The 144,179-nt window shown below is 41.5% G+C and overlaps 6 protein-coding genes across 7 annotated transcripts; 3 read left to right on the forward strand and 3 right to left on the reverse strand.

Moving 5' to 3' along the window:
• Positions 1-2,653: 2,653 nt before the first annotated feature.
• On the reverse strand, positions 2,654-22,993 carry LOC306961355 (uncharacterized protein). 2 transcript variants are annotated; one of them, XM_079554062.1, is made up of 10 exons: positions 22,396-22,993; positions 19,634-19,759; positions 19,213-19,474; positions 16,022-16,308; positions 15,340-15,836; positions 15,073-15,256; positions 10,068-10,190; positions 9,118-9,263; positions 7,557-7,857; positions 2,654-3,124 (listed from the first exon to the last, which is right to left on the reverse strand). In XM_079554062.1, exons 2-10 carry the CDS (start codon positions 19,746-19,748, stop codon positions 2,775-2,777), a joined length of 2,265 nt encoding a protein of 754 aa, XP_079410188.1. In that variant the 5' UTR covers positions 19,749-19,759; positions 22,396-22,993; the 3' UTR covers positions 2,654-2,774. The 2 variants fall into 2 exon arrangements, with proteins under 2 accessions (XP_079410188.1, XP_079410189.1); XM_079554063.1 differs by lacking the exons at positions 19,634-19,759; positions 22,396-22,993 and having other exon boundaries at positions 19,170-19,308.
• Positions 22,994-25,091: 2,098 nt separating this feature from the next.
• On the reverse strand, positions 25,092-33,491 carry LOC306960661 (uncharacterized protein). Its single transcript, XM_079553135.1, has 4 exons — positions 33,282-33,491; positions 29,014-29,104; positions 27,712-27,963; positions 25,092-26,052 (listed from the first exon to the last, which is right to left on the reverse strand). The coding sequence occupies exons 2-4, from the start codon at positions 29,030-29,032 to the stop codon at positions 25,307-25,309; spliced, it is 1,017 nt and encodes a 338-aa protein (XP_079409261.1). The 5' UTR covers positions 29,033-29,104; positions 33,282-33,491; the 3' UTR covers positions 25,092-25,306.
• A 2,863-nt stretch (positions 33,492-36,354) lies between these two features.
• On the reverse strand, positions 36,355-43,439 carry LOC306961504 (uncharacterized protein). The gene is made up of 5 exons (XM_079554271.1): positions 43,265-43,439; positions 40,707-40,760; positions 40,537-40,636; positions 39,169-39,396; positions 36,355-37,336 (listed from the first exon to the last, which is right to left on the reverse strand). The coding sequence occupies exons 1-5, from the start codon at positions 43,304-43,306 to the stop codon at positions 36,591-36,593; spliced, it is 1,170 nt and encodes a 389-aa protein (XP_079410397.1). The 5' UTR covers positions 43,307-43,439; the 3' UTR covers positions 36,355-36,590.
• A 2,508-nt stretch (positions 43,440-45,947) lies between these two features.
• txndc11 (thioredoxin domain containing 11) lies at positions 45,948-79,935 on the forward strand. Its single transcript, XM_079554056.1, has 13 exons — positions 45,948-46,273; positions 49,011-49,107; positions 50,919-51,038; positions 51,107-51,204; positions 51,472-51,601; positions 51,697-51,790; positions 53,580-53,692; positions 57,665-57,868; positions 72,267-72,882; positions 74,501-74,646; positions 76,389-76,501; positions 78,295-78,375; positions 79,016-79,935. The coding sequence occupies exons 1-13, from the start codon at positions 46,146-46,148 to the stop codon at positions 79,554-79,556; spliced, it is 2,481 nt and encodes an 826-aa protein (XP_079410182.1). The 5' UTR covers positions 45,948-46,145; the 3' UTR covers positions 79,557-79,935.
• Positions 66,003-69,193, forward strand: LOC306960460 (uncharacterized protein; the record flags this gene model as incomplete). The annotated part of the gene is made up of 9 exons (XM_079552890.1): positions 66,003-66,300; positions 66,728-66,778; positions 66,856-66,974; positions 67,069-67,461; positions 67,542-67,764; positions 67,890-68,101; positions 68,323-68,470; positions 68,550-68,659; positions 68,882-69,193. Exons 2-9 carry the CDS (start codon positions 66,739-66,741, stop codon positions 69,191-69,193), a joined length of 1,557 nt encoding a protein of 518 aa, XP_079409016.1. The 5' UTR covers positions 66,003-66,300; positions 66,728-66,738.
• A 10,229-nt stretch (positions 79,936-90,164) lies between the features above and the next one.
• On the forward strand, positions 90,165-94,963 carry LOC306960714 (lipopolysaccharide-induced tumor necrosis factor-alpha factor homolog). Its single transcript, XM_079553192.1, has 4 exons — positions 90,165-90,270; positions 92,493-92,522; positions 94,639-94,771; positions 94,842-94,963. The coding sequence occupies exons 2-4, from the start codon at positions 92,498-92,500 to the stop codon at positions 94,948-94,950; spliced, it is 267 nt and encodes an 88-aa protein (XP_079409318.1). The 5' UTR covers positions 90,165-90,270; positions 92,493-92,497; the 3' UTR covers positions 94,951-94,963.
• The last annotated feature ends 49,216 nt before the right edge of the window (positions 94,964-144,179 follow it).

Raw genomic sequence — 144,179 nt, forward strand, 5'->3', positions numbered from 1 at the left:
TGAACCTTCAGTCGTTACAAATCCAATACAAAAGTGAAGTTGCAGACAGGATTCTCTCAATGTTGTGCATTTTCTTTGACTGGGGATGGGTGAGCATGGATTCCTTGGTTTAACTTGGTGATTTTTTTGGAATATTTATGAGTTTAATTGTTAAATCAATCATGACTTTAATGCACAAGAACTCAGCTAACCGTTCAAGACTTTATGAAATCTCTGCAACAGACCTTTGAAAATGTTTAAGATTGTTATTTGTGAGCCATTTTCATTTTGGGGGAAGAATTTGACTTGAAATGCCGAACATTTAGGAAGTTTCAAAGTCAGATGCTAGATTTGCTGCATCGCTCAGACTTTCTTTTACATCTACATTTGAACATAATCCTTTTAGTGCTGTTGTGTATTATTTGTGTTCGTGTACTGGTGGTGTTGTGTATTATTTGTGTATAATTGTGTACGGTTTGGACGGAATTTCTCTGTGCAGAACATCACAGGAATAGTGGGTCAATAGTCAATCTTTAGCGGGGGAACAAGAATCAGAAGTACAAAATCACACTTCCTCTTTCCCGCTGGCAGATCCTTTCGTGCAGGAAAAAGCACAGAAAGAAGTTGAAAGTGAACATTGTAAACTGATGAAGTACTCAGCACCGTACAGTTAGAAGTAAAGTGAATTCAAGTGACTTTAACATATGCAGATTCCCTTCATATTCAGAGACAAAGGAATGGACGAGGACTGTCCAATAGGGCTGCACTATATATATACACTACACACATCTCACAATGATTACTCAATTTACAACAGTTTGAACACAAAATGTAACTTGTAAATTAAGGCAAATATGTTTGCTTTTGTCTAGCAATGGTCAAAAACATTCTTAAAGGCCCTATACCTGTTTTTTACGATATATTGTAATAATATTATAATGTAAGATTAGACATTTGTGCGCTGAAAGCCTTTTTATGAATGGTGAACGAGCAGCTGCACGTGCTGTAGATGAAATGTAGCAATATAACAGTTTGAACAAGACTTCTTCACATTATTGCAGGACACATCACCTTTACGCTGCATGGCCCTTGAACGCAGCATCTGTACCAACTGTGAATGCGGACGTAAACACCGTCTCAGTCTGAGCATGTCGAATTAACTCACGTGAACAGCTGCTGGCGGGGCAGTGAGAGCTAGAAACGAGTCGGACCAGCAACTACCTCCAACTTTCACAGTTTGAAAAACAGGATCATTCAGACAGTGAGGCTTTAAAGGCCCCACACATGGTTTTGGTTTTCTTTACAAACAATTAAAACGATTGTTAGTTTTTTTTGGGTTGTCTTGATCCCCATGAGCTCAGTCAACCTGTCGCTTTTCCTCCCGGGATCCATCAAGTTTTGTTCCTAACTTTCCTGACAGGCCAATTCTTAAGCACAACTGTAACAGAAACGCTAGAAAACAAGCCTGAACATTTATGAAATGAAAATAAATGCTTTCTAGAAAGATGCACAACAGTTTAGTCATATTCTGGACGAGGACAAACTACTAAACACTTTTACACTACTCTTGATACACTGTACCTAACAACATTTATTACAATGTAGTGTGCTCTGTTACAACTTGTAATGACTCGTACCTATGGGGTAGATACACAATGGAATAATGTGTATTCGTAATTAGGGATGTACCGATCCGATATTCAGTATCGGTATCGGTAGCCGATCAGGCTTTTTTAGAGTATCGGATTGGATCGGATTTGATGACTGGACGGGTCCGATACAAGACGGCCGTGAATCTGCGGTCCTGAATCTGCAGCGGCTCCAGTCTGCAGGTTTACCGCACCACCGCACTTCGAGGGTTTATCACACTCGCTAAGCTAGGACACTGAATTTATTTATTTGATTTGATTTATTCTTATTATTGTGTCTTTCACATAAGTGCTCAGCTCTCGTGGGCTTACAAGACACATTTCAAAACAGAATTAAAACACATGCTTCTGAAAAACTTTCTAATCATGTCATCAAATTTTTTTCCATCTTTTTTTGGGGGGGTATTCAACTCATTTTGTAACTTTTTTGTAATGTTTTTAAATCAATTTTTTGTCATTTTTTTTGTCATTTCTTGTCCTTTTTTTGGTCATTTTTTGGTCACATTTTTTGTCATTTTTTGTCAGAGTTTTCTCACTTTTTTGTCACATCTTCATTGTTTTCGTCTCAGTTTTGTTGCTATTTTCACAGCTTTTTTCCAGAAGCTTTTGGACTGGGGTAAAGCCAAACTGGAGAAAATGTGCTCGGTTCAGGTGGGAGTTAAGGGGTTAAAATTCAAAGCTAAAGCCAAAACGTCTTCCATGTTTATGAAAAAAATACAACTGGTAAAACTAGTGGTAAAACTGGTAATATCCATAGGCGCAAACCAAAACAAAACTAAACAAAACGCTAACCCTAATCCTCGGGGTCTTATGTCCTATTACATCATGTACCTCTTAAGTACTAATACACATGATTCCATTGTCGATGTAGCACATAGGTACAAGTTATTACAGATTGTTACAGAGCACATTACATTGTACTAAATTATGTTAGGTACAATGCATCATGGTAGTGTAAAATAGTGTTACCAAATCAGGTATATGGACTTTTGTATTGTATTGGTCGGTGAAGGCCACAAACAAAGTTATTGAGAGATGATCTGTTTTGCTCCTATAGTGCAGCCCTACTGCCCAACAGACGAACCAGTGTAAAGCCGCAGATACGCACGTCCTCTCCGCTCTCAGGAGATCTTTTCACCAAAGCTGTTATGTCGGGTTCATATCAGGGGACGGAGGACGCTGAGAAAGAGCCAGTCTGGTGTTCCCCACAAACGCCAAGAGTTCGTCGGCCGTCTCCATGCGCCCGTTCAAATAGTCCTGGTCCGCTAAGCACATGTTGATGGGGGAGTTGTGGTCGGTGTAGAAGTCGTCGAACACAGGCTCGTCCGGCTCCTCGGGCTCGTCCTTCGGCTGGAGGCCCAGGTGCTTGCGGCGGTGCAGTCTCAAGCTCTGGGAGCGAGTGAAGCCCATCCCACAGAGGTCGCACATGTAGGGCCGCTCTCCGGTGTGCAGCCTCACGTGGTTCTTCAGGCTGGACGCTCGGGTGAAGTTCTTACCTAGGCACGAGAGCAGAGATGGTCAAAGGGAGTGGTTTTCTGATACATTCCCACATGCCTTTGTTTGTTCTGTCTCTGGACATCTCTGAGCACCGATCTAGACATCCCCCCCGGGGCAGGGCTTTGGACCAGAAATGGGCGACGCGTTTCAATTTTCAAGTTGTTTTAGTTATGTAAATAAAGTGATGAATAATGCTGTATGTGTGGAATGGATGATCACAAAATGACAGAAAAATGATGTTATTTGTCTCCTTTAATTGTTTTATTTGACAATACGTCACCAAATCGCAAAAAGCCACAATCTATCGCCAACTTATCGTCGTCACAATGTAAAATATGTCAATGAAATCACTGTGCTCATTCATTGGACTGACATTTACTCATTTTAGCCTCATGCTGGTCCTGCTTCTGACCACATTCATCCACATAAATAAGATAAGTACAAAGCGAGATTTACATTTATTTGCTAAACTGCAACTTTCATGAAAGTCTGTCACTTTTGGACATTTAGAACGCAATAATTCCATTTAGAACTAAGTACTTTTTTTCCCCGCAACCCTTGAACACCTCAGCCTCTCCTTTGGTGCTGCTTTGCTTTGTGAGGAAAAAAAAACGAGGGAAAAGAGCTGACAGCTCCTGTAGATGTTGGATTATTAAACGGACATTTCAGGAGGATTTCAGCTGCATCAGAGCAGGTCGGTCACATGTTTGTCAGTAAACCATCTTTTGTAAACTTCTGTCGGTTAGCCACAAACTGTTGCTGCGTTTTCTGCTTTTAACATCTCTTTAGCATCTCTTGCTCACATGTTTGTGTTTACATGGTACGGTTGGGGGGCATGTGGGGGTGAGGCGTGTGCTGTGAGGTGAGGGCATAGGTCTGTTATAATAAACGGGTGAGGGAGGTTTGAGGTGCTGTGCTGGTCTCCTGCTGTGTGCGAGTGTGGCGCACATGGTGGCGCATCTAGAGGCTCTTATTGATAATGCATCGGTGCCGGACCGGCAAAACAGGATCACTTAGAGCAGCTTTAAGAAGCAAAAACATGTGGTTCAAATAGGACTGAATCCTTGAAGGTAGTGAATGTGCTTACTTATATGTATGTACCATAGAAATAATCCTAACATATGCGGACCGTTAGCAAGTCTGGGAGACTTTTCAGAGTCACCTGTTCAATGTATTTCTACATTAGCCATTGGCATTAGCCACCAAACATAGCAAATTATGAACTATCCAGATGTTTTGTTGTCAACCCATCGATTACATTTGGGTAAAAGCCTTGTTAGAAATCATTAATGAATGCACCACCCTTTGGATATCTTACTTTAGACACAAATGAGCGTATAAAAGTGTCTCTGAGCTTAATGCTCACTCAAATTCATATAAGCTGCTTTTTGTGGGTTGGATACACATCCACCCCACAGTTTCACCCACAGCCTCCCAGGTGACCCTCTCAGAATTGGATGAAAGCTTTTTTTCTTGAGTTCCTTTTTTTTTCTTTTTTTTAAGCAATTTACAAAACAGGGTGTTGTAACCACCTTTGCTGCGTTTGTGTGCATGTTTAAAGAGCTCTAACTCAGCAATGGAAACATGTGTAGGGCTACAGTGTAGTCTGTGCAATGTCTACTAACAATATGTCCAGGAACAATCATCAAAAGTGTGCTAGATTGTAAACGTTTGGATTTATAGGCTGCTAAAAATGGCAATTTTTGAATTTCATTCAGGGGCTGTACAAAAGAAGTGTATTGAGTGATCATCTTCATATTCTAGGTTTTAGTTTATTAGGATATAACTTTGCTGCAGTAGAAGCAGGATGTCGATCTGATGAAGGGTCTTTGAGTTATAGCTTCACAAAGATGGTCCTTCTCAGAAAAGCTAAAAAATGTCTAGTCTGTGCAGGATTTTACCAGGTAGTCACTACTGAGGCCCAGATAGAAGCCATATCAGTCAGTCTGTAGCCAGGAAATGTTATCTATCTGAAATGGCTGGTCTTGGAGGTTTTCTGGGGACCAGGATTTTTTTTTTATCTCTTTCTTGTTTCATGAAGTTTATAAATACCTCCTTTTCTTCATCATTTATTTGCATTATGCTGCCAATGTACCAGAGAGTGTGATAAACACAGGCAACATATCCTCCAGGCTGGTACTGATCATGGTCAGCTTCAGGTTCTGCTTGAGAAAGTACATACACATCCGGTTGTCAGATACTCTTCGCACTTTCATTTTACCATTGGAGAGTGGAATAAACGAATGAAGCGAGCGTGTGCCAACAACAGTCTTCTTTGCAGCTGTAAAACGTTGCTTGGATACTGTCCTTGGTGAGATAGAAGAGATGTACTCCTTTGATATTTGCACTTGCCCATTTGTACATGTCCTTGGCAGAGAGAATGTGATTCTCAAGAGCTGCAGTAGTAGACCAGTGTTGGTGCCATTTCACCATGTTCTTTGAGCTGTGGATATACCTATGAAGACCCACCATACTGGCAGACGGAACAGGCTCTAGAAGGAGTTTAAAAGTACTCTCAAGAAAAATGTATGCAAAACTAAAATGTTAAGTTCATATTTGTCTGTGTCCATAAATATGAATGTTTTGTTGTTATAAACCTTGTCTTTTTTATTTTGATAGTAGATTTATAGTTATAAATGCACAAGCTTTTGCAAAAAAAACTAGTAGCATTCACAACATTTTTAACCATGAAGCCATTTGAGATAGATAACATTTTCTGGCTACAGACTGACTGATATGGCTTCTATCTGGGCCTCAGTAGTGACTACCTGGTCAAATCCTGCACAGACTGGAGGGTCATTTTTGAGTTTTTTCCTGAGTAGGACCATCTTTGTGAAGCTATAACTCAAAGACCCTTTATCAGATTGACATCCTGCTTCTACTGCAGCAAGGTTATATCCTAATAAAGTTTAAAAAAAAAGAAGATGATCACTCAAAACACTTCTTTTGTAGGGGAAGAAATCCAAAAATCAAACATTGCCATTTCTAGCAGCCTATAAATCCCAAAGTTTACAATCTACCACATTTGTGATGATTGTTCCTGGACATATTGTTAGTAGACATGGCACATACCACACTGAAGCCCTACAGATGTTTCCATTGCTGAGTTAGAGCTCTTTAAAAGTGCACACAAATGCAAAATGCACCTGCGAGCAGAAAAGGTTACAACTCCCTGTTTTGTAAATTGTTTAAAAAATATATAATAAATCCCTTTGCATGTGTTCATTACACATATGGAGGAACAATAATAAAATCATCAAAGTCTGAGAGGGTCACCTGGGAAGATACTGAGAATTTGGGTGATTTGGGATGGAATGACCCAAATGCCATGTAAAGGACAAAGCATACCTCCAATTACATTAGTATGTATTTCCCTATTAATTTGTATATCTGGTCCGGGAGCCGTCGCCTAACAAATGTGCACATTTGTAGAAACGGGCTCAGATAGCTAAAGGCATTTCTGTGATTTCCATGAGTCAAACTGCTATGGAACTTTACCTCCAACTATGTCACTTTCTGTCACTTGTCCTGTTCACTTTAATGAAATGCAATAATGAAATGCTATAATGAATTAAGCTGGTAAATGTTATCCGGCACAGTGTTATAAAACTAGAAAAGAAGCCGTTATAAAGTTAAGTGAAAAAGGTGAAAATTAATTAACGTTACACTTCATACCACTCCTTTTTGACCATGTAAAAGAGAGTACACTGACATTTCTGCAAATATTTCATCATATCCATTTATGGGACACTGAAGTAATGATACTCTGCTGCAATATAAAGTAGTCTGTGTACAGCTTGTGTAACAGTGTGATTTCAATGTCCCATCAAAGTATCTCAACACACAATCAACAATGTGAAAACTAAAAGCGAGTACACCCCTCTGTGAAAATGATGTTCACTGAGGGATGAACTCACATTTAGTACCACCACTTTTGGCATTATTGAGATACTTTAATGGGGCATTATAATCACACTGTTACACAGGCCATGCTTAGACTACTTTAAAATGTGTTGTTACTTCAGTGTCGTCCCATGAAAAGATACTCTGAAATATTTGCAGTACGGTTGGGGTGTACTGACATTTGTGAGATTCCGTATTTAATCAAACATGCTCATGTGGAGGCTCTGCAGAATCTATATAACTAATAAATCACAGAGAAAAGGTTCATCTTACCGCTGTGATGCCTTGACTTAGTCTTTAGAATGGAAGCAGAACTTTGGGTGAATGGAGCAGCAAGGTGACGGGTGGACAGATGTTTTAGTTTGCATTATTTTGAGTATCGATATAGGCCCTATCATTATTTTTTTAAAGGATGTTATGCTATGTAATGAAGAGTAGTCTTTACACCTGAATGAAATCTTGTTTTTTTTAAATAAGACTGCGTTTATCTGTGCGGGCCGAGACACCACCACACTCTGGCCTCCTCACCACAGTCGGGACAGTCGAACTTCTCTCCGCTGTGGATCTTCTCGTGCTCACGGAGACGCCCAGACTGGTTGAAGGCTCGTGGGCAGACCTTGCACAGGTAGGGCCTCTCCCCCGTGTGGGTGAGCCGGTGGCGGTTCATGGCGCCGGAGTGGGCGAAGCTCTTGCCGCAGTCGGGGCAGGCGAACGGCCGCTCCCCCGTGTGGATCTTGAGGTGGCCCGTGAGCTGGCCCCTCTGGGTGAACTGTTTGCCGCAGTAGGAGCAGCAGTAGGGTTTCTCTCCGGAGTGGATACGCATGTGCACCTGGAGGGCGGACATCTTGTTTTAGTCTTTGAGCCACACAGGTTTGTACTTTTAGGCAAAGGTGGGTATTCGGAGAAGATACTACAGAGTACTCAGTAACTGCGTAAAACACTGATTTATATTTTATTCATTACATACTCCAACAAACAAAACATAATATGTAAAAAAAAAAGCTTGATATTTCAAATGAACACATTATAAAAAACAGATAAAAGAAACAATTCTTCAGATACATTACAATACAAACTTAAGCTCTTTTTACATGTCAACATGAAGCTTTTGTCACATGTTTCCTCACAGTGGAAGTAAGCAACTGTTCATACAGCACAGTTCACCTACACTGCTCACATCGCAGTACATGGCTTCACTCAGTACTTGTAATGTTTCATTACAAGTACATTACTCAGTACTTGTAATGTTTCGATTACACTGGTACTCTTTAGTGGTGGAGGGAAGACAAAGCCAGGAGGAACACTGGACTCTGGCTGATCTTTGAAGGAGTTTATGAAAGTCCCAAAGACGAGAGAAGACAAGTGGCAAACTCTAAAGGTAAGCGAAGGGGGCAGATGCTAGTGCTAGTGATGCTAGTGGTTGGTAGATTGAGATGACTTGTGTCATTTTGTTTGATATGCCTGTTTTCTCTGTCCTGTTGACGTCACGTTAGGTACTGGCTCTGCTCACTTTGGCCCAAGGGGACACAGCGCCACAATGGGACCTGGTCAGCCCTATTCAACAGGCTGGCACCAAGTCGAAATGTAACTAATCAAAGGTCCATGGGCATCATGCCATGCAGGCGGAGACCGTGGAAACTATAGGTGTATTCATATGTAATCATTACTTCAAGTAGAAGTAAAATGTTTTACAACATATGTACAACCCATATTTGTACATTTTCCAACTACACACTTGAGTGAATGTAACAGATTACTGCCCACCTAACATAATGTTGTGCAATATGAACTACATTTATCATTAACATGATGCTCATTCATGGAGCAGCCACTTTGTATTTAAAAATGATTAAATCAAAATTCTGATTGTTTCATTACTTCCTTAAATCATGTTCTGTTCAGTCAGTTTTGTTCATTGTGATTAGTTTTTATCAATAAAAACATCAGAACATAAAGTCATAGTTTTAGTCACTTGTAAACTACTTTTTATTTTTTTCATTTTAGTCAGAAACAAAAAACCTATGGTGAAATATATTATTGGAGCATATTAAAGGACAGGCTTGTCTCTGAAGTGGACGTGCATATGCACCTGTAAGGCGGACATCTTGTGGCAGTCACGTCCGCACAGACCGCAGCAGAACTGTCCTTTGGTCGGGTCATCCTCCCCCTCCACCGTCTGTGAGGGGGCAGCGGGTTTCTGCACTCGCTTCACTCTGGACGGCTTCTCCATGGATACTGAGGAGAGGAAGGGTATTTATTATTATTATTATTCAGCTGTAACAAATGTAGCTAGTTTTAACCAATTCTGATATCAAAACTGCATTTAAAGACGAACTAAACACTAAACCAACTTGCATCTGTTAAAAACAGTGTGATGTTTTTAGAATATTGTCTACTTTTCCCAGGACCATTTTGTGATCTTAATGTGAACTAATGTAATTAGCAGTTGTGTGCACTGTTCAAGCCCGTGTGTGCGCCACTGCTCAAGGCAAACCGCCAACTACAGCTTGGATATTTTCGCAGTGGAAATCCAAAATGTAAAAGTGGCATCCTACATCATGACCGCACAGCGACCTGATCAGCAGCTCCTTTATACCCACACCCTGCCACACATGGAGTTGGAGTAGGAAGTGTGAGCATTCAGCAGTATATCCAGTCAACGTGATTAGCACTTACTGCAGCGTGGAGAAGCTAACTCACATTTAGCAAACAAATTAGGAAACACTTTTATGGAAAAGGAAATTAGCTCATTATTCATTTGTAACACACTTTTACTTAATACCTTTTGTTAACTATATTAGCTTCTCGACAATTAGCTTTTTCATGGCAGGTCCTCCAGTCTACATTCTAGTAAATAATAGTAAATAAAAGGAGCAAACTAATTTGATTATTAAATGTTTTTTAAATTGTTTATTCCATGCTCTGTGGGGTTTCTCTCTATGGCTCATAAAGCAACTCACTTTACTTCAAGATAGTAAACTACTCAATCAAACCAGATTAAATTCTTTAGCACATATTTAGCCTGGTGTCCTCACTTACAGTTTATAGGCTGATCTTGCTCTTCTTTCACTCGAACCTTCAGTTTTCGTTTCTTCGGAGGTTTTCTGACCACTTCACGCAAGGTGTCCCGCAGGGTCTGCTCCTCCCTTCTGGACTCTTCTTCTGTGGGAAAACCAGCACAATAGGTTGGGTTAGAATCCTGGAACTGCTGGCATCACCACATTTATTTCCAAACAGATTAAACATGTTTGTTTGTTTGTTTGTATACGTTATTGTCCCCGTAGGGAAATTTGTCCTCTGCTCCTTACAGGTTGCCTCAGTGGCATCGAAGGATGAGTTAAATGCAATGGTCGACAGCAGTGCCGCGCCCGGGGACCCCTTTCCATGATGTGGAGCCAGGCTGATGGTCAGAATCATCTGGCTGGAGGATTCACCTATTGCACATGTTTTTAGTGGTAAGGGAAACTGGAGTACCCGGAGGAAACCTACGCAGACACGGGGAGAACATGCAAACTCCACACAGAAAGGCCCCGTGCTGGTGGGAATCGAACCCGGCACCTTCTAGCTGTGAAGCGGAGGCGCTAACCGCTGCGCTACCGTGCCGCCCGAGTAGATCTTGGAATAAATATAGTATCGGTTCTAAATATCCAATACTAAACCAATACCCGTTTTGACTCTCACCATTTAAAAAACAAAACTTTAAGTGAATCAAAGTGAATATGGACATGGTGTACTTCGAGCTTAAAGCCACACTGTGTTAACCTGGCTAACACCAGGCTGCTGTGTGCGCTCGAATTATTTCGAACTGCACAACAGCCTGGGGACCATGGCCAAATCTCCGGTGGATTTGGGAACCAATCACAGAGCGAGGAGGGACGGCAAGACGATGACGCGCTATTCGATATATGGAAGCTTGTAGTTTATTTACGGATAATTTAAAAAAAAGTTTATTTACGGATCCAACATGACAGCAGCAGACACGATGGTATTTTTTGATCAAGCTTTAGACCTTGTTCTAAATAATTTAGCTCAAAAGTTTACAGCGGGTACGTCATACGTCATCTCATACGATGATATGATTGGCTGGGGCTACGTGCAGACGCATGAGACTTTTTTTTTTTTTTTTTCGTATCGCCCAATAAACGACTATGGACGATCGTAAACCACACCTCTCCTACGAGAAAATGAATTGGTGGTCCCCAGACTAAATATCACTTGTGATTTTAGTCTGGTGTTAGCCAGGCTAACACTGTGTAGCATTTTAGCCAATAAATAAAAATGAAATACAAGCACTTATTTTATGACAGATATTTTCATCATTGAAAAAAATCCTCATAAATGTACAAACAAACATTCATGAGAATCACCTCTCCGAAGACATGACTGTAAACTTTACTGGAAGTAAAGTTTACGTCTGCAGCTCGTCTCCATGGAGATGTGACTAAAGGCAGTAGAATTTGAGATTTACACAGGTTAGATCCTCATCCAAATCCATTCTTTTATTACCCGCTGCAGTAATAGCATTTTCTGTGTTGAGCTGGTCATTAGGTGCATGTTTTGTTTTGCCTGCAACAGTATAGTCCAAAATGCTACGCAGTGTACCTTTAAAGCTCTGAACCTGGAGATTTCAGATGCCGAGTTAGTTTTCAGGAGTTTTAACCTCTACAGACATATTGTTGATTGTAGCTGGCAGTAGCAACTAGCTGATAACTAAACAGAAACTATGATTGGTTCTCCTATATATTAATATTATATAAAATAATATAAACCTAAACTAAACTAAATATAGTATTGGTCAGAATGCCTCTGTGTTTGTATTTTAGATCATGAAATGCTGTGAAAGAATAAGTGACATAACATATATATATAATACATAAGTTACATCAGATCAATGTATGTTTTGAATTGTTTATATTAAATCATATAGCCAGGATATTTAGTGAATAAAGGTCCAATGATCCTTGTTCAATGATTTTCTATTACGCTTATTAAGCATAATATCTCATTTCTACTTCTCTGACTTTATTGATACAAAATATTATTGTTACAAAAGAGGACCGCACACTTTTTCACTAATAACAAGCTACGAGAGGTCGACCGATATGGGTTGTTCTAAGGGCGATGCCGATATGCACGGCTCATATGTTTAACCACTGTTTTTGGTGGTTAGGTGATTCAGTCATAGTTTCTGTCCCAGCTTTGCTTCGTTGCCATTAGCATACTGTTACTAGCCGCGGAATTTTGCGCAGCTATCAAAAATACAATTGTGGGACGTCAAAACTAGCTCAGCGATTGGATTGTGCTTTAAAATGAGCATGTCCATATTGACTGAGGTTTAGTGAAACTTGTGTTTAACAAACTGCCCCTGAATGACTCATTTTAAAGCCACGACTTTGCTCTTTCCAATGCAAAAAACAGGAAGTCTCTATGACTTTTGGTCCCGGAGATATCGGCTATCGATGCAAGATCGGCCTGTAGCAGATATTGTAAAATCCTCAAATATTGGCCCAATATATCGGCCAGTCCAATATACACTGCTCACAAAAACTTAGGGCACGCTCAAAAAACACAATGTAACTCCAATGCAATCAAATTTCTGGGATATCAGACTGTCCAGTTAGGAAGCCACGCTTATTGTGAATCAATTTCACTTGGTGTTGTGGAAATTAAACAGATAACAGGTGGAAATGAGCGGCAATTAGCAAGATCACTCCAAAAGAGGAATGGTTTTGCAGGTGGTGACCACAGACCATTTCCCTGTCTTCATCCTTTGTACCGTATTTTTGGAACACTTTTGCATTTGTCCAGTGTTCTCACCACTAGAGGTATCATGAGGAGCATCTACAACCCACAGAAGTTGCTCAGGGAGTGATGCTCATCCAAAACGGCACGTCCATTCGTGCTGTGGCAAGAAGGTTTGCTGTGTCTCCCAGCGCAGTGTCCAGAGCATGGAGGAGATACCAGGAGACAGGCCAGTACACCAGGAGACCTGGGGGGGCCGACCGAGGTCAACAACCCAGCAGCAGGACCGCTATCTGCTCATTTGTGCATGGAGAAACAGGAGAAGCACTGCCCGAGCCCTACAAAATGACCTCCAGAGGGCCACAAATGTGCATGTTGGTCCTCAAACGGTCAGAAACCGACTCCATGAGGGTGGTATGAGGGGGGTATGAGGGCGTTGGGCCGGTGCTTACTGCCCAACACCGTGCAGCCCGATTGGCATTTGCCCGAGAACACAGCGATTGGCAGATTGGCCAATGGTGCCCTGTGCTCTTCACGGATGAGAGCAGGTTCACCCTGAGCACATGTGACAGACGTGACAGAGTCTTGAGACGCCTTGGAGAACGTTCTGCTGCTGCAACATCACCAGCATGACCGGTTTGGTGGTGGGTCAGTGATGGTCTGGGGAGGCATTTCATTGGAGGGCCGCACAGCCCTCCATGTGCTAGCTAGAGGTTCCCTGACTGGCATTGGGGACCGGGATGAGATCCTCAGACCTATTGTAAGACCATATGCTGGTGCTGTGGGCCCTGGGTTCCTTCTGATGCCTGATAATGCCAGGCCACATGTGGCAAGAGTGTGTCAGCAGGTCCTGCATGATGAAGGTATTAATGTTCTGGACTGGCCTGCCCATTCCCCAGACCTAAATCCAATAGAGCACATCTGGGACATCATGTCTCGGTCCATCCATCAACGCCACGTGGCACCACAGACTGGCCAGGAGCTGACTGATGCTCTAATCCAGGTCTGGGAGGAGATCCCTCAGGAGGACATCCGTGGTCTCATCAGGAGCATGCCCAGGCGTTGTAGGGAGTGCATTCAGGCACGTGGAGGCCACACACACTACTGAGGATGATACAGACTCGTTTGGAGGAATTTCTACAGAATTTGGATCAACCAGTGACCTGATTTGTCACTTTGATTTTGACTATAATTTTGGATCCAGACCTCCAGGGGCTGAGAATTTGATTTCCATTTATCATTCTTATGTTATTTTGTTCTCAACACATTGCCCTACACTATGAATAAAGATTTTCATCCGAAAAATCAAATTGATTGACATTTAGGATGTGTTTTTAGAGTAAGCCCTAAGTTTTTGTGAGCAGTGTATATCAGTCGACCTCTACAGGCTACATTTAAGAAAGTCCCTTGGTTTCTGTACATAATAAAAACCCTGTATCGGTATTGGAAGCAAAAAAGCAGGATCGGTGCATCTGAAGTCATGAGTCCCAGACTTGTCCCTGGAATTTCACTTCACTGGTGATTAGTATGACAGGAATGATCCCATCAGACTAAGTTCCCATGACCAATGGAGATAATATATCTTCTAGCATTATAGGGCTGTAGTCGGTCTATTCAACTGGTGGCCTGGGGGCTAGATCCAGGCCCACTGCCAATTTTCCATAAGAGACACACCCACAAATGCTACTGTGACTGCCATGGCTACCACAGCTACTGTTAACAGCATACTGTTGAGCAGGCTCCACTAAACACATAATTATTACAGAGAATTCCTGTTACCTGTACAGTGCTTCCATTTAGCCTTTAGAGTAGAGCCAGAACTCAGCTGTGGGAGCTAAAGTATGTCCTTTTGTTTATGCTTATTAAGTAGCCATGTGCTCCGGATGTGCGCTTAGAGTCAGGCCTTCAAAAGTAATACAATAGCTGGAAAGGCTTTTAGACGACAATAAGCTTAAACAACACTGTCACAGTGAGAGCTATAAACAGCTGCTGCAGTGGTTTTTAAAGCAGACTTAAATGCTGGAATATGTTTCAAACATTTATGTTTAAGACCAATTCTATTTCAGCAATGATGGTAATGAATTTCTCAGTTTGTGCTAGTTGGGGGCTTGCCAAATGACCGGCCCAGTGGACAATGCCATCCAAAAAATCTGGCCCAATAAAAAACTGAATTTAATAGCCCTGGTCTATACAGTGCCTCTGGAAGTACTCACACCCCTATAATTTTCATTCTAAATTGGATTCAATTTAATCCGGCTGTTGGACAGAACAACACATAAACTGCATTAAGTTATTGAGTTACCACCAAGAGACTGCTCCTCCTCTTCCTCCTTCACCACCACCACTTTGAGAGGACTGGGGCTGTGGTTCATCTGCTCCTCAGGGGGGGCCAGCTCATCTCCACCCTGGGGGCCTGGGTCACACTGAGGAGGGGGACCCGCTGCTGCAGTGGAGGGGCCCTCAGGAACCTTTGCACTGTCGGACGCCTGGACAGATATTGCAGACACAGATTACAGACTGACAGAGCAGATGGACACACAATGCATATACGGACACTGTTAGACCTCACCTGGCCAGCAGGGGCAGACTGGTCTTCTTCTTCTGCAGTCTGACTCCACAGAATCCGATTAGATGCAGTCTGATTGGTAGTAGCACCTCCAGGCGCTGACCCGCGACCTGAATTGCGGCCTGAATTTTGCCTTGTCCCTTGTCTCGTGCCCTGGCCTGTCCCCTGTCTCGTGCCCTGGCCAGTCCCCTGACCCTGCTCCTGCTCCGGTTTGCGGTGGCAAGTCCGGATGTGGTTGCGAAGGGTCTGGGCCAGTTTGAAATGTCTGCCGCACTCTTTGCACTCGTGGGGCCGCTCATCCGAATGGATGTGACTGTGTCTGCGCAGCTCTCCTGGGGTGACGAAGGACTTGTCACAGTGGGTACATTTGTAGGGCCGGTCCCCCGTGTGGGTGCGCATGTGGGTGGTCAGGGTCCATTGCTGAGAGAAGGTCTTCCCACAGTCGGCGCAGTGGTAAGGGGTGATGCCCGTGTGCAGCCGCTCGTGTCTCACCAGGGTGCCTGCCAGGGCGAGAGAAGGGCAGGTTATGGGGAAGTACAGGAACATGTGCTCTTACTAGTTAAAACATCCGTTTTGTCTTAGCCTTTTAAATTTACACCAACTATCAGGGGACAGAGATTTGACATTGTTTCATAGCTCATCCTGTTCAACCCTAAATAACAGTTACAGAGAGCGCGGCCTGTACCTGCCAGAGCGAAGGCCTTGTCACAGAAGGAGCACTGGTAGGGCCTCTCCCCAGTGTGGGTTCTCTGGTGGTCTCGCAGCTCGGCCGCGGAGTTGCAGCTCTTTTCACACTGGTCGCAGGGGAACTTCTTGCGGATGAAGCCCTCCACCACATGCGCGTGCATGGCCTCCAGGTGGCTCTTGAGGTGCCAGTGCCTGGAGAAGCTCTTGACGCACAAGCGACAGCTGTAGGGCCGTTCTCCCGTGTGGGTGCGCTCGTGCAGCTTCATCTCCCCCTGACTCGCAAACCTACACATGGACAATCGCAAACGTAAGAAATCCCAGTGCCTGTCCATCAAGGCCAAATTAGTGCCAGTGCAGACTTCTACTAGGTGACAGAATTCTGGAGGTTCTTAGCTTTCAAATGAGGTATGGCATTAATGAGGTATGGCATTAAGTTGTTACTGTAGTGTCTTCAGACTAATTCTTATTTTGTCTAATTTATTATAAATGAACTGCTAAAGATGCTAACTGCTAATTGCATCTCCCAAATCCTTGGTTCAAATGGTGAAATTACCGTATACATTTTTTTTTTTTTTATTATTAGAGAAGGAAACCTTTAGAGTGTTCGTGTTCAGAGCCTAATTTCTACAACAACTATAGAAGTTCACTTCACTCCAGATCAAGGATAATCAGGACTAAAGACCTAAATATTGTCTATATTGGGAGTGAACTTGTAACTAGAAAAAAACTTCGGAACTACTGAAACACCAAACACCTCTAATTAAAATGAATGCAAGTCTAAAACTGCAGATGACTCTGTGCATCACCCGGAGGAGCCCAAGTAGGGCTGGGGTACACGGACCACCATTTGAGATCCACTGCACTAAACTGTCGGGGACTTTGTACATGTTTCGTGAGATACGTGAGAACATTTACTGACCACTAGACCGTCTCTCTTTGTGTGTTCATGATGGAGAAACCACAGAAACATTAGAAATATCCAGAAATCAATATGACACATAGAGACATACGGCTGCAGTGAATGAGCCAGTCTCTAGGTAATAATAACCAAGTTCGAGACATTTTTTGTCTGAAATTGAGAACGAGTGTGTCAAAATATCTGAGATGCAAAAAGGAGCAGTCACTCCATTGGAATATAATGGCATACATATGAGCACATGTTACAGCAAAGATCTTATTGACCTTTATGATAACCCATACTACAATTGTCTGTCAAGTGCCAGCTATTTCTGCAGACCAATTTTTTGACCGTCCCATAAAAACCCTCTTTTTCTGTAGGGGGCGCTATAGCATGGACCAGCACTGTTGTCATCGATAGGGATTCATTCTCATCCAGTTTAGAGAAGATACAATTTCTCAATCTGACAAGGCATGTGCAAATGATAAAAGATAATCTTGTCATCGTGGTGACATTTAGCCTGGTCACGCCCACATTTGTGTTGGTTTTATTGTGTACAATATACCTGCAACATTTCTTACAAATCGTCCAAACTGCAATTTTCAAAGTATAGGTAGGTGGCGCTGCACTGTGTGAAATGAAGACCTGCTATTGAGTGTGTTCTGTTCAGTTTGTAGTAGTGCATTAGTGACTCAAATATGAGCTCAATAGATCATTGCATGTTTGAATTATACTTGAAAATATGCTTTTGGAGAGATATTCGCATTGGCCACGCCCACATCTTAGAAAATATGACATGACTGTAATATATTTTTGGGTTTCCTTTATTGTGTAGTTTTTTTCTGTTCAGTTAGGGGTAGTACATTTGTGACAGAAATGGGAGCTCAATATTTCAATGCATGTTGGAATTCTAAATGATAATGTGCCATGTTTGAGACATTTACCTTGGCCACGCCCACATCTTATAAAATATGATATGACTGTCACGTATTTTTTTGTTTGATAAAGTGTTTAGAATATACTGGCAACATTGAACAAAAATCCCCCAAACTGCAGCTTTCAAGGTATAGGTTTTGTTCAGTCCTGGGTAGTGCATTGATGACTTAAATGTGAGTCATCAATGCCTGTGAGCGTGCCTGTGACCACCTAAATGTCTCCACCAAAACGGGTGAGTTTTCAGCAACGTTTAGCGTTTAAAATGCCATCGTTGACGGAGAAAAATTGAAGGGAAAAAAAAAACAATAGCCGGATTTTCATGAAACAAGCAGCGTTTTGCAGCTTGTGATTCAGAGAATGTATTTATGGAGTTGAAGAGGGAGAAGGAGTGAGAGAGCGCCAAGCCTGTTTATTTGAGAATGATTAAAAACTACGGATGTTTTTCTGACAACTCCAGAAAATGCCTCTTTGCATTTTGTTGATGATGGCCATGGTGTTTCACAGCAGATTTAGAAGTATAATTTAGATGAAAAATAGTACATAGGCTATACATAAAATATCAAAACTGCAAATCGAATCAGAATATCTGTCAGAAGAAAAAAAAAAAAAAACGCAATTATTACTTTTTTGTCAAAATCGAGCCCTAACTCTTCTTGTGTCATATTCTGTGCCCGTAGTCAGTGTTAAACACAATGGCCGCTGGCTGCTCTGCTTTATGACCACGACACTGGGGGCCGCCATTGCTGTAGTACCTCCATATCGCCACTAGGCCCCCATTGAAAAGCATTGGAGTTTAGACACCTTAAAAACAACTTCAACGCCTGGTTTCAATTTTTTCAACACTAGACTAGACTAGATATTCCTCCTGAGATAACGCTGGGTTAGTCACAATTTATGAAACCAGGCTGGTTTTCGCAAGAAGAATTTTTGAAATCTCGTACTTAACGAGGGTCGGACTGTTAGCATTGGAGCAGCGCGAGCTACACGTCACGCAAGGGCCGAGTCTACGGTGAAGATCCCGCCCTGATGCCCTTTTTAGGAACATGCTTCGGCAGAGCTGGGGAGGGGGAGTCTGTAAATCCGCCATGATTTCCCCCTCGACCGTGGTCATTATGGTAAACGGGGAGGAGTGAGCAGAAGACGTCCATTATTTTTTACAGTCTATGGTTAAACATTACCAAAATATGTCAAATCAGGGAAAACTATGTCATACTTGAAGCAAATCCTGACTAAAATAATATTAACTGTGCTCCTGTGAAATGGGTAATCTGCACTTTAGCACGATATGAGGTCAATATAAAGAAGTCAGTACCAGAATGACTTGGGGTCATTGACAGTAAGACGTGAGCCCAGACCTCTTGTCACAGAAGCTGCAGGCGAAGGGCCTCTCTCCAGTGTGCAGCCTCTCGTGCACCATCATCAGGCCCTTCTCCGTGAAGTGTTTGCCACAGTAGGAGCAGGGGAAGGGCCTCTCGCCGGAGTGCGTGCGTAGGTGCCGCTGCAGTTTGGATGCGTACTGGAAATCTTTCCCACACACCGAGCAGATGTGGTCGGACCCGGCCCGCTCATCCTCCCCCTGGACTAACAACGAGTCAGGAGCGGCCGGACTGCCGTCTTCTGTGAAAGGACAACAATACAAGTCATTAGCGCAACACAATCAACCAATCAATCATTTTGCAAACTTGATTTGAGATTTTTGTGTGATTACAATTAATAATCAAATATTGATGTGTCTAGTGAGCGATTCAAAGTATAGAAAGTGTAGAAAGAGCCTACTGTGATCAGAGAAATCCATTTCTTCTCCATCCGAGTTGATCAAGCCCCCGATGTTCAGCTCGTCCTCCCCCAAGGCTAAAGCAGGGCCGCGCTCGTCAGGGTTTTCAGAACCCATCTCTCCACCGGCTGAAAGAAGCACATGTCACTATTCTGAATAAATATCATGCCAACGGTTTGTATTCTTGTTGTATGATGTTCATTTTGTCTTTTATAACGTTGCATTCCTTAAGTGTTCACAAAGTTTACAAATCAAGGACTTTTGGAAACTTGCATCTGTGTCCACACACTCTTGTTTGGTGTGTGTGGTTACAATTCAGCGTGGCCTGTTTACATGCATGAGGCTAGGGCTGAGTATTGTACCAGCACTTTAACGATACTTGGTTCACGATACCTGAACAATAGTTTTCTGATATTTATACGAAAATACTTGTTGTCTAGAACTAGAAAATAGAACAATAATGTGTGGAAGATCTGCAAATGTACAATCCTGGGTTCATCGCCAATGCTGAGAAATGAGTTAAAAATGGGGAATAATTTAGGGGAAAATTGGGAATTATATTAGGTAAAAAATAGGGGGAAATTGGAAAAAATGGAGGGAACTAGGGAAAGTATTAGTAATAAAAAAATGTGTAAAAATGGGGCAAGTATTGGGAGGACAAAAAATATTTGGACCAACAGCAAAACTTGGTACAGCTTTCGATAATTTCATTTTTTCATTACAATAACCTACATTTTTTTCTACAGGAGTTTTCATTACAGTATTTGAAGGGCAGGCTCCTGGTGGATTCAAAAGGCATTGCAACTACAATTGGACTTAACCTGATAACCTGTTTGTTTTCTTGAATGTTTAGCTAACTGAGTTGTTGTGAGGTTCAATCTGATTCCTACTGCAACGTTCCCAACACATTCATTACATCCAGTTCTCCAGAGGGATGAGTTTATCAGCATGTTTCACAGCTTTTCAGAGAGCAACACTGTCATGTCATGGTAACGTAAACAACATCGAGCTGCTAGTTCACCATCAAGGCTTTGTGCTTTGGATGTCACAGTAATTACATCAACTTCCTCTTCAGTAAAAGACAGAAAAACAGCGTATTTCTGGGAACAATAATAATTGTACTGTACAAGTTGTACAGTACAAGTTTGTGATTTTTAAGATATGATAGGAAGTACTACAGAACAAAGCCTTACTGTCATACGCTTATAAAAAGGTCTTTCATTTGATTGTTTATTGGATTATTTTCTGTCTTAGTATCTTGAACTTCAATTGTTGTCATGACAGACTTAAAGGAATAGTTCACCATTGTTAAAATACTGAGATATGTTCTTACCTGAGCTTAGACGAGTTGATGTGTACCTGTCTGGTCTTTGTGTGTGCACTCAGTCACGCAAAAAGACCAAATACGTTGTTAGCATTTGGCCTCTTCCAATGTATTCCTATAGCTCCAAACGGGGTGAAGTTAAAGGAATAGGCCACCGTTTTTACATACGGATATATGTTCTTACCTTAGCTTAGTACCTGTCTGGTCTTCACGCGTGCCTTCTATCATGTAAACACAGCACAGACGGCGTTAGCGTTTAGCCTCTCTTCTCCAATATAACTCCAAACGAGGTCAAGGTAGAAGCTACCAAGCTCTTCCACGTTTTCCCTACTTAAATATGATTACGTGAAGTGTTACACTACAAAGTATAATTACACAAAATTATAAACACTAACGCCGTCTGTGCTGTGTTTACGTGATAGAAGGCCCGCATAAAGACCAGACAGGTACAAATGAACTCATCAAAGCTAAGGTAAGAACATATCTCAGTATGTAAAAACGGTGGCCTGTTCCTTTAAAAGCGACCAAGCTCTTCCACAGGCACGCACACAGATCAGGTACACATCAACTTGTCTAAGCTCAGGTAAGAAGATATCACAGTATGGAAAAACTATTCCTTTCATTAGATGGCTGAAACAGCTTATCGATAATTAAAATAATTGACAACTATTTTAGTGTCTTCAATAAAGGTGGACAATAATCGATGAATTGTTTCCGGGTTCACACAGACTCAAAAAAAGAGCAAAAACAATATTAAAATGTAATCTTGCTTTGTTTTTAAATGGAAAAAAAAATGCTTTGCTTAAAATAAGGGTATGTAGAGTGTTTTGTAAATAGATGTTTATTAAATTTACAAATTGTGTCTCAGGACGGCTGTCTGACAAAGCCTGCAAAACAAAACATTTATTTAAAGCTTACTCCATCAACATGTCAATTCAAGCTTCATGTGGGAAAACGCTTGAAAACAAAAATGTATACGCCTTTCAAGGCCAAGCTATTAATTGTAAAAAATAATCTAAGTGCAGACCTAGGGATGTACTGCCTCAAAGGGCTTCTTCAAACTGACAGCATCTATGGCTAAAAGACAACAAAACAAAAAGAAAAACACAAGCAGGAGGGCTTTTAAGTACAATCTGACCGTGGGATATAACAGTGATGGCTGTAGAACACACACACACACACACACACACACACACACACACACTGATGTCTTCCTCTGTGCTCACTCACACATTCACTGCTGCTGCCTGAGGGCCCTGATGTCCTGCTCAAGGACACCACAGCAGCACAAAGGGACACGTCTCAGTGAGCGCATAATGGAGGCAGAAAAGCGTCAGAAATCACGGTTAGCCAGTAGCACCGTGGCTAGGTCCCATCTTTATTAGCTGGGACTGGGTTGGATTTCTGACAGTGACAGTATCAGCCAGCGCCAGTACGAACCTGTTGGGTGTAGGTTTCAGGTGGAGCAGCTCTTTCTCATGGTCTCACGGCTGCAGCGGTGCGGTCCGAGCCCTGCAGCCGAGAACTGGTGCCTGGTCCCCGGGGCGGGCAGGAGCAGCTGGACCCGTCCGCTCGGAGGTCTCGACTCTCTCAATTAGCCTGCTAGCCGCACGGGCATGGCTCTGTGCTCGTTAGTTGGAGTTAGCCGTTAGCCCGCCGCTAGCCCCAAAGCTAATTACACACCAACAGACACGGACAGAGGCCGGGGGACTGGGAGCCCGTGATCCCGGAGTGATGAGCCCAGAGTGGCCGCTGGGGTGTGTGTGTGAGTGTGTGTGTGTGTGGGAGCTAGCTGCCGCTCAGACAATGGGCTCGGCTCGGACCAACCTCAGCACTGACCTCTTCAGGCGCAGCAGCGACACGCCACGTCGAGCAGGTTAAAGAAAAAACATTGCGATCCACAAGATTGTTTAAAGCTGGTCCTGTCCCTGCAATGACCCCCCCTGCAGATGTAGATACAAGCGGACAGGGACAGGTAGACAACCGATAACCTCTGCGACTGTAGGGCCAATCTGGTGGTAAAGCTAGCGGAAATAATTCTACTTCCGGTTGACTGTAGCAATATACAAAATAATGTTCGTTGGAATAAATCTACTTCCGGTGTGATTTAGGACAAAATAAAAGAGATTTGTGCTTTTTATTTTTCACCTCAGAACACCTACCTGAACCGAGCACATATTCACCAGTTTGGCTTTACCCAAATTTAAAAAAAAAGAAAGAAACGAAAACGTGCTGGAAAAGCGACAAAACACAAAGCAATGAAAACGTGACTAAAAAGTGATGAGAAAGGAACAAAAATGCAACAAAGAAATATCAGTGTAAAGCCCCAGAACGACAAAACTGATCACAACTTTTTTGTTTCGTAGTCCCCTCGTTTTTGTTACATTTTTTGTTGTATTTTCATCTCTTTTTGTCTTATTTCCAAAGGATTTTTGTAGTTTTTTGTTGCTTTCTTCATCGCTTATGTTTTCGTTTTCGTCATGTTTTTGGCACTTTTGTTTCATTTTACGTCCATTTCCTTGCTTTTTGACACTTTCTTCAAGAAGCTTTTAGGTAAAGCCAAACTGGACAAAACGGTGAGAGTGTAGTGTAAATGTAGAGACTCATGGCCCGAACTTTATTACAGCAAAATTATTATCAATAATAGTCACAATATCAACCTATTGTGCATGTTTTTGGGTGATAGGGGAAACCGGAGCATCGGGAGGAAACCTATCCAGACACGGGGAAGAAACACGCAAATTCCACACACAAAGGCCCACACAACTAACTGCGGTCACCAGACTCACCTGTACCTGTAGTGCCTTTTTAAACCAGTAATAGTGCATCTTTAGGGTTTGGCCCGCGCTCACAAAGAGCTGTTTACAAGTGTACATGTGCAGCAGCAGCGCAACATAATGCGGAAGGGAAGAAAGAAATAATATAGGAAATAATGTCTAATATGAGTCCCGTTGTCAAATCTGTTCACTCCACCTTTCTTTGCATTTTACTGCATTTTAAAGGAATAGGCCACCGTTTTTACATGCTGAGATATGTTCTTACCCAACCTTAGCCGAGTTAATATATACCCGTCTGGTCTTTGTCCGTGCGCTCTGTCACGCAAACGGAGCACATACGCAGCCTCTCCCACATGTCATAAGGTTAGGTAAGAACATATCTCAATATGTAAAAACAGTGGCCTATTCCTTTAACAAAACGGGCTATGGTGAATAAAATAGTCGCTTTTAATAAAGCTGAGAAATAGAGACGTGCGCGTCCCCCTGTCCCCTGCTCGGCTGAGGCAGGAGGCGGAGCAGATAGGCACCTGTTGCTATGAGCCTGGATGGATAAAATACAGCCATCAAAAAAAGCTACTCGAACAGAAGATAAGACGCTCAGTTTGTCATTCATTGCTGCTTCGGCCACTGGTTCAACAGCATTATGTAGGCGAACTCCTGGAAGTAGGCTATACGTTGCAATAAAGCACCAAAATCACAAGCGATCAAGATGCACCCGCACCCTTTATCTGCCAGACAAAATTCTGTTGCAAAACCAGGTACAGTAGCAGGGAAATGAGACTCGGACACAGGGCAGAAGAAGTTCTACAAGCCACTCCCCGTAAAGTCAGACCCGAGCGTGAGGCAGCCAGGGAGCCTCCTCCAAGCGGGCCAAAGTCCGGAACCGAGTCAGACTCTTGGAAAAAAAGAAACTAAAACGTGCCGGAAAAGCAACATAACACATAGCAACAAAAACATGACTAAAAGTGATGAGAACGCAGCAAAAGTGAGGGTTAGTTGTTGTGCTGACAATACACAAACGAACCACGCTAAAAGGGCTTTCAGCGCTTGGGCATGAGCGTGCAAATCTCTTTTTCAGGGGAGTCCTGGCCCCAAGGGGGGACCTATTGTACATGTTTTAGTGGTGGGGAAACCGGAGTACCCGGAGGAAACCTACGTAGACATGGGGAGAACATGCAAACTTCACAGAAAGTTGGTGGGAATCGAACCCGGGACCTTCCAGCTGTGAGGCACGAGCGCCAACCGTTGCACCACAGTGGCGGCTCACAACACTAAGGACAGTGTTTGCAAATGCAGTGACATGACCCATGTTTTTTTTAGAACGTCATTGGAAAATGAAAGGCATTGAACAACAATATAAATATTTTTAATAGCAACAGAAGTTCAACTTCTCTAGTACCAACGCAATGCACTACTTCAATTGCAAATACACCATGATCTCTGACAGACGCCCGTGGAGTCTTGGTTCAGAGTGGACTTCCTAATCTCAGTTTGCCGTCATTATTGTCTATTGTGTATAATAAGGCCTCATAAACCCAGGGCTATGGAACGCACAGCACACAGACAGTTGTAGGTTAAAGATCCAGGTTGACCTGCTGCTTCGGTCGGCCCAGCTGTCGGGTGGGCCCCATGCGGGGGCCTGCGTGTGTGCGCTGATGTGCTTGGAGGCCTTGGCGGTAACTGAAGGTCTTGCCACAGAGTCCGCACAGGTAGGGCCTCTCCCCGGTGTGCAGCCGGGAGTGTGCCATCAGCGCCTCGGCCCGAGAGTAGCTCTTGTCACACACGCTGCAGATGTACGGCCGCTGCTTCAGGTGGGACTGGCAGTGCCTGATCAAGTTTGACTTGGTCTGGAAGCCCTTGCCACAGATGGAGCAACCGAAAGGCCTCTCCCCAGAGTGCACGGTCAGGTGAGCCTTCAGAAGGGAGGGGGTGAGGAAGGCTCGCTCGCACTGGGAGCACTGGTAGGTCCGCTCACCGTGGATTTTCCGGTGCACCACCATAGAGTCTTCCTTGATGAACTTCTTCCCACAGTCTGGACAGGAGAAGGGCTTGGGCTTGTTGTGTGTCTCCATGTGCTCCTCCAGCTGCTGCCTCTGGCTGAACTGGAAGGAGCAGTGGAGGCAGAAGAAGGCCTCGGGCTCAGAGGTTGGCTGGGAGTGCGAGGTGATGTGGTGAGCCTGGAGGGCAGACTGGCTCTCACAGTCTTTGCCACACTGCTCACAGCGCAAGGAGCTGAGCTGGGACTCCCCCGGTGAGTTCAAGAAAGCACACTTGTTCATGATGGAACTTACATTGCCATAATCCACACGACCTTTATGACCTGGAAATAAAGACAGTAATCATTCGTCTAATGGTGGTTCCTAACTATTATTCTCTTGCACTTGTTGTAATAGTTTATTTGAGCAATTTACATTTATAATTTACAAAATCACATCATCACATTAATGAAAACTCAAAAGGAGAAAGTCTAAGCAAGAAAGCTTATGTGCCTGCCCCTTATTCAATGTAATAAACTTTCATGCATTTTTAGAATAATGCAAGTGAGGACCAGTTAAAAAAAGGCATCTACAGCAGTGAAGGTTTGCATGAGTGAAATGTGTAAGCAATAAAGGTACTTTAAAAAAAAGAGAGGAATATATGGATAATAATAATCATCATAATCATGATGATTTCATAGAAGTCTAGTTTTATAATCATAAAACTAGACTAGACTAAAATGCCATTTTGGTCAGGAATCAGCAGATAAACAAAGGAAATGACAATATTTGGATTACAGCGTTATCTCAGTCTCCTTGCGCAGTACACATGGATACAAAATATCATATTATATATCTGTAGTTACTTCCTGGAAATCTCCGTCTCGCTAGTAACAAAACGTCATAAAATAAACATCGTAAAGGGTAGGTTTAGTCTTTTTTATACTCTGACATTAAAGCTGAGGTGCAGGGAGTATACTTCTTAAAAAGACCATGTGGGGAAACGACACATATTTAAGTAAGAAACAGAACTTCCGTGTTCTGGAAGCAAGCGTGTGTTAGGACTAATGGTGCGTTCCAGGCATCTGGTATCTTTCCCACTTGAAAACCACGACTTACAAACTCAGAGCGTTCCAGGTGAATAAATTACTGTTGTCTTCATCTCGTATCCGAACTCGTAGCAGTCTTGAGGTTTCCAAGTTTCCAAGTTGTAATTACGCGTTCCAAGGCATTTATCCAAGTGGGAGGTGGGAAATTGACCAGTTGCCTGGAACGCACCGTAATTAGCATAATGTCTCCGCCTCTTTCACCATAGGGACAAAAACTGCCAAAAAACTGCCATGTGCTACAGGCAGCCAGAGGAACATATTGAACGGTAAAAACTAATCATGAAGAAAACCCCCAAAGAAAAAGAACTCCCCGTGCTCAAGGACTGGAATCTTTGCTTCTTCTTATTAAAAATGATTAAATAGATATAAACTGCACATCGCAAAAGCTTTTTCCTTCTCTTCTCGCAGTTCAGTCCCTTAAATTGGTGCGATGGCACAGCGCATTTAGTGCTATATTTACGGAAGAAGCAGTGGCTTAAAAAAGTTTTAGCAGTAACAAGTTGGCGCTCGCCATTAATAAAAGTGGCATTACCAGCTTATTTCTGCATAAACAGGGTAACTGTGTAAATGGTTTCTGGAATAAATGAAGATTTAATATGTACAAAACAGGAGCATGATTGTGTACAGAACTGGAGAATGGTTTGTGCGCAAAAGTCATCCTAACTGTTCTTAGAATTAGTTCTTACAGAGGATTGTTTTCATCCAAGAACACATTTTGTGAAAGCCAAATTCCTTCCTAAAGAACTAATTTGTGCGCAAGAACGTGTCGTAAATGAGGCCCAATGTTGTCACCTGCCGTTTTAAGCTTCATTCAGAGTGACCAGCAGTCCACTGACACCGGGCTAAAGTCCGTCAAATGACTTGCTATGTTTAAATGGTGTAAAATGCTCTTACCTAGGTGGACTTTGTAGTGCGTTTTGAGGTTTCCCTTCTGGGTGAACCCTCGGCCGCAGAAGGAGCAGAGGAAGGGCCTCTCTCCGGTGTGGATGAGGGCGTGTCGCTTCAGTTCACGGGTTTTGGAAAAAGAGCGACCGCACACGTCACACTGGAGGTCCTTCTCCTTCACCTGCGGAGGCTTTAAGAACTCTGGGGAGACGGATAACTGGAGAGGGAGAAGAGTCGTCTGGCCGCCATGGCCCGCCTCCTCTGCGCGGCACCAGCGGAGTCCACACCAAGTCAACACGAAAAAACCAAACAAACAAAGAATCAGAGCACATTACAAAAGATGAAGCGTACGGTCCAACTGTTTATGGCTAATGTACGAGTAGGGGAGAGTGGGGCAAGATGAGACACTTTTTGCTTTGGTGGTTATTGTGCAAAAACAGTAGAATACATACATACATGTTACTATTTACATACATTTTGGGATGTTTTCTGTTGTTGGTCTTCAAAACAGTGTCTTGTGGCTCATTTTACCCCCAGAAGCAGGGGTTAAGTTGAACCAGGTCTTGGGGTAAATTGAACCACCCGATTGACACTGAACTTCATAGAATCTTCCCTTTAGCATTTTTATGCAAAAAAAATGTAATATTAAATTTTAATTTGCTTGTCTCTACCAAACCTAGAACCACCAGTAAAACAATGCAAAAACTATAGAATTGTACATTTAAATTTACCCCACTTTTCTTCTTTGAAAACACCAAGATAGTTTATTTAAGCTATTGATCAGCTTGTATCTAACAAAATCATCAGTATATCGCCAGAAAAAAATCATCTCCATGGTAACAGCAAACAATGCTTTCTTTTTGTTGGTGTTTAAGTTTTAAGTATTTCAGGATCAGTCTAAAGATTGTATTCAAGTGTAGTCAGCAAAATCTGTAAGACATTTAATCAATTCAAAATAATAATAATGAAGCATGGGCTTCATATAGCACTTTCTGGATGTATTATTTCAACATTCCAAACACATGATGGTAAACTACTGTTGTAGCAACAGCTGCCCTGGGGTAGACTAATAGAAGTGAGGCTGCAAATCTGCACCATTGGTCCCTCCGAGCCCCACCGAGCTCTAGCTCACATCACGTCGGCACGGGCAGTGGCTGAAGAGTTGTGCACATGATTTGAAGGAGATGTTGACTTGCTGTAGAGATGCTTATTTGGATCTTTCTCCGTTGATTTCGTTTCATTAATTTACAATCATTGGTAAAGCTTGTTATGTTAACTCTAAGAGACATGCTGAGGAGATGGAGTACTTACCCTGGTGCGTTTCATCCATTTGGCCCCTGACCCCCTGTGGTTCTGTGGTGGCCCCTGGTCCTATGGACACGCCGGGCCCCTCAGGGGACTTCTGCGACAGAGACACCAACAACTCTCAGCTTATTACGCAACTTTAGTTCATCTCAGAAAGTATGTGCCTTAGATTCTTCTCATGGACCCTTGGACCTGCACAGACGTAACGCCACCCAATGTCGGCATGGAGCTTCACAGAGGGTCCTGGGTTCGGTCCCTGGACGGGGCCTTTCTGTGGAGTTTGCATGTTCTCCCCTGTGTCTGCACATCTGAATGAAGTACATATCCCCTAAAACTGTGTGAAGCGCTTTGGCCAAATTGAGTCATGTGAAATACGGCGGTGCATTAAAAGTCATTAAATTAATTGTGCCAAAAGCATTACCGGCAACTGGCATTAAATCTAAATTTTTTAGTGTAAAACAATTTGGAAGAAGCGGTCAGGGTACAGAGACCTCCTTTGTCAAAGTTACCAACGACCTGTTATTAGCAGCTGACAGCGGGCTAGTTTCACTCCTGGTTCTGTTGGACCTCAGCGCAGCCTTTGACACAATCGACCACAATATTCTCCTGCAGAGGTCAGAATGTGACGTAGGCATCAGGGGAACCGCCCTCTCCTGGTTTAAATCTTACTTATCTGACAGGCAACAATTTGTTAATGTAAACCAACAGTCTTCACCGTGTTCCAAAGTGTGCTATGGGGTGCCACAGGGTTCAGCGCTCGGGCCAACTTTATTTATATTATACATGCTTCCATTAAGTAACATAATCGGAAATCACAATATACATTTTCACAGTTATGTGGATGACACACAGCTGTACTTACAGTATCAATGAAACCAGGTCAGACAGATAAATTTGCCTTAGTCCCTGCATAAAGCCATTAAGACCTGGATGACTGTAAATTACCACCTTCTTAACCCTGATAAAACCGAGGTTATTATACTAAGTCCTCAAAAACTGAGTCTTTATCTCAGCAGATCATCTCCCTGGATAATGTTAGCGTATCGACAAGCTCTACAGTAAAAAAAACCTTGGAGTTCTGTTTGACCAAGACCTCTCTTAAACCACATTATAAACCAGGCTGGTAAAAGAGTGTTCTTTCACCTGCACAACATTGCAAAAATACGAAACATCCTCTCTAAGAGTGATGCAGAAAAACTTTTCATTGCATTTGTTTCATCAAGGCTGGACTACGGTAACTGTCTGCTAGCAGCGTGTCCTAAAAGTTCCCTGAGAAGTTTTCAATAAGTTCAAAATGCAGCTGCAAGATTGTTAACATGGACAAAGAGAAGAGAACACATTACACCTGTGCTAAACCTGTTTAAAGCAATAAAGGGTTTGGCTCCGCTCTATCTCCAAGACGCTATTGTTCCATATTGGCCAACCAGAGCTCTCCGCTCTCAAAACTCAGGGCTACTAGTGATTCCTCGAGTCTCCAAAATAAAAAAGTAAGAGGCAGAGGCTTTAGCTACCAAGCTCCGGTTTTATGGAATAAACTCTAAGCCCACATTAGAAGCAGACACAGTCTCTACATTTAAGACTAGGCTTTTGAATGAGCTTATAATCAGGTCAGTTTGGTAAAGCTCTAACCCACAGCCTGAAGTAAAGCTGCCTGAGGAGGAACACTGCAGTGGGAAGTACGGTACACTGAGTGCTATCCTCTTCCTCTTACTGCAAACTTTGTTATGACTTTGTTTGTGATACAATATTTAATTTATCTGTAGTCTGTTCATTACTATTCACATGGTGTTGCCTGTCTCACCCTCCCTCGGGGGAGCGCCTGTCTAGATCAAATGGCAGAACCCAGCCGAACGGAGGAACCCTGGCCCATCTGCTGAGGGACTCCCATCGGCCCTGGGTCTCTATAGCCTGTCCATGGGAGTGGATCTCTCCAAGGTTTCTCTTTTTTCCCCCTGGATTTTGGAGTTCGTCCTTGCCGTGCTGGAGAGTCTAAGGACGGGGGACACCTGCTGCCGACGCTTATTTGGACATTATGTTTGCCTGGATACTTCATTCGCCTGAACTGTACATTGTTGTATTTGTTTTATTGCCTTAAAGGGACTAGATGCAAGTTGGTAATTTTATACTCACTACTGCCACCTCAGATCTTATGTGTAACTGCAGCTTCTATATTAAGCTCGTGCATGACGGCACTTCGGACCCGAAGTAACACCTTTCTGAGTGACAGTGCAGGATTTTAGAGGCAGTTGTGGTGAACAGGTCTGAGCTCATTCTACACATTAGGACATGGAGGAACATGTAGGGGGAGGATAATACATAACTATTACATTCTCTGTATAGTCCCTTTAATGTTAAGTGCAGCCCTGTGAGGCAACTCCTGTTGTGATATTGAGCAACACAAAACCATGGATTGATTGATTGATTGATTGATTGATTGATTGATTGATTGATTGATTGATTGATTGATTGATTGATTGATTGATTGATTGATTGATTGATTGATTTGGTGGTTTGTAGGGTTAAACTGTCAATAACGTGTATAAGTACCCATAGACACCAAAAAACCAAGGCACTATGTCCATAATGAAAAAAATAAAAAGCCTTTATTGTAGCATGTATTCAACTAGAAATGCAATGGCTGCGCCATTGCGATTGACTGCGGAATTGCGGGAAGCGAATGCAGAAATTGCATAAACTGTTCAAATTGCATAAATTGCTTAATTTGCATAATCTAATTTGCATAAACTGGTAAAATGCATAAAATGTTCAAATTGCATGAATTGGTTATATGCGAAAATCCCTATTAAATTGCATTATAGTGCTTTAAAATGCATAAACTGTTTAAATTCCATAAAGTGGTTAATTTGCATAATCTATTTTGCATAAACTGGTAAAATGCATAAAATGTCATGTTGCATAAACTGTATAAACTGCATAAAGTGGTAAAATGCATGAATGGGTTCATTTGCATAAATTATGTAAATTGCATAAGCTCTTTAAAATTCATAAATCCTAAATGGCATAAACTCTTAAGTTGCATAAACGGTTCAAAATGCATAAAGTGGTTAATTTGCATAAATTGTTAATATTGCATAAACTTTTTAAATTCCATAAACTGGTCAAACTGTTGAAAGTGCTTGATTGGCAGAAGCTGCACAAACAGCTGAAAGGCCTGGAGTCTCCCCATTGGCTGGATTCGCCCATACACACCAATGCAAAAATTTCAAACTCTCGTATAAAAAAACTGTAAATCTGCAGAAGGCCAATTTTTTCTCAAAACCCACAAGTTACATAAGCTGAACATGCACAAAGTGCAGAAATTGCATAAAATGCAGAAAAAAGTGCAGAAAAGCATGGATTTGCAGAAGCCCCATTATAAGTCAATGGGAAAAATCTCCGACATTTTGGCTGATTGCGGAAAAACCGTAAGTTGCAGAAGTCCCAAAAGTAATAGCACCATTCTCCTCAACATGCGGAACATTTTGATGCATAACTTGCATAAATTGCACAAAGCATGAAGGTGCTGAAAGCTCTAGAAAATCGGGAAAAAGATGGAAGAGGAATAATAATAAAGAACATGAAAACCAATAATTGACTGCGGAAGAATTCCGCAGTCAATCAATTAAAATATGCACCAACATGGCCTTTATGCAGAGATCTAGTTATTGGAAAATGATGCCATTAAAAATATCAAAAATTGTGGCCCTCACAAATGTATCAAAACATAAAACTAATTGCTAAGTATTTATTTCAAACAAATACACTGAAATTGAAGTTTTTAATGCACCTGTAGTCCTTACTCAGTCCTATTTGATGATTTTATTTTACTCAAACAGATCTGGCGCCCTCTGCAATCCCAGGTGCCAGGTAGGGAATCGCAGCTCTAAAAAATATTCAGTTGCACTTTTGGCTGAAATTGACCACATTTTTTTGCTCAAAAGTTTCTCTTTTCGTCCAAATTCTCTTTACTGTTTGATGAAAATTTTGCATCTTAAGAAAAGAAATAAGGGCTGATTTTTTTCATCTGCAATTGTGGCAGTAAAATGTAGTATTTGGGCATTGAAAAACAATACATTTGACTTGCTTCTGCCTGTATAAACCCTGTATACAAATAAGCTTCCATTCCATCAGCCAAATCAAAAACTGACTGGATTATGCTATTGTTTGGAATGGCACCTGTAAAACATTCATAATGTGAATCACTTCATCACAGTGACATCTGTCACATTGTTTTGTTTTTTTCATAAATGTGAATAAAAATTCCAATTGTTTACCTTAATCTGTCATTTATGAGGGTCACTTTATCCTCACGGTCGGACTGTTGAAGCCACTCCCTTAGAAACAGCTCTCAAAGGGGTTGACACGGCGACACATGTGTGCCTGCCGCACCGCGTGCCACATTTCAGCCAACACATTCATCAATTGGACTCCTGATGTAGTTTGTTTGCCCCGTCGTTGTTGATGGCTGTTCTGAATGGTAAATAATCTGAGGAGAAAGAAAAAAACATCTGGATCTGGTTTACTTCTGTCTGAGTGTTTGAATTTTCGAGTTGGTGTTTTTTCTAGTTAGCTCAGTCAGTGGTTCCCCAAAGTGGGGTCTGGGGCCCACCGAGGGACCTCAGAGGCAAGGCCGGGGGAACCCAGGGTGCTGAGGGCGCTGCCGCACCCCCTGTCGGATAGTTTGCGAACTGCTGGCAATATTAATAAATAGGAAATGTGCACAGAAAAAGCGTTTTGGGGGTATATTTTGGCCCTCAGCTCAGCATCTCCTAACTAAGATATATTCCCAAGGCTGTGCTCAGAGGCAATTTGGGGGCCTCGAAAAATGGTGCCGCACACCATATGCATTAAAATAATCATATTTATTTGATTCACTGCTATTTGTATTTAATGTGCAAACACATAAAAAACACATGATACACTATTGAATCAAATGTAAAGTACAACATTGAGCCGCATCATTTAGAACCACATCTTTAATGTGGAGAAAAAAACGCTGAAAATGTCATTCATTTCGAGCTTTGGAATTTTAAAAAAGCCACGATTTTGGACTGACACGCCCACTTTGTTCCTTCATATTATATTTCACACAAATGAAATGACGCCAACTTCAAACCTCACACCAACGATGTCACCAACAAGTTTGCCTATATTTACACATTTATTTAAGCACGTCTCTAGATTTACGCAGAGGAAGTGCTTCCTGTGCGTCAGGATACGGTCTGTCTCTCATTTCTAACTTTGTGTCCCCTTTGCCTTTCACACTCAGTATTAACCACATCATTTACGTGTCTGCACGGCAACTCAAAGAAACTCCAGAGCAGTTCAACAGTGTCAACAGACCCGTCAGGCTGCTACATTAGCCGCTGGTCTGCCCGGCCCTGAGCTCACGGCGCGGGGCAGAGATGGAGGCAGACCCCGCTGGAGCTCACCTCGCACCGCGCAGAGCCTCAGCCCGCCTGAAGGCTGTCGTGAGCGGCTGTGGACCAGGACCGGAGCGGGGGGTGAGGATCAGGGATCAGGGATCCTTCTGTTCAGGCTTCACGATCGATCAGGTCTCCGCTTCTTCGTCAAATGATTTCCAGGAGGTTCTATGCTGATGTTGCTTAATGCTGCCCCCTTCTGTTTCATGTGGGACTTTCAGCTCTCGCTCAAAGAGATTTTAATTATTTCAAAAAACAGCATCCACATTACTGTATTTGACCAGCAGCCTACCACCTATTGTAATATACTGTACTGTACTGTACTGTACTGTACTGTACTGTACTGTACTGTACTATACTATACTATACTATACTATACTAACTATACTATACTATACTATACTAACTGTACTATACTATACTATACAGTACTGTTCTGTACTGTACTGTACTGTACTGTACTGTACTATACTAACTATACTATACTATACTATACTATACTATACTAACTGTACTATTCTATACTATACTATACTATACTATACTGTACTGTACTGTACTGTACTATACTCACGTTTTATGCTAGGCATTGAAAATCGAGCCTGCAATAAAGATATCGAAGAATAAGTTGTATGGGATTGTAAAAACGTACCCTGTAGGCCATACGTTTATATGAAGAGACCGGGTTGACTACACTACACGACACGACACGACACGACACGACACGACACGACACGACACGACACGACACTACCTACACTACACTACACTACACTACACTACTACACTACACTACACTACCTACACTACACTACACTACACTACACTACACTACACTGCACTACTACACTACACTACCTACACTACACTACACTACCTACACTACACTACACTACTACACTACACTACCTACACTACCCTACACTACCCTACCTACACTACACTACACTACACTACACTACACTACACTACACTACACCACCTACACTACTACACTACACTACACTACACTACACTACACTACACTACTACACTACACTACCCTACACTACCCTACCTACACTACACTACACTACACTACACTACACTACTACACTACACTACCCTACACTACCCTACCTACACTACACTACACTACACTACACTACACCACACCACACTACACTACACTACACTACACTACACTACACTACACCACCTACACTACTACACTACACTACACTACACTACACTACACTACACTACCTACACTACACTACACTACACTACACTACACCACCTACACTACTACACTACACTACACTACACTACACTACACTACACTACACTACACTACACTACCTACACTACACTACACTACACTACACTACACTACACTACCTACACTACACTACCTACACTACACTACACTACACTACACTACTACACTACACTACACTACCTACACTACACTACACTACACTATATTATACTATACTACACTACACTATACTATACTACACTACACTAAACTGGTTCCTAACCTTTTTTGTCTCGCGTATCCCTTCAATCTTTAATATCCTACTCCAAGTACTCCCTACCTTGAGTATGTTGCCAATATTATAATAAAGTAACCAACTAAAAACTAACTAAAATTTTTCAGTAGGACAATTTAATAATGTGCTGTGTTCAAAATGCTAACTAAAGGTACTCTCAAAATCAAACACTAGAAATTAATATTAAAATTCTACTCGTTTCTCTTTCTTTTTAGTCTGAACTAATTCCAAGTACCCCCGAGGTCCCCCTACCCCTGGTTGGGAAACAATGTACAGGAAATATGTACATTTGTCAAAAAAAGATATAATGGGATGTTTTTTATTTTATGTACAAAATATTAGAAAAACAAAATGGGATCAGAAATGCCCCAAAGAGACAACAGGCGTATGCTCTCATTCCAATATGCACATGCACGGACATTTTTGAACTGAATTGTATCCAGAATTTTTTGTTGTTGTTATTTTGTGCTTTCTTATGTATGCATACATAAGAATGCATGCATTGTTACATAAACATGGCTTATGGCCATAAGCAGTGAAATGAAAGGTACATTTGGTAACGGTGCTTTTGTCTGAAGTTACATTAGATATACAGTATATGGACCACCAGTGGAATACACAAGGGTTAAAGATCCAGGTTGACCTGCTGCTTCGGTCGGCCCAGCTGTCGGGTGGGCCCCATGCGGGGGCCTGCGTGTGTGCGCTGGTGTGAAAGGAGCCCCTGGTGGTAGCTGAAGGTCTTGCCGCAGAGTCCGCACAGGTAGGGCCTCTCCCCCGTGTGCAGCCGAGTGTGGGCAGTCAGTGCTTTGGCCTGGGTGTAGCTCTTCCCACACACGCTGCAGGTGTACGGCCTCTGGTTCAGGTGGGACTGGTAGTGCATGTTCAGATGGGTCCTGGTCCGGAAGCCCTTGCCACAGATGGAGCACCCGAATGGCTTCTCTCCAGAGTGCACGGTCAGGTGGGCCTTCAGGCCAGTGGGGGTGTGGAAGGCTCGCTCGCACTGGGAGCACTGGTAGGGCCGCTCCCCCGTGTGGATCCTCCGGTGCACTGCGATGTAGACCTCTGTCCTGAACTTCTTCCCACAGTCTGGACAGGAGAAGGGCTTGGGCTTGTTGTGTGTCTCCATGTGCTCCTCCAGCTGCTGCCTCTGGCTGAACTGGATAGAGCAGCGAAGGCAGAAGAAGGCCTCGGGCTCAGAGACAGGTGCTTTCTGGGAGTGCGAGGTGATGTGGTGAGCCTGGAGGGCAGACTGGCTCTCACAGTCTGTGCCACACTGCTCACAGCGCAGGGACTCTCCCGATGAGGAGTTCACGTACGCACACTTGTTCATGATGGAATTCAGATTGCCATAATCCACAGGGCCTTTCAGATCTGAAAATATGCACAAGAATTATTGATCTGACAGAGACAACTATACTACACTGCGTTCCAAATTATTATGCAAATTGTATTTTTGTGTCAAAAAGTTAAAAATAATAATAATAATAATGAAAGTCATGGATGGTATCGTGTCTCAGGGCTCTATGAATCACTGACATCAATCTTCCACTTTATTAAGCAGATCATAATTTTCAAGCAATATGGGAAAGAATATGGGTCTAGGTATGAATATGAATCGATATTTCATAAAAGATTAAGCGTAATCATCATACAGATAAGAGATTTGTGGATGATTCAGACACACTCGGGTTTGTGCAGATAAAGGCACAACAAGGACGGTTTCTGCCAGACAAACACATCAGATTAAGAGAACAGATGCTACAAAGCAGCAGACAGGTATTTGAAGCTGCTGGTGCCTCTGGAGTCTCCCGAACATCACGGTGTAGGACCCTCCAGAGGCTGCAGTTGTGCATAAACCTTCTATCCACCGGCCCTAGACTGTTCATTGAAGCTCATGAACAGAAACGGCTGCAGTGGCTCAGAAATACATGAAGACTCATTTTCAAACAGTCTTCACTGATTAGGCCGTGTACCCTGGATGGTCAAATCAATGGAGTAGTGGATGGTTGTTGAATGGTCACAATGTCCCAACAAGGCTGTGACGTCAGGCTGTGACGTCAGTAAAGAGGTGGTGGAGTCATGTTTTGGGCCAGAATCATGGTGAGAGAGCTGGTCGGCCCCATTAGGCCCTTTTAGGATCCCTGAAGGTGTGAAAATGACCTTTGAAAAGTGGTCAGTCAGTTTCTGACTGACCACTGTCTTCTATGCTACAAAATGAAGAGCCGTGCTTTCCCTGACAAGATCCTCTTATGCATGACAACGCACCATGTCCTGCTGTAAAGAATACCTCTGCATCACTGGCTGCTATGGGCATAAAAGGAGAGAAACTTATGATGTGGACCCCCTCCTCCCCTGACCTCAATCCTATTGAGAACCTTTGGAGCCTCAACAAAAAAAACTTCTATGAGGGTGGGAGGCAGTTTTCATCCAAACAGCAGCTCTGGGAGGCTATTCTGACATCCTGCAAAGAAATCCAAGCAGAAACTGTCCAAAAACTCACAAGTTTAATGGATTTAAGAATTTTGAAGCTGCTCAAAGAAGGGCTCCTATGGTAAAATATAACTTGACCTGTTAATATTTTTTTGGTTGAAATAGCTTTTGATTTCAGTAAATATGGCCTCCTGATGCTAAAAATTTAACAAATGACCATTTTCAGTTTTCATTTACAAGCTTTAAAATGTATTGAAACGATGAGTTGCATAATAATTTGGAACAGTGGATTTTGAGGTTTTTACTATATTTATTTTTGAAAACAATACTGTTATCACTGGGAGATTTTTTCAACCACATTTAAATGATCCTCTACCAGTTAAAGACTTGAAAATTATGCTGACTCTCATTTGAGTTGACAATTTAGAAAATCTTAGTAAAATGTCATTTGAATAATAATTTGGAACGCAGTGTAGTGTTCTCTTTTGTACCATTTGTTTCTGTGGGAGTAATATGCACAGAGTCATATAACAAAACATGAAGGCCTGAGGATTTACTGTATGTGGCCTGTCATTCAACATCTCTTCTCCTCAAGTCATCACAATTTCTAAACTTGAAGGCTAACACCTCTGCCATCCAATATCTATCAGCTCTCATCCACTGGCAGTGCTTTGTCCTGCCACCAATCATCATCTCAGAGAGCTATGCTACGAAGCTGGTTCAACATGTCCTGGATTAGTTCCTCTAACACAGGTCGAGGAAAATGCTCTTACCCAGGTGGACTTTATAGTGAGTTTTGAGGTTCCCCCTCTGGGTGAACCCTCGGTCGCAGATGAAGCAGCGGAAAGGCCGCTCTCCGGTGTGGATCACCGCGTGCCGCTTTAGTCCACAGCTGGAGGGGAAGGAGCGCCCACATATCTCACACTGGTGGTCTTGTTTCTTCACCTGCAGAGGCTTCAGAAGCTCCGGGGGGACGTCCAGATGGAGAGGGCCCTTCTTCTCTGCACAACAAAGTCCAAATTCAGATTACAAAGACAAGGAATGATTTATCAAGGTAAAGCTCTGCATAAAGACAGCGATGGCTACAGAATATTCATCAGCTCTGTGGCAGTCAGTGTGGTCTCCACTGCAGTCCTGATTTGCTGTAGAAATGAGTGATGGGCTGAATGAGCCGAGGTATCTATCCATGTATCTAGCACAGACAGCATGAGAGAGTCATGAGAGTATCATTTTAAATCTTTTAAATCTTTGGACACCAGGCAAATCTGCCCTGATAACAAAATGATTCAATAGATACCGTGTAAAGCACAAGAGGAATATTTTTTCTTCACTTTCATGAGATATTGAGGTGCAACGCAAAAACATAGATAACCTAGTATACTGTTTAGTTGTTATACCGCTTGCGTAGCTCTGTGAGGAGAGCGCCCGTTTAAAATCAAGGGGTGGAGTCACATGATGGTCTATGATGGTTTAGTCATTAGACCATGCCCATTATTGTCACAAGCACTATTCTTTTTTAAATCTTGGTCAGGGGCTTCATTTATATATCGTGAGCAGTTTTCCTCTAAATCCTCACTCTCAGCTGTTGAACTCATTCATGACGATTTGGTTCACAATTCTGAAAGAGAATAAATGAGCTCAGTCAGTGTTGAGTTTGCCTTTTTTCACATGGCGCCTGTGCAATGAAGCCTACCAAAACTGTGACACAGTGGTGGTAACATCTGCCCATCACCAGTAAAAATTTCAGGCACAATGTTTTCCTACGCAACAAATGAAATGAAAAAAGACCTTCATTTTATCACCTCTGTTTTTAATACATAAACTTGAATTTGATTTTCCCGAGGCCCAGAAAAGAGGGTTCTTCTTTGTGTGCAGACAGTCAAAGACATTGATGTGTTTTTTTGCTAATTTTATTGTTAAAAAAAAGAAGAAGCAACAATTGACAACAAAAAGGGTGTCTATTTACTAATCTAAAGGTATAGGCAGTACAGTCTTCCTTCAGGCCAGTGTGTATGATACCGTTCTTGTGTCCCTGGGCAAGGCACTTCACCCACACCTATAGCCGTGTATCACTTTACGATATGAATTTTAATATTATCATTTCATTAAGATACATTTTGAGAAGATGGAGTGGCACTTACTTCTACCCTGATGCGTTTCACCCTTTGGGCCCCTGACCTCCTCTGGTTCAGCGGTGGCCCCTGGTCCTGGTATAGACACACTGGGCCCTTCAGGGGACTTCTGCAACAACACAGACCTCCTCATCAGCTCTCAGTCTATTTAGTTAAGCTGCAGAAAATGTGTTGCTTACATCCTCGTCATCGACCCTCGGACCTAAACAGACCCGCAGCTGGTGAGTGAGCTCCTGCACAAACACAACACAACCTCCCGAAAAGACTGTCATCATTATGCAGCTATTATTGTATCTGCGTATGTGTGAAGAGATTTGTCAAGTTGTACATGTGAATCTGATTGACCTTCCTGTCAGCTCGCTCTGTCAAGCACGTGTCATGACGGGAAGGAAATGCATGTTAGTGTCTCTTTTTGGTGCAATACCAGTGCGATTATACATATATATCAGAAACTCCTTGATCTGGATTCCAGATTCCGGTAGTACTTAACCTCTTAACTCCCGCCTGAACCGAGAGGATCTTTTTCCTCACGTCATCAGATTTTTTTTCCATCATTTTTTTGTTGGGTATTCAACTCATTTTTGTAACTTTATTTGTCATTTTTTTATCACATTTTTTGTCATTTTTTGTCAAATTTTCATCACATTTTTGTAATTTTTTTTGTCACATTTTTGTCATTTTTTTGGTCATTTTTTGTCACATTTTTGTCATTATTTCGTTAATTTTTGGTCATTTTTTGTTACATTTTGGTCATTTTTTGTCACATTTTTTGTCATTTTTTGGTCCATTTTTTATCAAATGTTTGTCATATTTTTGTAATTTTTTTGTCATATTTTGTAACATTTTTGTCATTTTTTTTTGGTCATTTTTTGTCACATTTTTGTCATTTCTTCGTCAATTTTTTGTCAATGTTTTCTCACTTTTTTGTCACATTTCCATCATTGTTTTCGGCTCAGTTTTGTTGCTATTTTCACAGCTTTTTTCCAGCAGCTTTTGGACTGGGGTAAAGCCAAACTGGAGAAAAAGGTGCTCGGTTCAGGTGGGAGTTAAGGGGTTAAAAAGCAAATGTGCCACACATTCCAGCGGCAAAAACTGCTTTTTCGTGACAATGTCCAGTAACGGCAGCTCATGAAACTCTTGGCAAACGACAAGACAGAGGGTGAATCAATCTTACCTTGGCTTACAAGTTAGCAGGCGTCATACTGGGGAAAAACATACAACACTATTTTCTATGGCAGGAGATCTGGAGATTGACGGATAGCAACGGTTGCTATGAGGTATGATTGGACAATGAGCGTTTTGGGGAGGGATTTTGCGAATGGCACCACAAATTCTATTTACACACTCACTGATGTTTTTAAAACAATAATCCTCACGGTCGAGAATTCCGTGATCATGACCATCAGCAAACAGGGGCGGACTGGGACTGAAAAACAGCCCTGGACTTTGACCAGCCTGGCCCAAATTAGCGTAATTGTGCACTTCCACAAATACATATTTTAACCTCTTACCACATTTTATTATTATTTTTTTGATTGGTATCATCAGCAAAAAGAACGGGAAAGGTGGTCGTAGAAACAGAAACAAAATCATTAATATAAATAATAAATAATAACGGTCCCAAAATTGAACCTTGTGGTACACCATACTCCACGGAATTCCTTTTAGATTCATGTTTTTTTATACTGGGCTCTACCCAAATCTAAAAGCTTCTCGACTGGAGATCAACAATGTAACGCCTCATTTGAAAGCTAAGACCTACAAAAGTGATGGAAACTTTGCGTCACACATTTTTGTCATATTTTTGTTGTTTTTTTAAATTATTTTTTTGATCATTTTTTGTTTTGTTTTTCTCACGTTTTTGTTGACTTTTCATCCCATTTTTTCTCGCTATTTTGATGCTTTTCTTTTTAGCTTTTAGATTTGGGTAACGCTCGGTTGAGGCGGGACTGGTGGCCCTCGAGCCAGTGGCCCTTCTGCGCTCTTCCAGAATGGACGTATGGCCAGTCCGCCCTTGTCAGCAAACAAAGGGGCAAACAAACATCCGTAATGTATTGGTAGAAATTTGGCTCAAGGTGCGACAATATGAGAGAAAAATAAATAAATAAAAAAACACACTGGAACTTTTGCATATTTTTAGGTTCCCATTTTTGTTTACGGGTGTGTTGTGATCAATTTTTTTTTTTTTTTTTTTTTTTTTTTAATGTTGTGATCAATTGTAGCTTCCTGCGACATGAATATTGTGTCACGTAATATTGCGATAACGATACATACTTTGCTGATATATTGTGCAGCCTTAATTTGCAAAGCAGAATATCAATATTGCTTGAATTTCACCAGTAAACATTCACAATACCACGTCTTCCAATTGTCATATTTTACAGAAATGTGCATAAATACAATTGCTTATGCCAATTGTTCACAATAGAGATTTCAGTGTGGTGTCTGCTTCATGCGTCAGATAATGCTATTCTCATTTTGCTTTGCTTGAACTTGCTGTCACTAAGACATCCCAAAGCAACAGAGGATTCATTAATCAAGTGAAATCATTTTCCACAAACCTGTCTGCCAGTGTTTCAGAAATGAATTCAACAATAAGTTCGTCAAAAGAAGACCTCAATTTTACTACAGTAGCCGCTGGTGAAGCTACAGTCCGGGGAGAACAGAGCAGCTCTTTCCCCGGCCCTGAGCTCACCGCACCGGGCAGAGATGGAGGGGGAACCCCGCTGGAGCTCACCTCACACCGCGCAGAGCTGTCACCCCGCCTGAGGGCTGTCATGAGCGGCTGTGGAGCAGGACAGGAGCAGGGCTGGGGCTTTTGCAGGCGTTACGCTCGATCGGTCTGGATCTTCTTCTGTAAATCTGAGACGCTCGGCAGTTTCTAGGCTAAATACCGCCATCTAGTATATCGTTCCATTCTGTGCTACTTTAAAAGGACAGTTAAATGTTAAATATTACTTCATAAAATAAAATAAATAAAAAGGTAATTGCTACTGGGAGTGAATGATTTCCACAGAAAATGCCATTTTCAGTAGCTGAACATGACGTGCACTTGCGTGTGTGTTTACGTTTTCGTGTGGCTTTTTACGTTAAAAGAAAATGTGGGGAATACATGTTTTGTTTCGTTTGTAGAAGAGAAACTTTAAGAGGGCATAAAAGAGAGAGCGATAGGAAAAACACTTTAAAAAGGCCGCCATCTACTGTTCTGTCCTTGCCATGGCAACGTTCGCTTTATTAAGGGACCGTGGAAAAAGAACGCTGAATGGGCCAAAACGGAAATATTTTCGATCAAGTCAGTGACTTCACCCACACATAAATATGGCTAAATATGAGGAGGAGCGCAAAGTTTCAGAGATTTAAGATCAGATTTAATGGCACGGTGGCAGTTAGGGCTCGTGCCTCACAGCTAGAAGGTCCCCAGTAAAATAGATTCTTAATCAGTGCGACTTTTCTGGTTAAGTAAAGGTCAAAGAAAGCCATGCTAGCAGTGATTAGGGACTGTCAGGCCCATGAGTGAATCTGAGTTATTAGAGGTAAGAAAATGAATGCCTACTCCACATGCACAGACACAAAAAAGTTACTCCCTTCAAGGGCCGACATGTGTCTGCTAAAGCCTTGCAGCAGAAGTTCCTGTGCTGCACAAGTGAGGACAGTCCAGCTGTAACAGGCTTTTGAAGCAAGCACTTTCTGAATGTACAACATGTTATTATGTCCAAAGAAGCCGAATCAGCATTGTCAGTACGCATGCGTGGTAATGTTCCAGTCAAAGTTCACAACGACCCGCGGTGTCAACAAAGCTCATTAACACCAATCAATCAATCAGTCTTTTTTCATATAGCCCTTTTCATGCATTTCATGTAACACAAAGTGCCCATGTCCTCCCAACCCACACTCTCCCCACCCACCTCCCCAGAGGCACACCACACAAGCACCCCACACACACTCAAGGTAAAACAATGGACATAAGGCTGAGGTAAGGCTGAGGTAAGGCTGAGGTAAGGCTGGGTACAGATAAACCAGGTAGGGAAACGCCATCCAAGGAGCCGTCTGCATCGGGAGCGGCACCTCGGCTGCAGCCACAGGGCGCCAACACATGGTGCCCTGACAAAGCGTGGTAGAAACACCACACCTCTATCCAGACACTCACAGGACAGCACCCCAGCAGCCACAGCCAATCACTGCTCCCGAGGCAGAGGGCTCCTCCAGAGGAAACTGGAAGAGCATAAAAATTGTTAAAATAAATAAAAATCTTTGTGATGTTCTTAATGTGTGGAATAAACACCAGCTCAGAGTTAAAAACCACACCCAGGTTCTTCACCTGTGAGGAAGGATTAATAGACAGTGACTGTAGTCAGACTGAAGTCTCTCTCCACCATACGCATTCATCACATTTCCTACTGAAAGATCCAGAACGTCGTGACGCGAATGGATTAAATTAGTAAGTTTGACATATAGCTAACTAGTAATGCTATTTGTAACCAATACGTCTATTTACTTAATGTTTTTTATTTATTTACGAGTTATTTTTCTCTTCCCAGTAACACTGTGTTCCTGTTTCTTACAGAATTCTTTTCAAACATCGATTTTCAACGCTCAAAATATTCAATATCTGTGTCACACTCAGTCATGTTAACAGTGTGGGATACGATCCTGACCTTTAACCTGGACCAGCATGCTTTGCGCTGGGTGAGATGCCAAATCTGCTTATTGTGGGGAGGTTTTCATCTTCCTTTGGTGAACCTTGGTGATTTTAATAATAAAAAGAAATTGTGGCGTCACGTTTGGTGGACTGGAGGCCGCCATTCCAGACGTCTGGGTTTAGCCAAAACATTTACTCAAGTAAGAGTAACATTGCTTTCAAATAATTTTACTCAAGTAGACCTACAAGTAAAAAGTAGTGACGCAAAGAATTACTCAAGTAAAAGTAGAAAAGCACTTGACTACTTTGAGTACTGAATAACTTTATGCGGAAAAAAGGTCTGATTTATTTTCAACGACGCCTTAAATTGTGAAACAAAAAGTAAACAATGTAACAAAGTAACAATTTTTTTTAACTCAAGTAAGAGTACAGATACTTTATTATGATTTTACTCAAATAGAAGTAAAAACTACTGTATGAAAAATCAATTTCTTAATTTAGTTTACTTTATTTATATGCGGATAACGTGCAGTTACATTAAAAAGACGGCTGCACTATGCTTAGCACTATGTTGATTTCCATAATGTTTTTCACTGAGTTCTTTGAATATCACTGCATTTAAAAGAAAGAAAGAAAGAAAGAAAGAAAGAAAGAAAGAAAGAAAGAAAGAAAGAAAGAAAGAAAGAAAGAAAGAAAGAAAGAAAGACGCCTTCGTTTTTACGGTAAGTGGGTCATTGACACACACTCCCTGGGTTGCGTCATTGTTGCGGAAGTAGAAAGTCTACGTGGGGAAGAAAGGTTGGTTCTGGCCGCGTTTGAAAGCGTTTGCACGGTTTGCACCCATGTCCAATCCAGGCTAGCTTCGTGTGCGGCTGCTGGGCTGTGCAGGTCGTCATTATCCCTCCCCCGGTAGGCAAATGGCCGCGCGCAGAGCAGCACTGACCGTATAAATGGGACGGGAAGCGGACGACAGGCGGTAATGCTGCGGCGTCTGCGGCAAGCTCTTCGGCGGCAGGTGCTGTTCCTGATGGCCCGGAGACCTGAGCTCCTGTGCGGGGCGATCCTGCTGGGCGTGCTGCTCGTCCTGGCTGTCAAGTTCACATGCAGGTAACACACGGGAGACTCTCTCTAACCTGGCGTGTAAATGAGCACTCCTCCTGCCTCTGCTACGATGCTAATAAGGAGCTTCATGGACTAGCTCAGTCTGTCACCTGCAGTTGTAATGAGAAACTGACTAAAATAAAAGCACAGATACTTCTCTCATCCTTTCATGTCAGGTAGACAGATCTGCCTCTCAGTCCAGGACATTGTAACTTTAATGCTTTGGTTTAGATTACATTCGAAGTGCATCTGACACATAAGACACATATATTTCTAAAACATAGTTAACGCAATTCTATTTAAGATTTTGCATAAGAGTTTAACCAGCTTTCTCTAGTTTCGCCATTTTTGTTATGTTTATAGTTTCACTTCCTTATTTGACACTGACAATTTTAAACTGTTGCCGTGCAACCATGTTAAGTCAATGGGATTTTACCTTTATCTATGTCACTTCCTGTCATAGATACAGATGGCATCGCGTCATAGGAGGGGACGTGACTTTGCCGAGGGGGGAAATAGAATCTTTTAGCAAACACCATTTTCTACTCTTTTTGGCCATTTTCTGTTGGAATATGATTCATTTATTTATCACACACAAATAAAGTCAAGTGTAAATCGGGCCCATATGAATATTTTCTCGCAGCAGATTGTTCAGTAGAAGTGAAAAAACGGCAGTCACTAGCTAGCTACGAGTGCCGTTTCTATACGGCATCTCTGGAACCGCCCATATATGGTCATGTTTGAAAACAGTTGAGGGGGAGAAGAATTTGGAGAAAAATCTAAACTTTCTCTAATTATTCAAAAACTGCTTTAACAAACGCTGAATTATGAATATAGTTTTCTACTAAATAAAGATACAAAGACATGAAGTGGAGCAAAGTGGTTCAACAGCCCATAAATACATAAGTAACAGACGCTAACGCTAGCTAGCGCTCGCTACAACTGCCGCTTTTTCGCTTTAACTGAACAATCTGCTGTGAATAAACATCCATATGGACCCGATTTAGACTTGACTTTATTTGATAAAAAAGTTAATATTTAGCCAGAAAATGGCTAAAAATAGTGTTTCCCAAAAGATCCTGTTTTTCCCTTCGGCGAAGCCACAATCCCGTCTGTATCTATCACTTTATACTAATAAACATAAACATTATGATTCCCCTCCTGCCAATGCTTGCTTACAAATCAGATGCAGTACACACTTTTGTGATGGATTCTTGCTGAAACGTAGCAATGTGTGAAGCTTTGACACACAGAACAGATTGAAGAGAACTTCAAACACTGGTCCTACTCTCAGTTGATGTCGTGACTCTCCCTTCTTCATGGAGCAGTAGCACAGGGCTGTAACTGTTACTGTCATTGTACACCCCTCCTGGGTTTGTCCCTGTTTCAGAGAGTGGTGTCCTGCACTGGTCAGCTCCACCTCCTCCTTCCTTTTGCTCCTGCCTCCTTTAGCCGCCTCACCCGACGCACTTTATTTAAATTCATGTACTGCCCACGGACCTTTTATTTGCATAGTCTGTGATCACAAACAATGCACAAGAGCCAGTTTTAATAAAGTATAAAACAGAGGACTTTAAACTGAATTCATCAGATATTTACCTCACTCAATTCGGAAACTAAACCAACGAGATGAGCCTAACAACATTGGGTTCAACTGACAATGTGCCAGTTGTTCTTCATGTTAATATGCACTCTCGTTGCAAAAAAAAAAAAAATAGTCAAATTTACAATAGCCTGTGCTCGGGCTGGGAAATTTTTGAAAAAAATAATCCCAATTATTTTCCCAATACTGATCAATGTCAATTTTTGATTTGATTTTGTTTATTTTTTCATAATAGATTAAACACATCTCGTTGATTCATAAAATGAGATATATCTTTTATTGAAACCTCAGTTCAAACCAAACCAAATGCTTTCAGCAAGTCTCATTTAACGCACAAAAGTCTTCCATTGTCTCGTCCAAACTAGGTACTGTTTGTGCCAAAGAAATGACTGTAAACCTGTCGATATTAAAGTCCTATGACGATTATTGAGATTGACCAAAGTAGAGATTGCGATTTTGATTAAATTTTGATGAATTGCCCAACCCTCGCCTGTGCGTAAACCGTAAAGGTGAGGCCTCTTCCGAGACACAAGTGATAATTAAATCGTGTATTTTGTTGTAAACACTCTCTTAGATTAGGATAGGCTATTCTTTCAGCTGTGTGTGCGTCGTGTAATAGCAGGTACATTCTTTAATTTGACGTGACATGTAAGCTTTTCGAATTTCTAAAATAAAAATAAAATACCTAAGTTTTAAAATGTTCAAATAATCTACATATGTTTATGATAATTAGTTAGTTAACCCTAATCAGGATATAATTAAGGTTACGTTTTAAGTTTTAGAAAGTAGAAGGTCTTGGCTTTCAAATTAGGTAACCCTAATCCTAATCCTAACCCTAAAGTGGCAGTTAAGTGGTTAAAGCTTTCATTAAAGCTAATTTAATGATAGCTATAATGAATAGCCATTTATAAATATGCGACTTTTGCATTCTATTCCGAATACCTACCGGAAATCCTAAAAAACCTGACGTAACATTGATCCTGAAGCGTCACAGGAGCCACCGGGTCAGAAAGCGAAGGCACTGAGCTAACCACCCATACAGCTACTGGGTCACTGAACGAACTCGGCGCACACATATGAACTTTTTACATAAAAAAGTTGCATAGTGCATCTTTAACCTCATGTTGTCTGTGCTTGCAGCCGTGCCAAGAACGTTGTGGCCCCGGCTCGGCCCCCAGTGCGCTTCTTCTCCTCAGAGGCCCCTGTGGTAGACCTGTACCTGGGGCAGATCGATCAGGTGAGGAGCTCCTTGGCACTGTTTGGACAGTTTTAAGGGAACATGTGAGATTGTAAAGTACACTGCACATGGAGGGCAGATAATCAGGATTATAACTGTGTTTATTGTTTGCCTATTGATAATGTGCTGAAAGGTTCAGAAATTTAAGTCACTTGTACTCTAATAATGCGCTTTCACTGCCATTTTTGATTTGACTCTAACTGTTCTTTCGATATGTAGAAGTACTACTTAACAAAACCTTTACTGACAGATGCTAGCAGACATCAGCGTTTGGCTGGAGGTGCGATTTGTATATCAAAATCTAAAATGTCACGTTTGTTTCACACTAATAGCCGCTAGAGGGCACTCTTGGCTTATGCACCTGTATCTTCTACTTCTGTACGGTTGTAAAATGACAAATAAAGCACTTACTTACTGACTGTACCACGGAAAATTTGAAATAGGGTCATTGAGTAGCAGCAAGAAAGTTTAGAGTGGAGGGAGTGGAACTGGCGAAAAGCCTCTTACCGCAATAAAGAAAAATAAAGCTAATCGTGGGCTGAAAGCTAGATGGCCACAGTAAGAGGAACGAGTTTGCAAATGGGTGCTTGAACAACGTGCTGCCGGGAGAGGCTTGTCAAGCTGGTGAGAGTATAAGCTGGTGCTTATACTCTGGAGCAACTTATGTATGTCTTTTTCTTTATTAGTATGCATTATGCATTTTATTTTTTGGCTGGTGTGACGTATACAGGTGAAACTTGGAAAATTAGAATATTGTTCAAAAGTTCATTTATTTATGTATTTCAACTTAAAATGAGAAATGATATAGACTCATTACATGTAACGTGAGATATGTCAAGTCTTTGTTATAATTTTGATCATTATGGCTTACAGCTTGTTAACACATTACTGCCTCAATGCGGTTGCGTGGCATGGCTGCTCTCAGCCTGTGGCACTTCAAGCCTCTTGGATTGTGTGCTTCTCCATTCCTCCTCCAGACTCTTAAGACCTTGCTTTCCAAATGAGATGCAAAATTAGCTCTCATCAGAAAAGAGAGCTGTGCACCAGGTCTTGTATTCTTTAGTCCACATAAGACGCTTCTGATGTTGTTTTGTAGTCCAGGAGCGGCTTAACCAGAAGAATATAACATGACTCCAGCCTCAGTCCACTCCTTGTGAAGGTCCCCCACACTTTTGAATGGCCTTTTCCTGACAGTCCTCTCCAGACTGTGCTCATCCCTGCGGCCTGTGCACCTTTCTATTAATGTGTTTTGATCCAGCACTTTGCTATTAACTTTTGAGGCTTTTGTCAATAGTGGTTTTCTGCACAACTGTCAGGTCAGCAGTCTGAGTGACAGTTTAAAGTCTCAGAGAAACGCTGCAGGTGTTTTGGATGAATTAGCTGATGAAAGGGTGACACTTTGAGCCGAAAATACAGTCCCTTTCACAATATATTAACCTCTGAGATTTTGAATTTAGCGGTTTTACAAAGGCTTAGTTTCACATTTTAAGTTGAATTACAGAAGTAAATGAACTTTGAACGATATTCTACTTTTCCGAGTTTCACCTGTACTCGAGCGACTTGTAGTCTAGAAAATACAGTACACCTTTTAGATTTCCACCCCTTCTAAAATGTTTTTTGGGTTATTTTTATTTTTTAGTAGTGGAATAAAGCTCAGTAAGGCAGCTTCTTTTGTGATGTTGTGCTACACATGAACAATTTGATTTGTTCAAGTTTGTTTTGTCCTTCAGTAAAAGCAGACTATAGTCTTGTTGATGACGACAGTGCAGTTATGGTGGTTGCATTACAGTGCTGTAAATGTATTGTGTCAGGTGGAGCGTCTGAAAAGTGTGGCTGAAGTGTCTCTCATCTTCCTCTACGCCCCGTGGTGTGCCCACTCCATGGCTGCGCGACAGGAAGTGCAGCTGGTGGCCATGAAGCTGGCCAAACAGGTAACAGGAAACATGCCCTGGGCACTGCAGCCTGCTGAACTCCGCCCACCTCTGCCCCTCCACCACAGGTGCAGTTCGTGGCCGTGAACTGCTGGTGGAGCCAAGGCCGCTGCCGCAAACAGAACCGCCTCTACCAGTACCCCACCATCCACCTCTTCTACAGGAGGTAGGCCCACCATCCACCTTTTCTTTATTATACCTTTATCTTTCGATGTGTTTCAGGGTTTTTTTCTTTCAAGTTTTAGTCTGGATTCAGTGGTTAGCCCTTTTGCTCACAGATTTAAGGTCCCATGAAGGTCCTGTAAGGGGCTTATGGACTAGGTCTTATAAACTGTTATACTTTTTCATGTTCTCCCTTTGTTTGCATTGGTTGCCTCCAAGTACTCTTACCACACCCTCTAGTCAATGTTGTTTTTGTTTGTTTTGGTTCCAGATATGGGCCAATAGAGTACAAGGGTCCATTTGTGGCGACTTACGTGGAAAGCTTTATTCTGAAGGTCATCACTCCGCTCACCTACCTCTCCTCTCAGGCCAAGCTCCAGGACTTTCTGTCTTATCACGAGGTAGGGACATTTTTATGACTTTGTTTGTGTTTGATTTTAACCACTCTCACCGCTTTTCAAACATTATCATTGAGAAATGTGCCGCGGTTTTTCAGCCTCGAGTGGTGGGCTTCTTCCAGTTCAACAGCTCTCCGCAGCCCCCGGGATACCTCACCTATGTGTCCTCTGCCCTCCAGGCCCTGCGCAGGGGTAAGCCAGACTTAACCCAGAGGACCAGACTTGTTAACAGCTACGGAGCTTAAAAAAAAAAAAGAGGTTCCTGAACAATACCCTTCTGTATCTACAGTGTGCCTTCTGCTCAGCAAACTCGTTCATTGTTGTGATCAAATCCATTTCCCTAGCTCTGTTATTTTCAATGTAGAGTTATGTAGATCCGCGCTACATCCTTCTGTCTTAAATCACGCTCTGAAGGTGAGTTGGCTCGGGAAACGTAGCGGCCAGCAGGGGGCGCTGTGCATGCTTACAACCAGGGCATCATCTGTCGCACTGGAAAAGTTAGCCTGGAAAGGTTCACTGGTTTCACTAACTTCTGCAGTAGTCTTTGGCAGATATTCAGAGCTTTAGCAACAGCAGCCGGCCTGCATGAGACACACGGGGAAGTGTTGCATAATAATGAGCCACACACACACAATGACACGCCCCCACGGCGTGCGCTATTTCTCCGACTTTTTCAACCTGACAATTCACGCTTTTAAATAAACCTCATACGGTTTTCTGTTTCTTTGTGATCTCAACTAAAAGTTTCTGCAACGAAGGGAAAATCACGATCATGATAACTGAGGCATATTTGTCCTAGTGTTTATCCTTGCATTGTCGATAGTACAGTCCGTTTCCCTGCGGTCAAAACAAACACAGCCACACTGAGTCAGACACATGTGAGCACAGCCAATCAGCGAGTAGAGGAGGAGCCAATATCAGCCTCTCTGAGCTCAGAGCTGCAGCAGCAGTGTGTGGGGCGATCTGTGGAGGAGAGAGAGAAAGGAGCTGAAAGCTGTAGCGAATTACATGACCAAAATTGTACTCAATTAAAAGTACAGGCTGAAAAAGTACTAAAAAAAGTACAATTATCCAAAAAGTGTTCTCAATTACTGTAACGTGAGTAATGTAATTTGTTACTTTACACCACTGGTTGCGACCGCAACTATTAACGCATTGCAACTTTTCCAAAAGCTGACTATCCCACAATTAATTCCAATAATCTGCCATGTTCTGCACAACAATTCCATAGCGTCGCAACTTCCCCGCAACTAGCGTGAGTTTCTAATGAGTTAAATCCGTTTTACTTATTTGTGCATAGGACGTTATGTCCAGCACCTCCGTGGTCTTAAATCATTCAGACTGAAGCGGGGTTCAGAGAGGGCCACTGTCTTTCCCCCGCCCTCCTCTCACTCTGCCCTGTGTCCGAGTCCCGTTTCTCTGCTACTGGACCCTTATGTGGCGATGAATGAATGCTACATGTGCGTTTTAGATTGCTTCTTTTTTGTGAGATGTGGTGGCGTTCGTGTGAGGAGCTTTCTTCTCTGCACAAACTGCGAGGAGTGTTGAACCAGGGCACAAAGCTCAATGAGTGAATTAAACCAAGCGTCATCTGTTCTGTTCCTCAGAGCCTGTTTGCTCCGCCCAATGTCCACAGACATAGAATATGAATGAACACACCACACCGGCTAGCCATCCGTTGTCCCACACTCGCACACTCAAACACACTCATTCATCCTGGCCTATTTTACATGTTTTAATGGTAGGGGAAACCGGAGTACCCGGAGAAAACCTACGCAGACATGGGGAGAACCTGCAAACTCCACACAGAAAGGACCCATCCAGGTGGGAATCGAACCCCGGACCTTCTAACTGAAACACGAGCACTAACCGCTGCGCCACCGTGCCACCCATATGAGCATGGATCAATTATGTTAGTGGACAAAATGAACTCTGAGTGTGCAGAGTTGGAGCCGGCAGTAACTGGTGTGTGTCGTGGCAGATTTCCGTGGGGCAGTGCGTTTTGGAGTGGTGACCAACCGACAGGTGGCGCAGTCCATCCGAGTCCAAGAGGAGGGCAGCATTTACCTGCACCGAAGGTTCAACTCCTCACTGGTGAGTATTTGAAATGGCTCACTGAATGGTGGCAGATCAGGACGTCTGTTATTTTGGTAATGCGAAGAATTAAGTATCCCTGTGACTCAATTTGAAGTGGGCAGAGTTGCCAAAAAATAGGAGGAATAAGGGCTGCATTACTTACAATGGAGTACTCAACTCCATTGTATAGCGCCATGGTAAACCTGCTTTCAAATGTAACTCATGCATGTGCTGCTCTCAGGGCCGACTGTATCCCTCTGCTCCTGGCAGATCTACTCATCTACACACTGCCGTGTAACTAAACAAAACAACCACGGAGCTAGAGCTTTAAGACAAAAGCATAAGAAAGGTTCATGGCCATAAAGTGTCTGCTTATGGGACTTCTAACAGGAAGCCATGTGCCTTTACATTTGCATCGACCGCATGACTTCACATGTGCACTGCAATAGGTAGTATGTGATATTTAACACAAAACTGTGCTATATGAAACGTGTGTGAAACTGAAACTGAAGTCTTATTTGAAGTCAGAGAAAATGTGCTCTTTAGTGCTGAAATGACTAAATGTCTGCAAGTCTAAAGAGAAAGTAAAACGTGTCTGCGTCATGCTCCTCATGTGCAAGTTTTCTCCTCTTTCTTCAAATGCTGTCCAAAGTTACTTTCCAAAACCAAAATAATAATAACCACCTGGCCTCTCCGTAACCACCCGGCCTCTCCGTAACCACCTGGCCTCCTCTCCGTAACCACCCGGCCTCTCCGTAACCTCCCGGCCTCTCCGTAACCACCTGGCCTCCTCTCTGTAACCACCTGGCCTCCTCTCTGTAACCACCTGGCCTCTCCGTAACCACCTGGCCTCCTCTCTGCAACCACCCGGCCTCTCCGTAACCACCTGGCCTCTCCGTAACCACCTGGCCTCTCCGTAGCCACCTGGCCTCTCCGTAACCACCTGGCCTCTCCGTAACCACCCGGCCTCTCCATAACCACCTGGCCTCCTCTCTGTAACCACCTGGCCTCTCCGTAACCACCTGACCTCCTCTCTGTAACCACCCGGCCTCTCCGTAACCACCCGGCCTCTCCGTAACCACCTGGCCTCTCCGTAACCACCCGGCCTCTCCGTAACCACCTGGCCTCCTCTCCGTAACCACCTGGCCTCCTCTCCGTAACCACCTGGCCTCCTCTCCGTAACCACCTGGCCTCCTCTCTGTAACCACCTGGCCTCCTCTCTGTAACCACCCGGCCTCTCCGTAACCACCCGGCCTCTCCGTAACCACCCGGCCTCTCCGTAACCACCCGGCCTCTCCGTAACCACCCGGCCTCTCCGTAACCACCCGGCCTCTCCGTAACCACCCGGCCTCTCCGTAACCACCTGGCCTCCTCTCTGTAAGCACCCGGCCTCTCCGTAAGCACCCGGCCTCTCCGTAAGCACCCGGCCTCTCCGTAACCACCCGGCCTCTCCGTAACCACCCGGCCTCTCCGTAACCACCCGGCCTCTCCGTAACCACCCGGCCTCTCCGTAACCACCCGGCCTCTCCGTAACCACCCGGCCTCTCCGTAACCACCTGGCCTCCTCTCTGTAAGCACCCGGCCTCTCCGTAAGCACCCGGCCTCTCCGTAAGCACCCGGCCTCTCCGTAAGCACCCGGCCTCTCCGTAAGCACCCGGCCTCTCCGTAACCACCCGGCCTCTCCGTAACCACCCGGCCTCTCCGTAACCACCCGGCCTCTCCGTAACCACCCGGCCTCTCCGTAACCACCCGGCCTCTCCGTAACCACCTGGCCTCCTCTCTGTAAGCACCCGGCCTCTCCGTAACCACCTGGCCTCTCCGTAACCACCTGGCCTCTCCGTAACCACCCGGCCTCTCCGTAACCACCTGGCCTCCTCTCTGTAACCACCCGGCCTCTCCGTAGCCAACGCGCATCTGAAGCAACTACGGGTCAGATACGCTGACAGGGATTTGATTGGCCGAAATAAATAACAGGCACTGTAAAAAATACTATAAAACTATAAACTATAAAAATATTAAAGATTAACTTTATTGGACCATGGGGGAAATACTGTTAAAATAATATGCAATAAACCAATACAGTATGTAACAATATTTGTAATAATGAGGGTTTCCATTAGCCGGTTTGAAAAGTAAATGGCCGGTAAAAATAATTTCCATCGGCCAAATTGGCTGACAGTAGAAAATATGAAGAGAATATAGAAACTTATATTATTTATTTATTTTTATTTATTTATTTATTTGATAGGGACATGTGTGAACAATAAACATGTACCACACTACAACATTATAGCCAAGGCTAATTTGCAATGTCCGTCCCTAGAAGGGCTTTTCAAATTCACACAGAAAGTACAAAAAATACATTTACAGTAACATTAATTAAATACTTCTGACATTACACAAAGGAAGTGCATTGAGTGCAGACTAAAAATGATTGCAGACTTGATCTCTTTTTAAAATATGTTTTAGTTCATTTTTAAAAGCCCCCAGGTCTAAGTCCTGTTTCAGCTCAGGAGGCAAAGAGTTCCAAAGTTTAGCACCCTGGACGGTAAAAGCTGACTGTCCAAAGGTCTTTTTCCTAATGGGTACTTTCACATTTCCATTAGCAGCTCCTCGTGTGATGGAGCCCACTGATCGAAGTGGAACTATGAGCCGTCTGAGAACATCAGGGGCTTGGCTGTGCAGACATTTGTACATTTTTTTTTTTTTTTAAATTAAATTCAACATTTGACCTAAGTCAATGACTAACATAACGTGTTTTCGAGAAAGGTCTAAGTATTAAAGAAGGTTCAGTATTTCTATCAACCAAGTTTAGCCCATTTTACAAAGCGCCATCATCAACGCTCTCTGTATATGTAGTGCTTTTTCTTCGTGCTTCGTCACATTTTCCAAGAAAACGGCGAACTACAGGTACATTTACTTTTTTTTGCGTGCGTGCGTGTAAAAAAAATACATATATATAAACATATATATATATATCTTTAAAAAAAAAACTCTACCTCACCCTCCGCGGCTGGCCAAGCTTGAGGGTTCTGCGCAGTATCTTTGCTGTTCCTAGAACTGCACTTTTCTGGACCGAGATGTCTGATGTATTTCCTGGGATCTGCTGGAGCCACTCCTCCAGTTTGGGGGTCACTGCCCCAATGACCACGGGCACCACTGATGTTTTCTCCAGCTCTTCTCTGAGCCCCTGGTATTTCTCTAGTTTCTTGTGTTCCTTTTTCCTGATGTGGAAGTCTTGGTATTGCTATGTCGACCACAATGGCTTTCCTCTGCTCTTTGTCCACCACGACAATGTCCGGTTGGTTCATTACCATTCTGTCCGTCTGTATCTGGAAGTCCCACAGCATCTTGGCTCGGTCATTCTCAACCACCTTTGGAGGTGTTTCCCACTTTAACCTTGGGGTTTCCAGCCCATACTCTGCACAGATGTTCCTGTACACTATACCAGCCACTTGGTTTTGGCGCTCCATGTAAGCTTTCCCTGCAGCATCTTACACCCTGCAGTTATGTAAAGCTGGATTGTCTCATTGGCCTCTGCACAGTCTACACCTGGGGTCTTGTCTGGTGTTGTAGATTTGGGCCTCTATTGCTCTGGTGCTCAAGGCCTGCTCCTGTGCAGCCATGATGAGCCTCTGTGCTGTCCTTTAGTCCGGCTCTGTCTAGCCATTGGTAGGAACCGGGGTTTACTGCCCAACATTTTACGACCCAGCCAAAGTGGCCGAAAAACAAAGTCTCGTGGAACCTCTGGTAATAATGAATCTAAAATAAATTCACTAAATTCAACAATTTACATTTACAAAAGCCCAGTATTTGTCACCGATAAATTATGATTCATAATAATCAATTAAAACCATATGATCGGTATCGGCTGATCAAAATTTTAGTGATCGGTTCCAAAAATCCTGAACGGTGCCCTGTAACTCCAATGCATTTTTAACAGAGCTGTTCCCATGTATTATACAGTCATGTTGTCGTCCTCTCTGACAGATCTTTCCTCGGGCTCAGCTCAACTTCACGTCTGAGGCCATCTGCCGCTGGGTCTTTGAACACTACCAGAGTGTCATCCAATGGCTGCAGCCGCCTGGGACCAAGTCCCGCCTTCTAGAGGAGGAGCTTAGCAAAGGCCCCGCCCTGCTGCTGTTCCTACCTCATGATCCTCTGGGATCCCAACCCAGTGCCCTCCTACAGCAGGTCAGTGCTTCTTTAGCGACACAGTTAGAGTCAATTTCACAACAGCTTGTTCATTCCCAAAGGTTCTGTCTGTTTGGCATAACTCTGTGAAGGACACTCCGGCTGCAAGTACGGGTGGGAACCCTGGGAAACAATAACCTCATGAAATGCCGATACGATTTTTAAAGAAATATTCGATTTTTGTTTTTAGTTTATAAACGACTCCATGTTTTTATGATTTATATAGTTTTCATGTGCATTGTTCCTCTTTCTTAAAGGGACTATATGGAGTTTAAAAATGTTAAAATTAAGTATTTCCCTCCCCCTACATGTTTCAACAATGTTCTAAGGTGTAGAATGAACCCAGACATATTCACCACAACTGTCTCTAAAATCCTGCACTGTCACTCAAAAAGATGTTAATTCGGGTCCGAAGTGCCGTCATGCACAAGCTTAAAGGGGGGGTCTTAAGCAAAATCGACCTTTTCAAGCTTTACATCATGTTATTATGTCATTTCCTCATTAAAAACATGCCTGAAGTGTTGCCTTGGCACATTCACGTATTTTTGAGTAAGCTGTAAAAACTCTGATGGCGGCCATTTTAGGGATAGGTTTGCCTGAGTCCTCCTAGAAACGCCCCCACCTCCTGGAGACGCCTCCGAGCTTTCGTCACCAGCTGAGTAACCAACCACTGCTCCTCAGCAGAAGCCCCTCCCCACTGATGCCACAGACAGCGTGTGGAGGGGGCGTGTCGGAAAAAGTCAGAGGTTCTTAAAGAGACAGAGGCCTATTTCAAGACATTCACTACAGCCATTTTGAGAGAGACATTTTATACAAGGCAGTTATTCTAATTTACTGCATTTACAGGTTTCGTCATCATTGTAGTGTGCTATAGACCAGTGGCGGCTGGTGATGTGAAAACCAGGGGGGGCTGTTGCCTCTACCTACCTTCAATAATATTTTATATATATATATATATATATATATATACTTATATACATATATATATATATATATATATATATATATATATATACTTATATACTTAAAAACATTGTTTTTAACTTAAAAAAGAAAGTTATCTTAGAGGTATTTAATATTATTATTTTATGTAGAATATACTCAAAACTTATTGTTTAGTTTTATTCAACAAAAAAAAAAAAAAATTCTGACTAAAGTGTAACAAGAGTCACTATACATATTTGTGTTGTGCACCAACAGAACCAGAACAAAGGCAGGAGGTGTTTCCTCTTTGATTTCATGTACAGTTTTAGTCCCAGACCTGCTGTGGTTTCATTATGAGCGTCAGAGCCACAGGTTTAAACCCGTATAAACTGTCAGACAAATGATCCGCTCAGAAATAATGTGCAGCTCACGTTGTGAAGAGAGTCCTCCTCCTCCGAGGCACCGTCCTGGAGCTCCACCTCTGTTTTCCTCAGTGAATGAATGACGTTCCCCTCTCCTGTCGTAGCTCCTCCTCATGGTCCTGAATCTTCTCTCCATCAAATGTCCACGTCCTGGGACAGAACTGTCCAAGTCAGCGAGTGTTGTCCCAAAGTGTGAGATAAACAAGCAGCAGCTAAAGCAGACGAGCTAGTTAGCATCATAATGCTACCTCCAGGAAAGTCCGTTTAGACGTGACTTCTGACGGAAGAAAGTTGTCCCAAGTCCATTAGTTTGACTAAATCCTGTCACCTCCTCTCAGGAAACAACACGAAGCATCTCCGGTCTCTCAAATGAGAAGTTTTTCCTCCGATCGTCCGTGAGCTCAGAGCTGCTCTCACAACGAGCTACTGGCGTTTGTTTACAGTAGACGCTTCCTCGTCTTTCACCTGTTAAATCTCCGATGGGCGCTTGGCCTCAGCGCCCATCGGAGATTTATCATTGCGCGTCTCTGATTGGTTGAATTAATGATATACAGTGACGTTTTTATACCATAGTAGAGCGCCATTGGTTAGATGTTTGGGGCGCTGTTCCTCGCCGCCCCGAGCACAAAACTACACATTTATGATGCTGTGACAGCGGTTACAGCACAAGATGAACCAGGCAGACAAAATGACACGCTCCTTCACCTCCGCTCCCCCTCACGCCAGTGTAAAAAACACCTGTACATAAGAAATTTATGATTTTGCTAAACTTAAAACTTTTTATTTTATTTGCAAAATTGATAGGAGGGGCGGCGCCCCACCGCCCATAATGGACCAGCCGCCACTGCTATAGACTAGTGCTATGTGATTGAAAAAAGCATAATACCCCCTCTTTAATAGAGAAGGTGCAGTTGCACATATGACCTGAGGTGGCAGTAGTGAGTATAAAATGGTTAACTTTGCATCTATCCCCTTTAAATTATAAACATGATAATAATGGCTTACACTTAAAGGAATAGGCCGCCGTTTTTTCCATACTGAGATATGTTCTTACCTGAGCTTAGACGAGTTGATCCGTACCTGTCTGGTCTATATGCGTGCACTCAGTCACGTAAAAAGACCAAAGATGTTGCTAACATTTAGCCTCTCTTCCTCTCCTCTTGGTGCCAAACGGGGTGAAGTTAGAAGCGACCAAGCTCTCCCTCGTTTTCCCTATTGCTGGGTTGCAGGTGACATCACAGCGTTCTAAAGGCCTATACTATTATATAGAGGAAAACATTTTTTTTTTTAAGGAAATTTTTGCTCTTGTACAGAGAGATCATGAACCCAGTGACTGATATTAATGATCATTTTTTTAATTCATACAATTTCTTTTTAGCTAAGACTTGTGAAATTGTAATGTTGTTAATAGGAAAAACTGGCTCCTCCCCCCTAGCCTGGCAAAAGCCAGACTGACTACATTTATGTATTCATAAATACATATAAAGACAGTCTGGAATTGTGGTAATAGGACGCAATTTCTAAATCGAGACTGGAGGCGGGGCTAATGATCGCAGCTTGAACTAGAGTGAACCAATCAAACACAAAGCGACTTACGCTTTGCGTTCACGTCCTCCGCCATGATTGTAGTCCACACGTGCAGTCGAGTAAATGCTCCGGTGAAAGCCCTCGGAGCAGCTTCTGCTGTGGCTTTAACGGCAAGTCCAGCTCATTTAAAACAGAAGAAAGGGCACTGGTAAAAGATCGCTGTGTCGCGGCCGCCGCCATCTTCACTGTTTTGGTTGCAGGAGGAGCGCAGGTGTTTATGGGAAATCCTAGCGCGGAAGATGACGCACTGTTAACTCCCGCCTCCCGCGCTATGATTGGCTCTGCCTGGTTTTGCCGGAGTCAGCGAGATTCAAATCACACAATTCCAGACTGTATCCCCATGTATCTCTGAACATGGAGGATCAGTCTGGCTCGTGCCAGGCTACCTCCCCCCCGCTGGGTCCGGTGACATCATCACATTCTAGAACCTGCAACCCAGCAATTCAATACGGTTACATGAGTTACACGACCCAAGTCTAGTTACACCAAATTAAACATGTCGATTTTCTAAGCGGATAAAAATGGGATCTATGTTGTAAGGCGTAAGCTCGGGTAAGAACATATCTCAGTTAGGGCTGCACAATATGGACCAAAAGTCATATCTCGATATTTTTGGGCTGAATGCCGATATACGATTTATATCTCTATTTTTTTTCCAGTGAATTAATACTAATAAGCCATGTTCTTGGTCAAAACCACAGGTGCACTGCAAATTCTTTGTAGCTTAACAAGATTTATTGTCTTAAATCTAGCCAAATTATCTTCTACATCTTGTTTTGAGCATTATAAGCTAGTTTCCAGTTTCATGTGTTAGATAATTAGGCTTGATTCAAGTAAATATTACTTTTTGTTCTTATTTAGTCTGTATATCTAAAAGTTAGCCATTTTACATTTATTTCAAGCCAAAATAGTTTTCAGATGGTATTTAGTCCAAAAATCTTTCTCAAAATAAGAATCATTCACCTTTTTATCTTGAAATAAGAAACTCAATCAACCATATCATTTGAATGTATATTTATTTTAAGTTTTCAAAGCAATGACATCTTCAAGGTTATACTTTGTCATAACATAGACACTGTTTCTGAAATCAACTGGGTAATATGACGTATAATCAAGTAGGTTTTCAACATCAGTCAGTTCAGTTGCTTGGGCAAGGTTAGGTACCGCAACTTCATAAGCAAGAAAGTCTTTGTTAAAACCCAAGGTTTCATACACCTGGTATTCAAAGCAATAGAGCACACTATTAACAACGAAAATGTTTTTTATGAGTCCAAAGGTAGGGCTTGAACCATTTGCTGAAATGAGAATCAGAGACCTGTCACAGATGTATTTGCTACCATGTAAAATAAGCCACTTTACTCTAACAGCATGATGTACAGCATCTTCAATCCCCAAAAAATCTACAACCTTTGATTGTAAATGCTCAATATCAGCAACCTCTGATACAGGACCTAGTTCTTTCTCATGTAAAAAAATCGGATGCTCAGTTCCTGCTTCACTTTGACAGCACTCCAGCAGCTGATTGTGGTTTACAAGGGACTTGCACACATTCTTAAAGTTTAATTTGGATGACCATTGTTTAAAAAAACAGTGTTTAGACTCGAATCTCATGCACATATGCCGTATTACAGGTCCCAGGGCAATAATCTGAGAGGGAAGATGTAGCATGTAATGTTGCTTTGGGATTACATTATTTTCTGGGAATAGTTGTCTGAATTGTTTAAGATGATCTTCTATCATTTGTTTCAGTTTGGACACAGTTTGTAAAGACACAACTGGGGCAAAAAGTATTTTAACAATTTCAATGAAATTCAAAATAAACTGGACATATGGATTTTTCTCTACAACACAGTCCAATAGGAATGGCAAAATCTTGATTAATATAAGCATTTGTCCAGAGGATTGTTTGAGTCTATTGTCATTTGAAGCTAAAGTAGCAACACTTATTGGTGACGGTTTGTCACGTATGTCCACTGATGAAAAAGGAAAATTTTGCATGGCAGAATTAAACATGTCCAACTCCAAATTTCCAGATAAAACGAGGTATTTCAACACACACTTCATTTCCATTGGTGCCACTCCTTCAAGAATTATATGCATAATATCCTGTGGCATTTGCTCTATGAGATCAAAACCTGGGAAATCAACTAACTTGCTTTGTCTATTTATGCCAAAAGTCGTTTTGAGCGAGGATTTTAAGAATTCTGTTGTTGCCCTTTGTATTTCATTGCACTGCCTAACGTGTCCGTCCAATGTCCGTCTGGTGAAACTCTGTTCATTGAAATTTGCTTGCATTTCATCAAAAGTACACTCACAATGACGACATTTGCTATATGCAAAACCGACTCCTTCCTTAAATCCTGCAAGCTCATGCTGGGCAAGAGTGTCTCCGCACACAGCAACAACTGCTCCATTTAAATAACATTCCCCATTCACAGTGTTAATCTTAACGCCATTGTACAGTAACTTCAAGTCTTCATCTATTCTCCGTAGAATAATATCTACACCACACTCATCTATGTCCTTAGACTTTGCGATTGCGAGAAGTCTGATTGAAGCCAACTTTGATCTAAACTTTGGGTCTATGTTGCCTAAAGTGTAATAAAACATTAGTAATTTATTTACACTTGCACGTGACCCTAGGGGGTTACAAATTTCTATCTCATCGGAGTACAGTATCAGTTGTAAAGCAGAATTCTTTTTCGAAAACAGTGGGTGGGTTTTGAAAATTCTTCCATCATTAATGTCATAAAAAAAACTGGCCTTGGGGCAACTCTGAGGTCCAGCACGGAGCATGTCAAATAGTCTTGAATTGGATAATAACTGTTTCAGACTTTCAATCAGAGGGATGTAGTAGAAAGACTTGTTTTTGATTGCAAGAACCCTAGATTCTCCCTTTTTAACTCTACAGGCATACTTGGAAATGATGATCTCCTCAGGTGTAACAGGATTAAAATGCATCTGTGTTGATCGGTCCTGTAGGTTTGAAGTTGCACATAGGGGAAAGGGATCCTGAAAGTTGTCCAGTGTTGAAAGAACTTCTTCTTGTAAAGGTCCATTGCTGTCAGGATGTCTTTCAAGGATGGTCTTCATTTTTTCTCTCAAGGACGTCAGAAGAGCTGTTTGATATTGCTGGACACCAAGGACAATGTTGTTGACACTCCTCTGATGAAAAGAAAGAAAAGAAAACAACAACATCAGAGACATGAAAACATAAACATACAATACTCAATGACTGGCTTCAGCTCATTTATTTGATTTCATTGAATAAATGAAATGTAATCAAGTTATATCTAAAATATTGTTTATTAGTATTAATTAATAATGATTGATTGTGGTTCTGCACTAGGTATTTGAGTAAATGGTATAAATGCAAAAGCTTAATGCAAGAGTGACCTCTGAGGAGTGTGAACTTTATGTCAATATTATTTATTTGTAGTAAAATAATGATAAAATGCTTTATTGTTAAAATCAATTCTTCATTCCAGTGAACTAGACTTAAGAATTGTCCACTTTTTTCAAATTAACAATGACACCCGCCTATTATTAGATGAAACGGTACCTGTGATAGGTGGCATTGCTCACGCACACCAATAGCAAATGCAGCTGCACATCTGGCAAGATCAACAGTTTCTCTTCCACCCTACAGGTAAAAAAAGAAGACAATTGTGTAAGAAAAATAAGTCACTCAGAATGTGAAAAAAAAAAAAAAAAAAAAAAAAAAAAAAAGCAAAACAAAACAAATACTCCCAACTGTTGTATCTTTTTGCTATTTCAAAATTCCTACGGGGAGGCATATCTAGTCAAGCTGCAGATTTAGTGAAAAATGTACGACTTATTTAATTAAACCTCAATCTTTATGGAATCTACTCTGGAGTTAATTGAAAGAAAAAGCAAGCTTAAAGCTTAAGTTCATGGAGCATCCAACCACACCCAAGGCAGGTACACAACACCAGTAAATAATGAGTTCATTTCTGTTTAATTATCTTAAAAAGGTCTACTCTAAAGATGCCAAATAGGCATTGTAGTATTGTAACTAAGCCTACTTTGCTTTCTAAATCTGAGTTTCAGCAGATTCCTGCATTTGCATTTCAATACTGGCATTCTTATACTAAAAAGTTATACCTTTTTAATTATTCTTATCAAGTAGCTTGTCTCAAAAAACACACAACTTTAATCCCTTAACCCCCACCTGAACCAAGCACATTTTCTCCAGTTTGGCATTACCCAAATCTAAAAACGTATTGAATAAAGCGTCAAAATAGTAACGAAAAACGAGGATGAAAGTACTGTACAACAAAAAAGTGATACAAAAGTTTAAAAAAAAGAAAAGAAAAAAAAGGGGCGACAGAAACACAATAAACACACGGGGTAAAAAACAATTAGAAAGTGATGAGAAGGCAAACAAACACACAACTCACACTCACACACAAAGTACATTACCTGATTCTGACGCGGTGTTTGAACCTCAGCTGTGTCTTTCTCCATCAAATTCTGACTTTCCTGTTGCTCCTGCTCCAACGTAGCCGACCCATCCGGGAGTTCTGACGGTGACTCTGGCTCTGCTTCAGTGGCATTGCCATTGCTATCAATTTGTCTTGCTTCGGTAGTATAGTCTGCAAAAATGGCTGTACCAAACGTTTCATGTCCTAACACATCTGCGTCGAATGAAGCCGCCGTCAGCCAACCTCGAGGAGGGTTCCCTGTGGCGAAGTATTGTGGATGCGTGCGCCTGAGATGGTAGTAAAAAGAGTTGAAAACGCGGTATTCCTCGGCGCATCCATCTACTCCACAAATAACACGGAAATCCGGACTGCGACTGTGTGCAGTATTGATATGACTTAAAAGAGACTTCAGCGTTAATGCAACAAAGACGAAGCAAATAACGCACCTCCAGCAGGCCATTGTATTGCAAGAAAGTCGCGCAGAAAATGTATTTTTTTGATAGTCAAGTCCAAAAGCAACTCCAGTGTCTTCGAGCCTACAGTGGAACTGTTACCGCGCTAGTTTGGCAAATACCAACTTGATGGGGGTTTATTCCAAACTGTAACAAAATAAAATGGTCACAAATAAAGGAAAATAAAATAATACACATAACTCAATGAATAATTTGGCTATATACCCAGTTAGAGGTAACCAAGCAATAGAATTTAATCAATAAAAAATATATGTTGTATGTAGGAGCCTCCCAGTGGTATCATCCGGAATCAACCATGTTTACCCTAAAGGGTGTGCGTAATTGAATAAGACACAATTAAACTCAGATTTGGCTGGCAAGTTATTTTAAATCAATTCAAAGGAGATTTACATATTATACTGACTGTTTTATGAACGCAAACATTAATCGATTGGATGTAGGCGGAAAAATTCAGATGTGCACCCCCTTCGTCTTCCGTGTTGTTACCCTACTCCATTTGAATTTGCTGTGTCACAGTCACAGGCGATCTTGGGCACTGTCGAAAGAAAAACTGTACGAGAACACTTCAGCAAGAAAGAGAGGTAAGCAATTTGGAAAATTTGATACATAAGCGTGTGTAGCCTAATCTTTGTTTTAAATTCAAGCGGAGAGAACAATGAATGTAATTTAATTTGGGCGGGGGGGCGGCTAATGGAGCATGCTAACAGATGCTAGCGTTAGCTTAGCAGCCGTCGCACATGGTTCAGAGAACATTTAGTAAATTAGCTATAACGTTAATATTGGTAGGATTTCTAGCTATGATATTGATGAGGGAAAAGTTAGCCTTTGCAAGTCTTGTATTAACTTGTCTTTGACCAATTTCCTGGCTACTTGAATTCCCTCACAAGTTCTGGGTTTAAATTTATATTTTGATATTGATTAATTTGAGTGATTAAAGTTGGCTAAACAGTTTTTTTCAGGAATCAGGTCAGTTGTTTATATATTTTGTAAGCATATTTTGTTTTGTAGGTAACTGAGCAATGGAGAAACTGGATGAAGTAACCGTATCCATCCTTAAAGGTTAGATTATATAATATATGTGTGTATATATATTGTATCGCCACTTGTTTAATTCAACTGGCCTTTGTCTTTATTAGCTGCAAGCATTGACGAGCAAATGCTTTTAACATTGAACCGTGATGATCTGAGGGACCTGTTTCCCGGGCCTGAGCACTTTATCAGAAGAAAACATGTGTGGTCAATAATTCATCCTGAGGTATTGTATACAAATATGTAGTTAAATTAATCTCTAGAAGGTGTGCTTTTATTTTTGCAGTACTTGACATTATTCTTTTCTCGTTCTAAACCAGGAAGACCATCCCGTACCACAGAAACCTGCAACAACTTCACCCAGAGTAGTTGCAACAGCCAGCCCTCGAACTGCTGATGCGTATAAAAGCCCGCTGAAAACCTTGCAGCTACCCAATCCTCCGGAATATGTTGTCTACACAGACAGTGAGTTGGAGCAATGCCGAAAGACCTACTCTGAATTGGCCCTTGCTGGCAGGGAACATGAATGTGTCATGTCAAAAGAACTGAGATGCAGGCTGGTGAGAAATACAATCACAAGTATGGTGTCCCTTCTGAGAGCAAGCAAAGGCCAAATGGAGCGATACCCCTCAAAGACCGAAATCACTGCAATGGCAAAAAGAATTGTGGAATATTATCCTATGCTGCAGGATCAGGATACTAGCGTGAAACATGTAAGTTCTTTTATTCGTGTGTCCTCCATAGATCATTTTGTTTTGTTCAGTAAGCATGAAATATATGTATTTGTCACCAGGAGAGCATTAATGCCAAGCTGCAAAAAAGGCTGCAAAATATAAAAACTCCATTAAAAAAGCAAGGACCAACACCTGACAGGGGACGGCCAAAGAGAAGGCTCACTGACCTCTCTCCAAGTGATAAAGAAGCTGATGATGAAGATGCTGATTGCAGTTCTTCCAGTGGTGCATCTACTCTGCTGTTATCACCCGCCAGCAATTCGGATGATGCCTCCACTTCATGTAAGTGCATACATGTAATTTTGTAAAATGGTTGTCAACACAGTTGTTTACGGCTATGGTTTGTGGATAAGTCTATTTCTGTAACTATTAAAACTGAAGTGCTTTTGTACTTCTCTCCATCTTAGCTGACAAGGATAGTCTGCTAATACAAGCAAGACATTACAAAACTCTACAAGACATGTGCAAGAAGCCAAAACCGAACCAAGATGATGTGTCCCAGCTTTTAGACCTGGAGTTTGAAGCCAGAAGAGCCTTCATTGACTCTGACTCCATGAAGGAGGAGAACAGAGCTTCACTCATCTTGGATGCATATCCTTGCTTCAAAGAATTGCATCATGTAAGTTATTGGGGGAGTTCAAATATAGTGGTGTAGTTCTTAGCTTTCAAATGAGGCGTTACACTGGCCTCTAGGCTAAGTCTTTAGATTTGGGTAAAGCTAAACTGGAGAAAATGTGCTCCATTAAAATGGGGGTTTAGAGGTTACATTTCAAATGTGTTGCGTGTGGTATTTTAAGTTATTATTATTATGATATATTTTTTAAAACCTCCTGTGTTTAGGCGTTGGGTGAGCTACGCAGAATTTTGGAGCCAGAAAACAACAAGTTCATAAGTCAGATAAAACTAAGATGGGAGGAATTCTGCTCCAGGGTAGAATTCTATGGCGTGTCAAAGAAGGCAATGAAGCCGCCGATGACCATGGACAAAAGTAAGTATTAAAATTTGAATACCAAGTACTTCATCCTTTGAAATGTAGGTTTATGACGGTTTGTTTTTGCTATGTCCAGCTGAAGCCCACCTTGCATTGATGAAGGCTCTTCCAACACTCTTTCCCTCACCTGCCCATCCACCAAAAAAGATGGGGACTCCATGTCAAGCGTTTCTACATGTCCTGAAGGTAAGTTTTGCATAATTTGCGTTATAAAGATGGACTACAGACTCACTACAACAAAATTAGGGAGGGGCTATGCAAAAACAAGTTTTTATATAGCATGTTACAACCTTGCTCTCTGATTTTAAAAATAAACACAGAACAAGATAATGATTTTGAGGTTATAACCAAATACCAGCAAGAAGCGTAACATGTCTAAATGTGTGCCATATTATTTGTGTCTTGCAGCCTACAGAAGATCCAGATGCTATCCTCCAGAAACGAAGCTTGCCATGTCCTGTAGTGGTGTTCGATGGCAGCAAGTGTGTCATTGCAGTTGGTAATCTGCCAATTACAACATTTGACAAAGAAAAACTTGGTGAGGCTATGATTTATGTGATGGCATACTTCTACGCGCTCCATCTGACTTATCCCAAATGCGTGGCAACCCTGCTGTCTGTCATTCAGACAGAAGTTCTCCAGGATGCCATTCATGAGCGTGACACTACATCATCTTACAGAAAAGCCCTGGCAGAATTCCATGCATTTATTGGAAAGTAGATTTCAGATTAGATTATTGGGGGGGCACTTAAAGGAATAGGCCACCGTTTTTACATACTGACATATGTTCTTACCTTAGCTTTGACGAGTTCTTTAGGACCTGTCTGATCTTCACCCGTGCCTTCAGTCACGTAAACACAGCGCAGACGGCGTTAGCATTTAGCCTCTCCCTCTCTCCTCTATAGCTCCAAAACAGGTCAAGATAGAAGCTACCAAGCTCTTCCACGTTTTCATATTTAAATATGGTTACGTGAAGTGTTCCACTACAAAGTATAATTACACAAAATTAAACAATGTGGATTTTCTAAGCGGATAAAAGGGGGGACTATAATGTAGTGGTAGTAATACCAGGAGTAGTTTGAAATCCGCGCAGTAAAGTGAAGATTACTGCGCAGTAAAGTAAAGTGAAGATTACTGCGTGGATTTCGAACTACTCCTGGTATTATTACGCCTTACAATATAGTTCCCCTTTTATCCGCTTATAAAATCCACATTGTTTAATTTTGTGTAATTATACTTTGTAGTGGAACACCTCACGTAACCATATTTATATAGGGAAAACGTGGAAGAGCTTGGTAGCTTCTATCTTGACCTGTTTTGGAGCTATAGAGGAGAGAGGGAGAGGCTAAATGCTAACGCCGTCTGCGCTGTGTTTACGTGACTGAAGGCACGGGTGAAGATCAGACAGGTCCTAAAGAACTCGTCAAAGCTAAGGTAAGAACATATCTCGGTATGTAAAAACGGTGGCCTATTCCTTTAACTGGTGGCACTGTTGTTTTAAAGAGAGTTGCACATATGACCAGAGATCCGTTTTTTTTTTTAATACCAGTCAGCCCATTTTATTTCAGGTTTCAAAAAACATTGAGATTAGTTACATTCATTGTGTCTATAACACTCAAGGTTCAGTTTGTCAGACACGAGGATTAAAGATGTTGCAATCTTTGATTGTTGATTGTACCATTCAAGTGTACAAATAAACATTGAGAAAGATTATGCTCTGCTTCAGTCTATTTTCATTTGCCCTGTACAAGAAATATAATCTTAAAGTACTAGTTTTAGGATTAATTAGCTAAATTTAAGGAATAAATAAATCTTTAAAATGATTAAATGTACTACTTTTTAGATTATTTGCCTTGATTTGTTCCTTATAATAAGTGTTTTAAGCTTATTTTAAGATTCAATTGTCCTGATTTGTTGCCTAGAATAAGTGTTTAAGGCTTATTTTAAGATTTAATTGTCTTCATTTGTTGCCTAGAATAAGTGTTTAGGGCTTATTTTAAGATTTAATTGTCTTCATTTGTTGCTTAGAATAAGTGTAAAATACTTATTTTTAGCTTTATTTAGATCTAGATATTATTCTTATTTCAAGAAATCTTAGTAAGAAAAATTCACTTACTGCACTGGCAGATAATTTCACTTGTTTCTAGTAAATTTTCACTAAAAACAAGTGTATTTATCTAGTATTAAGGAAGTGGGATTTTGCAGTGTGACAAATGTCACACATGCACTTTTGTTAACATTAGCAGCAGAGCATGTGCATAAATTCACTGCTTTCATTAAACAACATTTTCTTCAATCAAAATTTTTATTTTTAGTTATTGATTTATTTTACAGGGAGATTACAAGTCAACATAGTACAAAACAAACTTGTTGCTGATGCGATGCAAAAAGAGTTTAGCTAGTGCTTATTATGTCAACTCCAGTCCCTGGAGCTGATATTATATTTTCCTTTTAATGTGTAACACTATAGAGGCAATTTATGCAAAGTGCAAAATGTGAACAGAAAAGATATCAGGTCAGCTTACTATTTAGGAAAGCTTCAATCTACTGAGGGAGACAGTTTATACTACTCTGTAACAATATGCTTCCTCCTCTTAAATGCAATTCAAGTATTTAATGATTTGTGCAAATGTCCATGTAAACAATTAAACATAAAATCATCTAAACAATTTCTTGGAACAATTCTTTACTAACCAGTAAACTATTAAAAAATGAAAAAGACGTAGTGGCAAGTACTGTACATCTTACAGATTTTGTGCCAGAAGGCTTCAGGGATTCCCCAGTGTTTCCACTCCGGGGCAGTGTTTACCCAGAGAGAGAAGAAGACACGCACGATCAAAACAATGGTAAAACAGCGAGGAGCCGAATAGAGTAAAGCAGCGCTTTCAGGGAACATTAGAACGAGTTCGAGCAGAACTTTTGCAACACCAGGGTTATCCACGAGCAGTGTTGTATAACAAAAGTCCAAAAATATATTACTTTTTTCACTAACTAAGGAATACAACATTTTACTTAAGCTAAATACGGAAATATATTAGTCATTACATTCCAAGTGACGGCACAGTAGCACAGCGGTTAGTGCTCTCGCTTCACAGCTAGAAGGTCCAGGATTCGATCCCCACCTGGACAACTTTCTGTGTGGCATGTGTGTTTGCATGTTCTCCCCGTGTCTGCTTAGGTTTCCTCCGGGTACTCCGGTTTCCCCTTCCACTAAAAAACATGTACAATAGGCCAGGATGAATGATGTGTGTGAGTGAATGTATGGTGGTGTCAGAGGGACCGTTGGCACAGATGTGTGCAGTCGCGACAGCGCTTCTGACAGTCTCCCCCAGGGGAAACTGAAGCTACAAACGTAGTTTACCACCACCGAGTATGGAGTGAATCTACAACTGTCTCATGTAAAGCGCTTTGTGACTATATGTCTGTGAAAGGCGCTATATAAATAAAGAGACTGTTACTTATAAATCATTTGTGTGACAGTGTGAACATTAAATTAATAAATAAAATGTCTGAAGAATGTTTTATGAACCAATCAATTTATATTAAGCCGTTTCATATGCAGTATTTTGAGTCAGAATTTTGAGTTTATAGTCAAGATGCAGAGGAAAAAGATCAGAGGTTGTGTTTGAAATGTTCTCCAAATGCCTGAAAATCCCCTTGATGTGTTCAAAGTATGCACAGTGAACTGAGTCTTTATTTTGAAATATAAAATACTAATCTTACCTCAATAGTAGTGTGAACATCTCTATACAGTGTTTTAGCCCGTGCTCATGAGTGTGCCCATTGTTTTCAGATCGAAGACGTCGCAGTGCGATACCACTCGTGTCCCAGTGAGGGCGCTGCGTGCTGCCACTCTGTGCCTGTGCCTCAGTCTGCTGCTGTGTGTGAGCTGTGCCTGAATCGCTCAGGGCCCTGGACCTCCTCGGGCTGCTCCGTCCCCACGGCGGGCCCCTCTCGTCTCTCTCCCGTCTCCTGCAGCAGTTACCTGAGCGGTTACAGCTCTTTCTGCCAGTACAGTGCCTGCTGCTCCTCTGAGCTCACCAAAGAGGCCCCTCCCGACCCTGGCCCCAGAGCGCGGGGTGTCACTGGGCTGCACTGCCACACCAACAAGACCTTGCGCTTCTACCTGCTGGACGCCGAGCTGAACTGGCCCCTGGCAATGAGGCTGGGGGCCTCACACAAGAACAGCAACAGAAGCAGCAGTGGCAGCGTGGTGGATCAGGGGTCAGGTGCTGCTGAGGTAGTGAGGCTCGGGGCCCCACACAACAGCAGCAGCAGCACAAGCAGCAAGGGGATGCATCAGGAGCCCAGGGACCCAGAGCGCCTGTTTGCAGCCATCGTGAACGTGAAGGAAGAGGTGCATTATGTTCTCCAGCCCAGCCACACCCCCACGCTGTCTCTGGACCTGGGTATGTGCTCCCACACTCTCAGCTGTTATGGACAAATATGGAGGAGGGAGATTTTATTTTTGACGTTTTTGAAGTGTTGTACCAGTCCAAGTAGATTTGTAGTATCATGTAGGTAAGGTAAGAAATCAAAGGTGAGTAGAGTAGCCAAAATGTTTACTCAAGTAAGAGTAAAGTAAGAGTTTTCTAAAATATATGGAAAAAGTAATGACCCAAACAATTACTAAGTAATTGTAAGTAAGTGAGAGTGAAAAACGTACTTGAAGAAAATGTTACTTAAAGTGCATATGACACATTAGACCACATTTTCACAGATGCGTAGTTAACACAATTGCATTCAAGATTCATGTAAAAATGTTCCCTAAATCTGGCAAAAAAGACCTTTTTATTTTGGGGGGGGGAAAAAACCTTCCACATCGGCCATTGAGACAGGAAGTTGTCAACGGTCGCTGAAATGCATTGAAGTCAATGGGATAATTTGTCTAAATAAACTGTAAACTGTCTCTCTCACACCAACATTTAGTGAACCACAACTATATCACCATCAACCTGGGACTAAATGTGACAGACTGAGGACCAACGATAAGAACAAATGTTGAATTCTGACATTTAAAAAGGTCTTGATGCAATGAATGGAGAGCAGCACTGATAACGCAAAGAAGCTAGCAGGCTAAAGCTAACAAACCCGCCGACTGCTCGCAGATTCTTTCAGGATTAGATGTTTACGTCTCAGCACTTTTATGTTGTGCTTTGCATTAACGGGAGAGCGATTTGCTCACGGTAGAGATGTAAAATGACAGTGGCTGATGATAAACTTGGCCTCTACACTGTGGCACACAGTAGCCATTACCAAAGCTAACCACAGGAGACAACATCCACGCGGCGTACAAACGCGGTAGAAAGGCTCACAAACACAAACCGATACATCAGATCAAGTCTGTAGAATGAAATCACACGTGGATCAGTGCCATAAACAGCAGGATTTGACTCTGGAAGTAAAAACACCGCTAGCATCCGTTAGCATGCGGCCACACACCGTATGTAGCCTGATATTGATAACATTGGTCGTGACCACAATTCTCTCTCTGAACCATTGCACACTGGAGACAGCAGCTCACGATTTTACAAACCCAACGTCCTGCAACGTGACATCTAAAAACCTTAGACAAATCGCACAGTGAACTCCAGCACTGGATGGATAAACATGTATGATAGCCAGATTACTCCAGCCCATTTCAGAACCTGCTATCCTCTGTGTACAATTTAGTCCAGTCATGTGTTCCTAAAACCACATGCACACAATTTGCATCACTTTACTATGCAAACCTTTCAGCCTATTTCCATCCCCTCTGTGTTTTTGCTTGGCTTTTGTCACCAATGAGTTATATCAGTCTGTATAATTGGCAAAGTGACAAAAGTACCAATTTGTGTGGTAACCTAAATTACTTAAAAATCCCAAAAATATTTGACCCTCTGACCATACAAAGCTCTGACCTATATTGCTCCGGAATGTTCCGCATTGTGGCTTTAAAAAACAGCCGCCTGCCTGTGCTCTTCTCTCTGACGTCTTCTCTACCTGTAGAATGTACTGATGTCCTCTGTCATTGTGTTTATGTCACAGAGAGCTTCATCGTGAACTTCAGCACCCCTTACAGTGTGCTGAGGAGACACCTGGTGGGGCAGGAGCAGGTCCAGTCTGACGCCCCGCCCCTGATCGCTGATGTGACCAGCTCCTCCTTCACCAACACTGTCCTGGACCCCCAACAGGTACTCACTCCAGCGGCCGTCAGTTTCACGCTGTCACAACAGTTCCCCAATAATTGCAAGCGTCTGCAGCCTGCAAGGGAGAGGCGTGTCCTGAAGTAGTAGGTGTGTCGTGAAGGGATGTGGGCGTGTCGTGAAGTGACGTTTTGTAACCCGACACCACAAAGGAGCGGAGCAATGCACGCTCCACAACATAACCACTGTCGACACCATGGCTTATGCTGAACTGAGCTTTGGACACTGAAATAACAAACTACCATTAATGCAAGGTCAAAAAATGAATTCAGAACTCAAAAGGTCCCACCCCCAACAATGATTTCAAATGCCTAATCTTAAGGATCACGATTTCCAGCCTCAAAGTATTTTAAGATTAGTGCCATGGATAGGTTAAGGCTTGCATAATTCGTAACTCAAATTGGTTTAATGAAGAAATTAATAGACAGAAATGAAATTCAATTTCAATAATTCAGTCCAAACTTGGTTTAAAGATGTCAATTTTGCCTTAAAAATTGGGCACAGTGGCCCTCATTTATCAAACTTGCGTAGGGCAAAATCTGAGCGTATGTGGGGTGTACGAAAAATTACAGCCTGTTTTGGCATTTCTCAATCTGAGCGCAAAGTACACTCTGCGTACAGTGCGCTCAAATCCTACACCAAGTCAGGAGGTGGTGTACATGATGCACCAATTTTAAGTAAACACTAAACAGCGCTGGAGAACAGTTTTTAACAGCATGAATTGCATTGCCACATGCATGTAATCCACATTGATGATTTAAACATGAAACAAGGCTACAGCATTAATGTTTACGGTCAGACTCAATGTCAGTGGTCGACGGCAGTGCCGCGCCCGGGGACCCATCTCCAGATGTGGAGCCAGGCTGATGGTCAGAATCACCTGGCTGGAGGATTCACCTATTGTACATGTTTTTAGTGGTAAGGGAAACCGGAGTACCCGGAGGAAACCTACGCAGACACGGGGAGAACATGCAAACTCCACACAGAAAGGCCCCGTCCTGGTGGGAATCGAACCCAGGACCTTCTAGCTGAGGCCGCTAACCGCTGCGCTACCTTTGTCACCGCGCGCGGCTTTAATTTAATAATTATTATTGGCCTATTTCTTTCCCCCTCTTTTTTAATTAAGTAAATGTGATCTTGGATTGGCTATAAGGTTAATGTTGGTTACTGATAAATATTATATTTTTGCGCATGAGGAAAATTAAAGAATCTGTTTCTCTTTATCATTTCCTGGTTGGAGAAATGTTCTTCTTTGCCGTGTTTCGTGCCTGCCGTAAAACCCGTGGGTGAGGCCTCCTGATTACGAATATTTTTGGGCGTTTCGTTCAAATAACGCTAGGTTTTCTCCGTGGCATTGACCATTAGCTGCTTTTGCGCACGGAAAGATCTGAGCGGAAAACACAGGTTCATAAATGCCACGCGCACTGGTGTATATCGAAAATACACCTACGCATACACCATTTTTGTACGCAATGTTGATAAATGAGGGCCACTGCCCCTAAAACACGAGTGTCTATCACTACTTGCCTGTGACTGTAAGCCTATTCCCTTCGCCTGTGATCTGGTCTGAGGTGAGTCGTGTAGTGACGTTACTTCATGACATGCTTCTGACACGCAGACTGACCTTCTCAATAATTGTGCATGCACTTAGACAGTCCTTGCTCCTGGACCTGATTATGGGCTGTGTAATTGTTGTAATTCCACATTGTTCTGCTGTGTTGTTTCTTCAGGACGTGCTGCTGGTCTACTACACTCAGTGGTGTGGCTTCTGCTCCATGCTCAACCATGTCCTCATCCAGCTGGCCCGCCTGCTGCAGGGTAACAGCGCCCTCACTGTGGCCAGGTATGGTGCTGCACTCGCATAGTCTGAATCAAAGGTCAACTAAATTGACATGACACTTTTTGTAACACTTTTGAATTGAATATATCATATTGCTGGCTACAGGGAGCTTGAAGGACCAGACAGTTCCTAAGATGCCGAATGTGTTTGGTTTCAATCTTGAAAAGGAAGAAATCTCATCCGAACTGTTGTGTTTTTCTTACAAAATAACTCGAGAGAAGTAATGTAGGGATTGTGCTCATTAATTATGCATTTTTGCCACCCACTTTTTATTAATGACGGGACTCCAATAAAATGGTCTGTTAAATTACAGGTCTGTAATTATTTGATTAATTAAGCGAAAACTAAAAACAACAATTTTTTGCACTTAAATTAATAATATAATGCATTATTAATATTATTAGGCCCGAGCAACGGACACGCAGTGTCCCGCGAGGGACTAATTAATATCGTTAACGGGGGACGAAAATGCAAGAATTCATGCAGCAACTGATATGCAAGTAACAGGGGTCAGACAGTAGTGCTCCGCGAGCTCTAATTTTGGGGGGGTCTGCGAGAGAAAATAATAAAAGTTGGCTCAGTGGCGCCCCCTCAAACAGGCAGTTTACATTGAGTCAATGAGAGCCCCGGTCGCAAAAAAAAAATCATCGTACAAGATTGACATTGGCCAGGGACATAGACCACGTCAGGACATGTAAAATGATATTATGACCCCGCCCTAAATGTTACAGGAAGTCGGCCATCTTGGCCCGAACCTCAAACCTTCAAAATCGTACCTCTTGAACTTCTGGCCCCTGATCCCCGAGTTTTCAATGGAAAGTCTCCAATTTTGGCCAACATGTCCCTAATCCCATGTGGCTTTACATTTTTTTCCATTATTGGGCGTGGTCATGACAAGGCCGCAACTGGGAGGCCATTTTCAGCAAATTTCAAAGCCTCATATCTTTCACAGACTTTGCCGGATTGGAACGGACACAGCCGCTATCGCCAAAAATGACCCACTGGTGCCATCTCAAAGGTTTTGTCTTTAAAAATTCAAATAAAAAAACGTGATGGTATGGAGATGTGGAAAAAATCATGCAGACCTTGGCTGTGATGGGGAACAACATATCAAAGCCATGTCAGTCTGAGTAATGTCTTTGTGGGAGGTAAAATAATGGCTGGAAAATCGTTTGACGGCTTATTTTCTGAGTTTAAAATATAAGACCTTACATTCATTTCCTAGATTTGAACTTTTTTAGGCAATGCTTAGTTTTAACGCGTTTACCTGCGCCTCCAGAAACATCACATGGAGCCACCATTGGTCTGTGTCCTCTCATCATCCGCTCAGCGACTCCTCTTTCCCTCAGTCTTCTGCTTGTCTGTTGTCCTCTGTCCTCCTCTTCTTGTTTGTGTACTCCGGATTTCCCCAGTGTTTTTAGATTGTAGTCCGTGTGTGAGAGAAAAAGAAAGGCGGTCCGTGCAGTCATGGTGGACAGACCTGGCTTTAGCTCACTTATTTCGGTTATATCTTCAGAAGAGGCGAGATGCGGATCACGGACACAACTGTCTCCATGAGATGTTGTTATGTTCTGGAGTGGTGTTACGCTGTTTACTGTCCCACCGAAACACGGAGAAGCAGTTCTGCCTGGACGTCAATGTTAAAACTAGGCTATTATCCGGTGTTTGCCCTTTTGTGGAGCACAGGGCTCTTTATGCAGCATAAACAAACTACTCCACCGTCTGTCAAAAGTAGAATCACTGCGTATTCTAACGAGGGTGAGTGGAGTGAGTATGTGAATGTTTTTGTGTTGCAGGGTGAACGTGGCTCTGAATGACCTGCCTTGGGAGTTCATGGTGGACCAAGTGCCCACTGTCCTGCTTTTCCCCAGATACAGGTAAGGTCCACAGAAGGCCCACTGCTTTACTCTATACAGATGACTCGAAAAATTAGAATATCGTGAAAAAGTTTATTTCTGTAATACAACTGAAAATGTGAAACTAATATGTGATATAGACTCATGTCACGCAAAGTGAGATATGTCAAGCCGCTGTTTGTTATAGTTTGGATGATTTTGGCCTACAGCTTGTAAAAAACCCAAATTCAAAATCTCAGAAGGATAGAGTATTGTGAAAAGGGACTATATTGTCGGCTTTTCATCAGCAAATCTTGAGCTGTCGCTTCATTTCTGTGGGACCTGCTCATTTTGAATGTAAAGGATGCGGGACAGGAAGGAAAACGCAGATGTTACTGTCCAGGCTGAAATCTCATTCATATAGCCCATTGAAACAATAAAAAGTAGGAAAAAAAAATAAGCCTACAAATTATTTTGTCTAGCACAATACGGTGGAATCCAAGTTTAGACTGACATTAGAGTTGCAGAGGTTTTGTGAAGGTGCCTCAAACTCCCAAGTGCTCCCTTTTATAACATATTATAACATTAAAAACCTAGAGGTATTTTGTGGACACTAAAGCTACTTTAAAGTAGTTGTAAAGGTCTGAATAAAGACCTCTAAGTCTAATGTTGTTTCTTTCAGGAAGCATCAGAGTGTGAAGTTCCCCGAGGACCAGCCCATCACCCTGCCCAACCTGCTGCGCTTCGTCCTGCAGCACTCGGACTCTGTGCGGCCGCCCCGCTCAGCTGCAGCGGGGGCAGGGGAAGGGGACCCGGGCCTGCTGCGCGCCCAGGTCAAGGCTCTGCAGGCGGAGGTGGGCCAGTTGCACCGGGCCTGTGAGCGCCTGTCCCAACAGCTGGCCCAGCTCTGGAGAGACCAGCGCAGACTGAGCATGGACACCCGCACCCTGGAGACCCACAACCAGGAGCTGCAGCAGGAGCTCCGCAGCCTGGAGGAGCAGCACCAGCACAAGAGCCAGCAGCTGGGCGAGGCAGTCCGCAGGCTGCACGAGCTGGCCCACACCTCCGAGGGCCTTCTGCGTGAGAACACGCTGCTGAGGGTGCTCCTGCGGGCTCTCCGGGACCGGGCTGAGGCTGGAGACGAGCACTCGCAGGGCGAGGAGGACAGGGACAGCCAGGAGAGCAGGGACTCTGAACAGAAGCGCACACTCAGGACTTCCTAATCATTCTGAAGACACTGTACTAATGGGAGCAAATAGGGTCAAGAATGGAGATGAAGGAAGTTTCAAGGAGCAGGCTTTGTCCAAACTCCGAGTTAAATTCTAAAAAGAGGTCGACTCAGAGCTCTGCTGTTTGGAAGGTGCACAAATAAAGGCCAGCTGGGTCGTGTTACTGGGAACTTTTACACCATGTGCAATGTTTTTCTAATTGTGACTTACTCTACATTTCAATTGACCTTTTGCAAAAGCCCAGCCCCTTTAGCAACTCTTAGCTAGCTCCATCAAAAAGTGTCATAAAAGGGAACAAGTGTGTGTTAGGGACTCTTTTTGCTGCAATACCAGTGCGATATCCTCCAGATCAAGGCTAAATGGGTCGCAATGTGCAGTGGTAGCCTGGCTAACGCCAGACTAAAATCACAAGTGATATTTAGTCTGGGACCACCAATTAATTTTCTCGTAGGAGAGGTGTGGTTTACGATCGTCCATAGCCGTTTATTGGGCGATACGAACATCTATCATGCGTCTGCACGAGGCCACAGCCAATCGTATCATCGTATCCGATGACGTATGACGTACCCGCTGTAAACTTTCGAGCTAAACTATTTAGAGCACGGCCTAAAACTCGATCGGAAAATAGCGTCGCGTCTGCTGCTGTCATGTTCGATCCGTAAATAAACTTTTTTTTTTTTTATCTGTAAATAAACTACAAGCTTCCGTATATCGAATAGCTTATTTTGCCGTCCCTCCTCGTTCTGTGATTGGTTCCCAAATCCACGCGACATTTCAGCCATGGTCCCCAGGCTGCTGTGCAGTTCGAAGTGATTCGAGCGTTCGAAATGATTCGAGCGCACACAGCAGCATGGCGTTAGCCAGGTTAGTGCAGTGGAGGAATATATTTCAAATCTGCAAGAAACACAAATATGGAGGCTAACACACAAGCCTCAAGTGAAATGGGAAAACCTTGGAGCGACCTTAAATGCAACAGCAGTCGTGTGTACTAGTCATGCTCTGGCACAACTGGATTAAGTTCTCTTCTTATGTTGGTCTAGTATTGAAAGAAATATGAGGGTTAAGTTGGATTGCTAGCTAGACCTATCAGAAAAACAATGTTTCCATTTGCTCTGATATTTACTGCAGAAATTTATGAAATTTGACTTTTTTCTTTGGAACAACCAAATGGAATTTTCTGCCAATGAAACCCTTGTCATATGTTTCATGGAGTTACCGTAGCGATGACCAGAGAGTAATTGGGGAGCCCATTTACTGTGCAATTATACCAGGGCAAATGGAAACATTGTTTTTCTCATTGCTTACACAGTAAGGTTTCCAAAATTACATACTGTATTTTCCGGACTATAAGTTGCTCCGGAGTATAAAACGCACCAGCTCTCATTACGAGAAAAAAAACTACACGCTGAATAGAAGTACGGTTTGCTAACGTGACACATTACACAACGAGCTAAATAGGTGTCTGTTATGTTAACGTCACATAAACAGTTCAGATAACTAAAGCATAAGGAGCAAACCTCTGCACCGGTGACAAACCTCTCCCACCAGCATGTTTTTCAATCTCTCATTTGCAAGTCATTCCTCTAAATGTGGCCATCCAGCTTTTAACCTGTGATTAGCTTTGTTTTGTTTTCTTCTAAAAGTAACCTCCGCTTCTCGCTCCTCCAAACTTTCTTTCTGCTGCTCGATTAACCTGCAGTGCCCTCTAGTGGCATGTGAAATTATATATTGGAATTTAAGAAAAATAAAATCACATATTAGTCGCTCCGAAGAATGAAAATACGGTAGTTTTCATACTCTCCATATAAATCCCACAACAGTGGAAATCCCTTATTTGCCCTTATAGTCCGGTTCACTGTCACATTGAAAAAGTAAACCTGCCCGATGTTCCAGCAGCAGAAACCGCTCGTTTGCTAAGAGCTTTGAGCTGCGGACGTTGTCACCACGACAAGACACATGGTAAACAGCTCTAACAGCTAGCACATCTCTTGTTTTTTTGTTTGTTTATTGTTTTTCAGAGGGGAAAAACCATGCTGCACTATTTCTTATGTGAAGAGACCTCTAGAATGATTGTTTTAGGGCGGGGTTTTCAAAAGGTCAATTATCAATAAAACCTATATTGGTTTGAACATGTTTACCTCAGAGCTGGAGACACAGATGAGTCTCCCCATGTTTATAAATGGGGAGAGGCCCCCAGGCCCCAGCACGTCTGTAGATGGCACTGGATATCCTACATATCTGGGTATCTGGGTAGCCGTCTCTGAGGAGTAGTCATAGCCATACACAATCATAACTATTTCATCTAACACACTGAACTCTGAGTTGACCCAGTCTGTGGAGTTTGTTGACTGTCATCAAAATGAGAAAGATCTGTGTTAACACGAACATGATCAGAAAGGCTGATCTGTGCTGGGTTGCTCCCTGATGAGGTTCATGTTTCTGACAGTGACAGGGACCAATTTTCATCTGTCAGTGAAGGTCTAAACTACAGTTGGCAAGTCAAATGTGTGGCTAGGAGAGGAGATTTCACTGAAGTGTGATGGTGTGTAGTGGGGCGCAGTTTGAGCCAGAGTATTGTTCCTTATGACAGTTCCCAACACTTGACACTAAACCAAGTTCCACTGTGGAAAACCAGAGCTCCACACCCACACTGCACTGAAGGCCAGGTCGTGACCACTACAGCTTTAAACGACACGCTGCAGGGAAATTGGGGAAAGATCTAAATATTTGAAACTTTTCCTGTAGATTACTGACAAACACGTGAGAAAATGTGTGGCATCTGATGTCTTATCAAAAGATGGTGCTGCGAAAACAAGGCAATTTATGTGTAAACCTGGCCAAACGCACAAAACCTACAAAAGTACAAGACTGGAAAATCTGTCTATAGTTGATGTTTTTGGTGCTGATGTCGACACAATGAGAGAAGAAAGGTTTTGGCATTTACAAGTTACAAAGAAATGTCCCAAATCTATGGAGAAATGTTGAATCAATGCAATAATGAAACACAACATGAAAATTAGGCTATTTATTGGTGCACGTTTATAGTGTCTCTCCTTAACAGGTTTTTTTTTTTTGTTATCACTTGGGCTCCATAATCAGGGGCCCGTCCCAATTTGGTTACTATGGAAACTAATACTGATCCAACCCAGGTTTGATCAACATGTCGGGTGCGGGAGGAGGGTCACAACGTTGTAGGGCCGTCGCGATCAACTTATCGTTCAATAAATGACACATATTAATATTCATTTATGTACATTTGCATTTTTTTCTAATGCAAAGTCGATTGCCTTTCAGTATTTCATATTTATAGTTGGATATTTTGAGATGAAATAGGTTTCAAACAAAATTTTACTCATAAAGATTGAGTTTCTCTGGCATAAAAATGTCTTCAATAATAATGTTTATCGCTACATTTTTGTGGCTTGATAAAGGGAACTTAAATTCTGTTATCGTGACAGGCCTACAACTTTGTGCACAGCGCCTGGGGATTTCTCTGCGTAACATTTGGTGTGCTCCATAGAACTACAGAACATTTCACATTGTGTTCCTTACGGGTTGATCCCATGACCGAACTGATCAATGTTTAAAATCAACCGCATTTACATGGGCACTAAATCAGTCCCTGGTCCCAACTCTGCAGACGTCTCCAGAGTCGTGCTGTTGTGGTGGACCGCAGAGGTGGACTGTGTGCCAAATGCCCGACTCTATGCTTCCAGTATGTGATGCCTTCACTGTCCACCAGAGAAGAGGGCTATTTTTCAATCCTGGTTATTTATTTCTGTCATTTGAACAGCCCAATGCGGGGCACTCAGTTTTGGAAATGGAATATCTATTTTTGGAGTAAATGTTAACTTCCTACATTTGCTTTTATTTTCAAAATGCTGCATAATGTTTACAAGTCAACTATTTGTACTGATTAAAACCTTTCCTCTTCCACTTGTGTCAAAGGGATTTATTCCTCTCCAATAAGTAAATGTTAAAGAATATAATTGGGAGAAGCTAAAATTAAATACATTTAATTTAGGTACAATTATAATAGACAGAATTCCCAAAACCAGAAAAGGGAAGACTCGTAGAAGGAACAGTAAACCAGTCAAAGTCCCATTGGCAGAAGCTGAACATGTAGATAATGAATAAAGTCCTATTGAAATTAATGGGCAGAATTCCCATTCATAGGAGCCAGCGTAAACTTGAAGTACCATTGGCAGATGCAAAAATATGGAATAATATTAACAGGATAATCAATCATTGACGGCAGCCGCTCAATAACTCCACAGTGTGTTTTTCCCAAACACGGCCAGAGTCAGTGACGTGGATTTTAATTGGTCATTGTCCTTCAGCGGAGAACGCACTGTGACCCAAGTCTCTTAATGTGAGGTTTCAGAGGACGTCAAGCTTTCTGGTGCTGTACACCCAGATCTGACCAGCAGGACCCAGCACTGGCTAACAAAATAAAAAAAAAACAAATGTGAAAACGTATGGTCGGTTTGATCAGCAGTGTGGCCATTCAGAGAGAAGTTAAGGAGCATTTACCTGACCGGAGCCAGGCGCTAAAGGCTAAAGCTACCAAACCCAAACACAGTGAGGAAGCAGGTTTTACGCGGCAGCAACCCTCTCCATTTATCCAGGCTGGGGACTGGCACAAGGGGGCCCCTGTGTGCCCCCTTGTGGCTGGATTACACCTGTGGTTGTGAAGTTAGTAGCATGCACACAGAAATGTTAGGGACCAGTCACCATCAGAGAGAGGAGCAGAGAGGTCGCCATCTTGGAGATCCTTGGGGCCTGTCAAACATTCTGAACAAACTGAAGAGGGTTAGTGTCTGCAGAACCACCGCTTAAGATGGCACCACAATATGAAATACGTTCATTTGAAAAAAATGTATCCTGTGTCACAAACTCAGGACAGTTACAAACTCAGAAGAGGACAGGGTTAGAACCATTGCATTTCACAATCAGGGCACAGGCCACACCTGGCCCTGTTAGGACCAGTTCAGGCCAGAAACCACAGCACAAAATGGCCGCCTGGGCCAAAAACCAACACCTTCAAAAATAGCCCAACCTGGTTAAGGTCCAAACATAAAGGACCACACCTGTGCCTGTAGGACGGTTAGATACTCTTATTCCCAAAAGCAAACTCAGTCAGGGGAACTCTGTGGCATACAGTAGCTTAGCAGTAGGCACACATTTAACTTTTAAACCTTGTAAACCCTTTTGTACCATCTGGTACAGAATTACTGTTTGTTAGAAAAGGTACTTGTGCACAGTTTACACTGAAAAGGCATTTAGGCGAAACCTTTGTATTTGTTTAAAGACCAAACAACCAAGAAACCAGGCAATAGAAATCAACCATTGGACCATGACTTTTTTGACCATGGAACCATCTTTACCATCACTGAACCCATGGAACCATCTTTAGCATCACTGAACCCATGGAACCATCTTTAGCATCACTGAACCCATGGAACCATCTTTAGCATCACTGAACCCATGGAACCATCTTTACCATCACTGAACCCATGGAACCATCTTTAGCATCACTGAACCCATGGAACCATCTTTAGCATCACTGAACCCATGGAACTATCTTTAGACTGTTTTAACCAGTGGAACCATCTTTAGCATGTGTTGACCCAGAGAAGTTAGTGTTGTACCTTTACCTTCACCATATGTGGATGCAGTGTGTGCATGTGTAGGCCTCTTCTGTCCTCTTCTGTCTTCACTTCTCTTGAGTATAAAGCCTGTGTTTCGAACCCGCAGTGCGCAGGAACCTTCTGTTGGTAGAACCGGACAGAGGCCCTGCGGTGGCGGGTCTCGCACAAACCAAACGATCAGGGGGCTAGCCGCAGGTGAGCAGGACAGGGGGGCGTATTTATACCCTCCCTGTGTGCATGTGCATCTCTGCACCAGGGCCATTTTGTGCTCTGCGTGTAGTACGCTTACGCAGCCACAACGGGGCGCCAGTGTTCCGCGGAACATCAACTATATGAAGGGAACGACCAAAACAGACCAAATATTTTTTCCTAAAATGTAATCGCTGTAAATTTTACAAATGGTTTCAATATGATTTGAAATTATGTTTTTGTATCGATATATATATAGTATAGCCTATATTTGAGGTAGAAGTTGGAGGAAAACATATTTCAAGTCTTGCACCATTAACTTTCACAGCTGCACATTTATACACACAACTTATTTTTTTGTGAGTGGGGAAAAGGTTGCCATGACATGCACAGTCAAAAGAAAAAAGGAGCCCACTTTTTTATCATGAGTATGATGATGATGATAATAATAATAATAATAATAATAATAATAATAATAATAATAATAATAATAATAATAATTATTATTATTATTATTATTATTATTATTATTATTATTATTATTATTATTATTATTATTATTATTATTATTATTATTATTATTATTATCCACCTGCTGGTACCTTAACGTGGTGGAGGGGTTTGAGCACCTGAATGATCCTGGGAGCTCTGTTGTCGGGGGCTTTGTGCCCCTGGTAGGGTCTCCCATGGCAAACAGGTCCTATAGGTGACGGGTCAGACAAAGAGCGGTTCAGAAGCCTCTTATGAGAGACCAACAGGCCCAGTATTGAAAAAAATACTGTTTTCACTGGGAGGTTTTTTCAACCACATTTAAATGATCCTCTACCAGTTAAAGACTTGAACATTATGCTGACTCTCATTTGAGTTGACAATTTAGAAAATCTTAGAAAAATTTCATTTGCGTAATAATTTGAAACGTAGTGTATGTAGGCCTAAATTCTCAATAATGTTGGCTTAAGAGTTTGTTATTATCCAGAATGAAACAAGTCCTGTACGGACATGGGCTGAGGGGGAACTCTACCAGGAAGAAGCTCGTACATCAAGAGAAACATGGGCGGGGGGCAGCATCATGCTGTGGGGTTGCTGTGGGAGGGGCTGGTGCACTTCACAAAATAGATGACATCATGAAGAAAGAACTCTATGTGGAAATATTGGAGCAACATCTTCCACATGGACAATGACCCAAAGCAAACTGCCAAACTGGTTACACAGTGTCTTCAGGAAAACAAAGTCAGTGTTTTGAAGTGGTCATCACAAACTCCTGATCTCAGTCCAGTGGAAAATGTTTGGGCAGAGCTGAAAAGGTATGTGTGGCCTACAAAAATGTGTTTCAGTTACACCAGTTCTGTTTGGAGGAATGGACCAAAACTCCTGCCAACTATTGTGAGAAGCTTGTGGAAGGAAATCCAAAATGTTTGACCCAAAGTATACAGTTTAAAGGCAATGCTACCAAATATTTTAAAACTTTTAGTTTTGTGAAAAGTAATTAAAAAATTATGTAGAAAATTCTGTCTCATTCTTCTTGCATTTAGCTAATAGAAATATATATATTTTTAAGGAGGCGCTAACATACAGAACCTCCTGGTGGCCACAAAACTGTGAGGACCCAGGGGGACAGCTCCTCTAGCAAGGTGGTGGCCTCCGACTATCACTTTAAGAATATGTTCGTCATGAATAAGACCCAATTTTCGTACTGTTGACTTCCAAGCTGGAGGATTAGCCTATTGTGCATGTTTTAGGTTGTCTTAGCACCCGCCCAGACAAGGGAAAGTAACCCTTTGGACCAGGAATGGAGCCAGGACCTTGTTGTTGTGAGCTGAGCTGTTAAACATGGTGTGAGAGTCGTTCTTCCTCACAGAGGGCCCGTGTCTGGGATTGGGAGCGGGTGACCAGTGCTGCATTCAGGGCCCAATCCAATTACTGCTGCAAACAGAAGCATGTGCTGTCCATTTCCTCACTGCGGCTCTTTATTCCCAGACTGTGGTAGGTTCACTGACGCACCTCAGTTTAAACACCTCTTACAGATGTAACAAGGGGTTCATATGTTCCAGTGAGCAGACGCGCTGCAGCGTTTGGTACCAACTGCAGGCGATGGAGCGAGCTTTGGTCCAGCCCACAATACACAGAGTTACAATCATCCAAGCGGCACGTTATAAAGGCACGGATCACACGCTCCTGAACTGTGTGTGGTAAATACAGCTTGATTTTACTCAAAAGACTTGACTTAACGACTGACTTCTTGTCCAACTTAAAAGATCCATCTAGGACCACACCAAGGTTCCTGGCTGACTGGTGACAATAGCCTTTTAGTGGGCCAAGAACAGAAGGATCAAAACAGTGTTCAAAAACCACAATTTCTGGTTAGGATTAATTAAGTTTAAAAAATGTTTGGGCCATCCAGTCCTTTCCATCCTGAATACAATGGAACAGGGCTTGGATCCTGTCTGGACCTGGTTTCAATGGCAAATAGACCTACAAGTCTGTAAAAACATTGGAAAGACATGTGTTTCATCATGTGTTTTTTGAAAATAGATCCGAGGGGCAACATTTGGGAATCGAACCCCGGACCTTCTTGCTGACTGCTGCCCTCCCGTGCTGCCACGGTTTACCAATCGTCTTATCGTTTGCCAAGAGTTACATGAGCTGTCGTTGCTGGACGTCACAAAAAGCAGCTTCTCTCCCTGGAATATCTGCATGTTTACTTTCTGAGGCTACAGGACGACAAGTTTTCACCTGCAATCGGATTTGTTTTGCCACTGCATGACAAGCACATGGGACAGAGCCACCGCAGTCAGTATTAGGGGTCTGTGAGCCGCCTGCTCCTGTAGGTTTACCAAGCATCTAACTAGCTATAAATGGTAAATGGTCTCAACTTATATAGCGCTTTTCCACCTACATTAGGCACTCAAAACCCCATTCATACTCTCATTCACACACCAATGAACACAGACACTGGGGACAATGTGGGTGAAGTGTCTTGCCAAAGGACACAACGACAGTGTGCACTTCCAGGAGGTGGGATTCGAACCTCCGACCTTCCAATCATGCTTTACCATCTGCGCCACTGTCGCCTATATAATGATCATATTTTTTTAATACCAGAATAACTTCAAATGTAACATAGTGACATAAAAAGAGAAGTGACCCGGTAAAACCAGAGCAGGACCTGTCCACACGAGTGTGCCAGTCGCATTGTTGACGCTTTAGCCAAAATATATTCCTCTACTGCACGTTGCAACCCATTTAGCCTCGAGCTGGAGGATATCGGTATGTGGTATTGCTTCACAAAGAGTCAGACACACACTTCTTCCTCTACTCTACTGTTGCCTGGCCTGCCAAACTACATGCTTTTTCATAGATATTTCAAAGACATATAGTCTGGGAGCGATTATGATCTCAACGATTTCCCGGTGGGCGTGATTGACAGACAGCATCAACCAATCAGAGCAACACTAGATACGTCGCAGTAACAAGCGGCAGGAAGCCTTTCCAAAAACGTCCTTATTTACGAGGAGCTGTTTGAACGCTGTTTCTTGCTCCGGTTTTAGGTATTCCATTTCTTTTTCAAATGATTTAAAACAGCCATGCTCGCCATCTCTATTGTTTGGGTCGAGTGTGGTGACGGCTTCCGCCTCATGGGGGAATGAAGTCCCGCCTCTCAGTGCATGATTGGACCGATGTGGGTAAAATGGTGAAATGATTGGCTGCGAGGAGCTGTCCAGACGGTTCTTCTTTTGAACAGAAAGGAGGAGTGTCTGGCAGGACAGGCAAACTCTACTGTATATAGATGTTTATTACTGGTAACGCATGAGTTCAATAACATGTTACCTTCATAATAATGTTGTGCAGTAACGTAATGAGCTACTTTTCCAGAGGAGAAACGAGATAACTTAACAAGTTACTTTTAAAAGTAAAGTAACGCAACACTGTTGACGGAGAATGTAAGCGTGTATGTCACACTTCCGTAGACTGTGCGGTGTGTCGGGAAAAGGTTCAATTCCACCGGCACCGCCCAACCCAGAACTGTATGTGATTGTGCCTTATATTATAAGATTAATATATGTAGGCTGTGTCTGGTTGGATAGACATAAGACCATACTTCTAACGCCTTGGAGTGAAATGCTTTGAAAAGTGCAACGTCAAACTGATGAATCTGCCTTAAAGAGGCTAGATGCAAGTTAGCCATTTTATACTCACTACAGAGCTCATTCTACACATTAGAACACTGCTGGAACATGTAGTGGGAGGAAAAAACTTCATTTTAACATTTTTTAACTCCGTATAGTCCCTTTAAAGGTGCTCTATGCAACTTTTTAGGTGAACAAAAACACTTAATATTTGTGTGCATTTGACCTTTTAATGACTCGGTGGCGTTATGGGTGCAGCATGGCACCGTTGTTTTCCCTCACAGTGGCCTCTATGATGCTCCAGGATCAATTGTTTTCAGGGGTGTGTACCAGAAACGGGCCAGAAACCCCAAAACAATTGATTCTGGAGCGTCATAAAGGCCACTGTGAGGGAAAGCAAAGGTGCCATGCTGCACCCATAACACCACTGAGTTACTTAAAGGTCAAATACATGGAAATATAAAGCCTTTTTTTTCACTTACAAAGTAACATAGTGCACCTTTAAAGAAACATGCGAGCGGGTTTAAATTGGAAGGAAACAGAGCTGCTGCAGCTGTGTCAGGATTGTGGGCCTGACAGAGCCCTGTTGTTCTCCTCATGAGGTTTAGTGATGGGCCGATGTGACGCAAAGGCGCTGGTCGGGCGAGAGGAGACAAAACAGGGACAGAGGAGGGAGCAAAGCGAGGCTGGTGTGAGAGGACGACGACGCCGTACGTTTACAGCGCAGCACTTCACATCTCTGTAAGTACCTCAAGTATTTCAAAGTATTCCTAAGACGAGACGCTGCAGGCAAAACTCAAATCCTTCTCTCGACTGATTACGCTCAATCTGTTTTCCTCTTGAGATTTACATGGGAACTTATGTTTGTGTCACTCTGTGACTTCGACCTGTGGCTCTCCAACTTTCTCCTACGTTTCTACATTAGTTTGAGTCAGATTCAATGAATCCACTCCTGTGCAGTCACTGTTATACATGCGTTTTCTGTTGGCGACCAAATGAAGTCACAATGACCGTCTGTCCATCTGACTCCACTGAATTTCAGATTCAAAGTAAAAGCTTCTTGTGGAGGTTGTTTAAATACTTGTGACCTCCCTGTGACCTCTGTTGGTGAATCTAAAGCCACAGTAAACACGTTCTGATCACAAACATCTCCATGTTTCTGGTTGACCTGTTTTAGACTTGGTTTCATAACGTCCACTCGTCTCCTTTCACTGATCTGTTGGCGGGTCATAAGGGAGCCAGCGCCTGACACTGAAGCTACTCCAGCTGGGTTTACGCTAATCTCTCTCTCATCATATGAAGCAGACCTCACATCACAGCTCCTGGGATCAAACCCATCCATGGTGGAAGTTTGATAACAACAGAAACTGAACAGTTCTGTTTCTGTGGGTGTTGATGCAGCTGGTCAGGGTTAGGAAACGGTAACAGTATTGGAAGCAGATACCAGATAAAAAAAGCATTAAAAGACACTGTTGGGGAGAATACTTTGAAATTGTATTTAGTTACTGAATACTGAATTCTTGCCTTGAAACGTATTCCGTTACTTTGTCTAATCAGAGTACTGTATTCTGAATACTTTGAATACTTTCCCAATACTTTCACATTGATTGTCATTATATTTCTGTATAAATATGGTGTATAATTACAAAAATGTCGCTCTCTCTCTCTAAAGACATGAACATTGTTTATCACAATGGGGTTAATAACGTTTTTAGTTTGACCTGTGAGAGCCTAAGGCTTAAGGAAGAACACAAGGCAGCGTGACGCAAACGAGGACATGACTGTCAGCGATGCTCCATCAGAGCAGTCACCTCCTCTTGTAACTGTATCTAAATACTGCCAAAAGAAAGTGTGTATTGTATTTAGTTACTCCCCAACACTGTTAAAGGAAGTGACTTGTTTTGGCTCAAAATGATTGTTCTGGTTCTATATGACAAAATTTGTATTTTTGTATTGTTCAGGTATTGGTATCGTAAACCAAGTATCGTTAAAGCACTGGAATTGAATACAATGTAGCAGAGTGAACAGGTGGGGGTTCAGTACGCAGCCTTGGGGGACCCCCTTGTTCAATGTGATGGTTGTGGAGCAGTATTATTTTCATCGTCATTTTATACATTTTATATATATTTTGATATGTTTTTTAAATATTTCGTCATAATTTTAGTAATATTTGTTGCAGACTAAAATTAGACTAAAACTAAATTATCAGCCATTTATTAGACTAAAACTGTGGCTGTGTTTTTTCCTGGTTAAATAAAAGTTTGAATGAAAAATAAATCATCCAAACGTCCAAAGACAATTTGAAAGAGCGTCATATCATTTCGTTCCACTGCCAGAGGACCAGCTCTGTGCTTAGTTCATGTGGAGAACAAACAGGAAGCAGAAAACCACAAGTAAATATGATTGTAATAAATATTAAACATGCAAAGTTGACTTAGGTTAACTAAATGAATTATAGTCGACTAAAACAAGCCAAATATTTAAGATATTTATTTGAATAAATATTGACTAAAACTAAATCAAAATGTGTTGTCATAATTTACACTATTGTGTTGCTGCCGACACATATTGTGATCTACAGAAAAGTTTCAAATTGAAACTTCTAATTTGATTTGAAGCATTAAACAAAAACAATATGTCTAGGCAAAAAAAAAAAAAAAAAAAAAAAGATTCAATCATATCTTTATTTCCAAGTAAAAGCAGTGCCTGACTTTAAAGCTGGGGCAACTGACTTTCTGTTGTTGTAAAGTTCACGAGCAAGGACCACGCCTCAAATTGTTTGTCAATATAACAAAAATCAGGTTCTCCAGCTTTAAGTGAACTTTTGATTGTTGAAATGTTGGTATAACAATAATGAATCTACACCTTGATGTCATGGACAAACATGGTGTGGCCTTGGGCAACACACTTGACTGTTTTGATGCTTGACGTGTGACGACAGTGATCTGGATTTTCTGTTACAGGCAGAATGGCCGCCACACAGATGGTCGTGGGTGAGTCTGTTTTCTCTTGAGTGCGGTGACATTTCAGGTTTGAGGAATCAAATTTCAGTTCATATTTGAAACATGTGACACTTTAATTTTTAAGAAAAGATTTGTGAACAGAAAAAGTTGTACAAGAATCACATTGAGAACATGTTTATAAAGCTTTATTATACGGCTCTTCACAACGTAAGTAGAACGCTCCAATGATTTGAATGGGATTTCCCAACGTTCTACCAGTCATTATTTTCTGATAAAGGACCTCTGAAAAAAATAATGACCGCTGCCAATGGCAACGGAGTTCGTGCTTTCATATCACTCCGCGCGTACGTAGTAGCGACACTATCTGTCCCCGTCACTGCGAGAGAAGTTGGGGGAATTGCTCGTGAAGTTAGCGTGAGTCTGACTTTCAATTTACCCAGAGATTCACCACCATTCCTCCTCTCCAACTGTGCCTTCAACACTAGGCTAGCTACTAGCCTTGCTGCTTCTAGCCTAGCAAAACGTTGCCGAGCAACGCGCAAACTTTTGGGAACTATTTGTCGCGGAAGTCATTAAATAAACCTTTCGACCTTCATAAAAGTGTACAAAGTTTATGTTGTGTGTGTTCAGTTGGCAAATGGCCGTATAATAAGTGGGATAATGTATAGAACACTGGTCAGGGCGAACCAAGACCCCTCCGCTTCGCGTCGGGGTCCGGTTCGCCCTGTCGGTGATTATTTTCCCAATAATGACCAGCGTTCTATACATTATCCCTTACTTATACCATGGTCTGGGTGAATACTGGATTCTGATTGGCTGGTGCATTATTTTGGTATAACCGCACACGTAGTCCGGTAGTTAAATCACTGGGATATCCCTCCGCTGTGGGCATCGCCATAGCAACGCATGACACAGCTGAATCAGATAAAGGCGTAATTAGTGACTGACAGGAACGTATGAGATGGATTTTGTGTTAATTTCAACGTTTTTGGCCAAAACAAAACGTTTGATAAATGTTTGTAGAGGAGAGTGAGCAGCTAGAGCAGCTACTGTTAATAAAATACGAACTTTACATTTCTATTGAAAACGGTTAAGGCTCTATTCATCATTTTCAGGCGTACATAAAATGATCCTGCATTTAAACATATTTGTCTGGATTAGTAAAGTCAATCATAAAAGTTTCAGTTGGGGGGGCCCAGGTGTGAGCGACTCCACCACAGCTGTTTCCATAAACAGTTGAGCTTGTTGAGCTAGCTAGCTAGCTTCAGGTTAAACAGCGTAAACGTGAAATAACTCCTGCCCACGAGTGCCGCACATCGGTGTTTACTTCCACGGAAAAGTGCCGGGTTAGTCCTGTTGTGTTGTGATTCTGTGCTGATGTTGTGTCATTGAGCCTGACTGAGATCCTCGTAATAACTGCGGAGAATGGCTCTGAGACGAGCCTTCAGTGACCGGCTAATAACCCACAGAAAATTAGTCAATGTAAAAAACATTTATTATAAATGTTACGTTTGTGGGACCCTGGTATAAGCGGATTAAACAACTCGGAGCCGCATTAGACGGTTATAATGCACTCCACTGTGCGTCGTGGTGTTCTTGACTCCGCGTCGTGCATTATAACCGTCTAATGCACGGCTCCTCGTTGTTTAATCCTTACTTAAACTACAGCAAGGCTAGCCCTAGGAATAGGTGACCCAGGCGGGGCACATTGATGATTTTCTGACATAACTTTGGAGCAGAAAGTGACAGAGACTTGAGTTCTTTTGTGTAGGAAACTAAAGTTTTCAAATGACCCCTCCCTGGTCCTTCTACCCCTCCAGGAGCCGAGGAACATCTCCATGAAAATGTGTAAATTCACTTCAGAAGTAAAGGTTCCTCCTCCAATACCTGTTGTGCACGTTTCATGAAGCACATGCTCTATTTTTTATTTTAATGAATTGAATGTAACAATGGATATGGAAAATAGTTTTATTTTATTTTATTATGATTATCAAAGTGTGGGAAAAACACGAACTTCAGAATGCTGTTTGGGTCAAGAAATGCAGAAATATTCATAAAAAATATTAAATATATTTTTTTACGAAAAAGTTGAATCTTGCCCGGGGGCTGAGCAGCAGGACTAAGTCATTCCTGTGTGTGTGTGCAGTTCCCACAGCGCCCCCCTCTGACGGCCCGGTGCAGCTGCTGTGTCCGCGCTGTCAGCAGGTGGTCCTGTCTAAAGTGGACTACAGGGCGGGGCTGCTCACCTACCTGTTCTGTGGAGGCCTCTTCTTCTGCGGGTCAGACATCAGACATCGTTCTGCTGTAGCAGCGTGTGTGCAGAAAGTGATCCAATATTATGTCTTGCAGATGTGTCCTCGGCTGCTGCCTGATCCCCTTCTGCGTCAACCGCCTGAAGAACGCCAAACACTCCTGCCCCACCTGCAAAACCCCACTGGGGGTCTATAAGCGCCTCTGACCACCTGCAGGAGCAACTCCAAGCATTTAACCACAGGACGGACACTCTGGTCAAGCTCTGTCCAGGGTCTATTAAAAGGTTTATCAGTTTATAAAAGTTGATCAATGATCATTTATAGGATTCTCCATCATGGACGTGTTGAAAGGATGGTTTTGTTGATCTCCACAAAAACAGAAAACCTAGCGTTCAGCTCAGAGGCCACATCTACATGAAAATTACTATTCAAAAAGTAAAATGTCAACATTGTGGATGTCAGTCCTTAATCATTCACATGTTTGATGTTTATAAGGCAGTGTTCTGTTGAGTGTAAGTCTTTTATTTCTTCTGTGGAGAGGAACAGAAAAGAGCTGCCAACTGTGTTCAAACTTTTTTTTTACATTATTTGACATGACTAAAGAACCGAAGCACATTTTAACAGCAACGTTTATTCAAATGTAACCATAAAACCTCTTCTTTTCAGCAGCTGGAACATGCCTCATGTACTTGTCATAATTAATAACACAATAGACAGGCTTATATGTCTGATGTCTGAGATAAAGCTCCTGCGTTAAAGGCACACTGCGTAACATTGTCACATCCTACTGCTGCCAAAACAAAACCGGTCCTAATGAGCAGCTCCACACAGAAAATTAAAAGTTAGTAAAGGAGTGTCATGAATTAATGGATTTGGATGAGGACAAAACCAAATCTTATATTTGTCTGCCTTTAGTCACATCTCCATGGAGACGAGCTGGAGATGTCCCGCCCCCAGTAAAGTCATCTGAGCCACTAACAGAGAACACACAATTGTTGCTTGTTATTTTTTTTTATTTTTCAGCGATAAAAAATATCTGTAATAAAATAAATGCTTGTATTTCATTCTATGTATTGGGTGAAATGTTGCGCGGTGTGGCTTTAAGTTCATGTAGGACTTGCCGAATCTCTCTTGTGTTAAATAAATGATGAAATTTGTATCATATTTCACTGTGAGAAGCACTTTTAAATTGGAAAATGGTTGAATACAAGAAATGTTTACCTCAAAGTAGTTGAAATGTTTGTTCTATTGATTGGGTGAAAATGACAGAGTGTGGCTTTATTATTAGTGTAATGTCTTTAAACAAGATCAGTACTAGTATGAGTACTTACTAGTATTAGTATTAGTATTAGTAAAGGTAAATTAGTAAATGTGACTTTGATTGCTATGATTGTTATGAACATGGATATCAGAATGGTGGTAACATATAGATGCTTAAAAGTAAAGGTAATTTGAGTGCTGAAATAGACTGCACAGACACTATACACAGACATGACATGAGTTTCTGATGGAATATCACAAATTTAAGGCTATTATGTTAGGCAGGAATGGGAAACAATGTTCATTGTCCACTGACTCTAAATATATATACAGGTGCTCGTTATATAACTAGAATATCATGAAAAAGTTCATTTATTTCTGTATTTCAACTTACACGGTAGCACAGCGGTTAGCGCTCGTGCTTCACAGCTAGAAGGTCCGGGTTCGATTCCCACCAGGGACGGGGCCTTTCTGTGTGGAGTTTGCATGTTCTCCCCGTGCCTGCATAGGTTTCCTCCGGGTACTCCGGTTTCCCCTACCACTAAAAACATGTACAATAGGTGAAGATGAATGTGAGTGTGTTTGTGAGTGCGCATGGGGGACGACGGATGGAAATTAGCCCAAGGCTACAATCCGGTGTGGCTTGTTTACATGCATGGGACCCATGTACGTTCATTAACATGCACTGTCCCGACCCAATAAACCAATGAAAATGAATTAAACTAATATATGATATAGACTCATTACATGTAAAGTGAGATGAGAAATTCTTGTGAGCCATAATAATAAAAATGATAACAAATAAAGGCTGCATATCTCACTTTGCGTGTTATATCATATGAGTTTCACTGGTTAAAGAACTAAACCCAAAATCAACTTTTTTTTGTAGTTAAGTTGTATACATCTTATATGGGTATCTTATAGTGTTCTCTACATGTATCTGTCACTATTTTGTCACTTTAGTGCATATTTGTTGAAATCCTGTCTTTGTGTCCAAAACCGTCTGTGTGGCGCCATCTGCACGTTATCGAGGGCACTACATGCTTTATTTATTTTTATTTTTTTATAGTGCCAGGGATATATTACATTTTACCAGAGGAAGATCTGTCATTAAAAGACAAACAACAACACTCATAACAAAAATATTAAGAGGAGCCAGGAGTAATATTGTACTTTTCTAGGATATACATTGTTTTACCTGCTTTTTTATTTTGTATTGAATTAATAGTAGAAATATAGAGGTTCAAGTCCGCAGGGAAAGTATAAAAGTTTTTTTTTTTGTCAGCCCATTTCATTTTATGTAGGTGATACTTTCCAATTAAAATATAAAGCTGAATAACAAATTTCACATCTTTATCCAGTTTTTGATCAAAGTAGATACATACATATTTGGCATTTAAAATAATTAATTGTCCAATTTTACGGGAGAGGTAGTTTTGTACATCAATCCAAAAATATTTTACAGTACATGCATTCAAAAAACAAGTGAATAATTGTCTCCTTGTGTAGTCCACAGAAAACGCACGAAAAGTCAATATTCAGTTTAAACAGTTCCAGAACATGTTTTGCAGGGTATAGAAGAATCTTGAAAGACACTTCCTTTATCTTGTTGGTTAGGCAGAACGTATTTGTGACATTCCATGCTTTCTTCCAATTGACACTGCCATATAGAGACACCCAGACATGTTGAGATGGAGGAGTAGTGTTTCCAACAATAATATTCCGTATGTCCTTGTTGCTGCATCTTTTGTTGAGAATGTCTATATCTCCCAGAAAAATACCATCTCTCCATTGTCCTATGTTGGTATTACAAGTAGTGTCTTTGGAGCAGTCTTTGAGAAGTATTTTGTGTAGATTGGTCCAAAACACCACACGGGACATCTCACAAACATCTCAAGGCAAACCCGCATTATGCTTGGGGTTTATAGTTTCTATTCCTGGTTACCAAACTTTTCTTCTCTTTTTTTCCGCCCAGAACACTGTCTCTAACACCTGTTGCAATGTATGTATGTTTGCAAAGCCCACACATCCCTGTGCATTGTTTCTAGTGCAATTTAAGACAAGTTATTTTATGTCACCATGCTTTTTTCATAACTTAGCAATGAAACAAAAAGAAAAAGAAAATCACTAGGATCGCATTTTGAAAATATTAAAAGTCTGAATTACCTTATCAAGTACACCATATTACTTTAAATATTTGCTGTCAAATCATCATGATTGACTGGGTTTCAGGTGGCATCACAGCGGTTTGAAGGCCTATACTATTATATAGAGGAAACAATTTTTGTTTTTGAGGACATTTTGGGTCGTGTACAGAGAGATCATAGACCAAGTGACTGATAATATCATTTTTTCGAATTCATACATTTTCTCTTTAGCTACGACTTGTGAAAGTGTAATGCTGTTAATAGAAAAAACAGCTCCTGCCCCCGCTGGGTCCGGTGACATCATCACATTCTGAACACACCATCAAGACTTTTAGCATTGTGTACCATTTTTCTGTGCTGAACATAAACATATAATACAACACAACCTTAAAGGTCCTATATCATGCAAAATCGACTTTTTAGAGCTTTTAGCCATGTTGTTATGCTATTTCCTCATAAAAAACACCCCGTGATTCAGTGACTATCACCAAAATGGTGTTTTTCTGTGACTGTCTCTGATGGATGTTTGGTGAACCTTCGCCTGAATCAAAGTGGATTAACTTTTATAACCAACGCGAGTCCCACAATGTAAACAGCGATGGAGCAGAGGGTCAGTCAGACCAAACGCGTGTTAGCTTGTGTGTTAGCATATTAGCATGTGTGTTAGCCATTTATGAAGCTGTGTTGCAGATGACAACTCCTTATAACTGCATCGTGAAGCAATTTCACTTATTGTTGTTTATTTATATTACGGTAAAGTTGTATGCGCGGAGAGAGGGGGCGGAGTTAACTGAATCGAAGCGTTGTGTCTTCCGGGTTTGAAAAATACCTCCAGAAAATATATATTATATATATTTATCACAAAAATGAGTGCTCCATAATGGTAGAGGTACAATATATCATATACATGCCTATACTTAACTTTGGAATGGCTAAAATTGCATGATATAGGTCCTTTAAGGAACATCATTTTTTTGTTTACTAAATTTTTGTCTTTATTCTTCAGAATTGAACATGGATATCAACAAAACATCACATCCAAAATATATAATGTAAAATATTATAAAACATCTTTGTAATCATCTTTTACTTTGTAAATATCTTAAAACAACATAGCCACTGCAACGATAAAGAAAAGGTCACAAGGGTTAAACAAACTATATTGAACTTTCAATGCATCTAGTAAGTTTGCCAACTGAACTCAGTGAAGTCCCTAATGAAGGAGATCACGTGGGGATTCATGTATGAGGTCTTCCGCTTCACCACACTCCCAGTCTTCCGGCTCATCTGCTCCTTTGCTCGGCACTTGGTGGAGTCAGGATTAATCCTGACAAAAAACCTATGAACATGAATATAGGAGTTAAGAGGTGGGACAATTACAATAATATTTACGTTCCCCATCCAGCTATGCATTGCATCCCCTCACTTTTTCCCAAATGTTTGTAATGTACAAAGGAATATAGTGTGTACATTAGATATGCACGGGTCGACCCGAAACCCGCAGTCAACCCGCGGGGCCCGCGGATTCGGTCGGGTACCTCAAAATTACAGTAAACTTCAGGTGCAGGTGGGTTGGGTTACAAAGCACCCTTTTTTTGTCCTTATATTGTTGGCTTACAACATACAATGCATTCTTATCCATAAATGCCACAAAAGTCGACTGTGTTTAGTTGAATGTTTAGTTTTATGGGGTAAACGTGTCATAGCATGTGAAGTTGAGATGTCACCTGACCGATCGCTTCTGTATGACTTTGATCACCGCTACAAATGCGTCACAATAGCCGTGCCCAAACACATAATGACACGCACATGTGATGAAAGTAATGCATCAACAAGAAGCAAGGTGAAACTAAAATCAAAGACACAGCATCTTACTGACCTGTGGAGGGCAACTTCTTAGCGTCAGGTAAAGCTGCTCCACTTTAGTCCAAACTCCGTTTACTAAAGACTCGTCCATGACGTGGTTGAAGTAAAGTCTCATGATAGTTTCTGCTTCTCGTTTCCTGATAAGTCCATTCGCGATTTCAAAGTTCCTCAGCGGTGCAGTAAGTAGCAAAACAAAGCATCAAGTGCTAATTCTCCTGTAACTCGGCGTCACATGACGCGCTCGCGTTTGAGTGATATCCAGCTGCAGCGTGACTCATGTAGCAGTTTTTTAATGTGTGCGGGTCGGGTCGGCAAACTGAGAGGCTTTTCTCTGGGTTGGGTGGGTTGGGTTTAAATTACAGCGGGTCGGGTTGGTGCGGGTCAGAAAAAAAGCCGACCCGCGCATCTTTAATGTACATGCCCTTTGCCCCTTCTGTTCTCTAACAAAGCACTAAAATTTTATTTTTAACCCCTTAACGCCTATTGGTGCAAATCGACAACATACCTCTTCTTGCCAGACTGTGGCTAAAATAACGCATGTTTTCCCTTGATACCTGTTTGCGCACATCCATGCCGTACCTAGGAACGTTTTGCAAGCACTAGTTTCTCGTAGGACTGGTCAGAGAAGGAAGCACAAGCGGGTCATGGTAGCTATTTAGCGGAAATAGCATTTCTGCAAATCGAGGCAGCAACTTTGATGAAATCATCAAATGTAAATTGAGTTGTGCTAAAATAAAATGATGTAGCAGCTCCCTGTTTCCATCTTTAGATTATTGATTGGAATGAACTTCGTGTACGTTGTAAATCGGCAACATCAGGCCATACAGGAAAACTGCAGTAGCTCCATCTGGTGGCCACATTGACCGCATTTCAGTAGTATTTAGATTTATTACAGCGCTAAAACGTTTTTTTAGAACATGCCATTTTAGTGAAATTCGATAATCATTGTAACAATAACATACAATCTAAAAAATAAAAGTTATCCCTTTTTTTACACAGAACAAAATGAGACCGTTGGTGTTGTATGTAAAGCATGCACAAGGTGGACCTACTGGACCACAAACAAGAGCTCCACGTCCGAAACTAATGTGCAATTATAATATAATTTGCAAATAAGTAATGGTAAATTGAGGTATCTGATGTACAATGCAAACCTCAGGAAAGGGAGCAAAAGTCTGATAATTAGCCATAAAAATTGTAGATATTTTAAAGATAAATTGTCTGCACCTTTATGAAGTGCTTTTTTCTCCTCCCTACATCAGGTGATGAAAGCAGCAGCAGCAGGGAAGGCACTGATGACAGGAACAGCAGTAATGAAGATGTTACTGAAAATCATGATGCCCTTCCTGTTACCAGTGCTGCTGCTGCAGGACGGCGTCAGCTGCTCAAAATCAACACTTTGCAAGAATTTAGTGAAAAGCGTTAGCTCTGTTTACTGTTCTAATATCCTATCCTGAATACACAAGTGTTCAGTGTATACAGTGCATTTACATTTGTAATCATTCAGAACAAATAAATGTTGTAATTTTAGTACATTTACAACTTTTGCCTGTTGTTGTCAATTTACAACATACCTAAAACTATATCTGTACTATGTGCCACAGATAAATTAACTATCTCCACTTAATTTAGCATCAGCTTGAAGGCAAAAAAAACTGATTTTTTTTTAAATATAATTGGAAATACATTCAGGCGTTAAGGGGATATACGCAAAACTAATAACATTTTAAAGAATGGTGATTTTGAACAGTCTTCCAACTGTCAGTTGGCTTTTACATTTTAATCCATCTATTCAACAACATCAATAATAAATATAGTAGTGAGAGTCATGAATGTGCACCCTAAATTCGAAAATGAATGTTTGACCGGATGGTGGAACTGCAGCAAAGGTCACATCAACAAACACATTCTGATCTCTAACAATGTCAGGGAATTTGACAAGATTTGGATGAAAACCTTCCAAGATCAATTTATTCTATAGAGAAAGAAGTTGTGAGTACTCGCTAGATCACCTCAGTAGTCAAGGAAAACAGGTGCTCATCAAGATCTGAGGGCCAAGATATATTTAATAAGATAAGATCGAGGAACTCCGTATTTCTTTCGCAAACACGTTTCAACTCTACTGAGTCTTCTTCAGGGCACATCGCACTCAGTAGAGTCGAAACGCGTTTGAGTTTGAAATAAATTTACAAAAGGAATACGGACTGTCTCGATACGGTCTTTTATTGAAATAGATTTATTCTAATTTAAAACTGTGCCGGATGTTGAGGTCAGGTCAAGATTCATTAGGATTTGATAATTAAGGGATTAAGTGTGTATTACACAAAGTGTTTGATGCACACACTTGCTGGAGAATATAATTTTCTGGAAGCGAGTATCAAATAAAATATCCCTGGAATCAGGTTGGCCCCACGTGTGGAATGTGTATGTAATATTTGAGGCAGGAGCGTTAAAGGAATAGGCCACCGTTTTTACATGCTGAGATATGTTCTTACCTTAGCTTTGACGAGTTCTTTAGGACCTGTCTGATCTTCACCCGTGCCTTCAGTCACGTAAACACAGCGCAGACGGCGTTAGCATTTAGCCTCTCCCTCTCTCCTCTATACCTTTTCATTTACAAAGAATATCAAGAAGAAGGTGAACCATGTATGCAGCAGATGAATTGGGACGTTGCTATTGTGTTTCAAATATAAAAGAAATACTCAAAAAACATTGGTATGTGTATTTCAGGCAGAGCACCAACAGGCACCAACATTTGCGCCCAAAAAAGCACTAACATAAAATGACATGCCACAACCCAACCGTGAATTGATTTTGATATACATAATGTAAAATAATGAATATTCCTTACAAATTATTCTTGAATATGCATTTAATAGTCCTTGAAAGTTGAAATCATAATAAAAACAATCAAATAACAGTAATTTTAACAGACTCAGAGGTAGTGTTTCTATTCCCCTTATTCCGCCCCACCCACTTTTGCCTCTTTTTGCTTTGTCTCGGCCCTTCCGGTAGAATGCAAAGCCCGTTCATTGAAATGGAGAACAAGGGTAAATGTTCGCCGCGCAAATCTGATTTGTGTAAAATGTCCAATGTTCATTTGCACCAACAAGTCAACACTGCACCGTTTCTCTGCGCGGCCTAAAAATGTCTTTGTTTTCGTGTAGTAACTGATTTTATCTTGCCCATGTTAATTGATAGGAGAAAGGGGTGGACACAGTTCATGGCGGCGCCCACGCAAACTTCCAGAATAAGGTGAATACTTTTTCAAGAGATAGAAATATGTTTTCATGGAAAGGCTATTGCCAAACACTACAAAGAAGCAAATTGTGGTTCACCTTCTTTCTTTGGAAATGAAAAGGTTACTTCTCTTCGACAAGAGGGGGCAATATCCTTAAGAAGTTGTCTCAAAAATAAATGTTTTGGTTCTATTCCCTGAATACTATGGCGCTTCATAGACTGAATAATGATTTAAATTTAAAATATTTTTTGGGTTGATGATCCAGGTGCTTATGAAAAGTGCACTAAAAGATGATTGGTTTACCTGTAGGTGGGTCTCTGGTCCACCTGGTAGACACCAAGGCTGTATAAGTCAAGAGTAATTATCCTGACTGCAAACGCTCTGAGGAAGGCTTATGCTAATACGTGTTAGCGTTTACTTAATGTTGTAGACAAAACAGCAATGTGAGTATTTCTTTCTGGATAGTCATTTGCAAAATATATTGATGTGATTATTGATTTTTTTCTCATTCAATAAATGATTTTCTTCACATGAATGACTGTAAAAACAGGACAGGGACAATGCTTAGCTTCCAAGCAGTGCATAAAACTGATAAAAGGAGCAGGAAATGGGTTAGTACTAGTAGTAGTAGTAGTAGTAGTATTTTCTAAATTCTCTGTAAAGCACTTTGTGATACCTTTCGGTATGAAAAGCGCTTTATAAATAAAGTTTGATTTGATTTGAGTAATAGTAGTTGAAATAGTTAAGATCTGTCTGGTGTGAAAACTGTGTCACATTTTTGAGTCACGTGGTTGCGGGCAGGTGAACATGGCGTCTTAGTTTGAGTCGTGAAATAACTAGCCTGCAAAAATAGTGTAACAGAAACCGAGTTAGTCCATTTAAAACTTGGTGAAAGCAGCGTGTTACACCTGGTCTCTGAATGTCCCAAACCCGGAGAGCAAAGAGGAAGGAGAACGCGCAAAAAATGGAGATGAATGCCACGGATGTGCGCGAGGTGGATGCCTACACACCTGCGGTTGATGACAATACCCCATTGTGGGCAAAATGCCTGATCACCACATTCAACAACAACCAGCTCGCCTTGAATACAAAACTGGAAGAAATCAACGCGACTGTTCAGTCCATATCGAAGGAATTTAAAGAAGTGAACGAGCGCGTCACGAGCGCAGAGAAGCGCATAAGCGATCTGGAAGACGACGTGGAAAAGGAGAAACTTAGCGCACAAGCCCTGCATAAGCAAGTGACAGCTCTTGCCTTGAAAGTTGACAATCTGGAGGCACGTAGCAGACGAAACAACATCAGAATAATGGGGCTCAAAGAAGGTACGGAATCGGAAAATCTGATGGGTCTATTGGATCGCATTTTTTGTTATATCCTAGACCTGGATATCAGCGTCACGCCCCCCGAAGTGGACCGAGCCCACAGAGCTCTCCGTCCCCGTCCGAACCCTGCAGATCCCCCGCGCACCATCATAGTACGTCTTTTGAGATGGCGAGAAAAACAAGACCTGTTGACGGCAGCAAAGAAGAAAGGCACACTCATCTGGGAGGGTCAACCCTTCTTTATTCGCCAGGATCTGACAGCGGAGGTACGGAGGCAACGGGCTGGATACAACGAAATCATCGAGGAGCTGAAGAAATTGGGAATAAGAGTTGGGGTACTTTACCCTTCTCGCCTGATCGTCACCATTGACGGGAAGCAGTTGACATATGATTCTCCTAAAGAGGCAAGACGAGAGCTCCCCGAACGGCTGCCGAGGTTTCGAGCGGCTATCCTGGGAGAAGCCACCTGACGCGCATCGGTAAGAAGACGCACAGACAACTGGCACCCGCTGCATGGTTAAGCGAACTCTAAAGTGAACTGGCTGCTAAATGTGTTTTTGGTTTTGGTTTTTTGAGTGTGTGTCTAAACACTCTTTAGTCAAGTCTTTAAAGCTATTTAACACAGGCTAGATCAATGGATAGATCTTGGCCTTCCTGAAAAAAAAGAAGAAAATGTCAGAAAAATTGAACGTAAAACAAAAATAGCAATTTAAGTTTAACATATGCGTAGTCGCTGTGCTATTTTCGTTGAATGTGATAGAGAGAAAATAAGAATATTAAGAAAAATAATAATAAAGAAAAATAAAGAACCAATAAAAGCAGTCAGTCATCTTTATCACAAGGACTAAAGACCTAATGCAGGCTAGTTTAAGTTCACATGGCGCCTACACACATCACCACGGACCGAGGATGAAACTATTCATCTTCTTTGCAACTATATGTAATCTACTAAGTTGTGGATTTATTTTGTGTTTTCTGTGTCCCTTTTGTGTTCTCCTTTCCCCTAATGGTACAGTATACACAGTATCAAGCAAGGTTGCTTGTGAATTATGAATAAAAATATTAAAATTATTACATGGAATGTAAACGGTGTCCAAAACCCAAACAAGCGCTCTAATATCCTCGCCCATCTTAAGATGCTTGAATGTGACATAGCTATGTTGCAAGAAACACACCTCTCCAAAGAAGAGTCATTGAAGTTAAAGCAACGCTGGGTAGGTCAGATATTTTACTCCCCAGGAGCGGGTGCATCCAAAGGAGTGTGTACCCTAATTTCCAAAAAGATACAATTTAAAGCCATGGATGTTAATAGAGATAATGATGGAAGATGGCTTATTGTGAGTGGAGAACTTCTAAACCAAAAAACAACATTTGTAAACGTATATGCCCCAAACTCTTCACAAGCAAGTTTTCTATCTTCATTAAATGTCACTTTAGCAAGGTATACAAGCACCTCACTTATCATGGGCGGAGACTTCAATGTAGTTAGTAATGCGGCACTAGACCGCTCAAGTTATCCACTTCCAGCAGACAAAGCAGCGTCAAAGGCGTTTCAGGAATTATTAGAGACCCATGGGCTAGTGGATACTTGGCGAATAAAAAACCCGGGTAATAGACAATACTCATTTTATTCTAAAATGCATAACTCTTATTCTAGAATAGACTATATTTTGGTTGCAAATGCCTTAGTGGAATATATCAATACTGTGACTATACACAATATTCTAATCTCCGATCATGCCCCTGTCGCATTAACTTACCATCCAACCTCTCCTAATATAAATTTTAAGCGTTGGAGCTTCAATAATTATTTACTAAAGGATAGCAAATTTACAAAATTAATAACACAAAATATAAAGCAGTTTATAGAAGATAATATGACCCCAGGTATCTCAATTCAAATGATCTGGGAGGCTTTTAAAGCAACATGTCGAGGTTGGATGATAAGTTATGCTTCGTACAAAAATAAGGAACGTAAAAAAAACAAAGAGGAAAGATTCAAGAAACTGAAAGAATTGGAAATAAAACATATGGCAGACCCCGCCAATGATGAAATAAAACAAAAACTGTTTTCAACAAGAGCAGAAATTCAAACATCGTTGCATGAAGAATTTGCTTTTATGCAATATAAACTGAAAAAAGAATATTATGAAAGTGGCGAGAAAGCCGGGAGAATGTTGGCATTTCAGCTAAGGAAAGCAGAACAAAATAGAACAATACCAGCTATAAGGGATAAAGAAGGCAATATTGTGACAGAACACAAAGCAATTAACCATATCTTTAGGGATTATTACTCAACACTTTATGGATCAGAATGTAATGTAGAAAAAAAGCAAATGGAATTGCTCTTTAAGAACATCCAATTACCAACTTTAGACCAGGAAGCAAAATGCAAAATTGACGCCCCCATCTTAGTAGGTGAAGTGCTCAATACAGTTAAAATGCTCTCTAATGGAAAAGCTCCTGGGGACTTCTAACTTCTAACTACTTTGTATAATGATATAATTCTAAATCAGTCAATGCACAAAACCCTGCACAAAACCCTTGTGCATCAGTTAAAACAAACAATATAGTCTCCACACCCTTTCAGCTCTTTCGTTCCACAAGACAAGGATGTCCGCTGTCCCCAATTTTATTCACCCTTGCCTTAGAACCTTTAGCATGTATGATTCGAATGGATAAAGAGATAAGAGGAATAACAGTGGGAAATCATGACTTTAAATTGAACATGTACGCAGATGATATTTTAATGACACTTGCAAAACCGGAGCAATCTATTCCCAAAATGCTCCAAACCATTGACTCATTTGGAAAACTGTCAGGTTACAAGATTAATTGGAAAAAGAGTGAAGCAATACCCCTTAATTATTATACATTTAGAAAAGACTTGGGATCAACTCCTTTCATTTGGAAAAATGATGGTATGAAATATTTGGGGATAAAGATTGGACTGCCAATTTCCAAAATAATTGAGAGGAATATACAACCATTAATTAATACCATAAAGGATGACCTGAAGAGATGGTCATCCCTGCCACTATCCTTGTGGGGAAGAGCCGAAATACTTAAAATGAATGTTCTTCCAAGAATCATTTCGTTAATTTCTTCAGTGCCTTTACACATACCCAAGTCATGGTTTGATGAATTTAAAAAAATGTTCTGCTCCTTTTTATGGAAGGACAAAAAACCTAAGATTAGCTTACAGAAATTAACTTTACGTAGAGATCAAGGTGGCCTTGGTATACCAGACTTTTTCCTGTATTATGTTTCCTTTAACGTCAGATATGGTCTGACCTGGGGCTGTACACGATGTACACGAAAAAGGAAGCTGGGATTGGCTGGAGGAACATTTGCTGAAGGAAAATAACCTACCAGTTTCCCTATCATCCTTATGGCACCACCCTTACTTACCCAAAAAAATGGATAATCCTATCATGCGACTAACATGTCAACTTATTAAAAACTTCCATCAAAAGTTGGGATGCACGAAAACTGTACTCGCATCTTGTCCTATCTGGCACAATATGGCCCTCACAGCAGCAGGTAACCCTTTAACAAATAAAGTGTGGCAACAACATAATATATTATATATCTCTCAAATAATCAAGAATGGTAGACTGCTGCCTTTTGACGTTTTAGTTAACAAATATAACTTAAGTGCTAATGCCTTTTTACAATATGCGCAATTAGCAGCAATCTGCTCTAAGCTTCCAAAAGAATATTTTAATTACAATATTGAAATGGATAAGAAATATAAAAAGCTGTGTGTGAGAAGAGGAACTGTATCAGAAGTGTACAAAATGCTTATCAGTACAGACGATACTTTGAAAAACAAAACACAAGCCCAATGGGAACAGGATTTTGGTCATAAAATTCATGATTGGAAACAAATATGACAGAAAACAACTAAAATATCCAAATCAGTAAGACTGAGGATGATACAGTTTAAAACGCTACACAGAGCATATGTAACCCCAGCCAAACTTAAATTGATAGACCCAAATTCCTCTGATCTGTGCTGGGGTGGATGCGGGCAAAAAGGAACTCTTATTCATATGCTTTGGCAATGTCCTGAAATACAAGATTTCTGGACTCGAATAGTCAGGATAGTTTCCAAAATATTAAATGTTACCCTTCCTCTTTGTCCAGCCATGTGTTTAGTGGGTTACAAAGACGCTCAATTATATAATAAAAGAGACTATAAAATGGCCAATCTTGCCTTTATAGCTGCTAAAAGAACTATCATGATTAACTGGAAAAAACGTAAATTTAACTGTTTCGCAGTCGACAAATGGCTGTATGAATTCTCTGATCTGTTGTCCATGGAGCAAGTTATTAATGGAGATAACATAACATTACATTTTGAGCAACTCTGTAACATCACTGGTATAAGATAGGAAACCCTTTGAACACCCGGGAACCTATTTCTAGGGTCACCTCCATAAAAACATCGAAACATGCACATACGTACTGTTTTTGCTTGGACTATGGACCAATTCATTTTCTCTGTAGATAATGTTTAAGAGTGGAGACAATGAATAACAGGAGTAAGACGTCGGTACAACATTTGTGAATACTGTTAATACTGGAACTGAAGGAACTGAAGGAACCGCCTTCATCTAAGAGTGTGACATCACTAAACAATAGAACACATACGCAACTTCTTATCAAATAACATACTGTATCACCCCCACCCCTCCCACCCCAACTGTGTGGTTGTCTCTGTGGTGTGTATTTGTGGCGTATTATTATTATTTTTTGTGTGTGTCTGTTTTGTGCAGTGTTTATTATGACCATTGGAGGTCAAATTGACACTGAATTTGTCTGTCTGAATTGTTGTTGTCGTTGTTGTTTGTATCAACTTACTGTCCTGTCAACTTAAAAGAGTAATAAAAGAAAAAACTGTTAATAAAAAAAAAATAATAATAAAAAAAAAAGATCTGTCCAAAAAGAAGACACGTCGCTAGTTGTCTTTCAGGCAAAATGTCACAAAGGGCTTCTGAAAAGTTGCGAAATGTAGCGACAAACTCAAGAATTGGCCAGAATTGGCAACGTCTGAACGCCAGCAGGCGCTCAGCCAATGGAAGGAGTGTCATATTAAAAAGCACGCTGCAACTGGCCGCCCTGATGACATGAATTGGGGGTAAAGAACACAAGGAGAAAAAAATAATAACTATTTACAGGAAAGGGTTTTAAGAAACCAGTGAATCTTTCAGTGAACGAATAACCACATGAAGGATTAAGAGGCAAAGTAGAGTAGAGTTTTCGTACTTGACCAAGCTGTAATACTGAATGTGAAACTTACCAAGCATGATGATCCTTGGAGTGATGGGGACAGACAGCTGAGCCTCTGCATCTGCAGGAGTGGTAGTCACCTACGAATGCATAATATATATATATATATATATATATACTAACTACTAACTACTCTTCCTCACCCTCCGCGGGCGGTCTCTCTTTTTCCTCCTGCTCGGGTCCTCTACCAGAGGCCTGGGAGCTTGAGGGTTCTGCGCAGTATCTTTGCTGTTCCTAGAACTGCACTTTTCTGGACCGAGATGTCTGATGTATTTCCTGGGATCTGCTGGAGCCACTCCTCCAGTTTGGGGGTTACTGCCCCGAGTGCCCCAACGACCACGGGCACCACTGATGCCTTCACCCTCCAGGTTTTCTCCAGCTCTTCTCTGAGCCCCTGGTATTTCTCTAGTTTCTCATGTTCCTTTTTCCTGATGTTGAAGTCGCTTGGTATTGCTATTTCGATCACAACGGCTTTCCTCTGCTCTTTGTCCACCACCACAATATCCGGTTGGTTCGCCATTACCATTTTGTCCGTCTGTATCTGGAAGTCCCACAGGATCTTGGCTCGGTCATTCTCGGCTGGCTAGCTCAAGTGGTAAGTCACCCGACTTGCACACAGTAGACCCCGGTTCGAATCCCCGTTGGGGAAATGGGCTGCCAGTGTGGGTCCTTAGGCAAGACCCTTCACGCTACTGCCTACCTCATACAATGATGAGAGACAATGAAATGAATGACATGCCGGCTCAGACGTCGCCCGGCCAAACAAGGTCTGCGTCAGGTGCTGGGGAACCAGAGCACCTCGATGTAAAATGGGCTACTGGAACAAGGCGGAAATGGGCGAGATGCGAGAACAGGGCTCTGATGGAATATGTATATATATATATATATATATATATATATACATATATATACATATATATATATATATATATATATATATACATAAATATATATATATATATATATATATATATATACATATATATATATATATACATATACATATATAAGAGTTAATAATAGGTATGTGTGTGTATTGAGATAGAAACTTGTACCATGTCACCATGTGAGTTATACATGTATTAGATAGAAGTTTGCACCATGTGAGTAAATATGCCTGACACATTGCGTTAAACTATTAAGAAATATGAAATACAAATAGCCAGCAAATAAGGATTGCAAGACACAAATCTGCATTTACTTGAACCCAAGTATGATGCTGTTGGAGGCTTGCAAACCTGCAATGAAAATTGGGGGATGTGAAATGTGTTGGTCACTCTAATCACAGAAAATGATTATGCTGCAACAAATGTGACAATTAATAATTAAAGCAAGGACAAAAAGGGACTCCTCTTGCTCTTTGAAGTGTGCCAACATCACAAGGATTGCTGCTAGGCCATCAGTTCCTTCTCGTTCCTCTTTTAGGGCTTCCTTCAAAACAGCTCTTACTTCATTTCTCCACCTTCTCATCTGACAGCTGAAGAAATCAAGGATTCTTTTTCCCTTTTTGTCCAAGTCTTCATTCAGTCTTTTGTATATTTCAACGCTGGTGAGAGTGGTGAAGTGGGACAGTGGCCCAGGCGATGAAGGGCTCAACGGGGGATTGGCTGGATCTGCATTACACATGTAAGAGTGATAACAGAAAATGTTGTGACCAGTTTGATACCACAAATAATGTCCTACAGATTTTCTATTCAAAACAATATAAGATATAGGTATGCAGGTTGTCTGTTGCTGGGTCATGGGGGCAGGCGTTGGAGCTGCCCAAATCACAACGCACCAGCCCATTATGGCTCCTGCTGAAGGTGGTGGTTCCACAGAAGGACGGCCTCATGGTTCTAACTGGGCCTGTTGGTCTCTCATAGGGGGCTTCTGAACCGCTCTTTGTCTGACCCGTCACCTATAGGACCTGTTTGCCATGGGAGACCCTACCAGGGGCACGAAGCCCCCGACAACAGAGTTCCCAGGATCATTCGGGTGCTCAAACCCCTCCACCACGTTAAGGTGGCAGATCCAGAAGGGGGGTATTTTTTTTGTTTTTTCAGTTGAACTTTACCCAAATCTTCAAGTTTCTGGAAAAAAGCTTAAAGGAATAGGCCACCGTTTTTACATACTAAGATATGTTCTTAGCTCACTTTAGTCGAGTTAATATATCCCCGTCTGGTCTTTGTCCGTGCACTCTGCCAGGCAAACGGAGCACATACGCAGCCTCTCCCACATGTCACATAGCTCCGAAAAAGCTCACGATAGAAGCTACCAAGCTCTTCCACGTGTTCCCTATTTAAATAAAGTTACGTGAAGTGTTTTCATGCGAAGTATATTTACACAGAAATGTAGCATGTCGATTTTATAAGCAAATAAAAAGGGGGACTATATTGTGAGGCGTAATGATACGAGGAGCACAGCGTCCGCGCAGTAACTCCTAAAGACTTCCCCCGCTCACTTCCGTCAATAACCTTTAGGAGTTACTGCGCGGACGTTTTACTCCTCGTATCATTACGCCTCACAATATAGTCCCCCTTTTTATTTGCTTATAAAATCGACATGCTACATTTCTGGGTAAATATACTTCGCATGAAAACACTTCACGTAACTTTATTTAAATAGGGAACACGTGGAAGAGCTTGGTAGCTTCTATCGTGAGCTTTTTTGGAGCTATATGACATGTGGGAGAGGCTGCGTATGTGCTCCGTTTGTGTGACAGAGCGCACGGACAAAGACCAGACGGGGATATAGTAACACGTCTAAAGTGAGGTAAGAACATATCTTAGTTTGTAAAAACGGTGGCCTATTCCTTTAATGAAAAAAGCACTTACAAGATGTAATAGAGCAGGGCTCTTCAATTACTTTTGTCACTGGGCCAGATTTGTCGGAGGTCATTGGCCACTGGGCCGGTCAGTCGGTGAGCCACCACTGCCACCAAACGTATTCATATTTATGGGATAAATGATTGATAATTTCATTATCATCAATGCTTGAATAGAATAGAATTGGGCCTAAATTCAATAGTTGTATTATATTCCGGCATTTTAGGCTTTAGAAACATTGCAATAACATATTAATACAGAATAATAAAGAGCCTAATAATAAACTAGGACTACAGAACTACACCAGGATTAAACCAGGGCAAAACATGATCTATTAGGGCTAAGGCAGCACTAAATCCCATAAACCAGACCAAAGGGCTGATACAGAATAAGAGAGTTACATGTGAGACCAGCTCATCTCAAACAACATGACTAACTCCTGCTCAGCCATTGCTCCTCTCAGCTGAGGGACATACGCTGACCAAACCCCTGAGCCGCTGTTCTGTCCAGACCTCCAGCTTTATGATAAAAGTGAAAGAAGCTCATCCACATATTCAGCCTCTCTTTTGCCTGTTAACTTCTGCTTCTGCGTGGGATAATCCAAACAAAAGTTTGCAGCCAGTATCCCGGCCGCGTTCGCGACTCGAATGCGGCCGGGATACTGCCAAAAAATAGATATACTTATGGAAATGAGGCGTGGGCCAGATTTAATTGGTTGGTGAGCCGGAACTGGCGGGCCACCTATTGAGTAGGCCTGTGATAGAGGATGAAAATGCACCCAAAAAAGCATCAGTAGAGCGACAAAAACGCGACAAAACAGGCGACAATATAATTATGAAAAGGCAATAAAAATGTGACAAATAAGCGACAAAACAGTCAACAAAAAAACAAGACAAAAAAAGCACAAAAAAATATGGTTAAAAAGTGAGGACAGTGCGAGGTATTAGTTTTCAAATGAGGCATAACACTAAAGGTTGTGAGCTCCAGTTGAGAAGCTTTGAGATTTGGGTAGGACTGAACTGAAGAAAATTTGCTTGATCAAAGTGGGGATTAAGAGGTTTATATGCTCAACATTATGAATGAAATCTGGGGAGAAAAAACTCAAACCTAATAAGCTGAAATCAAAATTTGGCTTGACTTTGGATGATTGCCAGTTATTAATTGTTGCAGCTCAACCAACATGTTTTTTTTTAAAGCAAATGTAATCTCACCTCGAGTCAAAGAATGAAGAATCTTTCTGCACTGAATAGGAGAGAGCAGATGTTTGACGTGATCTTCTTTAATGAACTGTAGATCATCTGGTCCTTCAACCCCTACCTTGGTAATCAAGTCATTGACCAAAGTTTCAAGTTTTGTTTCTTCTAGCTGTGGTAGCACTGTCTTTATGGCCATCTTGATGGAGTCCATTAGTCTTTCTTCTGAAACACAGAATGATGCAGAGCAACAAGATTAAGACCAAATTGATTATACACAGAAAGAGGATAATAATCTGCAAGCTTGTCAACACTCAAACACTGGTACTGTTCTTCTGAGCTATTTTGCAAGCAATACACACCAAGATCCACAACACACACAGACTGATACTGTTGGACAACAAAATGCACGTTTGACTCATTAATCAGGATCAACAGTATTTTCCCAAATACATAACCTGTGTCATTTTGGTCAACTACAACAGTCATGCCTCTTTTGTACTGAGTGCCTTTGAAAGTGACACAAGGTGTTTCAACAGTGTCTTCTGGGCGGAGACCCAAGAGACTGACAGCTCTCTGAATGCCAATCTGGTAAAGTTGGTCAAAAAATTTACTTGTATGGTCCATTTGCAAAATTGATGAAAACAAGCTGCCAGCGTGTAAATAGCTTGTACCAACTGGTGTCTTTCTGCTAAGGTATTGCAGAGGTTTTTAAAGTTATGCTGCTTCCTTGCACACCCTTGAAATATGAGTGTTTGGTCTCGAAGCGCAATGTCCACAACCTAATAAGGGGACCAAATCGAAGAATGAGTTCGGGGCTTGGGTTTTAGAGTCTTCTCAGGGAATGTGGCAGTTCTTAGCTGAATGTATTCCTCTATGAGAACCTTTAGGTATGCTACTTGGTTGGCCTGGATCTTGGGTGCACAGATCAAATCCACAATTTCTCTTAGTTTTAAACACAACTGCCACACTCATCGTCAAGTGGATTCTTGATTCTGTCTCCAACCAAAATAGGAAAGAGGCGTAAGAGGCACCAGTTTTGAGCAGCATGCCCTCCCAATTTCTGCCCATCCTTATTGACCTCACATGGCTTATAATTTCATCACTGCCTAGGTAGGTGAATTGAGATATAGTTCGATTCAGTTGACCATAGGTGAAGTGTTTGCCCACAGTCACTAAGTGCTTAATGTACATGGCAAGATCAACTGAAACAACCCCTTCAAACAAATCATGACCCAGGCATGGGGGGAGTCCTGGCTGACAAACGTGATAATATTTCAGCTGATTGAAAACTGACTTGAACTTTATCCCACAGGTTATTTCTTGGTTTATGCCTGCCAGTTGCACACTGCTTTTGTTACTTTCTATGGTCCTTTTAGGACCAGATTTTGTGGGATCTTCATGAAAAGACTCTGTCAATGACACAGTACTGGCAAAAATGTGTACTTTTACTGTTTACTAAGTTTTCAGTAAACCTGCCAATATTGTGTGACCCCAGATTATCTCCAGTGATTGCAATCACACAACCTCTTAACTTCTGATCACCAAATTCTGTTCCTTGTTCCTCCATTTCTTTTAAGTCAGTGACTAAAGTGGAGAACACCTTTTCTTGCCCAAAAAATTTGAAATCCTCTTCTCTGCACAACATAACAAGCTGCATTGGTTCAATATAAGACCTGTTGTATGGTGCAATCTCTGCAAGTGTCATTTACATAGCCAGTATTTTGTGTTTTTTCCTGCCTGAGCCCAGTGGGTTTGCAACCTCAAATTAATCCTGATATAAGATGACAGACAATGAAGATGGCGAATCTTGTAAAAGTATATTTTCTTTAATGTTTCTACCATCTCTCACATGTTCCAGAACATCAGGAATTGTTTCCATGTCAGCTTTCGCTTGGGCATACTGCTCTTTAACAGAGCTCTGACTGAGAAGTGATTTTATTGTATCCTTGATGGGCACATACTGATAGAACCTCTCTTTGCCTTTAGCATCTGTGGTAGTTCGGGGTGCGCTACCCCTCCCTGCCTATAAAAGGCCACTACCTTCATCCGCACTTTCCCTCACCTGACCTCCCACCCCGTGACGTCACACGCTGGCGCAGCTGTCATGGCGGCGAGACTGGGGCTCCAAGCTGTTTGGGCACGATAAGGCGCACCGTAGCTTCTGAGGGCGTCAAGCGCAGTAGCTCGAGATGGTTGCGCGGGCATCGTGGGTAAGCGTTGGAGCAGTCTTGTGGTTTTAAGTAACTTGGCGTGTGGCTAACGGCCCTGTTCTTTCTAGTCTTCGGCGGCGGCCAAAGGGTGGCGCAGCGTCGCTCTATACGTCTCGGTATGTCCTTGGTGTTATGTCTTTGTTTATGTGCGCATGTTGCCTACTCATTTGTATGTAAACTGAATGTATCCATGTTGTTCAGGCTTCTGCTGGCGGGAGTCTCCCCCTTTTTCCTGTGTGCACTGGCCTTCGGGTGCACAGTTGTAACCACTGGACTCACTAACGGACTATGTTTTTGTTTATACCCAGTTGTGAATGGGATGTTGTACCACGTGTCTTTAAACGTCAAAGTCGAACATATATTTTAATGCTGTTTTATATAGCAGAAAATAAATTAATCTAAGAAACGAAACTTCCGTCCTGTAATCATGTGTTTCTGTCACTTCAGTCAACGAACCTGCGTAGCCTTTTGGTGTATAGAACAAAATATTTCTGGTTTAACCAGTGGCGTTGTCATGGATCGAACATAATTGTATGAACAAATATCACCATCGCCCTCACTTGGTCACACATCAATAGCCAAATAAGTCTTAACAGGCTCAACATAGCTAAATGTGGTCTTGAAGAATGCTTTTCGAGTGTGATCTGTTCTACACACTCCTTCGTTGCACATTTTCAGAAGGGTATCTTTTGAGAGAACATCAAGGAGCCCCTTAATATCCCCTTCAGGCACATTCAGTTTTGTTAACTCTTCATTCATCCTAGACAAAAGATGAGTCAAACCAGCATTGTGCACCTCTTGCATTTGCTCCATTAAGATCTGAATTGTACTGAATGGCAACAGCATTTTAGCTTGCACCCGGAGATAGAACATAGCCAGATTGTGCATAAAATCATCAGTGTTCACTTCATCATTTGTGTTGTCATTATCATCATCAAAGATCGTCTCAATCTTTGAATCACGGTCTGCCACTGTATGAGCTCTAGTGATGTTAGTAGCACTGGAAGAACTTTGGCTATTACATGGAGAAATAGAGATCTTTTTGTGCTTACGGGTCAAGTGTGCAGAAAAGGATGAACGGACATATTTTGAACAGTTTGCATAAGGGCATGCCACTGTTCTGCCATCTTTAATATGTCATTGAAGATGTTCACGTAATCCTGAAACATTTTCTGAGACAAGGCTACAACCTTCAACAGTGCAAGCCAAATCCACTCCTTCAATTGGCCTTTCAAGTTCTGGTTTAGCGACTGTATTGTGAAAGCGGTAAATGTGCCTTCGAACTGCGGCAGGGGTCTTACAAGTGACAAAGCATTCTGCAACGCCACATGGAAATCTAAAGTTAGCAAGATTTCTGTGTATGCTCAAATGACAAACAATTGCAGGAATTGAAGCTGTACTGAAATTGCAGTGCTTGCATGAGTAAATCATTTTGAAGCAAGCTAGCTGGTTAGCACTCCGGGCTGGGTAACGTAACCTGTCGTTTACCACAGCCTCACTGGGGAGGCACAGAGTGTACAACTATTATTTTGCTACTACTAGTGATGGTAATGTTACTTACCAATTTTCTAGAAGACACGACACAGTGGTGGCTCCGCGATTCCAGGATAAAAACTCGCAGACCATGTGCTGCGAAAAGAACGGTCGTTTCCCGGTTCAGCCAAATACCATAAAACATTTTTTTTTAAAAGGCAAAACTCTCCAGCAACGTAGCTCTGTCACGCAAACGGAGCACATACGCAGCCTCTCCCACATGTCATATAGCTCCAAAATAGCTCACGATAGAAGCTACCAAGCTCTTCCACGTGTTCCCTATTTAAATAAAGTTACGTGAAGTGTTTTCATGCGAAGTATATCTACACAGAAATGTAGCATGTCGATTTTATAAGCAGATAAAAAGGGGTATTATATTGTGAGGCGTAATGATACGGGGAGCACAACGTCCGCGCAGTAACTCCTAAAGGTTATTGACGGAAGTGAGCGGGGGAAGTCTTTAGGAGTTACTGCGCGGACGTTTTGCTCCTCGTAACACTTCAAAACACTTCACGTAACTTTATTTATATATATATATATATATATACATATATATATATATATATATATATGGTTTTGTATGGGGTGATGCCTACCTTAAAAACCTTCTTTCTGGTGTACAATAGTTGTGATCCTTATTTCTGAGGCTGCATTACTCGGCTGACACCGGATTACCTGACCCAGCCTTAACCACTACTAGTCGTTCCCAAAGTAGGATCAGGGGCCCCCTGGTGGAACTCAAAGGTACTGCAAGGGAGACCCTATGTCTTGTCTCTAAAAGATGTACTGTGGACAAACCATTGTTTAGATGAAATGTATGCTGTGTGTATTTGTTGCTACTAAAATCAGTATCTAAAATTAGTCTACAATGACATTGATTTTGTTGTTTTGTGTGTCATTTTAACCTATAAAACTGTTAATTATTCACTTTCCCACCCCGTGGGATCTTCGTATTGATAAGATGTTCACTTTTGGGAATGGCTATAGACCAGGGGTGGCCAACTCGCGGCTCTCGAGCCGCATGCGGCTCTTGGCCAATCAGAGTGCGGCTCTTTGCATGATTGGATATGTTTACAATGCGGCTCTTTGCAAAATACTTGGTAAATATTTCCCATAAACTGTAACAGTCTTTGACCAAAAATCCAACCATCGTCCTGCAGACCCTGTTTCCATCTCTACACATGAATGAGAGTCTGTATCTCCCTCCTTTTCGAGGCGTCGTGTAAAAGGTGCCTGTGCAGCCTCACTCAAAGCGGGATGTAGGTTAAACAACAGGCAGGCAGATCGTGGCTCAAGGATTACCTTCTGTGCTTTTCAGGTTTCTGATTAGTCTATTCTTTATTTGATGTAATTTGGCCTCATATTCACAGAAAAAGATCAAAATTAGGAAATGGAAAAAAGCGGAGCTCTTTTGAAGCATATGATGCGAAGTGCAACATCACGTACCGCGGAAATACGCAAAGTCATGACTTTTCTTTCACATGTGACAGTAACTGTAACAAATCCCAGCTAGCAAATTTCTCTTGGGCCAGAACCGGCCTACAACCTTACGTTTCTTCTGGCTGACAGTTGGCTTTTTCCGCGGCCCTTTGCTGGGCCATAGGCTGCGTGTCTTATCGATTCACAGCTACCGGCGCACTAGTGGGCCACACGCTCCGTAAAGGCATAACTTGCCAGAGTTCTCTTCTGGCCCGTTACTGGTTCATACGTTTCAAATCTAATGAAGTTTAGAATGTGTTCTGGCCCAGTACTGGTTCATGCACTGCAAATCTAATGAAGTTTAGAATGTGTTCTGGCCCAGTACTGGTTCATACACTTCAAATCTAATGAAGTTTAGAATGTGTTCTGGCCGAGTACTGGTTCATGCACTGCAAATCTAATGAAGTTTAGAATGTGTTCTGGTCCAGTTATCAAAATGTCAACAGAGCTGTTTCTAAATGCATATGGTGATATCTGCAAACTGATAGCTGCAAGTGGCTACAAAGGATTAGCACAAAAGAGCACAAGTTGTAATCACTAAAACATTATCCATCTTAACATCTACATAACAGAATAAAACAAGGCTTCATGCTCTCAGAACAAAATTTATTATCTACAAAATGCTATTTTAAATAGAAAAGCAGCATCAACATTTAGAATTTACAACGCATTGAATGTGCTGATTCTGTAATTTCACATACAGTACATACCACTCAGTACAGTAAGAAGCAACATTTGTTACTGTGAAATGTCCATGTTCCAGTCCAGTCCAGAGGCTCTCAAGAAACTATAGATTAACAAACTGCTCCTGAGTAAATACAAATCAGACGGTGCTCTTGCTGGCTTGTCTGCTACATTCACTCTGGTCATTGGCGACATGTGTCCATTGTGTGATTAACCTTTCAAATATCCTTGCAGATGGTGTACTTTTTTTCTGACAGCACCTGTATTGATTGAATCATAAAAGAACTGCTAGTAGTGTATGTTATTTAGAAAATGTTGGATGCAGACAACTGGAATACACAAAGCTCAAAACTTTACATTGACTCAGTATTTGACAGGGCTTTAAAAAACAGGAGCTACCCTAATCAAGAGCAGGGGAGCTGTATCTGTGGTGAAACGTAAATCATTGTAAATCATTCTGTATTGCGGCACGGTAGTATAGCGGTGAAAAACATGTACATTAGGCCAAGATGAATCAGAGTGTTTGAGAGTGCGCATGGGGGACAACGGATGGAAATTAGTCCAAGGCTCCAGTGTGGCTTGTTCATTAACATGCACTGTCACTACCAAATAAAGCAATAAACTATTGCCTAATATCAGAGAGTTGTCTCACAGGACCACACAAACATTAAGACAATGAAACAAAACAGTCAACAAGACAACTCCCATCAGCCCCTTTACTGGTTTTCCCCCGAAGTGTCTCTTTTCTCTCACTGGGTTTTTGAGTTTTTTCCTTGCAGTGTAAGGACTGGGGACACCCATGTGGCTCATCACCACCTGCTGCTGATGCTTATTTGGACATCACCTTTGTTGGACATTGTTTACCTGAACTTTACGTCTCTCTGCAGACGGGGCCAAATGTCTGTAAAAGTAGGCTATTACTTAGCTTTTAAATCTATATTGAAATTGTTCCAAGTTAAGTCTATAGAGGCATTTGAATATGTTTAACTTAAATCTGGTGATATGATTCGTCATTTTTATAAGTCAACAGAAATATATAGAATTATAGAATAGTGTGACACTGTCAACAATTACAGCGACAGACAGAGCAGGTCGTCTCATAATCGGAAGGTCGGCGGTTCGAATTGCAGCTCCAGCAGAATCAGATGCAGATATTGTTGTGTCCTTGGGCAAGACACCGGTGTCTGCCTCTAATTGTCGGTGTACATTGGCGTATGAATGAGAGTGTGAATGGGTAAGTGGTTCGGTGTTGATGTTAAGTACGCAAAGTTAGGGCTCGGCAATTAATCAGAATTTAATCGAAATCGCAAACTCTCAATAATCGTCATAGAACTTAATAATCGACAGGTTTACATTTCTGTGGCGCAAACAATACTTAGTTTGGGAGTTTGGACGAGACAATGGAAGACTTTTGTGTGTTAAATGAAACTGGAGGAAAGTATCTGTTAGAGCTGAGGTTTGAATAAAAGATGTATCTAAATGTTATGAATCAGCAAGATGTATTTAATGTATTATTGAAAAAAAAAATCGAATCGAAATCGCCCAGCCCTACGTAAAGCACTAGATAAATTGACCATCAGCGAAATTCCTCACTTACCAACTCTGGACCCTAGCAGCATTCCACTGAAATGTTTCACTTGATGTTGTGATGGATAGGCCCAGTTCCTCTACTTGTTTGCCATCTACATTGATCGTGCAATAAGAAAACAGTCTGCCGATGGGAGGAATAACTGATTCTGCAATTGTACCCACCCTTTGCATTAACTCACCGCATGTGACTCTTCAGCAGATGTCCAAACCTGTACAATGCAGTGGTCACTTGGTCATCAGGTGTGCAAAACCAATGACGGTCTCACACAAGTATTGGCCTCAACCTGTACTCATATAGCTAAAGAAATAGGTTTTGCACCAAACACTGGCAATCAATATACTGTAAATGCATTAAACAGCAAGCAAAATAACAAAAGATACTGAAATTACTAAATCAAACAGCTGTGGACTTTAACAGTCCTCAGTACATTTTTATTTTTCACACTGTGTTACAAAAAGTATTTACAATAAATAAATAATTTCATTAAATATGATGGACAATAAATGAATCAAATTCTCTATTTTGCTTCCTTATGTTAAGGGGAAAGTGGTGTACTACCTAGAACAAAGGCCTCACTGCAGCCAAAAAGAATGAATATATATATATATATATATATATATATATATATATATATATATATATATATATATATATATATATTTTTTTTTCTTTTGTTTGTTCATGTGTCAGTTTTTCTCTGTCAATTTATCTATCTATCTGCAAAGAAACTAAATGTGTGTCTCGGTGTTCCTCGCTCGCCTTCTTCTCCCTCCTTCCCGGTCATTGGCTAAATTTAGCCACTTCTTAATAGAATTCTCGATCTCAAATGAAGAGGCAGTTGGACATAGTGGGTTCTTTCGAACAGCGCCTGTTAAGATACCCCCAATCATTCCAAGTTGGAAAACAACAAATTAAATAATTAATCCAATCAATTAATCAATGTACACACAACATATAAACATTTGCTAAAATAAATCATAAAATAAACCTACAACTTTATTTTTGAATTCCGCATTCTGAAGCTCTTCTTCAAATTTAACGAGCGCTTCTCTTTCTTGAAGTGGGAGGTGCAGGTCAATGTCAAGAGATGACTCTGGACGCATTTGATGCGACATAAAGGTGTTCAGTAGTCTTGACTGTAGGTCCGGAATAATTTCTAGTTTTGTAAGCATTTCCTGCATTAGTGCTAAAATACAAACAAACAAAAACAGCAAATCAAGACATTTATAAAGAAATTTAACACTTTTTTTAAGCATAAACAAACATACACATTAGACAGTCACTTGACTCGGAGGGTGTCGGTGGAGATACTGGAAGAAAAATTTAAGATATTGGCTCTACCATTAATAATGTGAGATTATTGAAAGGCAAAAATAACTCACCTGATTTTTGAACTGTAGAACTGGGCTCAGTGTTGAATGCTGTGTTGACCGAATGTTGTGTAAATTGATTGGAGGCCGTGTTGAGTGAATGCTGCATAAAATGAGCTAGATGAGCTGAATGAAGGGACCCTGCCCTGATTGAAGGTGGATGAGCTGAATGAAGAGATCCTGCCCTGATTGAAGGTGGATGAGCTGAATGAAGAGATCCTGCCCTGATTGAAGGTGGATGAGCTGAATGAAGGGACCCTGCCCTGATTGAAGGTGGATGAGCTGAATGAAGAGACCCTGCCCTGATAGAAGGTGGATGAGCTGAATGAAGGGACCCTGCCCTGATTGAAGGTGGATGAGCTGAATGAAGGGACCCTGCCCTGATTGAAGGTGGATGAGCTGAATGAAGGGACCCTGCCCTGATTGAAGGTGGATGAGCTGAATGAAGGGACCCTGCCCTGATTGAAGGTGGATGAGCTGAATGAAGGGACCCTGCCCTGATTGAAGGTGGATGAGCTGAATGAAGAGACCCTGCCCTGATTGAAGGTGGATGAGCTGAATGAAGGGACCCTGCCCTGATTGAAGGTGGATGAGCTGAATGAAGGGACCCTGCCCTGATTGAAGGTGGATGAGCTGAATGAAGAGACCCTGCCCTGATTGAAGGTGGATGAGCTGAATGAAGGGACCCTGCCCTGATTGAAGGTGGATGAGCTGAATGAAGAGACCCTGCCCTGATTGAAGGTGGATGAGCTGAATGAAGAGACCCTGCCCTGATTGAAGGTGGATGAGCTGAATGAAGGGACCCTGCCCTGATTGAAGGTGGATGAGCTCAATGAAGGGACCCTGCCCTGATTGAAGGTGGATGAGCTGAATGAAGGGACCCTGCCCTGATTGAAGGTGGATGAGCTGAATGAAGGGACCCTGCCCTGATTGAAGGTGGATGAGCTGAATGAAGAGACCCTGCCCTGATTGAAGGTGGATGAGCTGAATGAAGGGACCCTGCCCTGATTGAAGGTGGATGAGCTGAATGAAGAGACCCTGCCCTGATTGAAGGTGGATGAGCTGAATGAAGAGACCCTGCCCTGATTGAAGGTGGATGAGCTGAATGAAGGGACCCTTCTCTGCCTGAAGCATGCTGAGTTGTAACACTGGGCCCTGCACTGTTTGAAGCATGCTGAACTGATTGACTGGCAGGATCTAAGAATCAATAATAGGTGAATTGTTTTAACGCCTCACAAAAACAGTCCGTAAAATATTTAAAATCTAAAAAAGATGGTAATTTCTGAATGAAGACATACACGAACTGATGCTTTTTCTTCAAGAGCAAGGAGGAGAAGGCTGATTTTGACTATTGTGTGGATTTAATAATGTCACAATTTTCCACTGAAATAGTGAGGAAAATATTTCGCACTGGCTCCATAGCATGTTCTAAAATTTTATGATGTCATAATCTCAGATGGAGGGCAGGGCCCAATACAACTCTATTGGAAAGATACAGTTTCAAAAGATTGTTCTAAATGGAAAATAGACAAATGTTGTTAATGATCATTATTTTGTTGTGATTGGATTCACAAACCCGGCAAATTATTTTTATGGCTACAGGGCCTTTCTGCTGACCAACATCACACACATTCATTTGAATACTGTCACCTCACATAATAAGTGAGTAAGTTTAAGACAGATCAATCAGCTCTTTAGATTATTGTGCTGTCACGTGAACACAAAATTGTGCAGGCAATGAAGACATTAAACTTCAAGCCAGTTTCTTGTTTAAAGGGAGTAGGCAGCTACAGAGACGCACATTACCATTGGTCAGGATTTTACAGGTAAAATGCAAATTCAACTACGATAAAGAAAGCTATTATAATTTCATTAGTAATATTTTTTTAATTAATCATGACACAGACGAGGAAAAAGAAACTTAAACCACTTACATCCCAAAAACCTACGCCATTGAGAACTTGGAAGGTCATCTGTAAAAAATGGCGGGCTAATGTCTGGAGCTGGAGGCAACAGGCTTTCGTCAATGGTGGTCTCATCACTGTCGGAAGGCAAGTCCTGCAGGCGACTACTTGGTCTGAAAAAAAACAAAACAAATAAAGGCGTAAAAGAAAAGCATATATCAATTAAATATAACATTGCTGGCAAAAAAGTATTCCACCTTTATGTATTGGCCCCATTAATTAATCCTCTGTAGCTTTCAGAAAGAGGTACCAATCCAAAATGTACAAACTTTAGCAGCAATTGTTTCCCCTTTTTGGACCCCCACAGAAGAGACCCTATTGCTTCATCCTGGTTAAATGCCACACTGCTTTGCTTTGCTTGGACACAACTTCATGCTTTGCTGCCTGGACAGTATGGTGGCTGAGTAGTTAGTTCTCTATAGCCTTAGAGCTAGTTGATCCCCAGGCTGGGCCTTTCTGTGTGGAGTTTGCATGTTCCACCTGTATCTGCATTGGTTTCCTCCAGTCTCCTAGCTCTAAAAAAACATGCTGATCAGATTGGCCTACAGTGGTGACATCAGCGGCTCAGGACCATCCAAACAGCTGATGTACACAATTTTGATTTATAATTACATAAAGCTCTTCTTGCCTTGTTCTCTGCCTTAGACCAGTCATCTATTTTGAATAATCTCAACTCAACCAATGGCATTCCTACGTCACCCTGTTACCCCATACAACTAAAAGACAGCTGCTTTTTATTATTGTCCACTGGTTGGAGAACAAACCTGGAATTAGTAATATACCCAAGGGTTACAGCTACATACAAGGCTGGACTGGCCGTCGGGAGATTCAGGAGTTTTCCTGGTGGGCTGACGTACTTTTGGGCCGGTCAGGCCAGTCAAATCAAGATAAAGCCCGTAATACCTTTCACCAGCCCACAATTAGTGGGAAAAGCCATTAGAATCTCTATCATTACACTGATGTAATTACACAACTGCTCCAATAGAGGGATGTGACGCCTTAAATACCCTTCTGGTGGCACGCTTTCTTGAGTTATGGTTCACAGATAATCTCATATAATGAGCAATGGGCCTCTGGGACATAACACTCATGCTCCTCACATTGCGAATATAAGAGGAAATAGTTTATTGTAACACCCTCCAAGACCCACAGAACCTTAGACCTCTATTTTTATACATTTTAGACAAATGTTTGCAAAGAAGTGCATGCTGGGAGTTGTCAGGTGACTCCGTCTTGCCCCTCGTCGTCAGTGCGCGCAGTTTGTGAATCTTCTAGTTTCCATTGAAAGGATTTACAATGTTTGCCCTTTTTGGGACTATTCTCACTAACACCACTCTAACTCCGTGGTGAGTTTTACCATTTCATCTTTATCTACAGTGGGATCATTTGGTTGGTTTTGAGAAGTTTATTTGTGTTGCAGTCGCGAGTGGAACACACACATTTAAACACATTTTAAGACTGTTAAGTCATTTTACAAAAGTTCCTTCAAGTTATAAATGACAAGATTAAAGTGTTGAGCTGCTATGAGGTGTTAGCTGGAATTCGGCAGAAACAACATGTTGCTATTGTCTTTGATTCGTAGCTTATACTGTTTTAGTTCAAGCCCAAAGCTTTGCTCATCACCTCAGCTATTGCATTTAATATATATATATATTTTTTTTTTAGAGGGCCGGTCTTGACCCAAAAGTCCTGGGCCAATTTTTTCTGCCAGTCCAGCCCTGGCTACATACAATATTTTTCATGTGTATATCTACAAATTCTACTCACATTCTTCTCCTCTGCTTCATGTTTTCAGCATCTGATTGAAGATCTGAAAACTCCTCAGCTTCAGCAAGCTTCTGCCAGGCCTTCTCATAGGAATCTGTTAAGCACAAGATATAAAAAAAACTATAAATACAAATATATGTTAAAACATTACATTTTAAATACATACCAGCTGTGTACAAAACACGGATCCTCCATGATTCCCAGTCCATGCTGGGTGTTTCCTTTTTTATAATGGACACTTTAAGATGTTTTCCCTTCAACGGGGGCCAGAAACACTCATCCTCAATTACCCAAGAAGCTGGGACCAACTCCACTTCATGGGTATCAGTGAATTCCACTATATTGTACATACTGTGGATGAACAGGGTAAATAGGTTGTGTTCATGACATTTAGAACATGAAATGCACTTTTGGCATTGCATTAAAGGCAAATTAGAGACTTTTTAGCTGCTCATAAGAAGAAGTGGACAAATTAGGACTTTCCACATAGTCAAATAATTGAACATTCCTGTCATGCTAGAACTGGTCCAACATACAACATATTGTTCTGATGTCACTTTAACCCAACCTATAGTGGAGACTAATAAAACCACAAAAGTTGAAATTGATCCAATCCAACTACATCAACCTAAGTCCTGCTGAACACAGCAGTAAGAATTACATAATTAAAAAGAACAGTCAAAATACAAAAACATTAAAAGGTCAAACTTCTCAAATATGCCATACTGATTTAGCAACAATGGGAAAAAGGAAAAACTACATGTTTTCCTTTAAATGGAAATCTAACACATTTAACAAGCCTACAATCTTCTAAAGGAGTTGCTTTAATATCAGACAAATCACTGACTACAAAAATTCCCATTTGGGATGACATGATTGGATATTCAAAAAATGATTGATGGTTTGTATATTCACAATAAATTACATAGGATTTGCCTTCACACAAAATGATGTTAACCACAACAGCTATTTTATCTACTATTTTAACACAGCTGTCCCGTGCAGATGAGATATTTATTTCTGCATTCCCAACAAGTGCCCGTTGAAACTGACGAACTTTCTTCAAACAAAAATCCTGTGGGAGAGGTCCATCATTGTGTTCTTTGCGTAAAGCCATTTTGTCATTACTTTTGTCTATTGCTGTACCTTTTTGTTCTGAGACCCTGCGGATTACTCGGGCTAAAGGGTTGTTGGCTGTTCTTACCATTTTCTTAATCTGGCCCAAAAAATTCTCAAATGGGAAGCCTGAAAATAGGTCCAAGTTTCCATGAAGCCTCACATCGTCACACAGATGCAACAACCCATGCACATTGTAAACAACATGCTCAGCTCCATACAGTTTACTAAAATGTTGGACAAATGACTCTAATAGTTCTTGAGCAAAGTCGTTCAGCACTTGACACAGATTGGGACTTGACAAAATGAACACAGACGCAGAGAGCAGCATGAAATTCTGGTAGATGGGACTTGGAAGAGTATCACGCAAAACAACAGGGCCAGTGTACAATAAAAAACTGTCTGAACTCTGTTGCCTTCCACCTGTGTCTCTCTGATAGTGTCCTAGGCTTACGAGCAAAATCTGATGGAACAAATGGTTTCAAGGCCAATAATGCCTTTGAAATGGTTTCACTTTGAGCAGAGGATATTCTGCAGCACACAGGTCCAGAATGGTGCCAAAGATCTAACAGTTTCCTCATGACACCAAGGCAAACCAAATGCATGTAATCATGGGGGAAACATGACACCATTCACATCTCAAGACTGCTGAAGGGGGATACTGCTAAATGGTGGTTCTCATCAGATAAATTCTTAAAAGATGCATCAGTTCTTCTAGGGCTGTTGATCTCTGGAAAAGTCATTCTATGACTGTTCCAAACCCCAGTCTGAATGCATTTGTCACATCCAGAGTATCCTGTGTGTGATTTTATGGCTTTAACAAAAGCTCTGGCGGGAGCATCACAAATAACAGATGAAACATACAAAAAAAACTGTTTCCCCTGAATATTGAATCCAATGCCAAGATCTTTGAGTTCAGATGTTAAATCTTTTAAGAACTCCTGTAAAGAGGAGGGCTTTGAGTTGCCACAGAAAAGGGCAAGGATGACTGGTTCTTTTGTATGTGACTGCAAAAGTCCTATCACAGGCCAAAACTGCATATTGGAGCTCTTAAAAAGGGGCAAACCGTCAATATTCAACTGCAGTGAAAATTTGAAACTGTCTGGGAGTTTTGCAGATGCCTTTTCTATTATATTCCTAAGTGAGTTAAACACACCAAAATAGATATATTTTCCTCCACCAAGAGGTTGCACGCTGTAGGTTGTTGCTGTTTTGAGCAATGTGCGTGCATCTCTGGGCAAAGATGGGTGGTAGTGTTTTAACAGCGTAAGAAGACTACTTGTTGCACTCAATGAAATATTAAATCTCGCAGCCCATTCAGCCAAGGAGGACTCTAAATTCATATCACTGTTTTCACAATAATCTGAGTTCAGATCTGGTTCTAGCTGTTCATCAGTCTATCTCTTCATCTTCACCTTCATCTTCATCCTCATCCCCAATCAAATCTGACACAATTGGGCCCTGACTTTGGTTGTGATTATCAAGGATTATTGGGGCGTCTCCCAAAGCTTGACAACTCCTTTTCTCAATAAAAGAAGCCATCATCTCTCCTACCCGTTTTACAGCACGCTGTCTTACATTTTTTCTATCCATTTTTTGTTTTTGTTATACCTCAGCTAAATGTAGAATATTGAATGAAGAGTGGAATTCACTGCACCTGCAAAACAGGACAACACAATAATAGCATTAAAAACACTAAAAGTATGTGTGTATAATAGAATATAATGTAATATCATATATAATCACAACCCACAAAACTGGGTTTTAATTAATGATTTGGCAACCCATACTGTGTGGTTCATCATGATTTTGAATAACACATATATACTTTTTATCCAAGCAATATGTAAGAAAATGTAGACTCACCAAATAAGTGTGTGGCGTTGCACAAAACTGCTTGCTCTACAAACAGAGAGGAGAAAAAGATTAAAACATTGTAAACCACTAAAGGACCAACCGCAGCAGCAGCCACAATCCACCGCTCTCATATTATATTAGGCGTGTTTAAGATGAGCCAGTCAGACTAAGGCGCCTTGCTCTCGCGGGAGCATCAGGCCGTGTGTGTCTATTGAGACATGCATCGCCCGCCCGCAGCGCCTGACTCATCTGGCTCATCTTAAACACGCCTAGTATACTAGCCTATAGGCTCGGTTAACGCCATTTTACTCACAACAACACAACAATTGATGTCTTCGTGAGTCCTTCTTCTCCAAGATGGACTCACGAAAACATCAATGGTATGTAATGCTTTGGTATCGCTGTTGTGTGAGTAAAATGGTGATAACCGAGCCTATCCATATAATATAATGAGAGCGGTGAACTGTGACGCTGCTGCGGTTGGGGAAGTGTGATGCGCAATGGCGCAGTGCGCGCTTGGAGAGCCTTTGGCACCGCTAGACGTTCTGTTCCTCCACAGGTGTGGCAGGGCTGAAGATCTGGGACTGCTGGGACACTTGTGTCGTATGGATTTGGAGGACATGTTAGAGATTCTCAAAGTACTATTCATTCACGCCATACATTGGCTACTCTGTAACGGTAAGATAAAGCCACAGCTGCCCTGGAGTAGACTGACGGAAGCGAGGCTACGCCATTGGCCCCTCACCAGTCACTCACTCACTAAATTCACTCAGACGTCCATGGTGTTACCAAAACGGTATCCCACCCAAGAACCAGCCAGGCCTTTCCCTGCTTAGCCTCAGAGATCTTGGAGCTTCACGAGCCTGACGGTTGTTGTAACGGCTGGCTCATGCCCATTGCATTTTACCCTTAATACGTAACAATACCTCTCTCTCTGATATAGAATGTTCTTTATCTGTTGTCAGAGTGATATAGAATGTTCTTTAACCGTTGCCAGAGTGATATAGAGTGTTACTTCACTGTTGTCAGGGTGATATAGAATGTTCTTTAACTGTTGCCAGAGTGATATAGAATGTTACTTAACTGTTGCCAGAGTGATATAGAATGTTACTTAACTGTTGCCAGAGTGATATAGAATGTTCTTTAACCGTTGCCAGAGTGATATAGAATGTTACTTCACTGTTGTCAGGGTGATATAGAATGTTCTTTAACTGTTGCCAGAGTGATATAGAATGTTACTTAACTGTTGCCAGAGTGATATAGAATGTTACTTAACTGTTGCCAGAGTGATATAGAATGTTCTTTAACCGTTGCCAGAGTGATATAGAATGTTACTTCACTGTTGTCAGGGTGATATAGAATGTTCTTTAACTGTTGCCAGAGTGATATAGAATGTTACTTCACTGTTGTCAGAGTGATATAGAATGTTACTTAACTGTTGCCAGAGTGATATAGAATGTTACTTAACTGTTGCCAGAGTGATATAGAATGTTCTTTAACCGTTGTCAGAGTGATATAGAATGTTCTTTATCTGTTGCCAGAGTGATATAGAATATTCATTATCTGTTCCAGAGTGATATAGAATGTTATTTCACTGTTACCAGAGTTATATAGAATGTTACTTAACTGTTGCCAGTGTGATATAGAATTTTCTTTAACTGTTGTCAGAGTGATATACAATGTTCTTTATCTGTTGCCAGAGTGATATAGAATATTCATTATCTGTTCCAGAGTTATATAGAATGTTATTTCACTGTTACCAGAGTGATATAGAATGTTACTTAACTGTTGCCAGAGTGATATAGAATGTTCTTTAACTGTTGTCAGAGTGATATAGAATGTTCTTTAACTGTTGTCAGAGTGATATAGAATGTTCTTTAACCGTTGCCAGAGTTATATAGAATGTTACTTAACTGTTGTCAGAGTGATATAGAATGTTCTTTATCTGTTGTCAGAGTGATATAGAATGTTCTTTAACCGTTGCCAGAGTGATATAGAATGTTATTTCACTGTTGCCAGAGTGATATAGAATTTTCTTTAACTGTTGCCAGAGTGATATAGAATGTTCTTTAATTGTTGCCAGAGTGATATAGAATGTTCTTTATCTGTTGCCAGAGTGATATAGAATGTTCTTTATCTGTTGTCAGAGTGATATAGAATGTTCTTTAACCGTTGCCAGAGTGATATAGAATGTTATTTCACTGTTGTCAGAGTGATATAGAATGTTCTTTATCTGTTGCAAGAGTGATATAGAATGTTCTTTAACTATTGTCAGAATGATTTAGAATGTTCTTTCACTGTTGACAGAGTGATATAGAATGTTACTTAACTGTTGTCAGAGTGATATAGAATGTTCTTTAACTGTTGCCACAGTGATATAGAATGTTCTTTATCTGTTGTCAGAGTGATATAGAATGTTCTTTAACTGTTGCCAGAGTGATATAGAATGTTCTTTAACTGTTGCCAGAGTGATATAGAATGTTCTTTAATTGTTGCCAGAGTGATATAGAATGTTCTTTATCTGTTGTCAGAGTGATATAGAATGTTCTTTAACCGTTGCCAGAGTGATGTAGAATGTTATTTCACTGTTGCCAGAGTGATATAGAATGCTACTTAACTGTTGCCAGAGTGATGTAGAATGTTCTTTAACCGTTGTCAGAGTGATATAGAATGTTCTTTAACTGTTGTCAGAGTGATATAGAATGTTCTTTAACTGTTGCCACAGTGATATAGAATGTTCTTTATCTGTTGTCAGAGTGATATAGAATGTTCTTTAACTGTTGCCACAGTGATATAGAATGTTCTTTTACTGTTGCCAGAGTGATATAGAATGTTCTTTAACTGTTGTCAGAGTGATATAGAATATTCATTATCCGTTGCCAGAGTGATATAGAATGTTACTTAACTGTTGCCAGAGTGATATAGAATGTTTCTTAACTGGTGCCACAGTGATATAGAATGTTACTTAACTGTTGCCAGAGTGATATAGAATGTTACTTAACTGTTGCCAGAGTGATATAGAATGTTGCTTAACTGGTGCCACAGTGATATAGAATGTTCTTTATCTGTTGTCAGAGTGATATAGAATGTTCTTTAACTGTTGCCAGAGTGATATAGAATGTTCTTTAACTGTTGCCAGAGTGATATAGAATGTTCTTTATCTGTTGCCAGAGTGATATAGAATGTTCTTTATCTGTTGTCAGAGTGATATAGAATGTTCTTTAATTGTTGCCAGAGTGATATAGAATGTTCTTTAACTGTTGCCAGAGTGATATAGAATGTTCTTTAACTGTTGCCAGAGTGATATAGAATGTTATTTCACTGTTACCAGAGTTATATAGAATGTTACTTAACTGTTGCCAGAGTGATATAGAATGATCTTTAACTGTTGCCAGAGTGATATAGAATATTCATTATCTGTTCCAGAGTGATATAGAATGTTACTTAACTGTTGCCAGAGTGATATAGAATGATCTTTAACTGTTGCCAGAGTGATATAGAATGTTCTTTAACTGTTGCCAGAGTGATATAGAATGTTATTTCACTGTTGTCAGAGTGATATAGAATGTTCTTTAACTGTTGCCAGAGTGATATAGAATGTTACTTAACTGTTGCCAGAGTGATATAGAATGTTGCTTAACTGTTGCCACAGTGATATAGAATGTTCTTTAACTGTTGCCACAGTGATATAGAATGTTCTTTAACTGTTGCCAGAGTGATATAGAATGTTCTTTATCTGTTGTCAGAGTGATATAGAATGTTCTTTAACTGTTGCCAGAGTGATATATAATGTTCTTTAACTGTTGCCAGAGTGATATAGAATGTTCTTTATCTGTTGTCAGAGTGATATAGAATGTTATTTCACTGTTGTCAGAGTGATATAGAATGTTCTTTATCTGTTGTCAGAGTGATATAGAATGTTCTTTATCTGTTGCCAGAGTGATATAGAATGTTATTTCACTGTTGTCAGAGTGATATAGAATGTTCTTTATCTGTTGTCAGAGTGATATAGAATGTTCTTTAACTGTTGCCAGAGTGATATAGAATGTTCTTTAATTGTTGCCAGAGTGATATAGAATGTTCTTTATCTGTTGCCAGAGTGATATAGAATGTTCTTTATCTGTTGTCAGAGTGATATAGAATGTTCTTTAACCGTTGCCAGAGTGATATAGAATGTTATTTCACTGTTGTCAGAGTGATATAGAATGTTCTTTATCTGTTGCAAGAGTGATATAGAATGTTCTTTAACTGTTGCCAGAGTGATATAGAATGTTCTTTAACTATTGTCAGAATGATTTAGAATGTTCTTTCACTGTTGACAGAGTGATATAGAATGTTACTTAACTGTTGTCAGAGTGATATAGAATGTTCTTTAACTGTTGCCACAGTGATATAGAATGTTCTTTATCTGTTGTCAGAGTGATATAGAATGTTCTTTAACTGTTGCCAGAGTGATATAGAATGTTCTTTAACTGTTGCCAGAGTGATATAGAATGTTCTTTAATTGTTGCCAGAGTGATATAGAATGTTCTTTATCTGTTGTCAGAGTGATATAGAATGTTCTTTAACCGTTGCCAGAGTGATGTAGAATGTTATTTCACTGTTGCCAGAGTGATATAGAATGCTACTTAACTGTTGCCAGAGTGATGTAGAATGTTCTTTAACCGTTGTCAGAGTGATATAGAATGTTCTTTAACTGTTGTCAGAGTGATATAGAATGTTCTTTAACTGTTGCCACAGTGATATAGAATGTTCTTTAACTGTTGCCAGAGTGATATAGAATGTTCTTTATCTGTTGTCAGAGTGATATAGAATGTTCTTTAACTGTTGCCAGAGTGATATAGAATGTTCTCTAACTGTTGCCAGAGTGATATAGAATGTTCTTTATCTGTTGTCAGAGTGATATAGAATGTTCTTTAACTGTTGCCAGAGTGATATAGAATGTTATTTCACTGTTGTCAGAGTGATATAGAATGTTCTTTATCTGTTGTCAGAGTGATATAGAATGTTCTTTAACTGTTGCCAGAGTGATATAGAATGTTATTTCACTGTTACCAGAGTTATATAGAATGTTACTTAACTGTTGCCAGAGTGATATAGAATGATCTTTAACTGTTGCCAGAGTGATATAGAATATTCATTATCTGTTCCAGAGTGATATAGAATGTTCTTTAACCGTTGCCAGAGTGATATAGAATGATCTTTAACTGTTGCCAGAGTGATATAGGATGTTCTTTAACTGTTGCCACAGTGATATAGAATGTTCTTTAACTGTTGCCACAGTGATATAGAATGTTCTTTAACTGTTGTCAGAGTGATATAGAATGTTCTTTAACTGTTGCCAGAGTGATATAGAATGTTCTTTAACTGTTGCCAGAGTGATGTAGAAAGTTATTTCACTGTTGCCAGAGTGATATAGAATGTTGCTTAACTGTTGCCACAGTGATATAGAATGTTACTTAACTGTTGCCAGAGTGATATAGAATGTTGCTTAACTGTTGCCACAGTGATATAGAATGTTGCTTAACTGTTGCCACAGTGATATAGAATGTTCTTTAACTGTTGCCACAGTGATATAGAATGTTCTTTAACTGTTGTCAGAGTGATATAGAATGTTCTTTATCTGTTGTCAGAGTGATATAGAATGTTCTTTAACCGTTGCCAGAGTGATGTAGAATGTTATTTCACTGTTGCCAGAGTGATATAGAATGCTACTTAACTGTTGCCAGAGTGATATAGAATGCTACTTAACTGTTGCCAGAGTGATATAGAATGTTCTTTAACCGTTGTCAGAGTGATATAGAATGTTCTTTAACTGTTGCCAGAGTGATATAGAATGTTCTTTAACTGTTACCAGAGTGATATAGAATGTTCTTTAACTGTTGTCAGAGTGATATAGAATGTTCATTATCTGTTGTCAGGGTGATATAGAATGTTCTTTAACTTTTGCCAGAGTGATATAGAATGTTCTTTAACTGTTGTCAGAGTGCTATAGAATGTTGCTTAACTGGTGCCACAGTGATATAGAATGTTCTTTAACTGTTGCCAGAGTGGTATAGAATGTTCTTTAACTGTTGCCACAGTGATATAGAATATTCATTATCTGTTGCCAGAGTGATATAGATTGTTCTTTAACTGTTGTCAGAGTGATATAGAATGTTCTTTAACTGTTGCCAGAGTGATATAGAATGTTCTTTAACTGTTGCCAGAGTGATATAGAATGTTCTTTAACTGTTGCCAGAGTGATATAGAATGTTCTTTAACTGTTGCCAGAGTGATATAGAATGTTCTTTAACTGTTGCCAGAGTGATATAGAATGTTCTTTATCTGTTGCCAGAGTGATATAGAATATTCATTATCTGTTCCAGAGTGATATAGAATGTTCTTTAACTGTTGCCAGAGTGATATAGAATGTTACTTAACTGTTGCCAGAGTGATATAGAATGTTACTTAACTGTTGCCAGAGTGATATAGAATGTTCTTTAATTGTTGTCAGAGTGATATAGAATGTTCTTTAACCAATGCCAGAGTGATATAGAATGTTATTTCACTGTTGCCAGAGTGATATAGAATCCCAGATAGCAAGGACACTCGGGCCAACTCTGGTTTTGCCACGTCAGTGTCGGCTGAGCTCTGACTCGGCGGAATCACTGTGATTCTCGAATGGACCGAGGAAGACTTGCTATAGTAGCGCCAATTCCAGTGTTTATTTATCGGCCCGAATAAGGTTTTATCGCCCCTGCCGACGATGGCCTCAAACGCGGCTCACCTTAGTATTGCAGTAGATGGCCCGACTCAAACTGATGTGCGTCAGGCCAACTTCAATAAAACAGAGAATAAGCCGACACTGGGAATCAGTAATAGGTCCAATTACAAATTTGTTATTTTCCCCCGATTGTGGCATCAAACTCATTCACATGCCGTTGCTACGTGACTCTCACGAGCACACGGTTTTTGACGGTGCTAGTTTTTGACTAAAATGGAACTGAGCGCATTTCTTTCGCGGGTGGGCTGCACAGCGAAGCGGCTTTCAACACCAAAATGAGCAAAATACACTTTTATAAGGCAATTTCACGTCTATCCAATTATATAGGCCTACTTGGAACAGCTAGCCTACATAAGGAAATACATTTAAATGACTTTAGGCGTATTAATAACATAACTTTCCATGCCTACTTCTTTTTTTTTTCTGTGTGCTTAAAATACATTGTAGGTTCTAAAATTAAATGAAGCCAGCATGACTCGCTGCGCCCTTAGACCAGCTGTCCTTGTTGTAGTGGTAAGTCTCGCACCTGTGCATCATAACATGCCTTTCGGTGAGCGGCTGCTGCTTCAAGGTGAATTTTAGCTTCTTCAAAGGCGTGCTTTAGGCGCGTCTGATGCTCCACAATCCATTCCTGAACGCTGCCTGGCACTGGTTCCTCAACTCGTCCTAGGAGAAAATCAACAGGCAACTGTGGATCTTGGCCGAACATCAGAAAGAAGGGAGACTCACCCGTGGACTGATTCGGTGTAGTGTTATAAGCAAAGGTTACTTGGGGCAGGTAACAGGCCCAATCCCTCTTCTTGGTGGTTGGGAGAGTACGGAGGAGGTTGTGAAGAGTACGATTAAACCTCTCGCACTGGCCGTTTCCAGCCGGGTGGTAAGGTGTTGTGTGGGTCTTCTGGATATTGTACAGTTGGCAAAGCTGTTGTATTAGGCTGCTTTCAAAGTTTCGCCCTTGGTCGGAATGGATGCGAGCTGGCACCCCATACCTGTAAAACCACTCCATTACCAGAACTTTTGCCACTGTAGATGCCCGCTGGTCACGCGTTGGTACTGCTTGGGTGTACTTTGAAAACACATCTGTCATGACCAAGACATTCTCCATCCCATTCTGTGAAGGCTCCAAAATGGTAAAATCAATGGCAAGTATCTGGTTGGGCCGGGATGCTAGCAAGTGTCCCATATATGATTTGGCTGGAGGCCGACTGTCTTTGGCTACTTGACATCGATCACATTCCTGGCACCATCTCTGTATTCCAGCATACATCCCGGGCCAGTAACACCGCTGATGAACCAGGTCAGATGTCCTTTCGATACCTTGATGCCCGTGTTCCTGATGAAGCTGACTCAACACCATCCTTCTCAGGGCGGTGGGTAAAACCAGCTGTAGGGCCTCATCTCCTTTGAGTGTGATCCTCCGATACAGCACACCATCCTTTGTGAGGAGCCGGGACCATTGTCGGACCAGGGTTGTAACATCCTTGGCTAGGTGGCGCCTTTCTGCAGCATCAGGGCCCGCACAACGCAACGCACAAGCGAAGGCTGCCATCTTTCTTTTTGACCAGCACTATAGGAGATGCAAAGGGGCTACTACTTTCCCGAATCACCTGTGACTCCAGTAGCTGACGAACGTGTGCCTTGGCAGCCTCATACTCTGACGGAGGTATCCGTCGGTATCGCTGCTTTACAGGCACATTGTCCATGAGAGGGATATCATGGGAAATCAGGTTAGTACAACCTAAATCTCCATCGTGCTGCGAGAACACCTCACTGTACTTCTGGAGCAGGGCCCCAACACTGCGCTGTTCCGGCTGGTTAAGGGCTGAAAGGTCAACCGCCTCAATCCTATCCTGCATAGGTGTAATGGCAGTCTGAGAGGCACTATAGGCCATAAATGGACCTTTAGAGTCTATAGGTGAAGTAACAACCTGTGCCTCACTCAGAGTACCCAGGACCGTGCGTGGGTATAGAAGGACTTCCTGGACGCCTACATTGACTATAGGGATGTACACGGTCCCATTACTTACACGGACAAGGGACGGAGAAGCCAAAAGACCTGCAGGTAACCCACTAGTTGGGGGCTCAAACAGAGCGTCAGTTACTATGCTGTTATTGTAACAAGTGGCAGCTACCATTTTCATAGACCCGCTAGGCACCCTGCAGACTCTCCCTCCCTTTACCTTCACTCTGCCTGCCAACAGTGGGGGGGCCACTTCAACCTGGTGGCAGTAATGAAGTGCTTGTTGAAGTTTAGGGGGCGCCTGTAACACAGAAGGTATATTAAAGAGGGAGGGGCCGTGCTGTACAAATAATTCCTGGTAGCATTCTTTCAGCACGTTCATTCCTAGAACTCCAGGGGTAGCTGCCGGTATTTTAGGGTCACTGACAACCAACACCCCCCGTTTGGCAATAACTTTCCCACACAGCTCAACATCCAATTCAAAATAGCCTACGTATGGAATAGCTAAACCATTAGCTGCGCTTAGTCTCAACCAATTGCAAGATTTTAGCTTTTCTTGGCCCCAGGGCGCAAAATGTTGGACAAAAAAGCTCTCAGTTATGGTCGACACCATGGAACCTGTGTCAACAAGACAGGGAACCTCAATTCCCCCAATTAACACAGATATATGTGGACAGGCTGAGACTAGGTTGTCGGGAACTACTGCCGGTTGTGAGCCTATAGAGCCCCCACCTGAACTTTGGCTCAGTGGTTCAGTGGGTGCCAGTTTTCCTGCTGCATGGAATGAGACCTACTATTTACAGGCATATTGCCAGGTGACTGAGTGTCAGGAGGTACATAGGGGGAAGTACAGTGACGGGCAAAATGACCTGGCTGTTGGCACCTTCTGCATATGACAGGTGAGGGGAAATTCAACGGCTGCCTTGGTCCCCGATTAAGCTCCGCTAAGCTTCTGGTAAGGTGGTTCAACTGTTCTTGCTGATTTCTCAGCATTTCTTTCAGCTCTGACAACTCTGAATTCTGGGGTGTTCTGCTCTGCTGGGTTGGAAGGGGGAGGGCTTCTCGTGCAGTGTGCTGAAAACCAAACGCCGAGGGGACTGAGTAACTACGAGCTCTCCCACCCACTGGCATCCCTTCCTGTTCCCAAGTAATGGCCTCAGAGCGAACCTCAATTAAGGTAGCCATAGGGCAGGGGTGGCCAACCAGTCGGAGACCAAGAGCCGAAATTTTCAACCTTGATCCTGTGAAGAGCCACAAAGGCACCGACCATTAGCGAGATCCCGGGGCGGTACTTTATTGTGATTAAATAGAATGTGACCGTTTTATTTAATCACAATAAACTATAACTTTATTGTGTTAGATTGAATGGTTTTACTCCTCAACAAGATAGAAATACATGTATATTAAATGACATTTTGTGTTTCCTGTTCTGACTGAGACAGAATTAAATTATTATTATTATTATTTTTATTTTTTTTTATGCTGGGGTGTGTTTGTATGTGGGGCCCTGCCCACTAAGCCCCCTTCTCTGATTCGCCCCTGGCCTGTGCGCTCAGTGCCTGCAGCTTTGTCCTGACTGGACTGTGCAAAGAACGCACTCTAGGCTGCACAAAGTTCATGAACTTTAATCAGGAGCCTCTGGAGGATCTGAGAGTCTGTTTTAAGTTGCATCTGTTACAGTTATAGCACGTGTGAAAGAAAAGTCATGACTTTGCGTATTTCCGCGTTACGATGTCGCGCTTCGCATCATACGCTTAATAAGAGCTCCGCTTTTTTCCATTTCCTAATGTTGATCTTTTTCTGTGAATATGTGGCCAAATTACATCAAATAAAGAGTAGCTGATCAGAAACCTGAAAAGCACAGAAGCTAATCCTAGTGCCACGATCTGCCTGCCTGTTGTTCAACCTACATCCAGCTGTGAGTGAGGCTGCACGGGCTCCTTTTACGCGCCGCCTCGAAAAGGAGAGAGATACGGACTCTCATTCATGTAGAGATGGAAACAGGGTCTGTAGGACAATGGTTGGATTTTTGGTCAAAGACTGTTACAGTTTATGGGAAATATTTACCAATTATTTTGCAAAGAGCCGCATTGTATTAAACATCTCCAATCATGCAAAGAGCCGCACTCTGATTGGCCAAGAGCCGCATGCGGCTCGAGAGCCGCGGGTTGGCCACCCCTGCCATAGGGTTATTACGGACGTACTGTTTTAAGGCCCGGCGAAGGGCGCAGTCAACCACGTGTTCAACAAATTGGTCCCTTAATAAAACCTCTTTGTTCGGAACAGGATTAGGAGCCTTTCTAACAACTTGGTCCATCAAACACAACAAAGCATGGGAGAATTCTTGGAGGGTTTCACCCTCTAATTGCTTTCGGGAAAAGAATTCTTCTTGCAAACACACATATGACTTTGTACAATCATACAGTTCCTGTAATATGGCTAAAACTCTACTTGGGTCCTCACGCTCATCTGATGAGCGATACCTTATCTCTTCTCTTGCTTCGCCTTCCAAGTGGTCATATATGAACAAAGCTTGCTCAGAAGGAGTAAGATGACGTGAACGTAGACAGGCTTGAACTTCTTCAAGCCACTCACTGATATGTAGTCCAGTTTTACCCCTGAATATTGGGCACTTCCTGTCCCGAGGAAGGTAAATAAGTCTTTCGGTTACCGGGACGTTGGTAGAATTGTTACCAGGGGCTGAGCCTGAAGCTGAAGGCGTAGGGTAATCCAGGATTTGGTCCTGACGCATCCTTTGGTTGTCAGCTTGAAGCTGCTCAACCAAGTCCTTAAGGCGAGCTAGTTCCTCCTCCATGGACACAAAGCAGAAGAGATCAAGGCAAAGGAAACCCAAAGTCCTGCTGCTGTTTTGCACAAGAAAAAAAATAAAATAAAAAAACTTGACACAAAAAGAACCAACTGGGCCGCAAAGCACACGTCTGTCACTTTTCAGAATCCTGCCGACAACGCCAGATTGTAGTATACCGAGGGGGCAAATTACCAGATCACAAGGTAACACAAGGTAAGTTTCTGATAAAAAGGACAGAGACGTTGACTTCCAATTCGAAGCAGTTTATTAAAAAGTGATCTAGAGTAAAATCTTCATGATTGGCTGCAACACCAGTTAAGGCAGGACACTATATTAGGAAAAATAAGAATTTAATTATCTACAACAAAAACAAGTTTAATTACAAATTCATTTTATTTAAGATGAAAATTTGAATATTCCTATAGTTTAAAAACACTAAAAGCGAACCCAGTTGGCTAACCAAAAATAGGGAAAACCATAAGTTACATCAAAAGGAACAAACGTAAACTAATGGCAAAACAGCAGCAGGTTAGCCTGTAAAAAGGAGATTAGTTGTTAGAAAGGCTCAGCAGACCAAAGTATGTTCATGGCACTCTAACTTACCACCCTTGACGGTTCACAGGACCCTGAGGGTAAACCAAAACCCATTTAATTTAGTTTAAGTTTTTAACATACAGATTAAACAGGGACTTTTCAATACCTCCTTGTTAGGAACTCATGGCCACCACTCGAACCACGTTGCAAACGGGGCACTATGGTAAGCTAGAGCCAGCACCAAGGAGAAATAGTTTTAGTAGAACATTAGCATTTTACTTTTAAAGAAAACAGGGGCTTTGATACCTCAATGCCAGGAGTGGGGACAACCAGAGAACACCCAGCTAGTCTCAGCGAAAGAGGGCACCATATTGGAACCAGGTGTCTTAAATAACCTTCCTAACTAGGGGGTGGGCTAAAGGGCGGAGCCAGGGGAAGCACTTCAGAGGCTAGAGGAAAAAGAAACCACCCCACTACATACACAATGTACGACATGTTGTCAATGATTATATACCTTCCACTTGACGTCCACGGTGATTTTCTTGAAGATATGACACTTCAGATTGAAACACACAATCTCATTCCATTAGAGTAACGCGGACAGGACGTCGTTTTATACTGCACGGAAGTATCATGGCGGATTCGTGACGTCAGCGTGAAAAGGGCCTATTGAAAACAGGCAGCATATTATGCACAAATAACGTCAATAAAGCAACAACTACTTGAAGCAGCCTTTACGATGATCACACAATGAGCCTGGCTTTACACATTTGTGGTTTATTGCAGACTTTTCATCAACAATGAGCTGTAGTCAATTATAACAAGCTAACGGGTAACCTCGAAAAACCATTGTCCACTTGCACAGATAATGTCCGTCTTTTGAATCGTATGGGCTCCTGCAGATCCTGGTGTCGTCCATGGGGGTATAGTTAGAGATCCATAGGGCATGGCAGATGCAAAGAGATAGCCTCCAAACAGCAGTTATTTTTCAGGCAAGAGCCCCTTCCAAGCGTCCGGTGTGGAAGTTTCGTCTTCAAATCATATCCTGTGTGGCCATTGTTCACAAAGTGATAAACAGTAGGTCCTTTCCAACAATAAAAAATAAAATGCACCGATCGTAGTTTCAATACTGTGGAGAAAGTGTTGTGATGCCACAGACAGCGTGTGGAGGGGGCGTGTCGGAAAGGGTCAGAGGTTCTTAAAGAGACAGAGGCCTATTTCAAGTCATTTGCTACCGCCATTTTGAAAGAGCAATTTTATACAAGGCAGTTATTCTAATTTACTGCATTGACAGACCAACAGAAGGTTTCGTCATCATTGTAGTGTGCTATAGACTGGTGCTATGTGGCTGAAAAAAGTAAATAATACCCCCCTCTTTAACTGTTGTCAGAGTGATATAGAATGTTCTTCATCTGTTGTCAGAGTGATATAGAATGTTCTTTAACTGTTGCCAGAGTGATATAGAATGTTCTTTAACTGTTGTCAGAGTGATATAGAATGTTACTTAACTGTTGCCAGAGTGATATAGAATGTTCTTTAACCGTTGCCAGAGTGATATAGAATGTTATTTAACTGTTGCCAGAGTGATATAGGATGATCTTTAACTGTTGCCAGAGTGATATAGAATGTTCTTTAACTGTTGCCACAGTGATATAGGATATTCTTTAACTGTTGCCAGAGTGATATAGAATGTTACTTAACTGTTGCCAGAGTGATATAGAATGTTCTTTAACTGTTGCCAGAGTGATATAGAATGTTCTTTAACTGTTGTCAGAGTGATATAGAATGTTCTTTAATTGTTGCCAGAGTGATATAGAATGTTCTTTAACCGTTGCCAGAGTGATATAGGATGTTCTTTAACCGTTGCCAGAGTGATATAGAATGTTACTTAACTGTTGCCAGAGTGATATAGAATGTTCTTTAACCGTTGCCAGAGTGATATAGAATGTTATTTAACTGTTGCCAGAGTGATATAGGATGATCTTTAACTGTTGCCAGAGTGATATAGAATGTTCTTTAACTGTTGCCAGAGTGATATAGAATGTTACTTAACTGTTGCCAGAGTGATATAGAATGTTCTTTAACTGTTGCCAGAGTGATATAGAATGTTACTTAACTGTTGCCAGAGTGATATAGAATGTTCTTTAACTGTTGTCAGAGTGATATAGAATGTTCTTTAACTGTTGCCACAGTGATATAGGATATTCTTTAACTGTTGCCAGAGTGATATAGAATGTTACTTAACTGTTGCCAGAGTGATATAGAATGTTCTTTAACTGTTGCCAGAGTGATATAGAATGTTACTTAACTGTTGCCAGAGTGATATAGAATGTTCTTTAACTGTTGCCAGAGTGATATAGAATGTTCTTTAACTGTTGCCAGAGTGATATAGAATGTTCTTTAACTGTTGCCACAGTGATATAGGATATTCTTTAACTGTTGCCAGAGTGATATAGAATGTTCTTTAATTGTTGCCAGAGTGATATAGAATGTTGCTTAACTGGTGCCACAGTGATATAGAATGTTCTTTATCTGTTGTCAGAGTGATATAGAATGTTCTTTATCTGTTGCCAGAGTGATATAGAATGTGTTTTAACTGTTACCAGAGTGATATAGAATATTCATTATCTGTTGCCAGAGTTATATAGAATGTTCTTTAAC

Source organism: Gobius niger, assembly GCF_951799975.1.
Source record: "Gobius niger genome assembly, chromosome: 3".
NCBI lineage: Eukaryota > Metazoa > Chordata > Actinopteri > Gobiiformes > Gobiidae > Gobius > Gobius niger.

Coding starts and splice junctions, on each gene's coding strand:
- txndc11 (XM_079554056.1), top strand. CDS start 46,146: ATGCTGCGGCGTCTGCGGCAAGCTCTTCGGCGGCAGGTGCTGTTCCTG. Junction 49,108..50,918: donor ACCTGGGGCAGATCGATCAG/GTGAGGAGCTCC, acceptor GTATTGTGTCAG/GTGGAGCGTCTGAAAAGTGT. Junction 78,376..79,015: donor CTGCTTTTCCCCAGATACAG/GTAAGGTCCACA, acceptor TGTTTCTTTCAG/GAAGCATCAGAGTGTGAAGT.
- LOC306961355 (XM_079554062.1), bottom strand. CDS start 19,748: ATGGGTTCTGAAAACCCTGACGAGCGCGGCCCTGCTTTAGCCTTGGGG. Junction 15,257..15,339: donor AGTCTGCCCCTGCTGGCCAG/GTGAGGTCTAAC, acceptor ATATCTGTCCAG/GCGTCCGACAGTGCAAAGGT. Junction 3,125..7,556: donor GTTCGACTGTCCCGACTGTG/GTGAGGAGGCCA, acceptor TCTCGTGCCTAG/GTAAGAACTTCACCCGAGCG.
- LOC306960661 (XM_079553135.1), bottom strand. Junction 26,053..27,711: donor GCACTACAAAGTCCACCTAG/GTAAGAGCATTT, acceptor CTTTATTTCCAG/GTCATAAAGGTCGTGTGGAT.
- LOC306960714 (XM_079553192.1), top strand. CDS start 92,498: ATGGCCGCCACACAGATGGTCGTGG. Junction 92,523..94,638: donor CGCCACACAGATGGTCGTGG/GTGAGTCTGTTT, acceptor GTGTGTGTGCAG/TTCCCACAGCGCCCCCCTCT. Junction 94,772..94,841: donor GGAGGCCTCTTCTTCTGCGG/GTCAGACATCAG, acceptor TATGTCTTGCAG/ATGTGTCCTCGGCTGCTGCC.
- LOC306961504 (XM_079554271.1), bottom strand. CDS start 43,306: ATGACAGCCCTCAGGCGGGGTGACAGCTCTGCGCGGTGTGAG. Junction 40,761..43,264: donor ACAGCTCTGCGCGGTGTGAG/GTGAGCTCCAGC, acceptor GTGTTTGTGCAG/GAGCTCACTCACCAGCTGCG. Junction 37,337..39,168: donor TCACTATAAAGTCCACCTGG/GTAAGAGCATTT, acceptor GCATATTTTCAG/ATCTGAAAGGCCCTGTGGAT.